Source organism: Cricetulus griseus, chromosome 2, assembly GCF_003668045.3.
Source record: "Cricetulus griseus strain 17A/GY chromosome 2, alternate assembly CriGri-PICRH-1.0, whole genome shotgun sequence".
Classification (NCBI taxonomy): Eukaryota; Metazoa; Chordata; class Mammalia; order Rodentia; family Cricetidae; genus Cricetulus; species Cricetulus griseus.
The window spans coordinates 37,846,309-37,990,487 of record NC_048595.1 but is presented as its reverse complement, the minus strand read 5'-3'; the positions used below and the strand labels follow the sequence as shown (position 1 = coordinate 37,990,487).

Here is a 144,179-nt window from a genome sequence, read left to right as displayed (position 1 = left end):
CAGGACTTTATCATAAAGGGATGTTTCATTTTGTTCAAGGACTTTTCTGCATCTAATGAGAGGATTATTGGGTTTCTATCCATTAGTCTGTTTACATGTTGGGTTACTTTTCTTGATTTTGAAATATAAAATTTTCCATGAATTTCTGTAATAAAGCAGACATGTTCAAGGTGGATTGTCTTTTTATGTGTTCTTGACTTCAGCTTACAGATATTTCATTATGAGTATTTTATAACTTTGTTCATGAGGGAGAATGACCTATAACTCTCCTTTTTGAATGGATATTTGTCTTGTTTAGGCACTAGAGTAACAATAGCTTCATATAAAGAATTTTGATATTCTCTTTCCTATTTTATACAATAATTTGAGGAGTATTGGTGTTAGTTCAATGACGGTTTGGTAGAATTTTGTGCTAAGTCCTTCAGGCCCTGGGTTGAATTTTAAGTTGTGGGATCTTTAATTGCTGCTTCTATCTTGCTGGTGGTTATAAATCGGTTTAAATTATTTACTTCCTTTTTATTTAACATTGGTAGGTCACATATAGCTAGAAATTAGGCAATTTCTTTTCTGATTTACCAGGTGAGAGACTTTAATTAGTGCTTCTATCCCATAGTTTTTATGAATCTGTTTAAATTATTTGCAACATCTCTATTCATCTTTAGTAGATTATTTCATTTGGAAATTCATAAATTTCTTTTTATATTTTTTTATTGGGATAAGTATTCATGAATCTCTCAACACTTATCAGAAAAGATTATTTTTGCAATTGATGATTACTACAGAGACCTGAAAGCATGCAATGTAAAGAAAATGAGAGATGATGGAGTGCTCAGATCTAGATGGGATATTTATACCACTCTTTCTTTGCCCAGTACTCAGTGATCAAGATGAAAGAGAAGACAAAAAAGAGGATAAGAGTCAAATGGAGTGGATCATTAAAGTAAAACACTATATACATATAGAGCATCTCACACACAAACTCACACCATCTGGGACTGTATACCCAAGACTATACAAGGTCAAGCCTGCCAAAATTCCAGCATGGATGGCTTTGGGACTCCTGAAGTCCAACCTTTAATTGAATAGCTATTGACAAATAATATCTGTGTGTGGGGTGACTGAGGAGAGACAGTTTCATTATTAATATGGCCCCAAAGAGGAATTCCATGCTTCAGTAGAAAATCCCACACTTCTATACATGCAATCACCACTAAATGGACTCTGTTGTTATGAGAGAGAGAGAGAGAGAGAGAGAGAGAGAGAGAGAGAGAGAGAGAATGAAAGATTATGTGAAGTTGGGAGGAAATTAATTATAGTGGATAATCTGTGTAATGTGTTCTTGAATTCAGTTTGCAAGTATAAATTTTGCCTCTCTGTTCATTAATAATATTGGTTTATAATATTTTATTCTTTGTGACTCTTCTTAGTTTGGTTACCACAACAATACTGGCTTCAAAATTGCAATTTTGAAAGTGTTTCTTCTTTTCCCAGTTTGTAAAACAGTTTTAGAGATAGTCATAAATATATTAGCTCTTCCTTAGAGGCCTGATGGGATTCTGTGCTGACTCTGTCTGGGCCTGGGATTTCATTTTGGGGGGAGGGATTTCTTTTTTAAATGGGAAATTTTTTAAATTACTGTTTCTATAGTTGTAGTTGTATTGAGGTATTTATTCTATCTTGGTGTGTGTGTGTGTGTGAGAGAGAGAGAGAGAGAGAGAGAGAGAGAGAGAGAGAGAGGGAGAGAGAGAGAGAGAGAGAGAGAGAGAGAGAGAGAGAGAGCATTTATTTTAGATTTTTCCAGTTTGGTAAATTCCCATACATGATACCATGTATGGCTAGGTAGGCCATATTCCCTATATGATAACCTACTGCTCTTATCCTGATAAATGCCACAGTGCTAAACTAACTCTTAATGACCTATATCTAAACCACAAATCGATGCTCATCTGCTTATCTTAACCCTCAAGAGAGAAGCTTCTATTTGCAGTAGACTGTGATTAACACATAGACCCTCAACTGGCCAAGGTGCAAAGAATGAGAGACTGAGGAATGCTCAGCCTAAATGATACATCCATATCACTCCGCTTCCTCTCAAAGCTTAAGGATCATTGTTGAAGAAATGGAGGAGTACATGTGCCAGAGATGTTAGATTAACAAAATGAAATAGTGTCTTCTGGACACAGTAGGATAGTTGCAAGTATGAATTCACAGTGATCACAAAAGCATGTGACCAAATCCCAGCATGGAAAAAGATGTTTGGTATGAGAATGCACACCCCCCCGCCCCGCCCCATAGTCATTGACAGCTGATAGCTGCTGGAAGAGGAAGAAGGAATCTTCTCTGAGAGTTTAGTCCCCGCTAAGCCAACTGTCCTCAGGTGAAAAATAGTACATCCAAAAACGCTGACTAGCACAAATTGGTCTTTACGGGTGTATTGATTAGTGACAAGAGCTTTTTGCTGGCCAGCCCTAATTCCCTCTCACGATTCAGCGAATAAGTAGCCAGCAAAAGGCTCAGGGTCTGAGGGCAGAATGAACTTTGATTCCGTGATTTTCCACATCAGTTTCTTTATTGTTCTGCCTGTTTCGCAAGGTTTCCAGTTTATATACACACACAATCAGAAATTCTCTGGTAATAACAAGATTACAAGGCCTGAATTTCTCAGGTTGTAAAACAAATAAGAGCTGCACAAAGTGAAACTGGCAGCTTTCTTTATGGCTCCAGATAGGCATTGATAGAGAAACACCTGGGCAGTGCTCAGAAGTAGAAAGTTGATTTACAGAGTTTTAAATTCTAAGAAGGCAAGAAAAGGGGAATTCCTGTGCTAGATTCCTAAGTGTGATTAATTAGACTAGATAAATGTAAAAGGGAGGGACGCACTCTCTCTGCAGGCCAGGGTTGTGGCACCTGGAAACAGGACTTTGGGTAGCCGTGGCGACAGACGTAAACTGTGGAAGAAGATAGAGCCTGACATTTTCCAGCCACCTATGCCAAATGGTGGTGTTTGTTCCCATGTTGTCCCTGTGAGAAGGATTACCTTTCTCTGGAGCTGGTTAAATGGTCAATTGCTTCTTCCTGCTGTCTCTCAGGGTTATGACACAGAATAAAATCCTGTGTCAATGAACCAGGGTGAGCATAGGTGCAGGGGATCATTAAAGCAGGGGTACTTTCCCAAATCAGCTGCAGGCGAATTCAAGACACCCAGTCTCCTTATCAGGAAGAACTATGAATCAACAAGCCCCGATGTGCCACACTCCTGTCTTTCAATGTCTCTAATGTGATCTATTTGGGAAACTCCTCTCCTAGCCAAATGTCCTGCCTATAGATAAAAGTTGCAGGGAGCTGGCTTCTGTTTTTCTCGGGAAATGGAGCAGAGATCTGACTGTGAGAAAAAGGGGCTTTTGATTGTATGACTAGCTTTCTCACTGGGATTCCACAGTATGGGGAGAAGTTACCCAATATACTAGTACATGGAAAAAAATTATGCTCAATAATTAGATGGACTGCTGAATCTTTTGCGATGAGTCGCACTAGAGAAGGAGAGTGTTGTGGCTTCTTAAGGTATTTACTCCAAGAACTGCCATTATTCAAAAGGCATTGTTCCCAGCATCTTGTGTTTGGGCCTGCTTCAATCAGAATGCATTATTCTGGTGTGTAGGGGGCCGTTTCCTGCATTCTCCATTACAATAATGGTGCCTAAAGACACCAAGATGTAAATTATTTCACAGGCGCTGGGTAATCTCCATTCCTTTGATCTCTGCCTATCCCATGGCTCATTTGGCCTGAGGAGCTGAAGCCATTCATAGGGTAACACGTCCCAGGCGGCTGGCCAGCCTTTATTAGGGATGGGTTTTCTTGGTTCAGTGTCTCCGCTCTGGTAAGCTTATGCTCTCTCCAACTCTCAAGATGCATTAAAGCTTGTCTGCAGAAGGATCCGAGTGTCCTGCGTGTATTTCTTGCTGGCGAGAAAATACAGCGCGCGCGGGACATATGGTGCCGAAACCCGGGAACATGTGAACATCTCTGGCACCGCGGAGACCCCTCTAACGGGGCGGATTCAGAACTGCAGGAAAGGAGAGGTATGTTTTTTCTGGACTTTGGCTTGGGAATGTTGCTAGCTTCTATGCTTTTACTAGGAGCTATTTTGACTTTTCTCACTGTTATAGCAATCTTAAAGAAGTCCAGAATTACATATCAGAAACTGAATGTGATGAGAGATGGGGCGCACCTAACAATAAAATATAAGAAAAAAGGACCTCCCGGGGTGTCTAGTGACAAGGGAGTGAATAATTTGTTAAGAGAAACAACAACAAATAAGAAAAAAGGACCTCCTGGGATGTCTACTGACAAGGGAGTGAATAATTTGTTAGATGATTCTATAAATAAGTTTAAAGCTTTAAATCTTGATAGCTCTGATGACTCTGAAAGCTCAAGAGATAAAGTTTTAGAGAAAACAGCTCAGCTAGGTAAAAAAGAAACAAAAAAGGAGGGAGAGAAAATAGAAAATAACCGGTCACACCCCGGTAAATTTAAGAGAAATAAAGACTCAAAACCTAGCCTCTGCCCTACAACGAAACTAGAGGCCTTGGAGCTGAGCAGCTCAGACTCTGAGATTTTGGACTCTAGCAAGGAAGCAGAGCTAGAGGAGGAGGCAGCACGATACCACCCCGATAGATATCGACTGCCAAAAGTGAAAGCAAATATGAGGCCATCGCCTGTTAATCCAGCGGGTGTACTTCTATCAGCACCCCCACTATTTGGTATCGACTCCTTTTTACCATCAGAGGAGCGGAGGAAATTACAGATGGCTTTCCCAGTCTTTGATAGGGGAAAAGGCCGTGCCTGCTATTCAACACTTCTTAAAGGCCTGGAATGCCTGGGGCTTTAAAGCCTCATAAACATTGACGCTCGGGCCAAGCGTCTCACCTCAAAACCTAAAAGGCCAAAAGAAAATGGTAAAATGGAAAGATATCTTAACTGATCTTTGGATAGGCCCGGATCCTATTCTCATAAGATCCAGGGGGGCGATATGTGTTTTTCCACAGGATGAAGAAAATCCTCTATGGATCCCAGAAAGACTCACCCGAAGAGCCCCTTCGGACCTTCAAAAGTCAAAACTCCACCCTCTCCCCGGGAGTTGAGAGCCGCTATTGTTATCCAGATTAACTCCTGTCCTTGGCGGAGAGATTGTATCGCTAAAGGGGTGGGGGTGGGATTGTTTGATGCAGCCGTTTGCGGATTGGTGTTACTTTTGGCTGGTATGTAAGCTCTAGGCTCAAAACTAAAGAGAGATCGCCCAAGCGCTTATATTTTGGCTAACAATGCTTAAGCAATAGGCCGCCGGCCAGACAGCTCTTGCACACCCGGAGCCTAGGCTCATTGCACAGGGTAGAGTGTCTGGTTTGAGCAGCCCAATGAGGGTGCTGAGCAAAGGCATCACACAGAGTTGCCTAATATGTAGGCTTCTCTGAGAGGTACGTTGACCTACATAAGGGTTACCTGCCCGAGCCTCCCTTTCCCATCAAAACGGCAGAGGACAGGTCGAGAGTGCTTCGGGTCAAGCTAACAGCCTGATGGCGACTCTCGTACACAGTCTTAATGTTTGATTTTGGGAAGGTACAACCTCTGCCTCTATCCCTCAACATATGGGTGACCTATTTGCTTGTAAAAATATAAAGCCTTTTCATTAATTAATAAAAAAAGGGGGATATGTAGGGGGCCGTTTCCTGCATTCTCCATTACAATAATGGTGCCTAAAGACACCAAGATGTAAATTACTTCACAGGTGCTGGGTAATCTCCATTCCTTTGATCTCTGCCTATCCCATGGCTCATTTGGCCTGAGGAGCTGAAGCCATTCATAGGGTAACACGTCCCAGGCGGCTGGCCAGCCTTTATTAGGGATGGGTTTTCTTGGTTCAGTGTCTCCGCTCTGATAAGCTTATGCTCTCTCCAACTCTCAAGATGCATTAAAGCTTGTCTGCAGAAGGATCCGATTGTCCTGCGTGTATTTCTTGCTGGCGAGAAAATACAGCGCGCGGGCGCGGGACACTGGTGTGTTGACCTGATTTATCAGCTGAAATCTCCCTGCACAGTTCTGCAGACTGCAGCAGGTTAGATTTTGCAAACTTGACACAAACTAAGACTTACCAGGGAATAGGGAATCCTAACTGAGAAAGGTATGTTCATATGATTGGTCTGTAGGCAAGACTGTGTCTTGATTAATTATTGGTGCCAGAGAATTCAGAACACTCTGGGTGGTGACAGCCCTAGACATGCAGTAAGAAATCAGGCTAAACAATCCATAAAGACCAAGCCAGGTTTTCCCTCCAAGGCTTCTGCCTTACTTCCTGCCTCCAGATTCTTGCACTGAGTTTGTTCCTGGTTTTATTTCCATCGTTAATTGAGTGTGACCTGAACTGTAACCGAAACAACCTCCGCCCCATGTTGTTTTCCTTCGTGGTGTTTTATGACAGAAATAAGGATTTTTTTTTTAAATAAACAACACAAAGTTGATTGGGAAGGGAAGGGCAATGAATCTGAGAAGAATCTGGGGTGAATATCATAAAAAAAGTCTCAAAAAATTATTAGTAGCCTGAAAAACCAGCTTGTAAGGCTACTCCCAGAATTTTAAGAAAAGCTTCACAGTATAGAAAAACTGAACTTAATGTTTTATTATCTGAGGAGTACAGAATGAATTCACATATGTGCTGTTAGGGTTGTTTTCTTTAATTTTGTGTTCTCTATTTTTTTCTAAGTTCTAATTTTTTGTAGTTTTCCATTGTTTCAATTCTCTGTTCCAATTCTCTCTTACTTCTTTGTTCACCTACCTTAATTACATTTTTACTAGAGGCTTGAGGCAATAAGAAAAAAGTTGCAATTATTATATCTCATTGGTCATAGCACATTCTTAGGGTAAACTTTAAGGACAAAGATGTTACCATGGCAATGCAAGGTTTCAACTTTTCTGTTGTGAGATGGACCAGAGGCCAAGGGCACAGTGTCTGGTGAGACAAGCTTCTAGACATAGTCCTTTATCAGCTAGACATGGAAAGTGAAGAATTGGCATAATTTTTAGGTTGCTTTGTGCTAATAACTTTGGTTAGACATCTGTGACTCTGACCTTGTGCATAACTGTAAAGATTTTAACTTATGATCCATTTACAGAAACACTCAGTCTAGTTTGAACTTGCTCTGATGTGAAAATGAGCAAATTATGTGTAGCTTGTCTTGGGGGAAAAACTGATGTTTTCTTATGTTAGTTTGAGTAAAAGGAACAAAGCAGGCTTTTAAGTGTCTTACAGTCCACATGGGGCAAAAGGTGGAGTTATGAAGCATATCCTAGTATATTTTCTATTTATCAAAATTATGCAGCTAAATGACTTTATTTTCCTGATCATCCATGGATATATGTGCTCATATGTTTCATATGCAATCATAAAATTACATATAGCACAAATAATAAAAGCTGACAGATATTGGAGTTCAAGCTGAAGATCATAATTTTTGTTTTTATTTTGTCTCTTTAAAACTTGTCATAAGGTATAACTATTATCTCAAAAATTTTAAGATTAACATATATATACTTTTGTCATGCTATTAATGGTCATATAGAGTACTAAATAATTCTTAAAAAGGCTTCATCTATTTTCTTGTACACGAATTTGGTTCTCAATCAAACTAGGAATAAAGTTTTTGTACTCTGTATGTACTCCTTTAACCTTTTTGAGATATGCCAGCATATGACATGTAAAATATTTAAGTTTTCTGCAGTTAATCATGACCATGCCTAACAATGACCTTTGAAATCTCCAAAAGGAGAATGGGGCCTCATAATGATGATTCCACCTGGACTGTGATAGTGCCACAAATACTACAAACACCAAGAAAAGATTGGCTTTGGACTACAAACTTCTCAGAACAATTTCAACATAGCTGATACTGTCCAGCATCATAGATTACTCTAGCCAGGAGGACTTCAGTTGAGCTCTGCACTTTCCCATTACACAGAACCTGGACAACAATGATACACCTAGCTTTTCCAGGACTTGACAATTATCAGTTTTTTTCAGGGTCCTCTAATGATGCTGTTACCCCTAGACAACAGAAAGTAATTTAAGAATAGGACACCCACATTCCCAAGAGGTAGGATGGGTAGATATTGGTCATTCAATGGGTTGTGGATATTTATCAGCATTTGGGGGTTGGTTACAAGTTGCTATTGGTAATAGTCAAGAAAAAGCTGACCAAAGATTAGATACAGGAATCTCATTCTAAAAAGAAAAAGAGGGTATATAAATGGCAGGATAAAGGGTAAGTTACTGAGTATACATTTAAACCAAAAAAGCAATTATTAGTCATAAATACTTTACATTGGTAGTGATTTTTATATATTGATACAAACTTGAGTATATTTTGTTATGATAAATACCTATATGTGTGCGTGTTTCTACTCTTATGATATTTTTGTATATTGACAGAAATTTATTTTCGTTAGAACATGCTGTACCTACATTTCTACTCTTGTTTAAGGTATTGTACCTATTTAGCTTTTTCAAATGTAATCTAAATTTCTATACCTTGAAAGTTATTACAAACTATTTAGGACAATAAAGAAATGCAGATTAGTAGTTAATAACTTATTTTTTGGATTTTTGAGACAGGGCTTCTCTGTGTAGCTTTGGAGCCTATCCAGGCACTCACTCTGGAGATCAGGCTGGTCTCGAACTCACAGAGATCTGCCTGCATCTGTCTCCCAAGTGCTGGGATTAAAAGCATGTGTCACCAACGCCCGGCTTAGTTAATAACTTATTATAATTAAACTTGTAGTCATGTTAGGTATGTTTTCAAAGTCAAAAAGAGATATGTTTTAGGTATACAGGTGTTCTTCAAACACTTCAGAGATCTACAGAATATGGTATTTAAGATGGTTTAATAACAAAAGATTTTGATGACAATGAGACATGTCTGCTCCTGGCAGCACCAATCTACTTCAGAGAAGATGATGGACATTGAAGAAAGTCCATATGGAACACATATATGTTACTTTATTTGTGGTGAAAGTTAGCCACTGAGGAAAAAAAACTGCCTTTGTCTAGATTTCTGACAGTATAATATCCAATTTGTCAAATGCATATGGACTGGACATTATTAATGTAATTCTTATTTGTATATATTTGAAAACATGTGGTGATATCTTGCTTTTACAAATAAAGCCTATCTGATGGTCAGAGAATGGACCTTGCCACTATCTAACCATAGAGATCTGGAGGTGTATACAGACAGACAGGAAGTGAGGTAACTTCGTAGAAACAGAGTATAAGCATGGAGAAACAGAAACTGGCTCTCTTGTCTACTGAGATGCTCAGGAGGTACGGTGGGACTGTGGCTTGCTCATTCTATCTGATTTCTCAGCATTTTCCTCTATATCTGACTCTGGGTTTTTATTACTTACACCAATTAAGAGCTCCATTTACAGAAATAGTTATTTTATTTATTGCATATAGTTTTACTGTGTTGGTTAAAATCTTCCTTTCTTTTTAGAAAAAAGGGGAAATGTATGATATTAATTGTGTTCTGACAAATAAAACTTGCTTGGGCAGAGCTATCTATTAGCTGACCAAAATTAACCACAGAGGTTTTGGAGGACTCTAGACAGATAGGACAGGAAGTAGCAATGCAGGGAAGAGAGGGCTCTTGGCCTTTTTGGAGGAAAAAACAGATCAGGTAGAAGAGGAGTTGTAGCTTCTCTACTTCTCTAATCGATAAGGTTCTTACCCTAATATCCGACTCCTGAATTTTTATTGATAAAGAATATTTAGGTTAATGCATCAAAATAAAAATTTACTTTTCATTACAGCTGAATAATATTATTATCCTTTTGTTAGTTGATGGATACCTCCTAATATATATATTATTATATTAGGCGATCGTAGATAGAACAGCAATGAACATTCATGAGCTAGTATCTATTTAGTGGGATATCAACTCCTTTGGGTGTATGACTAAAAGTTCTACAGCTGGAACTTCCGGCAAATGAATTTCTAGCTTCTTGAGTAACTACACTGTGTCAATTTGTGCTCCCACTAGCAGTGAATAATAGTTTCCCTTTCACCACATCCACACTAATGTTATATTACCATTTGTTTTGTAGATCTTAGTCATTGATTGCCTGTAGAAATTAATGTAACATGAGCACCTATAAAATTTTCCATATCCTCATTGCCATGTTATGTCAGTCTTATATAGGCAGTCATTTTGTTATTTTATGGATGCAGCTTTCCAGTCATGTATAAAAAACTCTCTCTCACAGTAGCTATCCTGATTCTTTTATTCTTACTATATTCATTAATTATCATAGTCAATTATTAAGTTTTCTATGACTTCTCCTTTTACAATTTTTGTACTTTTTTCTCCTTTTTTATCTTACTATTATAACTAACACTTCAGGTTCTGTGTTGAACAGGATTTATGGGAGTAGACATCCTTTTCTTCTTTCTGGTTTTAGGTGAAATGTATCAACCTTTTCTCTTTTAGTGTGATATTGGCTGTGGGCTTGTTATATATTGTCTTTATTATGTCATTCTGTGTTCCTGTACTCTTGGTTCCCTGGGCCTTTTATCATGATGGGATGTTTCAAGGCCTTTTCTGCATCTAATGAGATGACCATTTGGTTTCTATCCATTTAGTCTATTAATATGTTGGGTTACATCTATTGATTTACACATGTTGAAGCTTCCTGCATTTCTGAAATAAATCAGACATGTTCATGATGGATTGTCTTTTTATGTGTTCTTGATTATAGATTGTATATATTTCACCTAGAATTTTTCACCTATTTTCATGAAGGAGATTGACCTACAATTCTTTTTGGGTTGGATTTTTTTTGTCTTGTTTGGGCATTAAGGTAATACTAGCTTCATATAAAGAATTTTGATTTTCTTTTTTCCTGTTTTACATAATAATTGGAGAAGTATTGGTGTTAGTTCAGTGAAGGTCTAGTAGAATTCTGTGCTAAGTCCTTCTGGCCCTAGGTTGTATAATTTTTTTAATTGGGACATCTTTGATTACTGTTTCTATCTTGGTGGTGGTATAAATCAGTTTAAACTGTTTACTTCCCTTTTATTTAACATTGATAGATTCCATATATCTAAAACTAATTCATTTCTTTAATGTTTTTCAAGGTGAAAGATTTTAAGTCAATGCTTCTATCTCATGGGTTTTATGCATCTGCTTAAATTATTTACATCCTCTCTATTCATCTTTGGTAGATTATTTCATTTAGAAATTGATCCATCTGTCTTATAATTGTTATCTTAGTGGAATAAAATTGTGTGCATGTCTCAATGCTTATCAAAGAAGCTTCTTTTTTCAATTGATGATGATTAATACAGTTACCCAAAATAAGGCAATGTGAAGAAAATAACAGATCAGAAATTGCCCAGATATAAATGGGACATTTATTTTGTTTGTTTGTTTGTTTGTTTGTTTTTTCAAGACAGGGTTTCTCTGTGTAGCTTTGGAGCCTGTCCTGGCAGGGGCATTTATTTTTTATCTTATTTTGCAATAGAATTTTATTTAAAAGGGTTAAGGTTCATACAATCAAAGAAGGTATTGACTAAATTAAACTGTTTTTATATAAATTTTTATTTAAATTAAAACAACCTCCCTTTACATACCAATCCCAGTTCCCTCTACCTCGCCTGCTTCCCACCAGCTCCACATTCCACCCCCATCCACTCCCCAGGTAGGGTAAGGCCTCCCATGGGGGGTTATCAAAGTCTGACACATCATTTGGTGCAGGACCTAGGCCCTCCCTCATGTATCTAGGCTGAGAGAGTATCCCTCCATAGGGAATGGGCTCCCAAAGTCCATTCGTGCACTAGGGATAAATACTTATATCACATTTCCTCTCCCAACTGCTCACTCAATGATCAAGACTCAAAAAGAGGCAAAAAGACTATGAGAATCAGAGAGATTAGATTATTAAAGAAAATTACCACTTTGCATGAATACAGCCCACTGCACACATAAGTTCACACCATCTGGGTCTGAATACACAAGACTTACAAGAGCAAGTAAACCAATATTTCATCATGGATATGTTTAATTAAATAGCTATTGGCAACTGATGGCCACTGTGTGTGGAGTAGATGGTGAGAACCAGTTTCTTTTTTGTTTGTTTGTTTGTTTGTTTTCTGGGGTTTTTGTTTGCTTTTTTATTAGAAAGAAAATTATTTTACATGGAATCCCATGTCCCTCTCCCTCCCCTCCTACCCTGTCCACCCAATTAATTCCCTACCCATCCTATACCCTTTCTGCTCCAAAGGAAGGGTGAGGCTTTCCATAGGGGGTCTTCAAAGTCTGTCATATTCTTTGGGATAGGGCCTAGGCCAACCCCTTGTGTCTAGGCTCAGGGAGTATCCCTCCATGTGGGATGGGTTGCAAAAGTCCATTCCTGTGGTAGCAATAAGTACTGATCCACTACAAGAGGACCCATAGATTTCCAAGGTCTCCTCACTGACAACCACATTTAGGGGATCTATATCAGTCCCATGCTGGTTTCCCAGCTATCAGTCTGAGAACCAAGTTTTTCCTTGTTCAGGTCAACTGTTTCTGTGGACCACTTTGCTCATCTGTCCTCCTCTGCAACTTGATTTCATTTCAATTCAAGGTTTAGCTATCGGTGTCTGCTTCTAATTCCACCAGCTGCTGGGTGAAGGATATATGATGTCATATGAATTAGTCATCAATCTCATTATCAGGAGAGGACATTTAAGGTAGCCTCTCCTATGTTGCTTAGATTGTTAGTTGGGGTCATCTTTGTAGCTCTCCAGACATTTCCCTAGTGCCTGATTTCTCTTTAAACTTACAATGTCTCCCTCTATTATATTATCTCTTATCTTTCTCTCTTCTGTTCGTCCCCCAACTCAACCTCCTAGTCCCATCATGTCTTACTCACCCCTCCTCTTCTCCCCTTCTCATTCTCCTAGTTGCCTCCTCCATACCTCCATGCTCCCAATTTGCTCAGGAGATCTTGTCCCTTTCCCCTTCTCCAGGGGACCACATATGTCTCTCTTAGAGTCCTCATTGTTTACCAGCCTCTCCAGCAGCCTGATCTACAGGCTGTCAATCCTGTACTCTATGTTTAAAATCCACATATGAGCGAGTACATACAATGCCTGTCTTTTTGTGACTAGGTTACCTCGCTCAGAATGGTTTCTTCTAGTTTCATCCATTTGCCTGCTAATTTCAAGATTCCATTGCCTTTTTTTCCCGCCGAGTAGTACTCCATTGTGTAAATGTACCACATTTTTTCTGTCCATTCTTCAGTTGAGGGGCATCTAAGTTGTTTCCAGGTTCTCGCTATTACAAATAATGCTGTTATGAACATAGTTGAGCAGATGTCCTTGTTGTATGAATGTGCATCTTTTGGGTATATGCCTAAGTGTGGAATTGCTGGATCTTGTGGTAGACTGATTCCCATTTTCCTGAGGAATCGCTATACAGATTTCCAAAGTGACTGTATGAGTTGGCACTCCCACCAGCAGTGGAGGAGTGTTCCCCTTTCTCCACATCCTCTCCAGCATTGGTCATTGGTGTTTTTGATTTTAGCCATTCTGACAGGAGTAAGATGGTATCTCAGAGTTGTTTTGATTTGCATTTCCCTGATGAGCAAGGAAGTTGAACACTTTCTTATGTGTCTTTCAGCCATTTTAGATTCCTCTATTGAAAATTGTCTATTTAGTTCTGTACCCCACTTTTTAATTAGATTATTTGGTGTTTTAGAGACTAGCTGCTTGAGTTCTTTGTAAATTTTGGAGATCAGCCCTCTGTCGGTTGTGGGGTTGGTGAATATCTTTTCCCAATCCGTGGGCCGTCATTTTGTCTTGATGACTGTGTCCATTGCCTTACAGAAGCTTCTCAGTTTCAGGAGGTTCCATTTATTAATTATGGATCTCAGTGTATGTGCTACTGGTATTATGTTCACGAAGCAGTCTCCTGTACCAATTCGTTCAAGGTTATTTCCTCCTTTCTCTTCTAATAATTTCAGTGTGGCTGGGTTTATGTTGAGGTCTTTGATCCATTTGGACTTAAGTTTTGTGCATGGCAATAGACATAGATCTATCTGCAGTCTTATACATGCCAGCATCTAGTTCTTCCAGCACCATTTGTTGAAGATGCTTTTTTTATTCCATTGTTTAGCTTTGGCTTCTTTGTCAAAAATCAGCTGTTCATAGTTGTGTGGGTTACTATCAGGGTTTTCAATTCAATTCCATTGGTCTACCTGTCTATTTTTGTGTCAATACCAAGATATTTTCAGGACTATAGCTCTATAATAGAGCTTGAAATCAGGGATGGTGATGCCTCCGGAAGTTCTTTTATTATACAGGGTTGATTTGGCTATCCTGGGTCTTCTGTTTTTCCATATAAAGTTGAGAATTGTTTTTCAAGTTCTGTGGATAATTGTACTGGGATTTAATTGGGGATTGTATTGAATCTGTAGATTGATTTTGGCAAGATTGCCATTTTTACTATGTTGATCCTACCTATCCAAGAACATGTAAGAGCCTTCCATTTTCTGATATCTTCTTTAATTTCTTTCTTTATAGACTCAAAATTCTTATGGTATAGGTCTTTCACTTTTTTGGTTAGTGTTACACCAGGTATTTTATGTTGTTGATGGCTATTGTAGAGGGTGATGTTTCTCTGATTTCTTTCTCAGCACATTTATCACTCATATACAGTAGTGCTACTGAATTTTTTAAATCAATCTTGTATCCTGCCACTTTGCTGAAGGTGTTTATCAACTCTAGGAGTTCCCTGTTAGAGTTTTTTGGCTCACTTATGTAGACTATCATATCATCTGTAAATAGTGAAAGCTTGACTTCTTCCTTTCCAATTTGTACCCCCTTGATCTCCTTTTGTTGTCTTATTGCTCTAGCTAGAACTTCAAGGACAATATTGAAGAGATATGGAGAGAGTGGACAGCCTTGTCTTGTTCCTGATTTTAGAGGAATAGCTTTGAGTTTCTCTCCATTTAGTTTGATGTTAGCTGTTGGCTTACTGTATATTGTTTTTATTATGTTCAGGTATGTTCCTGTTATTCCTGATCTCTCCAGGAATATCATGAAGAGATGTTGGATTTTGTCAAAGGCTTTTTCAGCATCTATTGAGATGATCATGTGGTGTTTCTTTTGCAGTTTGTTTATATGGTGGGTTACATTGACAGATTTTCGAATATTGAACCAGCCCTGCATCGCAGGGATGATGCCTACTTGATCATGGTGGATGATTTTTCTGATATGTTCTTGGATTAGGTTTGCCAGTATTTTATTGAGTATTCTTACATCTATGTTCATGAGGTATATTGATCTGGTAGTTCTCTTTCTTAGTTATGTCTTTGTGTGGCTTGGGTACCAAGGTAATTGTAGCCTCGTAAAAAAAGTTTGGCAATGAACCTTCTGCTTCTATTGTGTGGAACAATTTGAGGAGTATTGGTATTAGCTCTTCTTTGAGTATCTGGTAGAATTCTGCACTGAAGCCATGGGCTTCTTTTGGTTGGGAGACTTCTGTTAACTGTTTCTATTCCTTAGAGGTTATAGGTCTGTTTAAGCAGCTTATCTGTTTTTGATTCAATTTTGGTAAGTGATATCTGTCCAGAAAATTGTCCATTTCCTTTAAATTTTCCAATTTTGTGGAGTCTGTGTTTTCAAAGTATGACCTGAAGATTCTCTGGATTTCCTCAGTGTCCATTGTTATGTCCCCCTTTTCATTTCTGATTTTGTTAATTTGCATGTTCTCTCTCTCTGCTTTTCGGTTAGTTTGGATAAAGGTTTGTCTATCTTATTGATTTTCTCAAAGAATCAACTCTTTGTTACATTGATCCTTTGAGTTGTTTTCTTTGTTTAGACTTTATTGATTTCTGCCCTCAGTTTGATTATTTCCTGGCATCTACTCCTCTGGGGTGAATTTGCTTGCATTTGTTCTAGAGCTTTCAGCTGTGATGTCAACTCTCTGGTGTGAGTATTCTGTAGTTTCTTCATGTGAGCACTTAGAGCTATGGACTTTCCTTTTAGCACTGCTTTCACAGTGTCCCATAAGTTTGGGTATGTTGTGTCTTCATTTTCATTGAATACTAGGAAGTCTTTAATTTCTTTCTTTATTTCTTCCTTGACCTAGGAATGGTGCAATTATGTGTTGTTCCGTTTCCAAAAGTTAGGTTTTCTGCAATTTGTGTTGTTTTTGAATTCTAACTTTAAAGCAATGTGGTCTGATAAGACACAGGGGATTATTGCAATTTTTGTACCTATTGAGGTTTGCTATTTTGCCAAGCATGTGGTCGATTTTTGAGAAGTTTCCATGTGATGCTGAAAAGAAGGTATATTCTTTTGTGTTTGGATGGAAAGTTCTATAGATGTCTGTTAATCCCAATTGGGTCATAACTTCTGTTAGTTACTTTGTCTCTCTGTTAAGTTTCTGTCTGGTGGTCCTGTCCAGTGGTGAGAGTGGACTGTTGAAGTCTCCCACTATAACTGTGTGAGGCCTTATTTGTGATTTGAGTTTTAATAGTGTTTCTTTTACGAATGTTGGAGCCTTTGTATTTGGGGCATAGATGTTTAAAATTGAGACTTCTTCCTGATGGATTCTTCCTGTGATGAATATGAAATAACTTTCTTCATCTCTTTTGATTGATTTTAGTTTGAAGTCTAAATTGTTAGATACTAGGATAGCTACCCCAGCTCGTTTCTTGGGTCCATTTGATTGGAATATCTTATCCCAACCCTTTACTCTGAGGTAATGTCTGTCTTTGAATTTGAGGTGTGTTTCTTATATGCAGCAGAAGGATGGATTCTGTCTTTGTATCCAATCTGTTAGCCTGTGTCTTTTTATAGGCGAGTTAAGACCATTAATTTTGAGGGAAATTAAGGTCCATTGAGTGTTTATTCTTGTTTGTTTTTGATTTGTTGGTGGTGGTGGTATTGTATCTGTTTTTACCCTTCTTTTTCTTTTGGGTTTTCGTAAAGTGGGATTATCTATTGCCTATGTTTTTGTGAGTGTAGTTAATTTCCTTAGGTTTGGAGTTTTCCTTCCAGTACTTTCTGTAGAGCTGGATTAGTGGTTACATATTATTTAAACCTGGTTTTGTCTTGGAATATCTTGTTTTCTCCATTTATAGTGATTGAAAGCTTTGCTGGGTATGGTAGTCTGGGCTGGCATCCATGTTCTTTCAGAGTTGGTAGAATATCTATCCAGGTCCTTCTGGTTTTCATAGTTTCCATGGAGAAGTCCAGTGTAATTCTGATAGGTTTGCCTTTATATGTTCCTTGCCTTTTTCCTTTGCTGCTCTTAATATTCTTTCTTTATTCTGTACATTTAATGTTTTAATTATTATGTAATGAGGGGACTTTCTTTTGTAGTCCACTCTATTTACCATTCTGTAGGCTTCTTATACTTTCATTGACATGTCTTTTTTTAGGTTGGGAAAGTTTTATTCTATGATTTTGTTGAACATGTTTTCTGCACCTTTGAGTTTGGTTTCTTCACCTTCTTCTATACCTATTATCCTTAGGTTTGGTCTTTTCATGGTGTTCATTATTTCCTGGATATTTTGTGTTAAGGATTTGTTGGACTTAAGATTTTCTTTGCTTGATGAATTTATTTCCTCTAGTTTATTGTCTGAGATTCTGTCTTCCATCTCTTGTGTTCTGTTGGCTATGCTTGCATCTGTGGTTCCTAATTGTTTACTCAGCCTTTCCACTTCCAGAATTCCCTCAGTTTGTGTTTTCTTTATTGTCTCTATTTCAGTTTTCAGGTCCTGGACTGTTTCCTTCAGCTGTGTTTTTTTTTATTTTATTAGTTCAATTTAGGAACAAGCTTGCTTCACATGTCAATCCCTTCTCCCTCTCCCTCCCCTCCCCCCAAGTCCCCACTTAGCCCCTCCCCCTCCCCCCTCTGCTCCCCATGGAGGGTAGGGCCCTCCAAGGGAGCTCCCCAAATTCCACATCATCATCCTGGGCCATGCTTAGGCCCATGTGTCCTTCAGCTGTTTAATTGTATTTTCTTGGCTTTCCTTGATTTCTTGCTTCTTTTGGTTCATCTTTTATTTCTGTTTCTCTGAAGGATTTTCTGATTTCCTCTCTTAGGGTCTCTATCATCTGCATGAAGTTGTTTTTAAGGTTGCTCTCTTCTGCTTCATCTGTGTTGGGATGTTCCTGTCTTGCTGGTGTATAGTCCCTAGACTCTGATGGTGTCATATTGGTTTTCCTGTTGTTGGATGTGTTCTTATATTGTTGCCTTCCCATATCTTCTTCCAGTGGGTGCAGGTGGTGTCACTTCCTTTCCTGGTGTGTATGGGTCTGGGGCTCTCTTCAGGTGGGTGCAATTGGCTCCAATACCCTGATGGGTGTCTAGGTGGGTGCAGGCAGGTCTGAGGCACTCGCTCTCCAGGTGGGTGAGAGCAGGACTGGTGCAGAGATGTCAGCAGGCTCTGGGTTGCTTGGTCCTCAGGGGTCGAGTTCACCTGCCTGCAGACCCCTGGGCAGGAGTTCCCAGAGTGTGCAGTGTGCAGGCAGAAGTTGGGCCCAAGTCAGGAGCCATAGCAGCTCACGTCTACACTCTCTGCACTCTGCACTGCCTGGGAGCAGAGTAGCCCAGTGATCTCATCAGAGTCAGGGTCCCTGAGTCCTCAGGGACCTATTCAGTTTGCCTGCAGACCCTGGGGCAGGATTTCCCAGAGTGGTCAAGCAGAAGTTGGGCCCAAGGCAGGGGCCGAAGCAGCTCACCTCTGCACTCTGTGGGGGCCAGAATAGCCCAGCAATCTCCCAGTTTCTTTATTAATGTGGCCCCAAAGAAGCATTCAATGCTTCAGAGACAATCCGATACCCCTATGTATACAGTCATCACTAAATAGACTCAGTGAGAATGAAAGAAACAGGAGATAGAATATGTGAAATTGGAAGGAAATTATTATAAGGTATTCAATTGTGGTGGTAATTTGTGCAATATGTTCTTGAATTCAGCTTACAAGTATTTCAATTTTGCTCCTATGTTCATCAAAAATATTAACTTAAAATATTTTCTTTTTATAATTTAACTTAGAAACAATCTTATTTTGCACATCAACCCCAGTTCCCTCTCCCTTCCATCCTTTGTTTTGTTGTATCTGTGTCTGGTATGGTTAACACTGTAACACAGTTTTCAAAAAGGAAATTTGAAAATGTTTCTTCCTTTCCTAGTTTCTAAAACAGCTTGAGAGATAGTCATAAATATATTAGTTCTTTTTTGGAAGCCTGATGAGATTCTAGATGAATTTGTCTGGGCCTGAGATTTCTATTTTAACTGGGAGATTTTAATTACTGCTTCTATCTTATTGGGTGTTTATAGGTGTATTGGGAGTATTTATTCTATCTTGTTATAACTCATTTTGGATGTGGTGTGTGTGTGTGTGTGTGTGTGTGTGTGTGTGTGTGTGTGTGTGTGTGTGTGTGTGTACTTTAGGCTACATAGTCCACATTTCCTAGAAGAAAACTTACTGTCATTATTCTGATAATGCCACAATACTAAACTAACTCTTGATGAACTATATCTATAATCATAAATTATGCTTATCTCAAGCCTCAGGAAAGAAGCCTATATTTGCAATAGATGATGATTAACATATAGACCCTCAAGTGGTCACAGTGTAGAAAATAAGAGACTGAGGAATGTTCAGTCTTAAATGAGAAGTCCAAACTATTCCCCTCCTCCCAAAGATTAGGAATCTTTGTGGAAGAAATGGATGAGCACACATGCCAGAGATGTTATAAGGAAACACTGTCTTCTAGACGCAGAAGGACAGTCATATATGTAAACTCTCACTGGTCACAACAGCATGTGCAAAACCTATTCAGGTTCAATCCAAACCAAATCCCAGCATGGAGAAAGCTGTTTGGTATGAAATTGCTTCCCATAGTTGAGGAATCATTAACAAATGATAGCTTCTGTAAGAAGGAGAGAGGAGTCTTCTATAATAGTGTAGTCCATGCTATGCCAACTGTACTAGGGTGGAAGAACTTGCATCCAAAAATATTAAATAGCCCAAATTTGTCTTAATTTGGTGTATTGGTTAGAAATTACAAACTTAATACAAACCAAGACATATCATGGAAGCAAAAAACATAACTGAAAAAATGTGTTCATAAGATTGGTCTGTAGACAAGACCGTGTGGTACTGTCATGGTTAGTTATTTATGTGATAGAACATTCTGCGTTGTTACAACCCTGGGTATGTGGTAAGAAATCTAGCTGAACATGCCATTAGGAGAAATTCAGGAAGCAGTTTTCCCTCCAATGTGTCTGCTTTAGTTCCTGCCTCCAGGTTTTTGGACTGAGTGAGTTCCTGTTTTTTTTTTTTTTTTTTTTTTTTTTTTTTATCACTGATGGAGTGTGACCTGAATTGTAACTGAAATAAACTATTCCTCCCATGTTGATTTTGGTCATGGTGTTTTATCACAGGAATAAAAACATTGTTTTCTTTTTAGATAAAGGACATAAAGTTGATTGGGTGAGGAAGGGCAATGGATCTGGGAAGAACTGGGGGTGAATATGATCAAACTACTTTTTACAAAAAAATCTCAAAGAACTAACAAAATATATTCAAATAATTTATATGTTTGCATTTATAATCACTTACACATGCATGATAAATTTACCAAGAGTTATATGATTATTTGTTGGAAACATACTTACATATTTGGTGAAATTTACTTTTATACGTATGTTCACATACACATAGAAATATCTACAATATTTTTAAGTATGTGCACATAAGTTTCTATGTACATTTACATATATAGCTTGTCTACACTTATTTGTGGTATGTATGTTAAATGTTAATACATACATGTATTTATTAAAAGATGACTGCACATATATAAACACACACTTAAGTATAAGTCATACATGATTCCTAAATTTTCATAACTTCCCTTATTTCTTTCTGAAGCTCACAATCCTTTCTCCCAGTAGCTATTGCAAATTGCATGAGTATTTTGAATTGACTGCTCCCATGTCTTTGAGATAGAGTTACTCTGTCAGCCTGGAAAATTACTGTCCTCTCTTGTTTAACTGGACTAACTGGTTGTTTTGCTTCAAGGTTATTATCATTTATCACTAAGTGAATGGTGTTTCATGGAATGTTTCCTCTGAACTTAAAGACAGTTATTTGTGATTCTACAATTCCCTCTCCTTTCTATGTATACATCCAGCATTCAAAGTTCATTCATCATAGCTTTCCATTTGGCACTCAGTAAACTACAGGTACGGATCAGGTTTTTTTTTTTTTTTTTTTAGCTTCTTCCCTAGTCTTGCTAGTGTTTGAGTAATACCAGATGCAGTCACTGAGCTAAACAAAGATTTCATTCGTGGGTTGGTATACCAGACCTATAGGTACTTCCCTGGGAAAGAGACCTAAGTATCAGTCTTGCAGAATCTTGGTGCCAGACTTTCAGATTAGGCAAGGGAGCATTGGTAGTTATTTTTACCTTATCTCCATCTAACTCTGGCATGCTTGGTGGCTTCAGTAAAACTACTAGAGCATTATCAGGAACTCAGATGACTCAACTTATGCTTTCATAGGGACAACAGAACTGACTTGTGATCTTCGGACTTGGGTATGTAGGGGGATTTGTAAGTTTTTATGCTATGGTTTTATCTTTACAGTTAATTTCTCTACTTTTTCTTCTTCCTTGTGCCTGCTGAGAGGAATGCTGTCCTCCTAGAAACAAGTGACAAACACTTACACAGAAGTATATTTAAGGATTGGTATCTTGGAGTTCAGAAAGATGGAAAGTTAGTGCCTTCTGGGGGAACAAAACTACCAAGTTTTCTTAATGGATCAGTTGAAAATGACTCTTTAATATTGAATCATGGTGGATAGTGAGATCAAGTTATAGAGTGTGGTTTGATTAGGGCTAAAGAAAATATATTCCCATGTCTATTATTTCTCGGCCTCATGAAATGAGACTTGTGCCCATCCCATGTTCTTCTCAACAAGAATAACTTCTCTATTGTATCTATTTATAATACACAAAGTCATAAAGGGACATAACATGAAATATATTCCTGTTGAGTTTTTACAATGTGTCTTTTAAAATCAATTTCTAAAATGGGCTAGCATAAAAAGATAAATACTTCATCTTCTTAGTCATACATTGAAATTAATGTTTATTTCCTAGGAATAGTTTCATAAACAATACTGTAAAATGGAATTTAATGGACATGTTAGCAGAAAAGGGGAAACTTTCTAAGAGTTTCATGCCTAGTAAAGGAAATACAGAAAACTAATGACTCTTGGGAGAAGAAGAATCAGGTTCTGCCCCAGGAATGAGCAACATTATTGGTTGTCCAATGCAGTGGTCAGTCTTGAAACCATATACACACAAACCAGAAAAAATGACACAGTATGCTATGTTTATATATATTTATATATACATATATGTGTGTATACACAAATACATTGTCTTTATTAATTTTTTATAAGTTGTTATTGTATATCGCAATGTAATAACATTGATATATACATATATACATTTGTGTAAATATGTATATTCATATGTACATGTGTGTGTTTATGTGTGTGTAACAATAATAAAAAAATAAAGACTATGGCTTGAGAGTGGTGATGTGATAGAAGCTGTATAGAGTGAGGGGAGAGGGAAAATAATATAATTCTATTTCACATACAATATAACTTTTAAAAGTTGATGCCATAGTAGAGAGCAGAATCACTGCCATTAAAATCTGGAAGGGCCTCATTATCCCTGGGGAGGAGTTGGGGGGGTTGGTGGGAAACATGGGAGGATGGGAGAGCGAGGGAATAGGAGGGATCGATATGTAAATATGAGTAGTACTTAAAGAATTTTTTAAAAATCTGGAAAGGGAAGGAGATGAAAAAGTGAGAGATATGTGATCTTTTAAAAATGTATGAAAAGCTAGGCGTTGGTGCTGCACGCCTTTAATCCCAGCACTTCGGAGGCAGAGGCAGGCGGATCTCTGAGTTCGAGGCCAGCCTGGTCTCCAGAGCGAGCGCCAGGATAGGCTCCAAAGCTACACAGAGAAACCCTGTCTCGAAAAACCAAAAAAAAAAAAGTATGAAAATACAATTATCTAGGAGAAATATTTCTAGTGGGACAACTATGATTACCTGCATAAGACCTGCACAGGATTAGTGCTGCTGTTTGCCATTGTGGAAACAGGAGTAACTAAAAAATACCTCATCTGACTCTGAGGTTTTATAGGAAGCTGATAATTGCTGAGGAGGTAAAGATTCACTTTTTCAGTGGTGTGACCACTGGTGAGCCATGTCCCTGTAAACAAACCTTTGCCACTGTCCTATAAAATATCCTAATTAAACTCAAAGGATTATCATAACAATTAAAAAAATATAATATTATAAAGGAAAGTTGTTGGAAAGAGGAAGGTTAGTAGGACTGGAAGTGCACAAGAGAGGACAATTATAGTGAATACAAATGTCCTAATATATAGAATATAGAAATGTCCTAATGACATCCATTATACATAGTTAATATAGAAAGACATAGGGAGAGATGGATCAGTAACTAAGAGTACATTTTTGCTCTTGCTAAGGACCCAACTTTAGTTCTGGCATCCATATGGTGGTCACAAACATGTTTAACTACAGTTCCAGGAGATCAAACAATCTCTGCTGACCTCTGTGGGCACCAAGAATGCAAGTACATACATATATGCAGGTAAAACACACAAACACACAAATGAAATAATTTTAGAAAAAGATTGTGAAACATGGTATATGCTTTGTTCATTCAAAATTCAACAAGTATATATCATAAATATTTTGATTTTTCTTAAAATAAATTACTTAGTATTTTGGCCTTTGATCCAGGAGTCAAATGTGGTAGTTTTTATATCTGTCATACACACACATAAGGTAAAATATTAGGGTTATAGAAATATTAGAAATTGAATGGAAAGCTAAAAATAAATCTAATCCAAACTTTCATTAATATGTTTCATCACAGGTATAATGCGAGCTAGAGGGGTACTTGTCACACACTGTGTTATCTTGTACCTCCTTCAGATGGTGGCACTGAGTTCAGGTATGACTCTCTCACTTGCCCTTAAGAGCCTTAGCAATGTCAAACATGCCAGAAAAATCAAGGTATGTTACAAAGAACAGGATATTTATATCATTGTCCCTAAAGTTTGAATGTAGCAGTGAAGACAGTTATAAGAGTATTCAGATTAGAGGAACAATTAACTATGTCTAATCAGCAAATATGCTTTAGTTCAGTTTGTTTCAGTTTCCAGGAAGAAAGTACAATGATAGAGATTGAATACTTTCCTCGAGGACTCAATATTCCTATTTAATGCACAGGACTTACATATTACTTTTACATTGAGGAATTGGCACAGGCTGCAGATACATATTAAAATTCATCCGAGTTATCACAGTAGGGAGGAAAGATGAGGGAAGATGAAACAGACTTGGAAAATGAGAACTTGACTTTGTAGGAACATCTGTGCAAAGCACAAACAAATACAAATTACTTGAAGACATTTAAAAGAAAAGACTTAGACAATGAATGATATAAAAGATGTAGAATATTCTAGCAAAAGCTGATTTTCCAATGATAAATCTCACTCATTCACATTTACTTGTTATCCACACTGATTAGACTCATTCTGCATAGTGGAGGCTTCATTTGGTGAAAGATATTCATTTGTGACTTTGTCTCCCTTTCATTTGGATCGCCTTCATATATGTATAAAGCAACTTTAGTTGCTGTACTGGGTTTCCATATGGCCCCAGAAATGGGCCTCAGTTTTGTCTGTCCCTCCTTGTATTCCCTCCCCTTTCCTTCCTCTTCCTGTCCTGTATTGATCCTTCCATTACATCCCTGTAATCCATAGCAACATATTTTACTTTCCCTTCTTAGGGAAGTCCATCTCTCTCCACTAACCCCTTAATTTGTATCTAACCTCTGTGGTTATGTGGATTGTAGCTTTCTTATTGAAGACTTAAAGCTAACATCCATATGTAAGTCAATACATACTATATCTGTCTTTCTTGGTCTGGATTACCTCACTCAGAAATTTTTTTTCCTAGCTCCATCCATTTACCTGTGAACTTCATTTCATATTTTTAAATGGATGAATAATAATACTCCACGCTGTAGATCTACAACATTTTACTTATCCATTCATCCATTGAAAAACATCTAGGCTGCTTTTAAGTTTTGAATATTATGAATAGAGGTACAATTAATATGATTGGTCGGGTGTCTCCATATTAGGATAAAGCATCCTTTGAGTATATTCTCAAGAGTAAAATAGCTAGATCTTTGGGTAGACCTAGTCTCAGCTTCCCAAGAAAGGCCAGACTGATTTCTTTCATGACTGTACAATTTTGAACTCCCACTAGCAATGGATATTTGTGACTCTTACTTCACAACACCATCAGCACGATCTGTCATTCATTTGTTTTATTGGTAAGTGTAACTAAAGGATGTACAATGAAATCTCAAAGTATGTTTTCATTTGCATTTCCCTGGTGGCTAAAAGTGGTGAACAATTCTTTAAGTGTTTCACAGTCATTTGGGTGTTCTCTCTGGGAATTCTCTGTTGATATCTTTATACCATTTTTTAGTTGGGTTATTTGGTTTTTTGATGTCTAGATTTTTTAATTCTTCACATATTTTAGAGGATAGCCCTCTATCAAATGTGTAGTAGGTAAAAATCTTTGTCTGAGTGATACTGCATTTTTCTGTGCATAGTCTTTCAGTTTCATGAAGTTCCATTTCTTATTTGTTGTTCTCAGTCTCCGTGCTCATGATATTCTGTTCAGAAATACATTTCCTGTGCTAATGAATTTAAAACTATTCTTCACTTTCTCTTCTATAAGACTCAATGTTACTGGACTTATATTAAGATCCTTGATACATTCAGAGTTAAGTTTTGTGCTGAATGATAATTATGGATCTATTTTCATTTTTTTACAAGCATCCATCCAATTTGACCAGGACCATGATGTCTTTTATTTTTATGGCTTCTTTTTCATAAGAAGGTGTTCATAGGTGTGTGAACTACTTATGTCTGTATCTTCAATTTGATTTCAAAGATAAAGTGTCTGGTTTTGCTTCAGTATGCTGCTGCTTTTGCTACTATATCTTTGTAGTACAATTTCAGGTAGAAAGTGGTATTGCCTCTAACAGTTTTGTTGTTATTCAACAGTGTTTTAGCTATCCTGGGATTTGTATTTCCATATACCTGAAAATTATCCTTCAAGTTCTGTGCTGAGTGATTTGGAATTCCATTGGATATTTCATTGCATCTATAGGTTGCTTTTGGTAGGATGACCAATTTAAGTGCATTTCCTACCAATCCATGTATTTGGATTTTTCATCTTCTGATACTGTTTTTGGTATCTTTCTTCAATGCCTTAACATTTTTGAGATTTAACTATTTTTCGTTTTCTTAGTTAGAGCTACCACAAGATATTTTATATAATTTGAGGCTACCATGAAAGGTGTTTCCATAATTTCTTTCTCAGTCCATTTGTTATTTGTATGTAGGAGGCCTGCAAATTTTTGTGAGTTAAGTTTGTATCCAGCTACTTTACTAAAAGTGTTTATCAACTCTAGGGGTTTCCTGGTTGTATTTTTAAGTTTACTTATCTGTACCATCATATTATCCCAAAAAAACCATTTTAACTTCAACCCTTCATATTTGTATATGTAACTATATAATTTATGCTGGTAGTAGTAGTAGTAGTAGTAGTAGTAGTAGTAGTAGTAGTGGTAGTAGTATCCAGTCTACTGTGGGTTCTGTATGCCTTTGTAGCTTGATAGACATCTATTTCTTTAGGTTAAGGAAATTTTCTATGCCTTTGACATAGGTTTCTTTTCCTTCTTTTGCTATTATTCTTAGATTTGATTATTTTCCATAATGTCACAAAATCTCATGGATCCTTTGTGCCTAAATTTTATTAGATTCAACATTTTATTTGATCTAGGTATCCATTTCTTCTATCTTGTCTTCAATGACTAAGATTCTCTCTTTTATCTCTTGTGTTCTGTTGGTGAGTTTTGCCTCTGAGGTTATTGCTCAAGTGCCTAAATTTTTCACTTCCAGCTTTCCCTTAGTTTAGGTGTATATTTATTCTATTTTCACTTTAGTGTCTTGAAATGTTTTCTTCATTTCATTGCACTGTGTGTGTTTTCATAGATTTCTTTAATAGATTTCTTCATTTTCCCCCTTTGAAGAGTTTGAACATATTCATAATACCTGTTTGGACAGACTTGTGCTTCAGCTATACTACATTTCTCAGGACCTATCTATGTAGAAGAGTCTCTGGGATCTACTGGAGACAGATTGTATTGGCTGTTATTTGTGTGTGTGTGTGTGTGTGTGTGTGTGTGTGTGTGTGTGTGTGCTGGCGTCTAGACATCTGTGTTTGGGATGATTGTAATTCTACATGCTGAGATCTCTTTTTTGTCTTTATTGGGTGGATTTCTATCCCTTGGATTCTATTGTCCTCTCTGGCTCTTAGGAGAGAGCAGTGGCTGTGAGTTGGGTATTCAGAATTCTTCTGAAATCCTCCCAGGTGTGGTCAATAGGGGTCCTTGGTAGAAAGTGTTTCTAGGTACTAGGAGCTGCCACTGAGGAATGGAAATGGATTAGAAGGAGAGGCTGACAAGATCCAGTGGTGGAGAAAAGTTGCAAGTGTTATCTGGATTTGCATAGATTCCCCACTTCTGTAACAGGTGGTCTGCTACAGAGCTGTGCCTCTGCCTTCTAGAATGTTACATATCATATAAGGTATGTCCATTTTAAACTGATTTTTTCACTTAAAAATATTGAGCTTCATCCATGCAACTCATTCCTGTTTAAAAATTATTTCTTGAAAACAAAATTGAATACAATCTGCTTTGGTCATATTTGCTTCTCACTCAGTTCCTCCCAGATCTTCTTCACCCACTCAACATTATAATCTCTCTGTGTCTTTCTGTCTCTCTCTCTCTTTTACTCTCACTCTTGCTTTTTTCTTTTTATATCTTTCTGTCCCTCCCACTCTCAATATTTTGCTCTCTATTTAGTAAGAACAAAAATGTAAGCTACAAAGCCAAAACAAAAAAGAAATACAAAACAAAAAATCAAAACAAATAAGCAAAAGACACATAAGGCAAAAAGAAAAAATGCAATAACAAAGGAAAACAAAACAAAAAGTCCTCCAAAATTCTGTCGAGTCAGTTTAGACTTGGCCAACTACTCCTAGGATTGGGGCCTGCCCTGGAGTTTGGTTAATATACCCAGCAAGATTGCATTAAAGAAAATTGAGTTTTCCTTTGCCAGTTGGTATCAATTGCAGATAGCTCTTGTTAGGGGTGGGACATCATTTCTACTTCCCCCTCTCTCTGCTTGGACTCTGTCATCCCTAGAACTGTGGAGGTTTTGTGTGTGCTTCTATTGTTTGTGAATTCCTATGTGAATCAGTCCTGCTATGTTTGAAAGACAATTGTTTCCTTGTGTTCATCCATCACTTCTTGCTCTTTTCTGACTCCTCTTCTGCATAGATCCCCTAACCTTAAGGGACAGGAGTTTGAAGAAGACATCTCATTTAGCATTGAGTACACCAAATCTTCTAACTCTGCACATTATCCAGTTGTAGGTCTTTACATTATTTCCCATCTACTGTAAGAAGAAACTTCTCTGATAAGGTTTGGAGCTAGGCACTGATCTCTGGGTATAGAAGTATGTTATTAGGAGTCATTTTATTACTACATTCCTTTCACAGAACAGTAGTATTAGGTGTTACCCTAAGGGACATGACTTTCTGATCTCAGGTTCTTGTCCACTTTAGGCATGTCAGGTATGGTTTCTGTATCATGGAGTTGGCCTTAAACCCCATCAAAATTGATTAAATACTACCTTAGTATTTGTGTCACTATTGAAACAGTTCTTCTACTAATTCATAATATTTCATTTTATGAATGTACCAGAGTTGGTGTCTTCATTCTCCTATTGAAGGGCATTTTGATTGTTTCCACTTTTTAGCAACTGGAAATAAAAAAGATACTAACAATTGTGTATAAATTTCAGTATATGTACTTTACAACTCATTTGAACTACATGTAGAATCATGACTAATGGAAAGAAAGTATAGTAAGTCCAAATATAGCAGTTAGAAAATGTCAAACTATCTTCAATAGTGTCTGAATCATTCTACATTGCTACCAACAACAACAACAACAAAAACTAATAGCCATGTTGTCTTCATCTTTTGCCATTATTTGTCTTGTCAATGGTTTAGATTTCAGCTATTCTAATAGTTGGTTGAAAGCTTACTGGTTTTTGATTCATAATATTCACCTAATTTTCATCTTTATTAACTATAGAGTTCAGGAAATGCTCTGCTCTACATGATGTGGAACAGTAATTTTCAAGCTGATGACTGAGATGAGTGACTCAATTTTACAGTGCAGCAGTTTGTTACATCTTGAGTTCACTTGATGAGTCAGAATAACTGTATACATTTGTTCAAGTTAACTATCATTACCAACCCAGTATGAATCACAATAAATAAAATCACAAATAGCTTAATCATACAAATAAAGAAAACAATACCTATTAAGTTATCAGCATGGATAAGGAACACCTGGGCAAATGGAAATATCAAGACTATATCATAAAATCCAAGATCATTAATGAACACATCAGTCCAATGGCTGTGGCAGCTCCCTCATCTGTATCACAATTATTTAACACAAAAGGACAGCAGTGCCTGCCACATTCTCATCTACAAACCTTGTGCATGTATGATAAGACACATAGGCTGAGGATTACCTAATGTCCCTGGAGCCCTAGTTCAGCTAAATTTCCACTACATGACAAGGCCTACTCGTGTAGCAATTTTCCCTGACTGAGTCTTCCACACTGCCTTGATTTGTCTTGAATCCAGCCTGTCTTGAAGTGGCTCAACACTTCCAACAGTTCCTTAAAATCTTCTCTAAATATTTGTAGTAACACTTTCTGCTTTAGTATCAATTAAGTAATTAGTAATTAAAATGCCTTGAGGATAAACAAAGTGACATTCCCTGAAGTATATGTGGATGCTTGAGAGAGTGGGGGAGAAGACAGAAGAGGGATTAGCAGAGAGAATGATTTCAACAAAAGGTGTGAACACAGTTACTAATTCACACCCTTGTCTTTTGGTTATTCTCCTTCACAGAAGAATTCACAGTGGCTGGCTTGACTAGGCCAGTCTTGGCTCCACTGGGTGGAAACCTTGAACTCAGTTGTCAGGTGTTCCCACCACAAAATGCTCAGCACATGGAGATTCGGTGGTTCAGGAACCGATATACACAACCTGTGCACCTGTACAGGAATGGTAAAGACCTGCATGGAGAAACTATCTCCAAGTATGTGGAGCGGACTGAACTCCTGAAAGATGACATTGGGAAAGGAAAAGTGACCCTCAGGATCTTTAATGTGACTGCTGATGATGATGGGCCATACCACTGTGTCTTCAAAGATGGCAAATTCTATGAAGAACACATTGCAGAGGTCAAGGTTACAGGTAGGAATGGATTCCTTTGAGACTGCTGTGAACCCATGATTCAAAGCCTATCTAGGGTTGAGTGGTTGGAATATTATCAGTGTTTGACTCTTATTGCGTGATTTGATTAGCAAGATGAATTCTATACAATTAGACTTTGAATTGGATATCAGGGAAGATCAAAAATGAAAATTACTACAGTTCAGAAAGTGGTTCTACCAGTAAATATTTTCGTATTATGCCTACATACATTGTTAGGTTGTTTTATTATACTTTCAAATATCTCTAACAACTCTTTAGTAATTTTCCAAATGAACTGAATTTTTAAAATATGCTTTTTACCATAAAGTTGGGTGGGTATGCAGGTGGGGATGATATAGGAATATAGGGGAAAACATGATCAAAAATATTGTAGAGAAATTTTAATTAAAGAAAGAAAAATATTCTTTTTGCGAATAATACTTATATCCATTTCTCTCCAAATTAATTCACTGAATATTTTGTACACAATTAATTTTCCTTATTTTTTTTTTTTTTGGTTTTCCGAGACAGGGTTTCTCTGTGTAGCTTTGGAGCCTATCCTGGCACTCGCTCTGGAGACCAGGCTGGCCTTGAACGCAGAGATCTGCCTGCCTCTGCCTCCTTAGTACTGGGATTAAAGGCGTGCGCCACCAACACCCAGCCTAATTTTCCTAAATCTTTTAAAAAAAGATTTTAACTACAATCATCACTATCCTCAGATATAATACTGTATATAAAAGTATAGGCAACTTTGCAGCATTTATTCTACTTTCCTTACTCTGAATTATTCTGGATGAAAAATAAAAGGAAGGAAGGTTAAGAGCTTAAAATTTAAAAAAAAAAAAAACTGAGAAAATCCATTAATGTGTGCACATACATGTAGGGCTCTAAACCCAGATGGTTAATCTTCATTGGATATAATCAACACTCATCTCTGTAGTCTAAAGCAGAATTACACAATGTAGCTCATTGTCATGCTTAATGGTCAAATGAGACAAAAAGCTAACTATTTCTGTTTTTAGTAGTCTTATGGGTTAAACCTCAACACACACAACTACTTGTGTGTGTGTGTGTGTGTGTGTGTGTGTGTGTGTATAATATTTGTGTTATTCCTAGGACATATTTCTAGACACTGTAGCTTTGGTACAGTGCTTTAAATCATCATTTATTCTCTTTTGGCCTATGAATTAGGCAGTTTTTTGTATCAAAAAATATGCTGAAATTTTTCAGGCATGTTTATTTTCTTTAAATTAGTATGTACTTTTCATATTATTAATGTATTGCCTGTTTTATATTAACACACTGTAATATAATTTTATTGATTCTTTAATAATTTTATACCATCCACCCCAATCTCACTCACTTGTCAGTCCCTCTGTATCAGTCCTTCACCCCTGTATCATCCCCTGACACCCACACAAAAGAAAAATAGAAAAACAAAAAAATTAAGAATAAAGATTAATTTTAAAAAACAAAAATAACAAGAAAAGCCAAAAGAAACAAATGCTTTGCTCCTATATCTTTGCCACTTCTCCATTACCTCTTCATTTTTTAGTGGCAATAGCAGCTACACAGAGTATATCCTTTTCTCCAAATATCTTTACTTGCTAATGTTCACAAATTATAAAATTACCTACTACAGAAGTACACAAAGATTCAAGAAGAGTCTCACAATTGTGCTTCTAATGAAATTCATTTTCATGATCTATTTACAGTGGCTCAAATTTAGCTAGTGACTATGACAAAAGAAAAAATTATAAATTATATAATGGTTAAAATCTTGGTTTCTGTTCATCATAATTCAAAAGATGTAGGTTAATTACTCACTCTTAGTAAACAACTTAAAGTATGTTTTAAATAAATGAATAAACAATGAAACAACCCTTTGCTGGGCTGAACTAGTCTGTACAGGTTGCCTACTGTTATTATAGCCTTTCCATGCAGCTCCTGCCATTTTCATGAGATTCTTATGGCAACCTGTAGAAATCCTGTAGATTTTTTTATTACTATTGTATCTTTTGAAACTGGTATTAAACTGGAAAAAAAAGCTTTTATTTTTCTCTTCTTTCCTCTTCCATTTAAACCTAACAATATTGTTTTCCTCTTTTGTTGTCAACCAGTCACAAGCTCAGACATACAGATTTTTATGCATCCCCCTAATAGCAAAGGTGTGATGTTGGAGTGTCATTCAGCAGGCTGGTTCCCACTGCCTCATATGGAATGGAGAGACAGCAAAGGAGAGGTCATTCCAGAAATATCAAAATCCCACTCACAGGATATAAACAAATTGTTCAACATGACAATGGTCCTTCTTATTAAAGCCAGCTCCCACCGAAATGTCACTTGCTGCCTTCGAAACCTTCTAACTCACCAAGAAGAAAGCATCAGTATTATCCTTTCAGGTAAAATATGTCTTTGTTCTTCAGTAACAGCCATTATTTCACACACTTATTATTAATTTTTCCTTAGGCCTTTCATTCTCTGGGGCTTACTTTCAATCTAGTTTGTTGTCACTCTTACTCTCTTTGATGTATTTATTTTCTGAATCTATATGTTTGACTATTGTAGTTTGCTTTTCTGTCACTGTGATAAAGTATCATGATCATAAACAAGTTGGGGCAGGGAAAGTGTCTATTTGGATTACACACCTACATCTTAGTGCTTCATCAAGCAAAGCCAGAGCAGGAGCTCAAAGTAGGAAGTTGGAGGCAGGAACTGAAGTAGAGATCACAGAGAAACACTTCACTGGCTTGTTCTCCATGGCTTCATTTGTTTGCTTTCTTAATGCAATTCAGGAACACCTGACCAAGGATGGCAACATCCACCCCCAGGGGTCTGGTCCCTACCAAATCGAAAATGCCACCCACACATGGTCTAAGTCCAATCAGATCAACGTAATTTGTCAATTGGGGTTTCTCCTTTGCAGATGACTCTGGTTTGTGGCAAGTCAACAAAACTAACTGGCATATTGACATTAAAGGTTCCAAGGCATAGCTTTTGAGGCCTTGCTCTCTTCATACTTCCTTTTATCTCATGGCTTTAAGCACCACTGGAACTCTTACTCTTCCTTAAGATATGTCTCCTCTATCCTTCTGTTCTAATCTGAAAACTCGTAAGTCAACCCAAATGTTTAATAAATATCATAAAGGGAGCACAATAAGAACTAAAGTCATTGTTACTCCCGAACTTGCTTAATTTAGTGCTTTGGAGTATCAGTTCATATTTTCAGTTCTCAGAACCAAGTCATTAAAATCACCCATTACTTAAATTTTCTATCACATTCACACATACAGAGAAATAATTCTAGGTCTACCATTAAAATATACCAGATTTCATTGTTACTGGAGACTCAAGACAGATGTCTGACTTAGGGTACCAGACTGTGGTGGTTCCAATGATCCAGATTAAGTCCAATGATCCCGATCCATATATCATAAAAAGAAAAATGGGTGTAAAACCTGAAAACAAAAGAAGACAATTTAATTTCACTCTGGCCACATTGATAGTAAAAACCTAAAGGTGACCCAACTGTGACAATATAGGCCTTGAAATTATACAGACATGAATGAACAAAAGCTAGAGTTGAGAGGTTTTGAACAGCCCAGTGAATAATTCCACCAAAAGGTTCCTATATATAAGGAGTTGGGGATAGTGACACTCCATTTGGTGTAGACCAGGAATCATGGGATATAAGATGAAATTAGAGATCCAGTAAGTCAGAAAAGAATGAATACTATAGAAAAAGTAGTCAAGTCAATAATTGAATTCACATTTTTAAAAAATATATAAATATCAACATATTTATATTCCATAATATAACATATATTATGTATATTTTATCAGTAGATATTATATACTAGTATGACATATTAATATTTATATATAATAAATATGAAAATTGTAAATATTCATTACTGTTGATGTTTTTCTCACAATGACATGAGATTTTTTTAAGGCTGAATTAATTTATGCTGAAGCTAACATTTTTTATTTTGGTTATTCTAATTTGTAATTAACTTGAAAACATTGATATTTCAAATATTTGAGTATAGGATTATTTAGTTAATCCAGAAAATTCTAATTGGGGGTAAGAGTTAGAAATCTCAAAAAAGATGAGGAAATGGAAGAACATATACAAAACTACATAAGCTGTGGATTCCTATCAAATTACTGTGTGAAAGATCAGAATGGAATGTGCTAGAAATAACAAACCCAGTATGTTTGTTATAGTGTTAATGTAATGAGCAGAAATATCTCTTTGTTCATGTTAGGTATAATTTGCTTGGGGGGAGAAGCAAATTTCATGCTTAAGAGATTAAAATTTGTTACAATTAAGAATATTTTAGTAATTCAAGGAATTACTTGTACCTATTTTTTCTTTTTTTTTAACTTTTTTATTTGAATTAGAAACAGGATTGATTTACATGACAATTCCAGTTCCCTTCTCCCCTACCACCACCACCCCAACTAAAACCTTATCTATCACATATCCTTTCTGTCCCCCTGGATGGTGAGGCCTTCCATAGGGTGTCATCAGAGTCTATCATATCCTTTGGGATAGAACCTAGGCCTACCCCCATGTGTCTTGGCTCAGGGAGTATTCCTCTATATGGAATGGGCTCCCAAAGTCCACACCTATATGCTAGGGATAAGTACTGACCTTCTACAGGAGGTCCCATAGATTTCCGAGGTTTCCTCACAGAAACCCATGTTCCTGGGGTCTGGATCAGTCCCATGCTGGTATTCCAGCTATCAGTCTGGGGAGCAAGAGTTCCCCAATGTTCAGGTCAGCTGTTTCTGTGGGTTTCACCAGCCTGGTCTGGACCCCTGTGCTAGTCACTAGTCCTTCTCTGAATCTGGGTTCCAGTTCAGTTCAGTGATTAGTTGTGGGTGTCTGCTTCTACTTCCACCAGCTGCCAGATGAAGGCTATAGGATGGCATATAAATTAGTCATCAATCTCATTATTAGGGGAGGGTATTTAAGATAGCCTCTCCTCTGTTGCTTAGATTGTTAGCTGGTGTCATCTTTGTAGATCTCCAGACATTTCCCTAGTGCCTGATTTCTCTGTAAACCAAAATGTCTCCCTCTATTATGGCATCTCCTTTCTTGTTATCATCTATTCTTCCCCTGACTCAACCTTTCTGCTCCCTCATGTCCTCTGAATCCCTCCTCTTCTTTCTTCATCACTTATCACCACCTTATCACAGCCATCTAATCCTGAATTATTGATTATGATTTAGAAATAGCACCCTAAAACATTCCCTGTTTCTTACCTAGTTCATGGTGGTATATCCTGAGCATAGGGATAGAATAAATTACATAAAATACCATCTGTGTTAATTTTCCCGAAATTGGTTCCTTTTTGGTTATAGTTAAACAACCCCCAATTTTTTCAGTTATTTTTGCTGCTGTTACTTTCATTGATTCACCTCGTCATGTGATCCTTCTCCACCTTACCTATTCACACATCCGTGTAGATGAGCTCTGTCCTCAGATTTTTCCTCTACTTATCTCTTCTTCCAACACAATGTAAATTCAACTAACTTTCCATATCTCCTTCAATTCCATATTCAAATCTCACTTCCTCATAAGTATTACCTTGATGACCAACCTGAAACATGTAACTTGCTTCTACACACCTGAAGGTCCCTGTTTCCTTAATAGTTTAACTTTGCTTCCTTTATTATTAGTGCTATTTTTAGCTATTATGCAACTCTTTTATTATGATATTTCTCTATATCTGTATCCTTTCCAAAAAAAAAACAAATCTTTGGTGATTTTATATACTGACCCTCTTAACTGCTTCAAATATTGGATGCCACATTATAATTAAACAAATAAAACATGTTACATTACAGGAACTAAATAAAATCAAAAGAATGTATTATAACTATGCACTAGTATTGGTATATATCCATGAAATTAGACAGATACTTTCTAGAAGATACTTTTAAAAGGATGAAAGGCACTGATTTGGTAGATATATATACATATGCATATATGTGTATATAAATAAAAGTAAAATTGAAATATTTGTTAACTTATTGCAACTTCATTGAGTAACAAAATGTATACTTTATGATCTAATATTTTCATTAAGTATTTATGAACTCTAAGCCATGTGTTTTAAAATAATTACAATAAACACAAACTTTGGACACTGTTGTACTTTTAGGAAATGGAAAATATTTAACCATATGTTCCATCTATGGAACATAAAAAAAAATCAAGTATGATGACAAAGAAAGGATCATGATCAAACTTAATCATGCAGGAATTTGTTGCTGAATGACTAGCAAGCTAGCAAGGTTCCAATTGGAGATCACTGGATTACAAGGCATGAGAGTTTATCTGGGGTAGAGACTATACTGGGTAATTACATGCATGAAAGTAACAGCTCAATACAGGTTTATTCCACAACAAACAAACATTCAAGTGATATAAGAGAATTCTTGGTGGGCTCTAAATTGCCTCATGCTAGACACAATGACATGTTTTAAATGGTGTAGAATTTTTACCTGGGAAGAAAGATTGGCCAGTAGTCAGGCAGGTAGCATAGGTGGGGCTACGAGACAAGGTTAAGACTGGGGAAAGGAAGGCAGAAAGAAGTGGTGAAGAGATGCCATGCTGCTGAAGGCGTAACATGCTGGATTATGAAAATACATAGATTAATATAAATAGGTTAATAATTAAGACAGAGCTAACCAATAAGAAACCTGAGCCATCCGGTAAACATATTATATTTAATATAAATTTTTGTGTGTTTATTTGGGGCAAAGAAGCTGTGGAACCAGGCAGGAGAAACCCCCTTAAGAGAAAAGGAAATTTTATGCAAAGTTAATTCCCTAGATATATTCAGGAACAGTAGTCCCAGAACCAATGGGTGCACTGAATAGAGCAGGGCACATGTCATGGAACTTCAGATATGAATACTGCAGCACTGCTTTGGACTGGCTTTATGATTCTTATTGGCAGCCTACAATTGAACATTGGGGAAGATTTTGCTCTGTCTCTTCCTTTTCGCCCAGGAAGCATATGAGGCAGGATTAATAAGAAGAAATGAGAGAGGTGGCCTCCACATACCTTTTTATCTACCTCACTCTAAAACATATCTGGCTTATTTGACTCTGGAAACAGTCTGTTCCTTACCCAGCCCATCATAACTACCTCTCCACACTTGCCTAGGTCTAATATTCCAAGGTGGTAGACTTAAATTGTATCACGCTTCAGATGAATCACTATTCTTAATGATGTGTGTACAAGCAAGTTTTCTCAGTGAAAAGATTTGTGCCTCACATTTCAGATGAACTGTTTTCATGGAGAAGAGTTTGGATATATATTCTGAGTATGATAGAATTTGTGCTGATAGCCTTCCTCTTGACTTCCTGTGCTCAGCAACATTCCATATTTGGTAAGTAGGTTTGAGTGGTGTGGAACTAAAGTAAAATAATGGGAAGTACCTAAAGCTATTCAATCACTGCTTCCCACATCATTCTGCCCAGGAAGTCCTTAACTCTGGGGTCTTATGCTACATAGGATCTTACCTATGAGTTTTAATAGGTCTTAATAATAAAAGCCAAGAGTCAGGTATATGTTTAATGTTCAGAGATACAAAGGTTCAAACCACATCCCACCTAAACTCTTTAACTTCCCAAATAAAAAAGAGGGAGCTCTCGTCTCCTCCCACCTTACATTCCACTCTCTGCCCAGTCATATCACTTCCTGTCTGTCTGTACCAACCTCCAGACCACTGTGGTTAGCTAGTAGCTAGCTCCAAACCTCTGATTTTCAGGCAAGCTTTATTTTATTTGTTAGAGCACAAAAAATATATCACCACTTTTCCACATTTTGTCTAAAATGAAAAAGATTATAACTACTATAAGATAAAATATACAATAAGTACAATAATTATATACAACATATGCAGGCAATGAACACATCAACAATGTCTAATCCATTAGCAATTGACAAATACAGAGAAAATACTCTGTATTTATCCTGTCTGGGTGAGGCTAAAAGGTTGTACCTAATTCACTTTCTATCCTAACATACATTATCTACACAAAAATTGTGTTTTTATGTTTCTCGACCTTATATATTTTTCACCTCTTTGGTGAATGTCTTTAATGAAGCTAGTAACCAGGAAAACTATAACTATAAATTTGTCAACTCCACAGAGACTCAAGAAGGAAATAATATTACTTGAGTAAGCAAGAAGTGCAAGAAAGTGGCTGTGAGAAATGACAGAAACTGTTGGCTTCCTAGACAGTCACCTAAGGTTCCTCTTCAATGTTGGGGCATTCATCTTCAGCCTATGGTGCTAGGAAATCTCACAAATATTTCTGTGAAGCAAGATATTCTAAACAGATGTCCTACCTTGTATTGTCAAGGTTTGGTAGTCATTTCTTTTGTGTCCTGCTTGTCCAATTTGGACAGCATACTGTCAACAGTCAAAGCTAAAGTAATCTCTTGCACAGTGGCTTATTTTTGCCACAAAGAAAGTAAACTCTACATAGAGTCTCAATGTCCATCATCTTGTTTGAAGTAAATTGGTGCTGCCAGAAGAAGACATGTCTCATTGTCATATAAACATCTTAAAAGCCATATTCTGCAGCCGTTATTCCTTTCTCATTAGCATTAAGAAAATTAAAAATTCATAAAGCATTATGCAATCTATATCTAGGGGTCATTATTATCCCTGTCAGTTAATTTAGCATATCCTTTAGAGTTCAATTTGATCTTTCTGAAATTGCTTACCCTGTAGGATTATGTAGTATACCTGTAATTTGCTTTATATTGTAATGAGCAAAAAAAAAAAAAAAAACTGTTTCATTTTAATAGGGTTATACGTTGGAGCAATGGCTGTCTATCCCAGAGAAGTTGGGGAAGAATGGTTGCCTAGATTGTAAAATGGTCAATTTGAGGCTTATCATTATGAGGGCAAGGCATGTTATTTGGGATATCAATATCAATATCTTTTGCCATATGATATGAGATGATTAACTTCTTTTCTGTAGTGACACACACTCAAAGTGACCATCATAAATCTCACAACCAGTGCTGAGGTATATGATAGTAAGACATCCTTTGGGAAGCATATTCTTAGTGTGGGCATTTTCTGTTACATGCATCAGATGGAATGCTTCATTGATGAATGGGGTCTGCTTCATGTGAGTATGCAGACTCACCCCAAATGCCTGGTGGACCAGATATTGCAATCCCTGAAAGGAAGTCCTACTACTTTCATAAGAAAGTTCTGTCAGCAGTCTCATGCCTTTGTCGTGGATGATAGTACATGAAACTGAGGCTCATCTCTCTGTCCAGGAAGAATTTTCTTACATGAATAAATGATGAGTATATTACAAGACATGAGGATGTTGCTATTCTCCACACTAGTCACAGATATGACAGGGAAACAGAAACAAAGGGAGGATGAGAAGATGTCAATATGCAATGCCAATGTTAAAGGAGGAAGGAGGGAACATGTTAAATAGGATAAAAGGGTAGGTTAATGAATCTACTTTAAAAAGCAACTATTTGTTTTATATATTGTACATTGATATGGATCTTGGTATATTGATACTAATTTGAGATTAATTTTGTTAGAAGATATTGTCCATACATTTGTACTCTAGCTCACGATATTGTCCCTATCATGAGTCCCAACTCATTTAACAATATAATACAAATTTCTAGACTTTGAAAGTTTTTATTACCAACTAAGTAGGATATAAAGAAATGGCAAGTTACTAGTCACCTATTACAATTAAACTTGTAGTCATGTTGCTTATATTTTCAAGGCCAAACACATATATATTTTAGATAGATAAGTTGTCTTCAAACACTTCATAGATCTACAGAATATGGCATTTAAGAGGTTTTAATAACATAGATCCTTTTATGACAATGAAACATGTCTGCTTTTGGCAACACCAATTTACTTCATAGAAGAGAATGGGCATTGAAGAAACTCCACATGGAGTTTACTTTCTTTGTGGCAAAAAATAAGACACTGTGCAAGGGATTGTTCTTGCCTGGACTGCTGACAGTATGCATCCAAATTGGACAGGCAGGATACAAAAGAAAGTGAATGCTGAACTTTGCCACAAGGTAGTACAGCCCTTCAGAATATCTAGCTTACTCAATAGTCTGTCAGCTATGCTAGGCCTGTAGGTTGGGAATGGATGCCCCAATGTTGCATAGGAAACTTGGGTGACTGTCCAGGCAGCCAGCTATTTCTTTCATTTCTCACATTTTTTGGAAGTCGCTTGCTTGCACTTCCTAGGTAATATTATATTACCCAGGTAACATTATATCCTTTGTGGGTCTCTGATAGACTTGAAAACGTTATAGTTACAGTTTTCCTTGTTACCATATTCAGAAAATAAATTCACTAAAATAATTAAAAGTGTATAAGGTTGAGAGATATAAAAAGATAGTTTTGGTAATACAAGTCAGAATAGAAAGTGAATTAGGTATAACCTTAGGAATCACTGAAATAAGATAGATAATGGAGTATTTTCTCTGAATTTGTCAAATGCAAGTATACTAGTCATGGTTGATGTATTTATTGCCTGTATATATTGTCTGTAGCTATTGTACTTATTGTATATAATTTTTCTTATATTAGTTATAACCTTTTTATTTTAGACAAAAAAAAATGAGAAATGTGAAGATACTTTGTTTGTGCTCTAACAAATAAAGCTTCCTGAAGATCAAAGAGCAGAGCTAGTCACTAGTTAACCATAGAGGCCAGGCAGTGGTAGCACACACTAATTCCAGCATTTAGGAAGAGGAAATAGGAAATGATATGGCTGGGCAGAGAGAGGAATTGATAAAGCAGGACAGAGACAGGAGCTCATCTCTCTTTTTTGGTCTGAGGATTTCCTAGAGGCCAAATCTTTAGTGGCTCGCTGCTCTGCTTCTCTGATCTTTGAGCTTTCACCCTGTAATATCTGACCCTGGGTTTTTATTATTAAGACCAATTTAAATTCATGCTACAATCAACATTGCTTTTTATAATGAAATAATTGATACAATGATGGAATCTTTTCATGTAGTATTCATACTGGCTCTCTTTTCTCTATTAGTGTTCATTTAGTTCTCTGGAATCAAGTGATTCTTGCTTAGAGTAGGCAGTAATCAGTCTTTAAAGACCTTGTCTATGCTCTGTTAAAGAGATTTCATTGTGTAAGGCTAACTCATAAATGTCTTATAGTTTTAGAAAAGCATGTTTTGAAAGCTCCCATGTGTAAGTAAAAACCAACAAAAAAGACACTGCTAGGAGCCAAAAGGATGTTAGATGAAATAAATTCTCATTGTCATATGAGAATTAACTCTTTAGAAATCCTCTGAGGCCAATGAAGTCATATGTCCTCACAAACTGCAAAGGCTATTTCTACTGCTGTTGGTTATGATAAAAGCTGGTGATAGTACCTGTTGTTAAAGATACTGTGCCCTTTGGCTACATAATATAAAAATCAGGATAGGACAGAGCTGGAAGCTTCCTCTCTGACTGCTGGCTTTTACAGCACCAGACAATGGCATGGAGATGACTGTTGTTTTGATAAACAGTTGTAGAGTGCCCACAAAATTACATCCTAAACCTGAGTGTTTCTACCCATAAAGCACTTCTGTTACTAGAATGTAAAGAGAACTTTCTCTTTTGTAGTCTCTGTGGAGACTTGCAACTGGTCAAGATCCTGAGAATCAGTGAGTTTTGTTATAACATACTGACTCATACTCAGTCATAATGAAAAATAATTGACATTTGCACAACTCTCTCAAAATTTCAGAAAAAAAAATTGTGTGACTATGAACAGAGGACTAGGTAAAAATATATGAGAATGAGGTATGCATTCAGGGTGGAATACTATTCAGCTATAAATAATAGCATTGTTATTGGTAGGAAACTGGTATTTTAACTGATATAATTCAGAAATACATTTATCACAATTTTCCTCATTTGTGAATTTTAGGATTTACATAGATACAAAGAAACATTTTAAATATGTGTGAGGTGAACATAAAAGAAAGATTGTCTTGGGGAGGGATCCTAAATTGACAGGGAAAGAAAAGATTTGTTGGGGGGAATATGGCCAATGGTTAAGATATATCTGAAAGAAACTATCTTAAAGAAATACATCATTAAATGTGATGAACATATGCCAATAAAATTAAAATTCTCAAACTTGTGTATATTTTTTGCCACAGTGCTATCTCGAAGCAGCACATCCAGGCCCGCAAGATCTCCTCCAAATAATGCAGTATGTCCATCACCTAATGGTTTTGGTATGGATGTTTCTGAATTTCTCTGAAGTATCTGTCTTTCATTTTACATTTCTATTTGCCCTTCTGAACATTGTCACCTGACAGAAAAAGTTGTCTTTTTCCTACCTCTCTTTTGTGATGTCTAGGAAGAGACCACTTATCAGAAATCCATGAATTCACAACTCTCTTTATGCTAGATAATAATCTGTAGAGATCAATTTTCTCTTCTTATTGACATTATCCAAGATTTTTACATCTTTATTTGCAAATAAGAGAGAGGGAGAAAGAGTGTTGAATAGAGGAAATCTTTTAAAATCCCATCCCCCAGAGACACAACTTCTCCACCAAAACTACACCTCTTAGTCCTTCCTGAAAATTCCAACAACTGAGGACCAATGCATATGAGAATATGGTGACCATTCTCATTCAAACCTCCACAGCCATTGTACCTCTCCAGCAGAACAATAGAAACTACTTATGGTAATAAGTTCTCACATTATGGAAATCTTAGGTAGTTAAGATATCTTCAAACCTATCCTTCTTTCAGCCTCTTTCAAACTCAGAAAAAATGATAATATGTAATACATTAATAATGCCTACTCATGGAGATCCTGATGGAACAAAGACTAGCTACTTTCCTCAGGGCCTGCTTGGTCTCAATCCCAAATCTCCCCCCCCCCGCCCCCCGTAAAAGCAGCTATCCATTTTACTCCTGTCCTCTTATATTCTAATCTTAAATCTTCACCCCTTCTATGAATAAAGGAGGAAGCATTAAAAAATAGCCTTTACACTTGTACCTTGGCATTCCCCTCTCTAGTGATTTCCAAAATACACTGGAAATAATCCCTCTAGAAAGGAAAGGGGGAAATGTTTTAATCATATTATAATATAAAAATTTTAAAGTACAACTTTAAATAACACACAGAGAATAGCTGTTGCATTCTTGATGTATTTTTTCAATGTAACATGCCTCCATTTAAATGTCAAGTGATAATAACATTTTTTTTCTTCAGGGAGGTGTCCTTGGAAAAAGAGTATAACGCTATTTGGGATTTCAATGATTGCAATTGTTGGAATCAATCTCATTTTGCATCTAAGGCAAAGAGGTATGTGAAAGCAAGAGGTGGATGCCACCTTCCCAACTACCCATTAAGATATTTAGCAAAAGAAAAGTGATCATTACCTGAACTATAATACAGGGTCAATAAGCCATGAGAACACATGCCACAATGTCAAGATTACAGAACTCTGAATTTTATAGGCCTAATAGTAGATGCAGCTGATTATTTTGTTGTAGAGAAATAATTTCTTTCAAATTCATAGTGGTTTTAACTTTTTGTTTGTTTGTTTTTGTTTGTTTGTTTTTGTTAGTTCAAATTGGGAACAAGCTTGTTTCACATATCAATTCCTTCTACCTGCCCTCACTCCCACTCCTCCTCCCCCACCCCCAACCCATCCAGCCTCCACTCCCCAGGCAGGGGAGGGCCCTCAACGGGGGCTCCCCAAAGTCCACCACATCATCCTGGGCCGGGCCTAGGGCCTTGCCCATGTGTCCAGGCCAAGAGTGCATCCTTTCACATGGGATGGACTGTCAAAATCCCTTCTTACACCAGGGAAAAATACTAATCCACTACCAGGGGTCCCCTAGAGTGCAGAGGCCTCCTCATTGATATCCATGTTTAGCGGTCTGGATCAGTCCTGTACTGGCCTCCCAGACAGCATCTGGGGTCAATGTGTCCCCCTTGTTCAGGCCAACTGTTTCTGTGGGTTTCACCAGCCTGGTACCCACCCCTTCGATCTTCATTCCTCCCTCTCTGCAACTAAGTTCCAGAGTTCAGTTCAGTGTATGTCTGTGGATGTCTGCCTCTGCTTCCATCAGCCACTGGATGAGGGTTCTAAGATGGCATAAAAAGTAGTCATCAATCTCATTTTAGGGGAAGGGCTTTTAGGTTATCCTCTCCACCATTGCCTGAATTGTCAGTTCGTGTCATCCTTTTAAGTCTCTGGAAATCTCCCTAGTGCCAGATCTCTCCTAGGACCTATAATGGCTCCCTCTAATATGGTATCTCTCATCCTGCTCTCCTCTATTCCTCCCCCAACTCAATATTTCTGCTCCTCTATTTCCTCCTCTCCTTTCCTCTTCTCCTCTCATTCTGGCAGCTCCCTCTCCCCTACCCTCATGCTCCAAATTAGCTCAGGAGTTCCTGCCCCTTCCTATTCCTGGGGTCCATGCATTTTCCCTTAGAGTCCTTCATGTTTCCTAGTTTCTTTGGTGAAGAGTATTGTAGGCTGGTAATCCTTTGCTCTGTGTCTAAAATTCATATATGAGTGAGTACATCATCATTACCTAATAAATACTGTTCTTACTGCATTATGCTTTTAGCATAAAGAAGAAAATAATTCAATATCTTAATCGTCTTTTCTTTTTAAAATGCACTTGTGTTTTGAGTACTTCAACTTCATGCCTAGTGTCTGTGCAAGCCAGAAGATAGTCCTAATTCACCAAATGGCTAGTAGCCACCATGTACATGCTGGAAATTGAATCCAGGTCCTCTGAAGGAGCAGTTAGTGCTCTTAACTGCTGAGCTATTTCACTAGCTCTAGTGTCAAAAACGTTTTGAGTCAAGTTCAAAAGTGTTAAAAGTCCAGCATTGAAGTATCAGGAGTTTCTGGGGCTCCAACTCTAACTGAGGAGCTATTACCAGTTAATGGATGCTGAGAGAGAAAGTGTCAGCTTCCTTCAGAAGAGTGGCCATTGGTAGGTTGCCTGTGCCTCAGTATATGATCACATCCCTTGCATTTATGCAGTACAGCATCACCCATTAAACTCATTGGTTTGGCAGAAAATAAAAAGAGGACATGAACTTGGGAGGGTGAAATGTTAGAAAGCTCAGAGTGGATATGTTGGAGTGAAGGGGAGTGGATGGCATCACAATGCATCCAATATGAACCTTCCTAAAGCCAGAGAGTAAAAGAAGGCATAGAGTCGGTGGATGTGGACAAAAGGAGCAGCTGAGAATAGTTTGGGGAGGGAAACCATAATCAGGATTTACTATAAGAAAAAAAAAGTTTGTTCTCACTTTAAAAATTAACTTCTCAAAGGATAAATTCCAAATAAATTAAATATATTCACAAAAGCAAAATTAATTCAAATAATAATTGTCAAAGTGAAATGCTTCTTTGAGCAATGTTTTAGATAATGAATTTAAAACTGCATGTGCATTGTGAAAAGATACTTTTAAATTCAAATATTATTTTTAGAAATGGATACAAAGTAAAAGACACCCCCATGAAAAGTTAACTACTTTTCTAACAAATTTTTTTATTGATTTTATATTATTCATTGATGTATTAGTTAGGGTTTTATTGCTGTGAAGAGATACCATGACAATGACAACCCTTTTTTTAATTTTATTTATTTTTATTCCATGTGCATTGGTATTTCTGCCTGCATGTGTGTCTGTTTATATGAGGTTGTTGGATGCCCTAGAACTGGAGTTGCAGACAGTTGTAAGTTGTCATGTGGGTGCTGGGGATTGAACCTAAGTCCTCTGGAACAACAGCCAGTGCTCTTAACCACTAAGCTATCTCCCCATCCCCACCCCCATGACAACTCTTATAAAGTAAAACATTTATTTAGGGTGGCTCACCTGCAATTCAGAGGTTCAGTCCATTATCATCATGGTGGAACATGGCAGCATGCAGGCAGACATGGTGCTGGAGAGGTAGACCAGTGGCCTACATCTTTGCTTGCAGGCAACAGGAAGTGGTTTCTTTCACTGGGCATGTCTTGAAAATGTATGATCGCTCAAGGCCCACCTACACAGTGACATACTTCACACCTACTCCATCAAGGTCATAACTCCTAGTAGTGTCATTGCAATTGGGGGCCATTTTTCTTTCAAACCACCACAATAAACAACTGGAGTCATTCTTTCTTTTCATCATTGAGGGTAAAATTAAAATGGAAATTTAAAAGATAAGGGGAACATATTTGAAATGTGTTGTCTCCCTTTTGCCCTTAATGTCCTTATGGAAATTTAGTACAAAACACACATGACATGAGGTAAAGTGATTCCTTGAACTGCAGTGGTTCTCAACCATCAGAAAACACATATTTTCAATGGTCTTAGGAACTGAGACATGGCTCATTGGCAAAACTATAGTTATGAAGCAGCAACAAATATAAATTTATGGTTGGTGATTCATAAGACCACTGAAAATATGTGTTTTCCAATGGTTAAAACCCATAGATTGATAACTCCTGCAGTATAGTGAACCAGAGCTATGATGCAGAATAACAATGCTGGATTGAACTCTTTAGAAGAATTTTTCGTTCATTTTCTCCTGTGAAATGAACAAAACAGTAGCCTTAAAGTAAAGGAGAGTAAATTGCAAATTGGACAATATGGTATCTGCATAAATGAGTATTAGAGCCTTATACTCATTAAAATAATCCAGTTATAAAAAGACACTGTGTGATTCCACTATTATGAAGCCATTAAAGTAGTCCAGACATTGCAAAAAGAAAGTAGAGTGGAGGTTTGTAAGAGCTAGAGGTAGGAAGAGGGAGATGGATTATTGTTTGATGGATACAAAACCTCAATTTCAATTTTAATAAAAATAATTTACAGAGATGAATGCTTATGAAAGTTGCACAATATAGATATATTCAATTTTTACAAAAATATAAAGAAGAAAATGGCTAATATGATAAATTTAATATCCTATACCTTTGCCAAAATAAAAATATCTTTCTATTTTACTAAAGAACCTGTTATAATACTGAAAATTCAAGTCATAGACTTTATAAACAAATTCACAAACAAACCAAATCTAGAATATTTTATTTCTTCTTTCACAAGGCAGCTGGGACAAAGCTTCATTTCCTTTTCATGCTATTTTACTTCTGTTTGTGGAATTGTTAACCCTGATGGTTTAGATAAGGCTTAGAGAGTAAAAGTGTTGTTTGTGCATCTGTTCATAATTGACCATAATTCTTCTGTAAATACAGGCATACAGATACCTCTTCTAGGGCTTGTTTTCCATTCTTCTAGGCATATGTCCAAAAATGGAATTTCTGGACCTTGTGTTAATTCTGTTTTTTCTTGAGAAGATAACATACCATGCCCTCACAATTTGACATTCCCACCAACAGTGCACAAGAATGCTCATTTACTCACATACTGCTAATACTTAATTATTTTATTGTCTTTTATCCTACCCCACCAAACTGTAAACTTTGTAGGGATCTTTACTCCAGAGGATTCCATCTCTAAGGCTTACTAGTGGTTCCAGTGCTGACTAAGCCAGTAGCTGATGCCCAGGGGATATTGTTGAGATTCTGCACAAGATAACACAAAATATGGCACCTCAACACATTGTACATTTATACTGAAAAATATTCCAAATGGAATTAGTGGGAATTCTTTCTACCTTCACTCTGCCCTCCTTATGCTTCTCCCATTTCTTTCCAAGGCAGCCCCAAAACTAGAATTCCTCTTTTAGAAATTGGATGTGGAACCTTGTTACTTTCTTCCCAAATCTGGAAACCCTGCTCTAACTTCCCCACTTTGTCTTTTTTAAGAGTTGGCCAGGCAGGGATGCTCTTGCATGAATTTGGCAGTAGGCAATAAGAACTTCATCTAAGAAAATATTTATATTCTATGTTGGGGAGGAAAAATAGAAGTCCTAAACAGCCCAAACTGCCATGCCCTGTTGGGTCAGTCCTTCTGTCCAATCATGTTTATTCAGATCTGCCCAAGCTTCACCAAACAGAATTATGAATAGATATTCATCCTGAGTCAGGGGTCTTCATTCTGAAGGATGCTCAATCATATAGACTGTTGATGAAATATATCTTTGATTCTCTCTTTTTTCATCATTTTTAAATTTTATTTTGTATATCAACCACAGTTTCCCCCTCCTTCCTCTCCTCCCATTCTGTCCCCCCCCTCCTCTATTTTACCACGTCTCCCCAGCCATTCAGATGGGGTAAGGCCTCCCATGGGAATCAACAAAGTATGGCATATTAATTTTAGGCAAGACAAAGCTCCTCCCCCCTGCATCAAGGCTAAACAAAGTATCCCACCATAGGGCATAGGTTTCAAAGAGCCAACTCATTCATCATGGAGAGGACCTGGTCCTACTGCTAGGGCCCCCCAAAAGACCAAACTACACAACTGTCACCCAGATGCAGAGAGCCTAGATTGGTCCCATGGCAGCTCCCTAGCTGTCTGTCCAGAGTCCATGAGCTCCCACAAGCTCAGGCCAGCTGTCTGAGTTTCCCATCAAGATCTTGTTGCCCCTGGCTCATATAATCCCTCCACCCTCTCTTCAACTGAACTCCCAGAGCTCAGTCCAGTGCTTAGCTGTGGATCTCTTCATCTACTTCCATTAGATACTAGACATAGGCTCCCTAATGACAACTAGGGTTGTCATTATAATCTGATTACAGGGGAAGGCCAGTTCAGGCACCCTCTCCACTACTGATAGGAGTCTTAGCTGGGGTTATCCTTTTGGATTCCTGAGAGTTTCCCTGGTACCATGTTTCTCACTCATTACCCCATAATGGTTCCCTATATCCAAAATCATGTAGACCAACTTTCTTCTGCATTATTCTTGCACATGTAGGAGGCATAGAGCAACAGGAACTTGAAAAGCAAAGCTACCTTTCATGTGCAATCAATCCATCTTCTTGGCTGCAAATGTCCTGATTCTTTCTTCTTTTCCCAGTCCCAGTTTCAGATCCACATTTTGAACTGGATACTTTGTGGTTAGAAGATATTAGTGTGGTCCTGTGTGTGCTGATAGTGTTCATCATCAAGCTTGTTTCATTTATTTACTTCAGATTGAAAGGTAACTATAAAAGTAATGCTGGCAACTCACAAGATCTTGTTCATGTTATTCTTGCTCAGATGTCTAGAAGGTGACCACTTCAGTCCTTTGTCTTAGTAGCTGTAAGAAAATCAAAATGAAAAACTGTGTATTGTATGAAGACTTCTAGATTATATCCTCCTTCTTAGGACTACTGGGTCTTTCACAAGGGAGTGTTGTATAGACCCAGTATGAGTGTTGGTGCCTCACATACCAGTATCTGTCCCAGCTCTTACTGGACAATTGCAAAAACCCTTCCAGGTACTGTTGGGAAGGTGGTTATTTTATTTACACATCCAGGAAAGCTCTATTTTCTGAGCTCTTTGTAAGAGCTGTATGAATTTTTAAAAATGTATCTCTGACATTTTGGACTGAAATTTGGTGGGGGTCTTTTTATATTAGAAACAATTTTATTTTATATATCAATCCCAGTTTCCTCTCCCTCCCATCCTCTCATGCTCCCCACTGACCCCCTCCCATCCCATCCCCTTTCTGCTACCCAAGGAGGGTAAGGCATTTAATGTGGGATCATCAAAGTCTGTCACATCTTTTGGGGCTTGGATTGAAATTTTAAGGGCACATTTTAATAGTTTTCTTTGAAATTCATGTAAAAGCCACTAAGGACCAGACTATCAACATTATGAACTGTGATCATGAAGGCTACATCTTTGAATTATCCCCTAACTCATGTGTAAAGCTAAAAGCCATCTTTGTTGTGCAAATACATTTTATATAAGCACATGGATGAGAGCATAAAACTGATAATCCAAGAAGAAAAATTTCCGTAATAGATTCTTGTAATTTATTGATAACATACAATCCTAACATGCTCCATTAGGACTAGCAATATGATTTAACAGTAAGAGCACTTGCTGCTCTTTCCTAATTATTTGTTTTGAGAATTCCATATATAAGTACTATATTTATGTCAATTCCTGTAGGAGAAATGTAGGTATTTGTCCTCAGAGATAAACACTAGGAAAACCAGAAATTTTAAATACACTAGGTTATCTCTTTGAAGGGAGATCTGTATTATCTGTTTTCCACTCTGAAGGCCGAGAGAGCAGACTGGAAATCTCTGTGCTATCTGTATGGCCAGGTCACACCAGCTCCCCTAGACTCTTATCTTGAGGTTGTTTATCTCAGTAAATCTATATCTCTGTCCTCCCCCAGACCATTACCATGAACTTTATTTACATTTAACCTATTTCCTTAGTTGATGTATAGAACCTAACTTTATGAATGTTGTCACTTGTAGTTCATCACAGTTTTGATGTAATTATGCCTTAAGCTTTGTTGTACACTTTGGATTGATGTAATTATCACTGTCAAATCTTTTTTTCCAAATTATGCTGTCCTTACACGTGCCTAAAATAAACTACCTAGTGTCTGACTCTCTAAGTCTGAATCAACACTGACTATTAAGTGCCTTCTTATCTCACACAGATCTCTCTGTTGCCAGTAGTAGTAGTAGAAAACCCCCCAAAAGACACAAAAAGTGAGAAATTTGATGCTTTGTAAAATTCAATCCTTGGTTTCCTAAACAAGGAACTATAGATCTTGTTAATTTGAAGCACACAAGAGTTAATGTGGAGATCTCATGAAAGGTGAGATAAATTTTTATCAATTATTTTATTATTTTGTAACTGGATTACAGTAATTTTTGCTGGGACCCTCTCAGGAAGATCATTTTGAGAGAGAGAGAGACAGAGAGAGAGAGAGAGAGAGAGAGAGAGAGAGAGAGAGAGAGAGAGAGAGAGAGAGAGAGAGAATTCCCTGCACGATGTATCTTAACAAGTCTTGGCAGGGTGGCATTTTCCACTGCTGAGTTCCAGCCAGATCAGCATCCATTACAACACCTGAGTACCAAGAAGTGACAGGTGGGGCTCCATAACCTCCACTTGAATTCTAGGGCTCAGCTGTCTCAGTGCTTAGCATATTTTCCTTCACAGCAGAAATGACACAGTATAGATGGATCAAAGGTCCCTTGATAGAGAAAAATTCAAGCTATCCCAAAGTCTAGGTCAGGAACAATTACAAATAGGACATATAGAACCTTCAGTCAGTCCTTGAAATTCCCCTATTTTGTAATGCATAAAAACATAAAAAATAAATTTTGATTGTTACATGATCTCAGGGACATAAATACTACTATGAAAACAATGGGGACAGTCCAGTCAGGCTCCCTGCCCCTACTATGATTCCTCAAGAACATTACATTATTATACTTAACTTAAAAGACTATTTTTCTCTATTTTTACATTCTGATGATAAGGAAGATTTTGCACTCTCTTTTCCTACTTTAAGCAATCATTGGTCAATGACTTGATATCAGTGGAAAGTTTTATGACAGAGGAAGGAAATAGTCCCACTATATGTCAATATTACATACATAAAGCACTTATGCCAGTACTGATTAAATTTCCTGAGGTATTTGTCATTCCTTATATGGATGACATTCTCTTCTCCTGATCATCTAATCATTACTTGAATGATTGCTTAACTTTTATAGTAAATAAAATACAAAAGCAATCATCCTTTAATTATTTAGGTTATATTATTACTCAACAACTAATTCTCCACCATCCTCTCAACTTAAAAACAATGTACTGTCAATTATTTTTTAAAAAAAGTCATTTCAGTGGGATACACGCTTATGTACCTATCATTACTGATGATTTGGCTACATGCTTTAAGTTTCTTTCTAGAAACTCTCAGTTAAACTTCACCCAAACAACACTAAAATCAGAGCAAGTTATTATATTAGATAATGCTACTGCTAAAATGATAGCTCATAGAAGTAATCACTTACTTTCTTATTAATTACTCATTCCCCCTTCCTCCTCCTCATTATGTATCAACAAGGAAATGGTATTAGAAGTTTTATGGTATAGGGTGGTGGTGGTACTGGGCTTTAATCCCAGCACTTGGGAGGCAGGGGCAGGCAAATCTCTATGAGAGTTCAAGACCAACTTGGTCTACAGAGCAAGTTCCAGGCCAGACAGAGCTACACAGAAAATGCCTGTCTTCACCCTAAGATGCCAAAATTTCCACAACAATCTGTTACTCCTTATTACAAGAAATTATAGGCTTGATAATGTCTGGAAGGGCACATCTTAAGCAACTTACTGGTACAGAGCCTACAGAAATCATTGTGCCACTAAATAAAATCCAGGTTGATAACTTGTTCCACACTTGTAAAAATTGACAGGTAGCATTAGCATGTTACTCAGCATCTATATATAGTCATTACTCAAAAGATGACCCTTTAAGATTTTTTATAAGATACCCCATGGGTGCTGTCTAAGATTATATCTAAAAACCCTATAGAGATCTTTAATACTTTTATAGATGGTTCTTCAAACGGACAAGGACTATAGTTTTATATGCAAATTCCACATGTGCTCCACAAAACAAGATTGTACCCACCCCTGGTTGTACAGCTCAACACTCCAAACTCACTGTAATCAATCTGCTTTTATTTGATGCTTCTCAGCCATTGAATATTAAAACTGACTTCCTTATGAGTCAGTACATAAAAGATAGAAATGCACTGAGAATGAAAACTGGTCTATCTTGAGAGATAAACTATGTTGAAAATAGGTTGAGTGTAGAAAGGATGTAATGGAAGGATAGAAACATTTGGAACAAGGTCCTCGAGGATGGAGTCTAGTAAAAGAGAAGTGGAAATGATTGGGACATGAAGTGTGCTTGTTCAGCTGAGTTTCTTTGCCTTGAAAATAAAAGGTAAATAAAAAATAAAATCCAACCTATTGAAACATGACAGTAATACTGAACTCAGGCACCTCTTCTCTAGAGAACAAAGCAGTGAAAACCTGTGTAGGTGGAAAACCAGGAGCAGCTGTGCCTATTGCTGGAAGGAAGCTACTACAAGGTTTGGTTGAGGAGTTTTCTGTTACTGAGACTGTAGGAGATGCTTTCTCTGCTATTGCCTGGTCAAATTATGCATCCATTCAATGGTGAAATCATACCATTAACAAAACAAGGAATTTTATCTTGTGGTTCCTTTGCATTTATAATCAATACAAATACATTTTTTAATTTGCATTTTTGCACAACCAAAAAATGGAAACTAACAAGGTAAACAGTTTTGGAAAGATTTAAAAAGAAAAATAGGGTAAAACAGCATTAAAAAAGGGTTTTTTCCTTTTTAAAAATATTTCTTCTGGATAATGCAATGGCCAAGGAATGCAAACATAATTACTTGTTTCTCAAGTTCCCTCAGAGGCTGAAAGTGGTTAAACAAAAATTACAATAAATAAGAATTTGATTATTTTGAGTTTTCACCTAAAATTACTTTTGAAACAGCCTGAGAATCTGTTACAGGAGACTGTCTATGAAATGTGATACAAACTAAGCCTCCCAGCAAGTTCTTCATCCATGGAACCTTAATGTTTTGATTCTGTTCATGTTTTTTTTTGTTTCATTTATAGCAGTGATTCTCAACTTGTGGGTCATTACCCATTTGGTGGTCAAACAAGCCTTTTGTAGGGGTCACCTGAAACCATTGGAAATATCTACATTATGTTTCCACATATCTACATTATGTTTCAAAACAGTGGCCAAATTACAGTTATGTAGTAACAATGAAAGTAACTTGATGACTAGGGTCACCACAACATGAAGAATTAAAGGGTATCAGTACTGGGAAGATTGAGAACAGTATCATCTGGATATCAGCATGTTTCTCTTTCATGATTTCTGTGATTATTTCTCAGGCACTTCTGAAATATCCTGTTTTCTCATAGGAGGGTCCTATTGAGCTCAAAATTAAAATTTCCCTAAATTTAAAAAATCCTAAATATCATTTAAAAGCTTTAGACTCAAATCTTTATAAATTAATGATCATTGTTAATTAAGTTTTGTTTGGTTTTTTTTAGTTTTGTGCTTTCCCTTGGTCTGACAAGGATGATCAGACTCTGGGAATGGAGGAAGTTAAGGGAAGCCTATCCTGTAATCAAGGATTTTAGCATACTGGCTTTGCACAATATTCCATAATTAGTGTACTGTAACTGAGGCTGTCTATGTCTGGGAACTTCTCTATTGTCAGAAATCCATGCTTGAAATGCATTACAGGCATGCAAGGTAACAATTTCTAACCAGTTCGCTGTAAAATGCTGCCACAGACATGACATGGGGCTCTGGGGGCTCCAGAAAAATACCATTGTATCACATGGAAAACTTTTTGTCAAATAGCTCCTTAGACATTTCTAGGACTCCCATTACAACTAAATATTGATAATGCTCCTGCTTATACTAACAAATGCTTTTAAACACTTTAATCACGTTACTGAAACACCTTACAATCTACATGATCAAGCTATTGTGGAATGATACTATCAACTATTTAAACAATAGATTTTAAAAATAAAAGGGGGTATATAACCTGCCTAAATACCTACATACTATGCTACATGTGGCCATGACAGAGGAGCAGCAGGTGGCAATTGACATAGGGGATTGGTCTACCAGGAAACAAAACCCTGATGGGTGAATCTCAGAAAGGCAAGGCCTTGAGGGACTTGGCCCCAGAATGTTTTTTCCTACTGTTATGTCTCTGTGTGTTTGCCACCACAATTTTTCTCTGGTATCTAGCATGATGTGAATTGATGTGGCCAGATCCCCATTGTCATTAATGCAATCTGACCATCACTTGCAAATATCCCATTCTACTGGAAATTTTTACCTGTGGATTATTATGAAGATGATTTCCTCCTAAGCTGTTCTATTTAACTGAAGCAACGATTTTATACAAAAACAGTGTTTTCTTTAATAGGATTTTGATGATTGAAGGTTTTTAATAAATATAGTAAGGGATTATGATAAAGATTAGTTTAGTAGAAAAATTAATATGGGTAAAGGTAGATAAAATGTTGCCCCTGACTCGGATAAAGCAGATGCTATAGAGGAAAAAAATAAAATGAGGAAATGTCACATTGCTGGAATGCATGTGTTTCTATTGAAGAGTTGTATAGACGAAGGCTTAGGTTAAAGATTAAGAAAAACAATTGAGTCCAATAGCCCAGCTAGCTTAAATTATCTTAATCTTAATGTTGGAGACGTTGAAAGTTCATCATAGCTCAAACAAAGCTTTGAAAACAACAAGGTTAGACTAGGATGTTTTGTTAAATAACTTTAAGGTGAAAAACTCAAGAAGACAATTATTAGCTGATGTGCCTTTTTTGCTAGGATGGAATGATGGTTAATTTCTGGTGCCCATTTCTGCTCTTAGCTTCCTCATATTAAAAAAAAAAAACTGTTGATGAGTGGGTAAGCACCCTGGAGATTTGAAATAGAGCTAACTGATACTTTTTTCATATATGAACATTTAAACTTGTGATTTGTCTAAGATTCCTTAGAAGATTGACTTCCAAGATAATTAATAAAGTGATTTATTCTTTCATTGTATCCACAAAATGCGACCTGCCAGTAAAAGAACTGGCTGAAATCAACACCCTGTTTCTTAAACTCTGTTCATCTACAACAAGTTGCTTGAACAAGAATGTATGTGGGTTCTTGTGACAACTTGTTTTTTATCTATAGTCATAAAATGTTTAATCAGGTAAGAGATATGGAAAACATACTGGTTTTTACTTGCATTTGTTGTAATCATTCATTTGAAAAATAGAATGTAACCACATTGCAATTTTTATATTGCTTGAAAGATTTTGCTGGGGTATATAATTTATAAGGAAAAATAATGTTAATTAGAAGAAAAACATCAAGTGAAATGAGAGAAGGAAAACACTAGAAAAAATGTAGAGGAAAAATAATAATAAAAATAAACAGAAAGTCAGAAGGAAACTATCAAGAGAGTGTATGTGCCTTTTCCCTTAATCCCTCAGATAAAAAAATCTTAGTTCATCCACTCCATGGATCTCGATCAAGCCCTGCACTTCTGGAGGCTGGTCCTCATGGCAGCAGTACAAAAGCATTTTGATTTAAAGGAGATACAACCTAAAGTATACATTAAGAAATTATCTAAAAACTAATCAAAGGAAAAGTCCTGATGTCCTTGTAACATCAGGGTGAGATTATGCTTGTGTCTTTCCAGAAAATGAATGAAGTTCCAAATGTCTCCTGCTTCAATGCATCCAACCAGAACAGCGTACCAAATACCACCAGGCAAACGAAACACCAGACAAAACTCATTTGGTGGAAATGTTTCAAAATGAAGAGGAAGTCAATAACTTTGGGAGACATAAAAACTTTAATGCTTCGAACTGAAACCTTGAAGAAACAATGAGGACCACTCATATGGCTTTCCCTTTTCATTGGCCTTCTGTTTATTATTATTATTATTATTATTATTATTATTATTATTATTATTATTATCATCATCATCATCATCATCATCATCATCATCATCATTATCATTAGTTCAAATTAGGAACAAGCTTGCTTCACATGTCAATCCTGTCTCCCTCTCCCTCCTCTCCCCTCTCCCCAACCCTTTCTCCCAGCCCTCCACCTGCCCCCCACCCCATCCACCCTCCACTCCCCAGGCAGGGTAGGGCCCTCAAGGGGGGCTCCCCAAAGTCCACCACATCGTCCTGGGCCAGGCCTAGGCCCTCCCCCATGTGTCCAGGCCAAGAGTGCATCCCTACACATGGGATGAGCTCTCAAAGTCCCTTCTTACACCAGGGAAAAATACTAATCCACCACCATAGGGTGAAGAGGGTCAATGGCAGTGCTAATGGAATGAAGTGTTTGGACTAAGCTGAAGGCTCCATTATGTTTTTTACTGTAAATATGGAGGAATTCTAGAGTGAAGAAGTGGGCCATAGAAACCACTGTCTCTAGTTTCTTGTATGTCTCTAGCTATTAGCTTTGCCAGATCAAAACCAGAGTACTATCCTCAATTTTTTTCCAACCATAGCTCTAACTATCCTTGGGAATTATTCATTAGGGATAGTCTCTATTTGTGTTCTTCCATAAAATAAGCTGACATTCCATTTATTTTATTTTTGTTTGATTCATGTTGGGATTGGGAATATTCCCTGAGTTTCATTAAATTTACTTAAATTTACTCCTATGTGCCTACTTCTCAATTGTGATGCTGTCTCAATCATGTTGGTTGTATGCTTTGATGGCTTTAACACTCTAAACACAGTTTTGTTGTTGATGTTGATTTACTTTAAGAAGAATTCTTACTTTATTTTCATATAACAGTAACTCTTCACTTGGTTACTGAAGTAATAATGCCACTTCTTTCTGCCACTATAGCGATAGTTGTCCCATAAATTAAAACTCTTCCAGTCAGTTCTGCCTCTTTGGCAGAGGAAACTTCTCCCATTTCCACAGATGCATAACAATGAACATTTTTTAAAGTTTCTCAACCTGTCTCTAATCATTTTTATGGATTCCCAGTGTGATTCATGATAAAATTTTTGCAAGAGACTGTAAGCTTTCTATGTGTCTGTATATTCTAGGGATTTATTCACTATGATAACCCACATTTGGTTTATCGAGATGAATGAGGCTAGAGAGAAGGGTCAGAAGTTAAGAGCACTGACTGACCTTTTAGAGGACCTGGGTTCTATTCCCAGCACCCACATCTAATTCACAACCATCTGTAATTCCAGTCCCATGGGATTCAGCATTCTATCCCAGCATCTGAGTGCACTGTGAACATGTAGTGCATAGATGTGTATGCAGGCAAACACCCATATATAAAAGAAAATATTTTTTTAATTTTAGCTGAAGTCTTCATACATGTTTGTACAGTGATTCTTATTCTTCAAATGCTCTGCCCCAAGACACCATGATTTTATCTCAACTATTTGGAACATTCAAGATTTTTCCTTAAAAGTTGCAAGAGTCAACTTGTTGAATAATCAGCTTTTGTTTGTTCTTAATTTTGAGTGGTACCTCAGACTTTCTGAAAAATCGGTAATCTTTAAATTTGTTGGAATATTGGTAGATATTTAGGTTTGGATAAGATTTCTGTCTTTTTAAAATCAATTAGGATTATTCTCATGTGATCTACAGACTTTCTAAAGTCATATGATCATCCATACTTTAATTAGAGTAGGGTTTTTTATTTAAATTAGAAACAATCTTATTTTACATGTCAATCCCAGTTCCCTCTCCCTCCCATCTTCCCCTGCCCCCCCCCCCAACCAACGCTCTATCCCATCCCCTTTTCTGCTCCCCAGGGAGGCTGAGGCCTTCCATGGGGTATCTTCAAAGTCTATCATATCATATCATTTGGAGCAGGGCCTAGGCCCTCCCCTTTGTGTCTAGGCTGAGAGAGTATCCCTCTATGTGGAATGGGCTCCCAAAGTCCATTCTTGTGCTAGGGATAAATACTGATCCACTACCAGAGACCCCATAGATTGCCCAGACCTCCAAACTTATCGCTGAGTTTAATTAGAGTCTGACTGATTATCAGAGCAGTGAGAAACCCAGTGAAAGTATTCTCATTAACATATTCAATAGGTACAGATAACAAGACATGAATCTACTTCTTGTTTGCAACATTAGGCAAGTTTTTCACCAAACAGAAAACTCACATACATAAATATAGAACAAGAAAAATCATGTGATATTTGATCTATCTGCTTTAGAATTTATTCCTAGCATTAGAATTAGTAAATCTATTATTATTATGCATTCTTACTAAAAATTCTCAAAAAGTTTCAAGGCAAGTAAATGTACATTATCTATAGATGGATCATTTTCTGCCTAAGTTGCACAATACAATGCCCCAGGGCCATTTAAAAAATAAGGTTGGCACACCCTATGCCACTGTAGTTCTCAAGTTCCCCAGAAGAGTTTTAAAAGAGGAGGGCCACTGATGAAGTCAGATATACGGCCATGCCAAAAGAACAAGATTAGCTGGTAAGGTTAGGAAAGAAATATGAGGCACACATATTTCATAATAAAAGCAATCTTAATCATTTAAAACAAGTTTTGTTGTTTTCTTAGAGACAAAGTCTCCTGTCAGAACCCAGTGGTAACTCTAAAGCCCCCACCTAAAATGGCAGTGCTGGTGATATTGTCCTAAATAGAAGGATTTCTGAGGGGTAAACAGAAGGATTTATCAGGTAAAGAAGCCTAAATGGTTTTTGATACTAAACTAGCAGATCTCATAAAGAAGGTTCCTTTCTGCCAGAAACAAGCCTTAATCATCCAGAAACCCATGAGTTTATTTCTTTAGAGGGCTGCCACCCAGCTCCCAAATAAATACACAGAGACTACTTATTCTTACTTATGAATGCCCAGCCTTATCTTGGCTTGTTTCTAGTTAGCTTTTCTCACTTAAATTATTCCATTTCTCTTTAAGTAGATTTTTCCTATGGACTTTTCACCTTTTCTTATTCTGTATCTTTCTTTACTTCTTACTCCGTGACCAGCTGGCTGGCTGGCTATGTGGCTAGCCCCTAGCATCCTCTGATTCGTCTCCTTTTCTCACTCTTCTCTCTCCCCTAGATTTCTCTTCCTATTTATTCTCTTTGCCTGACAGCTCCATCCATTTCTCTTCCCTGCCTAGTTATTGGCTGTTCAGCTCTTCATTGGGTCAATCAGGTAGTTTAGGCAGGCAAAGTAACACAGCTTTATAGAGTTAAACAAATGCATGATAAAACAATGCAGCACATCTTTGCATAAATGAACAAATATTCAGCACATCTTAAACTAATATTCCACAAAATTATCCTCCCTTAACCTATCCACAAAGGTTAATTACCTTGGTCAAGGGTGCTTAATTCTTGGTCAATCCCAACAACCTGTATCATCTCAGATACTCATCTGGCTAACTATTGTTAGGTTTAAGTCTCTTTATTCAAGAAGACACCAAGGCAAAACACAGGCCAGAGCTAGGTTATAGAACCCAGCAAGCGTGGCCAGAGCAAAAGGGGCCCGGGTCCCCACATGCAGCCCCTTAAGAAGCTCCCTTACGTCACCCCGGCTTTCCTTCACCACGCCCTTATGGGGGAGTCGAGGGGCCACCTGGTACCTGTCCCAGGACTATTGGGTGGGGCTAGGGTGTCTCCCTACAGACTATCATATAAAATCTGCTTCCTTCTGGGGCTGGAGAGATGGCTCAGAGTTTAAATGCATTGGCAGCTCTTCCAGAGGTCCTGAGTTCAGTTCCCATCAAACACATAATGGCTCACAGCTTCTATAATGGGATCTGGTGCCTTCTTCTGGCATGTAGGTGAACCTGCAGATAGAGAACCATATACAAAAAATAAACATTTTAGAACTTATTTAATTTTTTTACATCTGCTTGCTTTTCCATCATTTTGCTCTTCTCTCTGTCCCCTACAACTTACCCAGGATGGTTTTGGCAATTTTTATTTCTAATAAATCTTTCTTTCTATTCATGAAGTAGTCTTGTTTGGTAGCTTCTCTGTGCCATTGCTTATACTCAGGTTGGCCTCTAATTTGCCATTTTCCTGCCTCCAACTCAAGAATACTGGGATTACAGAGCTATACCACTACACCTAGAAAATCTTTTTAATCAGGATTAACAACACCTTAAGAATTATTCCAGTTTAACATCTCTTGAAGAATGGAAAAATTTTCAGTTTCTGTCTCAAGAAATTTCTTGGTAAATACTTTTTGTAACTAAAAATGGAACAAACTGATGGCTGTGCTGCATAGTCTTTCCAGATATCTTTGGTTCTTTGTCTGAGGCCTTGGGTGTATCAGGTAACAATTATTGTTCAGATGTCAACCCACCAGGGGAATGATTCTCTGATGGAGGAGAATCCCATCAGGCAAGGCTAATCAGTTTCCACTGATTCTGGAAACTGTTGCTCCTGTCTGTAATTTCACATGTGCAAAAAAAGCTATGGTGTCTCCCCAATACCTGCACTGCAGTGTGTAATCTCAAAGGGTGTGCAAATGTAATCTCATGATAGCTTCTCAATTTTATGGGCATGTATGTCTGTGGATGATGAGGAAGATTACTTATCATTAACTGTATAATTTTTATATTTAGAAAATAAACTAGGATATTCTTTTTAACTAGATCTCTGGTCCCACCCGGAATGTAGGACACTTAAAAGCCTGTTTTGTTCCTTTAACTCATACTAACATAGAAAATAACAATTTCTCCCCAGTCTAAGACATGCTACAAATAATTAGCTCATTTTTACCACAGAGCAAGCCCAAAGTAGACTAAATGTTTCTGTAATGGATCATCAGTTAAAAACTTTACAGATATGCACAAAGACATAGTTGCAGATGTCTAACCAAGGTTATTAATACAAAGCAACCTAAGAGACTATGGGAATTCTTCACTTGCTAAATTCTGGCAAATAAAGACTTGATACTCTGTGTAGATCTCTCTGTAGTTAGTCTCACTGGGCACTGTGCCCCTAGCCTCTGGTCACACCAGAAACCTTGAGTTGCCACAGTAAATGGCTCTGCACCTTATGTTTACTCAAAGAATGTGCTATGATCTTCAGAGGTAGCTTTGTGACTGTTTTATTATTGCAAAAAGTATCCTGTAAATATACATATAGCTATGTAGAACAGAGGAAAAGAAGAGAGAATCAGAAGTTAGAAACTACTGGGAATTATAACTTAGGTAGAATTGAAGCTGTAGAGGTAGAATTAGAGGTATAACAGAAGATTAGGAAGAATAATAAAAAAAAGCATGACTTGGACAGCACATTTGTGAATTTATTCCATACCCTCAGATAGAAAAACTTTCACTATGCTATGGACATTTTCCTTGAACCCTGGGTGTAGCCCTAAGAGCTGGTCTACAATAATACTATTTTATGCACCCATCCTGTCTGACTGCATAGTTTGGGAAACAGTTTTAAGACATTTCAGACTACTGGGTCAAAAGAAATTTACTAGAAGTCCCTTCAATGAAGAGTATGACTCTGGCTTCAGGACTAAAAAACACTATCAGATTTAGCTATTTTGGTTCCATTTGGGAAGCAACTTGTCATAGTATGTACAGGGTCATAAAGCAGAGAGATGAGATGCAAACTGATGATCCATGTACTTTCTCTTTTATATTCAACCCTTGAACATTCTGGGTAAGTCTCTTTATTTAGTTATGCTTTTTTTTTTTTTTAAGAAATACCTCAAAGAAAAACCCAGAGTTTTGTCTCCTATTCTAAATTCTGTAAAGTTGATTGGGGGATTGCAAAGCCACAACTGACCTGATAGATGGCCTAGTCCAATAGTAAAAGCATGCGCAGTATATATTTCCTCATGGCTAGCCTGGGTCCACCAGAGGGCCTTGACAACAGTGGCTGAGTCTGACAAGACTCGGACCTGTGGACAGCAACCATATCACCTCAGCAGATGCCAGCTCAGTGTATCTATACCCTGGGGCAGGGTGGGATGTATATAAGGCTTACCCCTTTCTGAAATAAAGTGAGCTTGTTTCAACTTGTTCCTGGTACCTGCATCATTGGTTCTGAATCTACTTTCTCCCACCCCTAAGGGACATCTACCAGGCCCCTGCAACATGTTGTGCTCTGCAACATGGGGCTCATCATAGGTAGCGAGCCTGCCTGGATTGCTGTTATTGTTGTTGTTCTAATTTAAGAAAAGCAGCATGAGAGAGAAAGATGCCATGAGACCGGGTTCAAGCAGAAGGGTTTTTTCTCTTTTTTTTTCTTTGAATTAGAAACAAGATTGTTTTACATGTCAATCCCAGTTCCCTCTCTCTCACCTTCTCCCCTACCACCCTCCCAACTAAAACCCTACCTATCACATATCCTTTCTACTACCCAGAGAGGGTGAGGCCTTCCATGGAGGGGGGTCATCAGAGTCTATCATATCCTTTGGGATAGGGCCTAGGCCCACCCCTGTATGTCTTGGCTCAGGGAGTATCCCTCTATGTGGAATGGGCTCCCAAAGTCCACACCTATGCTAGGGATAAGTACTGAACTACTACAGGAGGCCCTGTATATTTCAGAGGTCTCCTCTCTGAAACCCAGGTTCCTGGGATCTGGATCAGTCCCATGCTGTACCTCAGCTATCAGTGTGGGGACCAAGAGCTCCCTGTTGTTCAGGTCAGCTGTTTCTGTGATGATGAGCAAAGGGGTCCAGACTAGGCTGATGAAAACCACAAAACAGTTTTTATTAGGGAAAGGGATCATAAAAAGAGGAAAGGGGGGATACCAGCCTTTAGAGACAGGAGTGAAAGGAGAGAGGGAAGAGGGGAAGAGAGGGAGGCAGAAGAAAAATGGAGCAGAGAGAGGGAGAGGAAGGAGGAGAGAGGGGGAAAGGATGGGAGGTGGGCAGGACCCTTTTAAAGGGGAACATAGTGAATGTGCACAGATGGTGCCCTTAGTGGCTTCAGCTGAGGGTGTATCCTGTCAGAACCCCAAAGGACAGGCCAGTACAGACTCCTGAATATTAACAGTTGTCATTGCCTCAGTAATTTTGGGGGGCCACCATTTTTGCCCTTTTCTGTCGCTGCTGATTTTGGCAAAAGTGACCCAATCTTGCATTCATTTTTGATAGCACAGCCTGACAGATCCATTATCCTTGTTGGTGGTTCTCAATAGCACCCCCTGATCAGTGTTTTTCAATGAGTAGGACCCTCTGTATTGAGTGTTCCTTGGGTCCTGCTGTGAGACCCCCCTCTCTTCTTTTCAGTGTTGGTCTTTGTCTCATGAAAGTGATATGGAGGCACATATCATTTGTCCAAATTTGCCTGGCATTTCCACCTAAGAACTGACCCCTCAAAAAACAGAACCAAGATCGAACTCCCAACACTAAGTGCAAGAAATTTGGGTCTGACACACACTTTCACTTTCCTTTTGTTGTTTGTCACACTTTGTTGCTATAGGAAATCTCCCTTCTCATTGTAAGGAGGCTCCTATCAGGGCCCTCAAGTCCCTTTTAACCACCCAATGACTTTGGGCCAGAACTGTGGACCTAGAAAAATTTTGGATAGAGGCTGAGGATTTAGCACCTTGATTATCCCCAGAGATTATGTGGGACTGTGATCTGATCTCTGGATGTGGGTTTTGTCTGACTAAAAAGAGAGAGGTAGCCCTGGGAGTGGCGCCTCAGCTATCTTTTATCCCTATTTTGTTGGTGATAATTACTAGTTTAAGATCCTCCTTGGGGGCTGGAGATGACTAGTTGGTTAAGAACATTGGCAGCTCTTCCAGAGGTTCTGAGTTCTATTCCCAACAACCACATGGTGTCTCACAAACATCTATAATGAGATCTGATGTTCTCCTCTTCTGGTGTGTAGGCTCTATGTGTAGATAGAGCACCATATGCACATATAAATAAATAAATCTTTTAAAAAAAGGATCCTCCTCAGTGGAGGAGTTGAATAGGCCCACAATGAACACTGTCAGGAACTATACAATGTCAATATATCTATCACCTCCATTCCACCAATTTCTGACATCCCCTCTAACTCTGGTAATGAGGAAGAGGGTGCAGGGAAAGAGAAGGTGAAAGAAAAGGAAAAGGAAAATTAAGGAGACTGATGGAAGAAAAGATAGAGAAAAGGATAAAACAACATCCCCCAGGTCCATGTCCATTTCTCCCTTCTTCCTTCTGTGCTGCGGGTGGCTATACGTCCCCCGGCAGTGTGGGGTACCTACCACACTGTTTGCCCATCGCAGTAAACACTTTACCAATCTCTTAACCTATCTCAACTGCAAGGCCACAGGGCTTAAACATTGCCTTTCTGGTGAATGTAGGCCTTGATGCAGCAGTTCAACCATGAATACCCACTCCTTTGTCTGATCTCTCCCTCACTCACAAGGTAGTCAGTGAGTCTGGTCCCAATTCACCATATTTCAAGCAGATTTTTACAGCAATGGGGCATGCATTTACAAACCTATTATAATTGTTACCATGTAATGAAGGCTGTCTTTGAGGCTGCGGTCTTTCTTAACTGGCACTCTGCTATGATGGCCAGGCCAAATTTCAGGCCTATATTAATATACAATATAACCTTCTTACCAGAAGGTCTTACTCATGACATGCTCACCATCCATGGGCAATATATCAACCCCATTACTCGGGGCCAAATTGGCCAGCAAGCTTACTTTCAGTAGATCTCTGACCTGGCCTTTGAAGTCCTAAAGACTAGCACCCACCGGGAACTATGCATATTTTTGTAACCTTATCCAACTGCCAGGGGAGCTGTTTACTGACTTCTTACCTAGATTAATGAAGCAGTGGAGCACAGAATGGACCCAGACCCCAAGAGGGAAATGCTAATTAAACAGTTAACATGGGAGGTTCTTAATACCTCTACCAGTAATGCAGTGGTTACTGTTCACACTGAAGATACACATAAATAGGTAACAGCAACCACAGACCTTGATCCCAGCCATGGCCTGATAACTGCTCTTATAGCTTCCCTTAATGCCCTTCTTGCTGGCAGACAACAAAGGGAGATTGTTTCAGCAATGCCAGCTGACAAGACATGCTCAGGCTGTGACAGGCCAGACACTTAAGAAATTGCCCATGGGCCAAACTAAAAGCTAGGTGCACAAGCTACAATAAGGGTTTTCACTGGGCCAAGGACTGCCTTTCCCAGCCTGAGGAGACTGAGGCTCCTTTAAAATCTGGATGGGATGCTCCTCCTCATCCCAGCAATGAAGAGGAAGCCTCACAAACCCAAAGATATTTTTGGACGCTGCCCATCTTCCTTCACTTTCCTATGATGACCATCGTCCTGGATGGGCTGTCTGCCAAGGGATTGGTAACACGGGTACAGATGTCACTATATTAACTGAGACTGAGGTGCTCCCCTCCCACACTGAAGTTTAAACTTGGATGCCCAATTAGTGGAGTAGGGGGCCAACAGGACTCTAAGATAACCACTCACACAGTTCATTGGAAGGACCTCAGTGGAAATCAGGGAGCCATCCACCCTATCATCTCTACTGTGGCTAGAAATCCGTTGGGTAAAGACATTCTGGAAGATGGGGGAATTGCCCTAATGATAGATGACAGAGCCTTTTTTGATGATCTTGTAGTGTATGACAATATGGGCCTTTGAGGCCTGGATCCTGAACAAGCTCCACACCCCCAATTCTAAGGGCCACTGTCCCCCCCACCCACGAGTCTGAGACCATCAAGCAGCCTGACCCCATTCAAATTCATTGGCTAACAGAAAGATGTATGGGTGGAACAGTAGCCTATAATTGAACCCAAACTGTCTTTTCTGAGACAGCTGGTGGGAAACAACTGCACCTGGGACACATAGAGCCATCCACCAGCAGATATAGTACCCCTATATTCACTATCCCCCCAAAAATATTCTGGAAAATGCTGTTTACTTCAAGACCTTAGTGGGGTTAATGATCAGATGGAAAAAATTGGGCTTGGCACAACCAGGCTTTCCTCATCCTGACGTTATTCCTCCTCTCCACTACACAACAATATTAGACATTAAAGACTGCTTCTTTTAAATTCCCTTGGCACCCCAATATCAGGGCTGCTTTGCCTTCACTGTCTGGGAGCCCAATATGCACAAGCCAGTGAAAAGATACCAATGGGTTGTCCTCCCCAGGGAATGAAAAATAGTTCTTGTATATGCCAATTATATGTGGCACAAGCTCTGGTCAATATTCCACAGGATGTTGTCCTGGTAAATTATATGGATGACTTGTTGATGGCCCATCCTGATTCATTTTACCTACAAAGGACTGTTAATGGAGACTGACACTCAGAGACCTGGCTGTGTAGAAGCTATTAATGGCCCCAGACAAAACTCAAACAGTGCCCTCATTTGCATTTCTAGTGTTTGTCATTTCTAAGGATAATGGGCCTCAGTCCTTCAAGTTATATAAAATAGAAAAATTGAGTACTCCCTTTCAGAGCTACAACAGTTATGTGGAATAGTCAACTGGCTTAAACCTTTTTTATCCATTCCAGAACAGGAGATGAGAGAGCTATTCTCATTCCTAGAGGGCCCAGTGTGCCTCTTTGAAAGGATTAAACTCACTACTGCAGCTAGAGATGTGTTACAAAAGGCTCTTACTATCCTATCAACTACCAGTTTACAGGGCCATAATCCAGAACTGCCTTTACTGGCTATAATCCTCTGGACATCCAGAGGATTCCTAGGAGCACTCTGGCAAGGTGATCCTCTAATGTGGCTACATCAAGCCCATTCAGATTTACAAAAGGTCACATCCAAATTTGACCAGTTATTTCAGTTGGGATTGAAGGCACATTATGTTAGCCAGAAGGATCTATGGAAGTGAGCCTAATAAGCTAATATTCCCATTTTCTCTAAAAATTACACAAGCTCTCTGGGCAGATTCCATCTCTTTTCAAGAGATTGTTACGGGGTTCACTGGAAGCATTGACAATCATTTACCCAAAAATAAGAGTCTATCAGAGCTCCCAACACTCCCAATAGAGATACCAAATAATTCAATACCCTCATCTAGGTCCATACCCTATGAAACCATAGCTTCTCAGATGCTAATAAGACAAAATATGGAGTATAATTCAAAGAAAGAGAGAGATGGACAAAATGTATGTTACTCTAAACCCTGACTCTATATAACTAGAGGAATTATTAGTACTCTTTAAAATCCTGGTAGAATGTCAAAATGAACCTGTCAACACCTTTTCTGGTAGTTACTATGCTGTATAGGCCACAAGAATGTTGGCATTGTCAAGGGTTAAGGACTCCCTAAGCCCAAAAGCCAATACCATTCTCTTAATGCAAGATATCTTAGATCAAAGAACCGAATCCTAGTATTTGTCTCATATTCAGTCACATTCCAAGTTACAAGGAGACTTGGCAAAGGGGAATGAAATAACTGATGCCATTATAATGACAGCTATATAAATTTGCTAGAACAAGCTAGAAAGTTACATCAGCAATTTTGCCTATCATCACAGAGCTTACATTAGTGGCTCCCCGAGTTGCCAGTTTCACAGTGTAAACATCTATCCAAGTCCTGTGTACTTGTACACTGCTTGCCCATTTGGAACCCCTTCATAGGGCAGGGGTGAACCCCTGAGGCCAAATACCCAATGCTACCCAGCAAATGGATGTTACATAACATACATCCTCTGGCAGCTTAAGATATGTGCATGTTATAGTGGATACCTATGCTGGCTTTGTGTATGCATTGGCATTGCCTGGAGGGAAGGCCTCTAATGTTGTTAAGTTACTCATTTTTGGCAATGCTAGTCATGCGGGTATCCAGGGCCATAAAAAATGGCCTACTTATATGTCACAACAGTTTAATGATTTTGTGTGTTCCTGGAAGGTTTCCCATACAATAGGAATCCCCTGCAATCCTCAAGGACAGGCCACTGTGGTGATTATTTATTCAGTAGGAGGCATTCATTCTCCAGCCATGCTGTGAGGAGAGGCAGCAGGATCAGTTCATTCAGCCTGAGGTAGAGGTAAGAGCTAGCAGCCCACTGCTTTGTTTTTCTGTTCTTCACCTTGAAGTTTGAACCCCAATATCAATCTCTGAATCTTTTATTTTTTGTGTTACAGACCATCATGTAAAGAATTAATCAGACCCTTAAAGAGATCTTGGCCTGAATAATATCACCAGAAGCAAAGAGAAATTCTAATCTTGGTCTTGTGAAGCCTTTTCCACATTAAATTCCTAAGATTTGATGATAAGGGATTAAGGCTAGACTACAAATACTGTGCTTGCCTGCCACAAGGTACTCCCTGTAACTGGTAAGATGGAGGGATCTTATATTCATCCAATGGCAACCCCACCCCCCATTAACCCAAGGGCAAGAGTATGCTTGCATCTTTCCACAGAGTGCCACCACCACTCCAATAATGGATACCCTCCAGAGATATTAATCCCGCTGTGGACCAAGAAACCTTGCCCAAAGAGAAGCTACAGATGGGTGACATATATTTCCATGGCTCTTTATGCTGTTGTTTGCTCTCCATATACAGAGGATTTGTGGGACCTTGTCCCACTACCCCCAATTCTTTTGCCCATGGAAGATGGTTCCCCTGTGTACCCAGTTTTGTTTACTTCTAATGCAAATCTGGGGTTGCCTTTCATAAACACAGTAACTACACATAGGAAACTGGAAGGCATATAGTCCATGGAAGAAATACTCTGCTTCACTATAAATGTATCCTCACTTAGTCCTGTGTAAAATTATATAGCATGACCGCAATAGACTTTCATTGCAACCTTCCTGAGGGAAGCATGTTGGGCTTGGAGCTTCTTGCCCCACTCACTAACTACAAACACTCATTAGTTCCTCCAACTATATTCCAGCCACCTTTGCCTCAGTTTTCAGTGGTGTCTGGATGATCCACTTCTGTAGGGCTCCCCATCCCTTGGAAACATTGCCAGCCTGTTTTCTCCTCTAGATTTACAGGAGACTATCCAGTACAGCCTGATAATCTACAACTTGGTAGGTGGAGGCTCACTGCACTTGATGTCTCCAACCTTACTCCCCATATCCTCCCTCAGAGATCCCATACATTTTCCATCTTACACAATCGTGGGCAATTGAGACTTAAGTGGCCCCTCTAATTGTCTTGATTTGTGATCTTTAATACTCCTAAAGGGTGGTCGTCTTTTTTAACTGGACCTACTTCCATAAAAAATATAATGGTCAATGGACAGGAAGGAATGTTGTAAATGTAACACAAAATATTCCAAATTAACTTGGAAGCAAGTTAAATTAGAAAGCAAGCCTGCTGCACATGTCAATCCTAGCTTCCTCTCCCTCCCCTCCTCTCCCAAACCCCCACCAACTCCCCACCCATCCACCCTCCACTACCCAGGGAGGGTTAGGCCCTCCATGGGGGATCAAGAAAGTCTGTCTTATCAGCCCCGGCAGGGCCTAGGCCCTCCCCCATGGATCCAGGCTGGGAGAATATCCCTCCAAGTAGACTGGGCTCCCAAAGTCCATTGATACATCAGGAGTAACTACTAGTCCACTACCAGAGGTCCCATAGATTGCAGAGTTCTCCTCACTGACACACACATTCAGGGAGGTCAGGATCAGTCCCATGCTGGCCTCCCATCTATCAGTCTGGGGTCCATGAGTTCCCCCTTGTTCATGTCAGCTGTTTCTGTGGGTTTCAGCAGCCTGGTCTGGACCCCTTTGCTCTTCACTCCTGCCTCTCTGCAACTGGATTCCAGGACTTCAGTTCAGTGTTTAGCTGTGGGTGTCTGCCTCTGCTTTCATCAGCCACTGGGTGAAGGCACTAGGGTAGCATATAAGGTAGTCATTAATCTCATTATCAGGGAAGGGCATTTAAGGGAACCTCTTCACTATTGCTTACATTGCCAGTTGGTGTCATCCTTGTTAGATCTCTGGAATTCTCCCTAGTGTCAGATCTTTCCTCAAATCTATAATGGCTCCATCTATTATGGTATCTCTCATCCTGCTCTCCTCTATTCTTCCCAAAACTCAAACTTTCTGTTTCCCCATTTCCTCCTCCCCCTCCTCTTCTCCCCTTCTCTGTTTCTGATCTCCCTTTCCCCTTCCCCCATGTTCCCAATCATCTCAGGAGATCCTATCCCCTTCCTCTGTTCTAGAGTACCATGCTTGTCTCTCTTAGGGTACTCCCTGTTTCCCAGCCTATCTGGAGGTGTGGATTGTAGGCTGGCAATCCCATGATCCATATCTAAAATCCATATATTAGTTAGTACATACCATGTTTGTCTTTTTGTGACTGGGTTACCTCACTCATGATGGTTTCTTCTAGTTCCATCCATTTGCCTGTGAATTTCAAGATTCCATTGCTTTTTCTTCTGAGTAGTACTCCATTGTGTAAATGTACCGCATTTTCTCTATCCATTCTTCAGTTGAAGGGCATCTAGGTTGCTTCCAGGTACTAGCTATTACAAATAATGCTGACATGAACATAGTTGAACAGATGTTCTTGTTGTGTAAATGTGCACCCTTTTTAGTATATACCAAAAAATGGACTTGCAGACTGATTCCCATTTTCCTGAGGAACTGCCATACTGATTTCCAAAGTGGCTGTATGAGCTGGCACTCTCACCAGCAGTGGAGGAGTGTTCCCCTCTCTCCACATCCTCTCCAGCATAAACTGTCATTGGTGTTTTTTATTTTAGCACTTCTGACAGGAGAAAGATGGTATCTCAGAGATGTTTTGATTTGCATTTCCCTGATGGCTAAGGATGTTGAACACTTTCTTATGTGTCTTTCAGCCATTTTATATTCCTCTATTGAGAATTGTCTGTTTAGTTCTTTACCCCACTTTTTAATTGGGTTGTTTGGTGTTTCGGAGACTAGTTTCTTGAATTCTTTATAAATTTTGGAGATCAGCCGTTTGTCAGATGTGGGGTTGGTGAATATATTTTTCCAGTCTGTGGGCTGCCGTTTTGTCTTGTTAAATATGTCCTTTGACTTACAGAAGCTTCTCGGTATCGGAAGTTTCCATTTATTAATTGTTGATCTCAGTGTCTGTGCTACTGGTGTTATGTTCAGGAAGCAGTCTCCTGTACCAATTTTTTCAAGGGTATTTCCCACTTTCTCTTATAAGAGGTTCAGTGTGGCTGGAATTATGTTGAGGTCATTGATCCATTTGGACTTAAGTTTTGTGCATGGTGATAGATGTGGATCTATCTGCAGTCTTCTACATGCCAGCATCCAGCTATGCCAGCACCATTTTTTAAAGATGCTTTCTTCTTTCTATTGTATAGTTTTAGCTTCTTCTTTTTTTAAATCAGCTGTTCATAGGTGTGTGGGTTTTCAATTTGATTCCATTGGTCGACCTGTCTACTTTTGTGCAAATACCAAGCTGTTTTCAGGACTATAGCTCTATAATAGAGCTTGAAGTCAGGGATGGTGATGCCTCTGAAGGTTCCTTTATTGTACAGGGTTGTTTTGTCTATCTTGGGTCTTTTGTTTCTCCATAGAAAGTTGAGTATTGTTCTTCCAAGGTCTGTGAAGAATTGTGTTGGGGTTTTGATGGGGATTGAATCTGTAGATTGATTTTGGCAAGATTGCCATTTTTACTATGTTGATCCTACCTATCCAAGAGCATGGGAGATCTTTCCATTTTCTGGTATCTTATTTAATTTCTTTCTTTCAAGTCAAAGTTCTTGCTATACAGGTCTTTTTCTTGTTTGGTTAGTGTTACCCCAAGATATTTTATTTTGTTTTTGGCTATTGAGAAGGGTGATGTTTCTCTGATATCTTTCTCATTGCATTTATCATCTGTATATAGTAGGGCTACTGATTTTTTTTTAGTTAATTTTGTATCCTGCTACTTTGCTGAAGGTGTTTATCAACTATAGGAGTTCCCTGGTAGAGTTGTTTTGGGTCACTTATCATGTGCAAATAGTGAAAGTTTGACTTCTTCCTTTCCAATTTGTATCCCCTTGATCTCCTTTTGTTGTCTTGCTGTTCTAGCTAGAACTTCAAGTACAATATTGAAGAGATGGAGAAAGTGGACAGCCTTGTCTTGTTCCTGATTTTAGAAGAATTGCATTGAGTTTCTCTCCATTTTAGTTTGATGCTGGCTGTAGTTTACTATATATTCCTTTTATTATGTTCAAGTATGTTCCTGTTATCCCAGGTCTCTCCAGAACCTTTAGCATGAAAGGGTGTTGGATATTGTCAAAGGCTTTTCAGCATCTAATGTGATGATCATGTGGTTTTTCTTTTGCAGTTTGTTTATATGGTGGATTACATTGATGGATTTTCATATGTTGAACCATCCCTGAATCTTTGGGATGAAGCCTGCTTGGTCACGGTGGATGATTTATCTGATGTGTTCTTGGATTTCATTTGCCAGTAATTTATTGATTATTTTTGCATCAATGTACATGAGGGATATTGGTCTGTACTTCTCTTTCTTAGTTGTGTCTTTGTGTGGCATGTGTACCAAGGTAATTGTAACCTTGTAAAAAGAGTTTGGCAATGACCCTTCTGCTTCTATTGCATGGAACAGTGTGACGAGTACTAGCATTAGCTATTCTTTGAATTTCTGAAAGAATTCTGCACTGAAACCATCTGCCCCTGGGCTTTTTTTTTTTTTTTGGTTGGGAGACTTTTAATGACTGCTTCTATTTCTATTATTAGGGATTATAAGTCTATTTAAATTATTTATCTGTTCTTGGTTTAATTTTGGTAAGTGATATCTATTCAGGAATGGTCCATTTCCTTTAAATATTCCAATTTTGTGGAGCACAGGTTTTCAAAGTATGACTTGAGGGTTCTCTGAATTTCCTCAGTGTCTGTTGATATGTTCCCCTTTTAATTTCTGATTTTGTTAATCAGCATGCTCTCTCTCTCTCTCTCTCTCTCTCTCTCTCTCTCTCTCTCTCTCTCTCTCTCTCTGCCTTTTTGTTAGTTTGGATAAAAGTTTGTCTATCTTATTGATTTTCTCAAATAACCAACTCTTGGTTTCATTGATTCGTTGTATTGTTTTCTTTGTTTCAACTTTATTGATTTCTGTCCCCAATTTGATTATTTCCTGAAGTCTACTACTCCGGGGTCAGTTTGTTTCTTTTTGTTATAGAGTTTTCAGTTGTGCTGTTAATTCTCTAGTGTGACTATTCTCCAGTTTCTTCATGTGGGCATTTAGTGCTATGAACTTTCCTCTTGGCACTACTTTCAAAGTGTCCCATAAGTTTGGGTATGTTGTGTCTTCATTCTCATTGAATTCTAGAAAGTCTTTAATTTCCTTTTTATTTCTTCCTTGACCCAGGAATGATGCTATTGTGCATTGTTCAATTTTCCTGAGTTTGTAGGGTTTCTGAAATTTGTGTTGTTGAATTCTAACATTAAACCATGGTGATCTGATAGGATACAGGGGATTATTCCAATGTTTTTGTATCTGTTGAGATTTGCTATGTTGCTGAGTATGTTATCGATTTTTGAGAATGTTCCATGTCGTGATGAGAAGAAGGTATATTCTTTTGTATTTGGATGGAATGTTCTTTAGATGTCTGTTAATCCCACTTGGGTCATAATGTCTGTTAGTTCCTTTATTTCTATGTTTAGTTTCTATCTGGTGGTCCTGTCTAGCGGTGAGAGTGGGATGTTGAAGTCTCCCAATATAAGTGTGTGGTGTTTAATGTATGATTTGAGTTTTGTAATATTTCCTTTACAAGTGTGGGTGCCTGTGTATTTTGTACATAGATGTTCAGAATTGAGACTTCATCTTGATATATATTTTCCTGTGATGAATATGAAATGGCCTTCTTCATCTCTTTTGATTGATTTTAGTTTGAAGTCTAATTATTCATATATTAGGTTAGCTATACCAGCTTGCTTCTTAGGGCCATTTGATTGGAAAAAATCTTCTCCCAACCCTTGACTCTGAGGTAGTGCCTGTCTTTGAAGGTGAGGTATGTTTCTTGTATGCAGCAGAAGAATGGATCCTGCTTTTTAATCCATTCTGTTAGTCTGTGTCTTTTTATAGGTGAGTTAAGACCATTGATATTAAGGGATATTAATGACCATTGATTATTATTTCTTGTTTGTTTTTTATTTGGTTTTGGTGGTGGTATTGTCTGTGAGTTTTTCCTCTATTTCTGGCTTTTGGTAAAATGAGATTATTGATTGACTATGTGTTACGATAAATCTTTCCACCAAAAGCCACCGAGCTCCACCACCACGTGTACGCTTTATGCAAGCTGCCCGCCCGAGTTAGGCCCAAATGAATACACAGAAACTTGTATTAGGTTCAAAGCTGTTTGGCCAATGACTAGGATTCCTCATCTGTTAGTTCGGTCTTAATTATCATACATCTATATATGTTATAAGACTTATCTTATCAGACGCCTTGTTGGCATCCCTCCTGGTCGGTGGATCACATCGTGCTGCTGGAGCAGGAGCAGAGGGGAAAAGAAGGCCCCTCCTGTTTCTCCTTCACTTAAATATGAGTCTCCTTGCTATGTCACTTCCTGCCTGCATCAGCACTTCTCTACCACATTTCCCAGAATCCTCTTTGACTCGTAGTCCCGTTTACTTGTTGTCTCATTGGCCAAACAGTATTTTATTTAACAATCAATAAGATAAACATACACAGTACATTTCCCCATCACCTATGTTTTCTGAGTGTAGTTGACTTCCTTGGTTTGGAGTTTTCCTTCCACAACTTTCTGTAGGGCTGGATTTGTGGATATGTATTGTATAAATCTGGTTTTGTCCTGGAATATATTATATTCTCCATCTATTGTGATTGAGAGTTTTGCTGGGTCTAGTAGTCTGGGCAGGCATCTGTGGTCTCTTACTGTTTGTAGAGCATCTATTCAGGACCTCCTGGCTTTCAGGGTTTCTATGGAGAAGTCCAGGTGTAATTCTAATAGGTCTGCCTTTATATGTTACTTGGCCTTTTTCCTTAGCTGATCTTAATGTTTATTTTTTTATTCTGTATGTTTGGTGTTTTGATTATTATGTGGCGTGGGGACTTTTTTGTTCCAGTCTATTTGGTGTTCAGTAAGCTTCTTGCACTTTTATAGGCATGTCCTTCTTCAGGTTAATAAAGTTTTCTTCTATGATTTTGTTTAATATGTTTTCTGCATTTTTGATCTGGATTTCCTCATCTTCTTCTATACCTATTATTCTTAGGTTTGGTCTTTTCACAGTGTCCCACATTTCCTGGATATTTGGTGTTAAGGATTTGTTGGGTTTATTTCCTCTAGTTTATCTTCAGTGCCTGAGATTCTGTCTTCCATCTCTTGTATTCTGTTGGTTATGCTTGCATCTGTAGTTCTTGATCATTTACACAGCTTTTCTATTTCCAGCATTCCCACAGTTTGTGTTTTCTTTATTGTCTCTATTTCAGTTTTCAGGTCTTGAATTGTTTCCTTCATCTGTTTGATTGTTTTTTTCTTGGCTTTCCTTGCTTTCTTTAAAAGATTTGTTGATTTCTTAAATTTTTTGGTTTGTTTTTTCTTTCATTTCTTTAAAGGATTTTCTCATATCCTATTTGAGGACTTCTATCATTTTCATGAAGCTGTTTTTAAGGTCATTCTCTTCTGTTTCATCTGCATTAGGATGTTCAGGTCTTGCTGGTGCAGAGTCTCTATACTAAGGTGGTGTCATATAAGTCTTTCTGTTATTGGATGTGTTCTTATACTGTTATCTTCCCATCTCTTCTTCCAGTGGGTGTAGGTGGGTCGCTCCCTCTTCTGATGGATATGGGTTCACTCTACCAGCTCACTCTACCAGAGGGTGGAGGGGGAAGGCAGTGGTGGCAGCTGATACTGGCTGCTTTGGACTGCCTCCAGGTCCCTCTGCAGGATTCTGTGGTAGGAAGTATCCAGCGACCTCCACAGGTCAGGGAACTCAAGGAGTGAGAGATTGGGTGGAGGAGCCCCAGGCACTCACCACTCTACTGGAGGTTGAAGAGAGAGACAGTGATGGCAGCTGATTCTGGCTACTTTGCACTGCCTCCAGGTCCCTTGCTTACTCTACCAGAGGGTAGAGGGGGAAGGCCCCCTCTTGTTCTTTCTAATAACCAATGCTTCCAGTGTCAGAGATACCCTTACTGGCTCCCTCTAGACATGCTCCCTGGCATCCTGTTGGCTGGGATACTACAAACAGCCATTCTAATGAGAGAACCAGAAGTCATCTGGGTACCTGTTGTCAATGCTACTCACTTCCATGTCATTACCATTATAGCTCAAACCGAATTAGAGGATGTGAGTAGGACAAAAAGACTTGGGAATCACAGCTCCTGTTATTGTGGTCATTGTGCTTCGAACGGGAAGGGGGTGGCTGGAACAGTATCACTAACACAAAGGGCCACCATGGTAGAAACCTTAAATCAAGTAATCACTAAGTCTGCTGAGGTTCTATATGCTCAAGAGATAATTAATCAACATCTTAATCAGGCTATACATATATTAAAACAACAAATTGACCTTTGGGCTGAGGAATTGACTCTGCTAAAGGATATGTCATTGTTAATGTTCGAACCCCAATACCAGGCAATTTGTCTCACCCCCTACAAAGTTTTCAATACTTCCTCAGAAAGATTCCAAGTGACATAATACATGAAAGGGACTTGGTCAGACAAGTTCCTCAATTACTTCATATTGCTTTTGGAACAAGTTCATTGATTAAACAAGACTAGGGTACCACCCATGTCCTTGGAGACCAATGTTTTGATGAGTGTGTGAAGCAATTTAAAAAAACATTATGATCCCTCCTTGATCCTTATGTATGTTTTGCTGGGCGTGGTAGTACTGCTTATTCTTCTCTTATTTAAATGTCTCAAGCAGCATATTCATCAACAAAAGATTTCCCATCAAGGTGATCCTCCAAGTACAAATGGCTCTCTGACAGTCAGGACAAAGCCCTCCTAGAAAGGTAATGCATGTATGGCTTACTGAGATACTAAAGGCTATTGCCTGACCCATCACCCTACTCACCAGGATTGATGCTTTTCTAGAGCTGGTAGTCAAGAATGGGTAAGAATCTGTTTGGCAGGCTGACCTGAAACAGGCACTTTCCATTATTCTGAGCCCTCCTGAGGTAGGAACAACAAGGCCAGGGCAAAGCACCCTAGCTCCCACTGAGTGTGTCGTGTAAAAATAATAATAAAAAGGATGGAAATGTGGGATAACTAACCCTCAGTGGGCCTGATAGATGACCTAAACCAATAGTAAGAGCATGCACAGTAGGTATTTCCTGACAGACCACCTGGATCTTCCAGAGGGCATTGACAACAATAACTGAGTCTAATGAGAGAGGGCATGGACCCTAAGGACAACAACCACATCACCTCAGCAGATGCCAGCTTAGTGTATCTACCCACTGGGTCAGGATGGGAGGTATAAAAGGCTTACCCCTTTCTGAAATAAAGTGAGCTTGTTGTTTTGACATGTTCCTGGTACCTGTCTCATTGGTTCCATATCTGCTTTCCCCAATGCCTGGGGGACACCCTCTGGGACCCTGAAACAACTGATAACCAAGATTAACTATCTTATGTCGATTTGACACCCCCAAACTTTACTTTTAAGTCATAAATTTCCTTCCTGTTCCTCAAAGGCTCATGGCAATCTCATAATGAAAAATGCATTTAATGTAGGAGTCTCTCAGATACTAATAATTCTACCACTGTTCAAATCCCTAAAATCCAAAGACTCATCAGAGACCCAAAGCAAACTTTTGACTGTGAGATTCTGTAAAGTCAAGTATATTACATACTTTAAATACAAAGTGGCACAAAGCGAATATTCTCATTTAAAATGTGAAAAATTGAACAATAATAAGGAAAGACTTGCCAAAGCAAGAGTGGAGCCCAGCACAGGAAACACTAAATCCTGTATCTATGTGTCAGCATCTATACTTCAAGATAGAATCATTGTTCCACTAGCCTTGGAAGCCTTTCCCTGCCAATGTTTTCACATGAGCCTCTCCCCTGGACTGATGCCTTTCCATATGTACAGCTTTTCTGGGTGGATATTTCATAATCCTGGCATTTCCAGCATCCAAAGATCTCCTTTGCATCCTGTGCTTCACATTCACAGCCTCATAAAATGGCTTTGTATTGTTTCCTTGTAGAAATTCTAACACTGATATACCTTGCCCAACCTCAGAAGCTATCTGGGTCCTTGGTACCATCCTTCAGGCTCCATATTCCTTGTATGCTACAGGCTTCTACCAATCCACTGCATGGAGTGGATGACATTGCCAAATTATACTTTCAGCTCCAGATTTAATGGCCTTTTAGAATAGTTGCAGTTGCCTCTATGACCTCTGGTGTCAAAAACCTATGAAAACATTCCACGAGTGATTATTTCAGAATACAGCACCCGTTATAAGCATTATCAGTTGAGTCTGTTTCCTTTAAAATTAATTTGCTTTTCCCAAACTGTGGTTTTAATGAATGGTGTCTTATTCTCAAGGCACCTTTCCTGTACTGTGGTTCTCCCTAATTCTTAGAGGTAATTTCTTTAACAATTATGGCATAATTCATAAATTCATAAACACTACTCAATAAAACTCACAATATTAATTGTCTCAATGTCTCAAATAAAAAGGCACAGAGTAAAAGATTGATTGGAAAACAGGATTTATCATTTTGATACTTCTAAGGGACATACCTCACCATCAAGGAAAACTATCACCTCAGGGTAAAAGAATGAAAAAAGGCAAACAAAGCAAAAGGGACAAAGAAAACAATTAGGCATAGCTATTCTAATATCTGACAAATTAAAATTGAAATGAAAAATAGTTCAAAGATAGGAAAGGACACTATATACTCATTAAATTGAAAACCCACCAAGAGTATATTTCAATTCTAAACATTTATGCACCAAACATGGGGTCATCCAATTTCATAAAAGATATACTAGTATATTTAAATTGCTTATTGACCACGACACAGTAATTGTGAATGACTTCAATGCCTCATTCATATGACTAGACAGATCATACAAACAAAACTGAATATAGAAATCCTGGAGGTAAATTATATCATAAATCAAATGGCTTGGACAGATACCTACTGAACATTCTACCCAAACACTAAAGAACATACTTTCTTCTCCATAGTTCATAAAATTTCCCCACAAATTAGTACACAAACAAGTCTCAATAATTGTATGAAAATTGAAATAACACCCTTAATTCTATTTGATCACTGAAGAATAAACCTGGATATCAGCAACAGTAGAAATAGAAATGGCAGACAATACACAAACCCATGAAAGCTAAACAACACAACTACTGAATGAAAACTGAGTAAAGACAGAAATGAAGAAGGAAAAATCTTTCTAGAACTAAATGAAAATAAAAACACAAACATTTATCCTCCAGGAGCATGACTTGTACCTTCTAGCACTATGAACACTAGTCAGTAAGGGTAAAGCATCTGTTTGAGTGCAACCTTGATGTCACCAAGTTCAATTAAATAAGTAAATAGAGTCTTCTGCAACAGAGACTTACCATCATGTTGTGGAGGGCAACCAAATAGCCTTTGTCAGTCAACACAAACTGGACTCTGTTTTTGCTTTTCTTTTCCCTTTTTGAACAAAAGATCATGAAGCATGTTTGAAGGGTGGAGAGACATAAGGATATCTGGGAGGAGCTGAGGCAGATGAATGAATATGATCAAAATGTAATGTATGCAGTTATCAAAGACTAAATAAAAACATTATTTTTAAAATATTTTAAAATATTAAAAAGAAGAAAACAAACTGAGTACCATCATTCATTGAACTTTGTTTGATTACTTTGACCACAACATGACCAGCAGTATGCCTCCATACCATGATGGAACTGTAAGCCAAAATAAATCAGTCCTTCAAGTTGTTTTTTGTCAGGTATTTAGTCACATCCACCAAAATATTAACTAATACATGCATATTATGTAAAGAAACTATACTGTTATACAAAAAGTACATACATATGCATGTATCATTAGCACACATATTAAGTTTATATTTATAATTATAAACATATGTATATAATCACACATTCATTTTCTTATACTTTTATCTATGTGGATATCCATGCATAAATGTGGGTGATTTTTATAAACATATTCAAATATGTACATAATTTTTAAAGTTCAGTTATAACATTACAGGCAATAAATCCTCACTCTCTTAAGTTTCCTCCTAACAGATATTTAGACAGAGCAATGAAAACAATAACTAATATAGCATGTTTATCCTTTTACTTTCAGTAGTTCATCTACTCCACCCATCTTAAACTATCTGGTGTGTTCTGAAGTCTTCACATTTTGTTATGTTTTCAAGGTCAGATTGTTCTATTACCCTGGGGGAAATGATGGGCTGCTTTGCTTCATGGAAGAGCTGGTTATGAGTCTTTTGCTTGTACTTTCATAAATTGACTCTTCTGCCATGCCAAATAAATTAATCATATCTTTTATGGGCAGACTCAGTGCATGACAGGTATGAGTCAGAATCTGTTTTGATACTTCCATGGGTGACGGAAGCCTTGTTAGTACTTAAGCAATAAGAGTTACAAGTTGAACAAAGGTTTCAGTTGTCTGTTGATGCAATTAGCCCACTGGGAATTTCTCTGCAAAAAAAAGCAACAAATTGCCAAGTGGGTAGAATCATACAGCCAGAATTTGAGAATAGAAGAGGCTTGATGATCAGATTTACCTGGTTCCTGTCCGACTCTGAATCATCTTTCCCTGGATACAGAAAAACGCCTGACCTTTATCAGAAATCTGGGTGAGCCAACTAGGGTGGTCTATCAGAACAGTGAAGAGCTGATTTGCAACCATCAAGCTCAGGTAAGTATCAGAGTTTAGTAAGATTATGTACCTAGTAGTCAATTCATGAAAGTTCTCTTCTTTCATTTTCTATTGCTTATGCCTCTGGGAAAATTCTTGTCTTTGCATTTCTGGGGAGGTTGCAGACCTTTACATGGAGGCTACTGAAATGTGGACGTTCAGAAGGATGAGGTCTGAGTAACCTCTGAGAAATTTTTTCTTCTGTTTTCATTATACATTTCTTCTGTTTTCATTATACAATCTGAGCTAATGCATGCTCACATTGCATTAGCATTTCACACTAATGCAATGTGAGCATTGCACATTAGTGTGCTGCATAGAGACTTGGCAAATGTTGCCTCAGTTTCTGGAATGTAAGATTAAATAGCAAGAAAATATATATTTATTCTTCTGCTAGTTCCATAATCACACAGTCATTAAGATGGGTTTCATCCCCATAATTTTCTTTGCAACTAGCATATACTTTTAATGTAGACAGTTGTGACTAAGAGAAGCAAAGAGTGAAAGAGAAGTGCATTGTTGTGAGATGTTTGTAATTTAAAGGTGTGTGTGTGTGTGTGTGTGTGTGTGTGTGTGTGTGTGTGTGTGTGATTGAATTTCTTCTTTCCTAAGTAGGTCAGCAAAGAAAGAAAAGCTCTAAATATTATTACTTGTCTATGAAAGTTTTAAAGTTTATTTTATAGGAGAAAGTAGAATAGTTGTTGCTAAAAACTTAAAAGAGAAAGTGGCATGAGAAGTCAGAGGGAAGCTTAATTATAGGTATCAAAAATAATTATTTAGTAACAATAAACTCTATTTGTGTGAGCACCCTTTACAATAATTTATTATGCTTGACAAATAACTGAATGAGCAAAGTTTGAAGGTATCCATCAATGTTTAAGGAAATGTAACTGCTACTACCTGATTTGAGCATTGCACATTAAATAGCCATGCTGGGGAGATGGCTCAACAGTTAAGAGTGCTTGCTGATATTACATAGGAGAGAAACTTGCTTCCCCACACCCATCTGATTGTTCACAGCCCCTTGTAACTCTAGTATCTGGGGCTATGACACTTTTCCAGCCTCCACAGAAACACGCATGCACATATGCATATAACACATGGACACACACATAAAACATAAAAATAAATATTACTCAAACAAGATAAAATATATCCCTGGAAGCCACAAAATGTTTATTGTATTTATTTTTTGCTAAATAAATTTTGAAATGTTAAAACAGAAAACATTATAAAATTTACAGAGAATAAAAAGTAATACAAAACATATATGAGACCTCAAGCCTGCCTCCACAGTGATGCACTTCCTCCAACAAGGCCACACTTACTCCAACAAAGCCACACTTCCTAATAATACCATTGTAGAGAGTTTCTTTCTAGCCAGGTCCTGCAGCTCTTTAGTCCCAAAAAACACACAGAAGCTTATATTAATTATAAACTGTTTGGCTGATGGCTCATGATTCTTACTGGATAGATCTCTCTTAATTATTAAACCACTTCTATTAACCTAAGTATTTCCACGTGGTCTTGCCTTACTGGAGAATGCTGGAATCCTATCTTCTAGGTAGCTACATGCCATCTACCTCCAGGCTCCTCTCTGCCTTCCTCTTCCCCAAATTCTCCTAGTCTGTTAACCCAGACTATACTTCCTGCCTAGCTCGTGGATAATCAGTGTTTTAATTCATAAACCAATAAGAGAAACATATACAGGAGGACATCCCCCATCATGCCATTCCCTATGTGTTCATGGGGGCAAACTGCATTCAAACTACCACACTCAGCCAATGCAACTAACCCAAATTTCTTCACTTTAGCCACAGGCAGACCTTTTGGACAAGGGCAAAAGCCACATTCTTTGTCAAAATATCACAAAAACAGTCTCTATGCCACATACTAAAATTCTCCTCTGAAACCTCTTGACCCTGGCAGCCCCCACACTTCAAATCACCCTCAGAACCACTGTTTTCTGTGTTCCTGCCAGTATAATTCACTAAGCCTCATTTAAAGTGTTCAACTGCTTTCTAATACAATCTTCCAAACAGCACATTCCTCCAAAGCAAACCATGGTTATGCCTTCAGAGCAATAACTCTGATACCAACTTCTGTGTTAGCTGTTCTGTGAATTTCTGTTAGAATTCTGCACTGAAGCCATCTGGTCCTCAAAGAAGCCTGGGTTTTTGTTGTTGTTGTTGTTTTGTTTGTTTGTTTTGTTTTTTGTTTGTTTTTTTTTGGTTGGGAGACTTTTGATGAGTGCTTCTATTTCATTAGGGGTTATACGTCTATTTAAATTGCTTATCTGCTCTTGATTTAATTTTGGTAAGTGAAATCTGTCCAGAAAATTGTCCGTTTCCTTTAGATTTTTGAACTTTGAGGAATACAGGTTTTCGAAGTATGACCTGATGATTCTCTGGATTTCCTCTGTGTCTGTTGTTATGTCCCCCTTTTCATTCCTGATTTTATTAATTTGCATGTTCACTCTTTGCCATTTGGTAAGTTTTGATAAATGTTTGTTTATCTTGTTGATCTTCTCAAAGAACCAACTCTTTGTTTCATTGATTCTTTGTATTGTTCTCCTACTTTCCACTTTATTGATTTTAGCCCTCAATTTGATTATTTCCTGAAGTCTACTCCTCCAGGGTGTATTGGCTTCTTTGTGTTCTAGAGCTTTCAACTGTGCTGTTAATTTTCTAGTGTGATTATTCTCCTGTTTCTTCATGTGGGCACTTAGCGCTATGAACTTTCCTCTTAGCACTGCTTTCAAAGTGTCCCATAAGTTTGGGTATGTTGTGTTCGCATTCTCATTGAATTCTAGGAAATTTTTAATTTTTTTTATTTCTTCCTCGATCCAGGAATTGTGCAATTGGGTGTTACTTAATTCCATGAGTTTGTAAGTTTTCTGCAATTTGTGTTGTTGTTGAATTCTAACTTTATAGCATGGTGGTCTGATAAGATACAGGGGGCTATTTTAATTTTTTTTACCTGTTGAGATTTTCTATGTTGCCAGTATGTGGTCAATTTTAGAGAGGGTTCCATGTGGCGCTGAGAAGAAGGTATATTGTTTTTATTAGGATAGAATGTTCTATAGATGTCTGTTAAGCCCAATTGTGCCATAACTTCTATTAGTTCCTTTGTTTCTTTGTTAAGTTTCTATCTGGTGTTCCTGTCCAGTGGTGAGTGTGGGGTGTTGAAGTCTCCCACTATAAGTGTGTGCGGTTTTATGTGTGATTTGAATTTTAGTAATGTTTCTTTAACAAACATCGATGCCTTTGTATTTGGGGCATAAATGTTCAGAATTGAGACTCATCCTAATGGATTTCTCCTGTGATGAATAGGAAGTGACCTCCTTCATCTCTTTTGATTGATGTCCAATTTGTTGGATATTAGGATTGCTACCCTGCTTGTTTCTTGGGTCCATTTGATTGGAAAATCTTTTCCCAACCTTTAATTCTTAGGTAACGTCTGTCTTTGAAGTTGAGGTGAGTTTCTTGTATGCAGCAGAAGGATGGATTCTGTCTTCTTATCCATTCTGCTAACCTGTGTCTTTTTATGGGAGAGTTAAGGCCATTGATATTGAGGGATACTAATGACCATTGATTGTTCATTCTTGTTTATTTTGGTGGTGGTGGTGAAATTATGTGTGGGTTTCCATCCCTTTTTTCTTTTGGCTGTTAGTAAAGTGGGATTATCTATTGCCTAAATTTTTCTGGTTGTAGTTAACTTCCTTGGGTTGCAGTTTTCCTTCCAGAACTCTCTGTAGGGCTGGATTGGTGGATAAGTATTGTTTGAATCTAGTTTTGTCATGGAATATCTTGTTTACTCCATCTATATTTATTGAAATCTTTGCTGGCATCCGTGGTCTCTTAATGTAGGTAGAATATCTATCCAGGACCTTCTGGCTTTCAGAGTTTCCATGGAAAAGTCAGGTGTAATTCTGATTGGTTTGCCTTTATATGTTACTTGACCTTTTTCCTTTGCCTCTCTTAATATTTTCTCTTTATTCTGTATGTTTGTTGTTTTGACTGTTATGTGGCAAGGAGACCCTTTTTTGGTCCAGTCTATTTGGTGTTCTGTAGGCTTCTTGTGCTTTCATTCGCATGTCTTTCTTTAGGTTGGCAAAGTTTTATTCTATGATTTTGTTGAATATGCTTTCTACATTTTTGACCTGGACTTCCTCATCTTCTTCTATACCTATTATTCTTAGGTTTGTTTTTTCACGATACCCCACATTTTCTGGATATTTTGTGTTAGGTATTTGTTGGACTTAAGATTTTCTTTGGTTGATGAATCTATTTCTCCTAGTGTATCTTCAACTCATGAGATTCTCTCTTCCATCTCTTGTATTCTGTTGCTTATGCTTGCATCTGTAGTTCCTGATCGTTTATCCAGCTTTCCTATTTCCAGCATTCCTTCAGATTGTGCTTTCTTTACTGTCTCTATTTCGGTTTTTGGTGAAGTGTTTCCTTGAAAGATTTGTTGATATCTTGTAATTTTTGTTTTTTTTTTCCTTCCATTTCTTTAAAGGTTTTTCTGATATCTTCTTTGAGGTCCTCTATCATTTTCATGAAGATGTTTTTAAGGTCATTCTCTTCTGCTTCATCTGCATTGTGATGTTCTGGTCTTGCTGGTGTATGGTCCCTAGTCTCAGGTGGTATCATATTGGTTTTTCTGTTTTGGAATGTGCTTTTATATTGTCTTCTTCCCATCCTTTCTTCTGGTTGGTGTAGCAGGAGTCTCTTCCTCTCCTGGTAGGTATGGGACCAAGGTTCCCTTCTGGTAGATGCAAACAGTTCCAATACTCTGATATCTGTCCTCTATTCCTGGGCCGGTGGATGGAGGCAGGACTGTTACCAGGGGCCTTTGCAGTCTGGGTGTGCTGGAGCCCATTGGCTGAGTTCAGATCCCGTGAGCAGACCTCTGGAGTCGGGTGTCCCCGATTCCTAATTAAATATCTTACTTTATAAAAGTTTCTGTGGCCGTGGTGTCTCTTCACAGCAATAGAAACCTTAACTAAGACAATGTCTCAATCAATAGAAAATTCAGTGGAGTTCTTAAAATATCATAGAAAAAAGTTATTTCCTCTTCATAAAATGGTTATTTAGTTTCTACCATACCATGAAGATAAATCTGTCTTTAATTTTTTCTCTGTGTATCTATTAATAAATATATCAAATAATTTCATTAATGGAGGCTTTGGAATTCTGGAACTATTCTGTATTTCCATCAACTCTGGAGAAGAAAGCAGTCTGATTTAATTCACATAAAACAGAATGATATCAAATAAAGCCTTGGAGAAGACACTCCTGTAAAAATAAATAAATTTCTGCAAAGATATAGTCAAAGATCATTCTTAGCATAAAATTCAGATTTGCTAATAAAATTTCAGAATGCTAAATAACACAAAGTAACTGCTTCCTCTCAAATGCATTTGCTGTTTGCCTGGGATTAAAAGATGATGGCAACTGCAACTGGAAGACAGCTGCTTTAGACAAATGTGGACTTTCCTGATTTCTGCAACTTCTTACTCACATTTTAACTGATTATGAATATGATTTCTTTTTGCAGGTGTGATGAGTGATGAAAAACTACTTGGTTTACAGATTCAGTGTTGTTGTCATGTATGTCCTTCATATAGAAACACTGAGGGCAGGTATGAATCTCTTACTTCCTTTCATGAACCTTACCAATATTGAGTTTGTAAAGAAAGAAAATGTTACAGTCTCTGTTGCCAATTTGATGATATCCAGAATTACCTGGGAGACAAGTCTCTGCAAACACACATAAGAGGGTATTATAGTAAGTAGGTGAAGTGAGGTGGGAAGATGGTTTTACTGTGAGTGGATTAATTCCCCAGCATGGGAGCTTGGACTGTACAAAAAGGAGAAAGTGAGCTGAGCACAAACACTCACTCCTCTCTGCTTCATGGCTGTGGATACAATGCAAAATCCAGCATGTGGATCAACACAATAGAATATAGAGATAAATTCTCACAACTAAAGACAAGTAACTTTTTACAAAGTTGGAAAAAACAGCTTTTTAAGTGAATGTTGCTGAGAAAAACAATATACACATGTAGAATGCTAAAACTATAGCCCATCTCTGATTGTGTATAAAACAAGTTCCAAATATGGAAAATATTTTGATTTAAGATCTAAAGCTCTGAAAGGGGGAAAAATATGAGAAAACACTTTGAAATACAAACATAGGCAAGAACTTTCTGAATAGAGCTCCACTCCAAACATTGAGAAAATAATGCCAAAAAAAACAGACAAATGGGATTGCATGAAATTAACTCTCTCTGTACAGGAAATAAAACAGTTAATTGAATGAATGTCCTACAGTATAAGAGAAAAATATTTGTTAACTCTACATCTGACAAAGGATTAATATATAGAATATCTAAAGACCTCACAAAAGTAAATACCAAGAAACCCAACAATCCAATCACTAAACAGTCTAATTAGAGACTTCTTAAAATGAAGTAAAAATAACCAATAAACATATGAAAAAGTTCAACATGATTATCAGAGAAAAGAAAATTACATCACATTATAATTTTATCTACCATGGTTAGAATGCCAATTGTTAAGAAAACAAATGAATGCTGGCAAAAACATTGAAAGGGTTGTGTTATACAGTACCGGTCACATTCTAAATTAGTTTAGACACTACTGATATCAATATGTAGGATCCAAATTGGGAAACCAAAACAACAAAAAAAATAAAGTTCATCAACCATATTATGCAGCCATACCACCCTTGGATATTTACTTGAGAAATTCTAAGCCAATATACCACACAGTTCTTTGTACATCCATATTTATTGCACCACAATCCACAGTAGCTATAGAGTTAACCTTTGTGTCCATCAACAGAGAAATACGTGACAATAATATTCAACCATGTAGTAGAACAAAATTTCATTTGAAAGAAAATAGATTCAATACATTAATGCAGATTAATGCATTTTAAGCAAGTTAATTCAGACAAAGAAAGACAAACATTGCATGTCATGAAGAAAAACAAAAGGAGGAGAAGAGAAAGAAAAGTATTAATGGCTTATGGGGGCATGGGAATTAGTGAAAGTACATTATGCACTTGTAGAAAAATGACCATAAGATACAACCACCTACATACAATAGATATATACCAATAAAAAATACAAAAATGAAGCTATAACAGTGATTTTTAAACTGAACTGCTGATGCCCTTTTGCAAGTCTATGGCCCTGACACTCCCTAATTGCTATGGAGTGGTTCCACTTACATATATAAGAGTGGCTGCCAATCTTGGGGGTTCCTTGTCCATCATTCTGTTCTGGTTGATGGTCTTCTGTGCCTCTGCACAGTCTTCCTATGTGGCTTCCTACTCTGCAATCCTGAAACGGTTGCTCAAATAGACAGCTGTTGTGTGCTACTGCCACCTGGTGGTTTTAGCTTGTTCCAGCTATCGGACCCTGAAATTCTTAAACTCAGATTCTCATGGATCCACCTGATGTCATATGGAATTTTACCACTCTTGAAATGTCATATGATCCACCTACTCCTTAGTTTCTCTCCTCTTAAGAACCCCATAAACCATCATTCATACACTACACCTTTGCTTTATCTAGAAGGCCATACACTAGAAACCATACAAGCTTTACTAATAGACAATATTCTACCAATATTCCATTGTATAAACATAGGACATTTAGCTTATTCAGTCACCTGTTGAAGAAAATTTAGTTGCATCCAATTGTGAATAATTATGAGTAGTGATGCTATAAACATTTGGGTGCAGGCTTTTGCATGGACCTATTTTTCAAGTCTTTTCTGTTGTATCTAAGCATATGAAGTATGAAGGCTCAATACTATGGTGAGACTGTGGTTAATTTGGTGAGAGAGAGGGGAGAGAGAGAGAGAGAGAGAGACAGAGACAGAGACAGAGACAGAGACAGAGACAGAGACAGAGAGAGAAAGTTTCTAGGCCATGACTGAGTACTAGTGGGCTAGTTGCCAAGTCAGTCATAATAATAACCAATAGCTAGGCAGGAGAGGATAGGCAGGACTTCCAGGCAGAGATGGGAACTCTGGGGGAAAATCTGAGATGCAAGAAATTCTTCAGCCAGACATGGAGGAAGTTGGACATTCAGTACTAAGGAGAGGTAAACACCATGTGGCAGAATGTAGATTAAAATGAACAGGTTAATTTAAGTTTAAAGACCTAGTTGGGAACAAACCTAAGCGAAGGCCAAGATTTCATAATAAATAAAAAAAGTCTCCATGTCATTATTCAAGAGTTAGTGCTATAAAGAAAGACCTATACACAGGTGTCTGAACATTCATTAGAGCATTGGTAGCTGTAAATGGAAGTTTCTGTCCCACCCAGCCCTGCATCTATTTAGTTCCAAATAAACACACAGAGGCTTATAATAATTATCAACTGTTTGGCCAATGGCTCGAGCTTCTAACTGGCTAGCTCTCTCTTAATTATTAACCCATTTCCATTAATCTGTGTATCTCCATGTGGTCTTGACTTACCAGTGATACCGTGCCTCCTGCTTCCTCAGCAGCTACATTGTGTCTCACTCACAGCTCACCCTGTGTTCCTCTTCCAATGTTCTCCTACTCTGGTAGCCCTTTCTATACTTCTTGCCTGGCTACATCCTGCCTGTCCATTGGCAAAAACAGCTTTATTCATCAACCAATAAGAGAAACATATATTCCCAGCATACAGAATGACATCCCCCATCTGTCATTTGTTGGAGGAGCTGTTTCCATGAAGAAAATTTACTCTCCCTCCTGCAATTCACCAGCCATCAGATGCCAATAGCTTCTCAGCTAGGGGTGGGACTTTATGAGCCCCTCCCCCATTCATCCTTGGATTTGGGTGAATTTAAGCTTATGCATGTAGTTACAGCTGCTGTGAGTTTACATGTGTGAAATTTTAAGCCATACAGAATTGTCTTTTCTCCACACACTCCAGAAGACATCATTGTCACAAGCCAAATTTCTCTGTGTATTTGTGTTTCTAACCTGTCCTATTGAGAACTCTTCTTAGGGAATAATTTGAGATTATATGAACATTCACTGAATATATCCAATAAATTTTAAGATCTTGTAGAGAAATTTTAAACTTAGCTGAGTTGTTAAAGTAGAAATTTCTCCAAGAAGTTCACAGATATGCTGTGTGTGTGTGTGTCTGTGTGTGTGTGTCTGTGTGTCTGTGTGTGTGTCTGTGTGTCTGTGTGTGTGTGTCTGTGTGTGTGTGTGTCTGTGTGTGTGTCTGTGTGTGTGTCTGTGTGTGTGTCTGTCTGTGTGTCTGTCTGTGTGTGTGTCTGTGTGTGTGTATGTGTCTGTGTGTATGTGTCTGTGTGTGTGTGTCTGTGTTTGTGTGTGTGTCTGGGTGTGTGTCTCTGTGTGTGTCTCTGTGTGTGTCTGTGTGTGTGTGTGTCTGTGTGTGTGTCTGTGTGTGTCTGTGTGTGTGTGTCTGTGTGTGTGTCTCTGTGTGTGTGTGTCTGTGTGTGTGTGTCTGTGTGTGTGTTTGTGTGTGTGTCTGTGTGTGTGTGTCTGTGTGTGTGTGTGTCTGTGTGTCTGTGTGTGTGACACAGACACACACACACACAGACACACAGACACACACACACACAGACACAGACACACAGACACACACAGAGACACACACACAGACACACACACACACACACACAGACACACACAGAGACACACACACACAGAGACACACACACAGACACACACAGACACACACACACACACACACACACACACACACACACACACACACACACCCTACTGATTCCATTTAGTGTTGCTCATATGTATGGGTATTTAGAACTGACTACTTAGGAATGAATAACCTATGAGGGGGCTGATTCATGGAGAAGACTTATTCTTCACTTTCTCTGCCACCATTAATTGCTTGTAGCTCTTCATCTAAGGGTGAATGAAATCTAGTAAGATTTGGTTAGCATGTCAACCAATGATACCATTACGCAGGTCCTGTTTAAGTGACCAATTGTTGAGGGTTCATGTGTACATCTACCCTCTCATATGGAAAACATCATCTCACAACTGAAATCCTGGTCCTATAGTTCCTGAAGTCATACCACCCAAATTCTGTGATGTTCCTTAAGCCGTGGGTGTAGGTATTATTTTGTAGATGTATTAATTGTGACTGTGCACCCCACAGTTAGTAGTTCTCTGCATTTTGACAAACTGAGAACTTCTTTAGTAGTTTCCAAATGCTTCAAAAGGAAGTTTTTATTTTTTTCCTGCAATATATTTGATCATACTATTTCTCCTCCCCAACTCTCCCAAATACTCATACATACTTTACCTACCTACATTGTTCTCTTGTTTCTCTTTCTCGTTCTCATTCTCTCTCTCTCTCTCTCTCTCTCTCTCTCTCTATATATATATATATATATATATATATATATATATTTCTCCCTCAAAAAAGTGAAACAGAGATGATTCAAACTCAATCAGTAAAGTACTTGCCACAAAAAGAAGTTTAATAATAGGAGAGAGCTATATTTATATGTAGATGTGAGGCTATGTCTTAGAATGCAGTTAGAATTTATACTAGTTTACGAAAATGGCAGTAGTAGGTTCTTAAAAACAAATTTAAACATGCAATGGATAAGAATTTTTCAAAATCAAGGAAAGTTAATATCTGTGAAGCTTAAGCATGAAAACAGACATATGTTAACCCTCATTACAATTACAGAATAATAAATCTTAGAATCACTCAGAAAAAGAAGGAAATAGAATAAAAGAAGCGTCAACTACTGAGCTGATAGCAATTATTTTAGGAAGTCATTTGGCAGCAATGGAAATTATACACATTTCAGAAGAGGAATAGTTTGATGAGCCACCACTGATGATGTGAAAAACTTAAGATACTTTTTTCAGGTATGCTGGGGAAGGGTAGCTCATAACAAAAATGTGTTTGTGTGTTTTGAGGAAGGGGTGACTTAGAAGACTTCCTTGAATAAATCACATTTTGGCTTCTTGTTTCTCTTCCCAGAACGATTCACAGTGACTGGATTAGAGGGGCCAGTCTTGGCTCCATTTGGTACAGTACTTGAGCTCAGTTGCCAGTTGTCTCCACCACAAAATGCTCAGCACATGGAGATCCGCTGGTTCAGGACCCACTATACACAGCCTATTTACCTATACAATGATGGCAAAGACCTGTTCGGAGAAATTATTCCCAAATATGTGGAAAGAACAGAGCTCCTGAAAGATGCCATTAAAGAAGGAAATGTGACCCTCAGGATCTTTGATGTTAACCCTGATGATGATGGGCAGTACCATTGCATCTTCAAAGATGGAAAATTCTATGAAGAGCACATCACGAAAGTCAAGGTCATAGGTAAGCATGGATTCCTCTGAAACTAATTTTTAACTTAATTCAGTGGTTTACATGTAAGAAAAATGTCCACTTATAAGTCTTAGCGCAGTTGTTTTGATTCATTAAATAGAAAATATTTTACTGAAAGAAAAAAACAAATTAAACAAGGAGGCCCTTCATCACCAAATTTATTTAAAACAATAAGTCTGCTTATTAGAACAATAATTGATAATTGAGTATTATGTCCTCTCCATAATTGATAATTTTATTGATTTATTATGTCAATTAGAGCCCTGTAGAGTTTTGACTATCCTTATATCTACAGACACTGTAGTTAACATGGAGAAGAAATGGTTTTCTTTTAGTGTTCTTTTTCTCTTTCTGATCACTATACACTACTGATTCCCCTTTGTTTATAACCAGCTGGGAGCTCCCGTGTTCAGATTCTTGTTCATCCTCCTACTACCCAAGGTGTGATAGTGGAGTGTCACTCCAAAGGTTGGTTCCCACGGCCTCACTTGGAATGGAGAGATAGCAGAGGAGAGGTCATTCCAGCTGCATCAAAATCCTATTCACAGGATGCAGACAAATTGTTTGATATGAAGATGACACTTCTCCTTAGAGACAGCTCTCTCAGGAACATCACTTGCTGCCTTTGGAATCCTTTAACAAGCCAAGAGGAAAGCACAGTCATTGTTCTACCAGGTAAAATTAGTGTATTCACTCTTGAAATAAGTTTTAAATAATTTAGGCTTGAAACAAAACTTGTGATTTTTCATTTGGTTTCAGGTCAATACTTTCCCTTCATTTTATTTATTATCTTATCTGTTGTCTGATTGATTCCCTTCGCTAGATTCATTTCTTAAGCCATTTTTCTAATACTGGAGATTTTAGTACATGAGAGCCTGTTTTCTCCTAGTGTAAAATGTTGTCTGATATTCTTGATGTTTGGCTAACTTGTTACTCATTTCTTAAAATGTTTAAATAACATTATTCATTATAAAGAATATAAATGGCTGAGAGCACTTAAAATGTTCAACAGCCTTAGCTATTAGGTAAACGTAAATTAAAACTTCTTTGAGATCTCATCCCTGTCAGAATGGCTAAAGTTAAAAAAAAGGGAGAACGACAAAGGCTAGCATTGATATGGGGGAAGGGGATGCTTAATTACTGGTGGTAGTAGTGCAACTGGCAAATCTACTATGGAAATAAGTGTAGAGATTCCTCAGAAAGCTAAAACTATATCTACCTTATAATCCACTCATGTGCATATACCCTAAAGACTCTACATCTTACTAAAGAGATATTTTCTTACCATATTCATTGCTGTTTTATCCATAATAACTAGGAAAAGGAAATAATCTGTATTTCTATCAAGTAATTAGTGGATATTGAAAATGGAATGTATTTACTCAATGGAATATTATTCAACTATTAATAAAAATTAAACAAAGCTGCTTTGTCACTAAGATTCTATAGTATACTTTGAGGTCAGATATTGTAAATACACCTAGCATATACAACCAACCAAAAATTCTAATGTGAAGAAAAAAGCATACTTAACAGTGTCGGTGAAATGTAAACTGCTTCAGCCACTATGGAAATAGTGGTTGAGGTTTAAAAAGATTCTAATTAAGTGCCTTGAGAGATGGATCAGTTCTACATATACAACAAAGAACTCTAGAAGTATTTACACATTTGTTTATTTCATCATTTATCATAAGAGCCAAATTTCAGACACATAAATCAGTAAGCAAATGTGGTATATAATTTTATTCAGCCATAAAAATGAATAAAATTGCATCATTTGCTGAAAACCGTGGGCAACTAGGAACTACATAAAGTGAAACAAGGCAGATTCAGTAGGACAAATATTACACGTTTGCTGTTATTTGTGGATATACACACACACAAATAAAAGCAGAAGGGAGAATGGAGGAAGGACTAAGACTGTTGAAAGGAATGGTGAGAAAAGAGGAATGCATGTGATTATGAAATTGTCAAATTATGAAATCTTGATCTAAATGCCATGAATATATGCCCATTTAAAAAATTAACCACAATATATGGTGCACATACATCTATAATAGTCATATCTCTTCATATACTATCCGATTTATCAATATGTAATATGATATATCTAATATAAGATGTTCTTTTTTCTTTTGCCATTTTTTATTTTTTAATTTCATTTTACATTCCAACCACAGTTCTCCCTCTCATCCCTCCTCCTGCCTTCTTCAGCTCCTCACAGCCCCCACTCCTCTCCCTTCAACATACCCCCAGTCCACTCCTCCTCATGGGCAAGGGCTCCCATGAGGAGTTAACATAGTCTGGTAAAATAGATTGGGGCAGGACCAGGCCCCCCTCCCATGCATTAAGGCTAAGCATGGCATTCCACCATTGGGTGTGGGCTCCAACAAGCTAGCTCATGTACCAAGTTTGTATCATGGTACTACTGCCAGGGACACCTCTGATAGTCCAAGCTTCACAACTGTCTCCCACATATGGCAGGCCTAGTTCAGTCCCCTGGAGTCTCCACAGTTGTAGGTCTAGAGTTCATGAGTTTTCACAAACTTAGTTCAGCCCTCTCTGTAGATTTCTCCATCATGAGTTCATCATTTTTTTGTAGCTGAGTAGTAGTCAATTGTGTGACTGTACCATACATTAAAGCTAAGCATGGCATCCCACCATTGGGAGTGGGCTCCAACAAACTAGCTCATGTACCATATTTTCCTTATCCATTCTTTTGTTGAGGAGCATCTAGGTTGTTTTCAGATTCTGGCTATTACAAATAAAGCTGCCATGAACATTGTTGAACAGATGTCCTTGAGATATGATTGATCATCACTTCATTACATGCCTAAGAGTGGTATCCCTGGGCCTTGAGGTAAATTAATTTCCAGTTTTCTTAGAAACTGCCATACTGATTTCCAAAATGGCTGTACAAGTTCACACTCCCACCAGCAGTGAAGGGGTGTTCCCCTGACTCCATATCCTCTCCAACGTAAGCTGTCCTCAGTATTTTTTATGTAAGCCAGTCTGACAGGTGTAAGATGGTATCTGAGAGTCATTTTGATTTGTATTTCCATGATGATTAAGGATGTTGGCTAATTGTGATTCTTCTGTTGAGAATTCTTTTTATCTCTGTACTCCATTTTCAAATGGATTAATTAATCTTTTGTTGTCTAGTTTCTTGAGTTCTTTATATATTTTGGATATTAGTCCTCTGTCAGAGTGGGGTTGGTGAGGATATTTTCCCATTCTGTAGGCTGAAAGGGTTTTTTGTAATTCTTTTTATTAGTTCAAATTAGGAACAATTTGAACAATTGTTTCACATGGCAATTCCTTCTCCCTCTGCCTCCCCTCCCCCCACTCCTATCCCCTACTCCCAACCCCATCCACTGGGGGCTCCCCAAAGTCCACCACATCATCCTGGTCCAGGCCTAGGCCCTCCCCCATGTGTCCAGGCTGAGAGTGCATCCCTTCATGTGGGATGGGCTCTCAAAGTCCCTTCTTACACCAGGGAAAAATACTAATCCACTACCAGGGGCCCCCTAGAGTGCAGAGGCCTCCTCATTGGCATCCATGTTCAGGGGTCTGGATCAGTCCTGTACTGGCCTCCCAGATAGCCGTCTGGGGTTCATGTGCTCTCTCTTGTACAGGCCAGCTGTTTCTGTGGGTTTCACCAGCCTGGTACCAACCCCTTAGATTTTCATTCCTCCCTTTCTGCAACTAAGTTCCAGAGTTCAGTTCAGTGTATATCTGTGGGTGTCTGCCTCTGCTTCCATCAGCCACTGGATGAGGGCTCTAGGATGGCATAAAAAGTAGTCACCAATCTCATTATAGGGGAAGGACATTTATCTTCTCCACCATCACCTAGATTGTCAGATCCTGTCATCCTTGTAGGTCTTCCTTTCTCCACCCAACCATATCACTCCTATCTCCACCTCCATAGAGCTGGAATTAGGAGCATATTATCCTAAGTGCTGAGATCACCTTTGTGTGAGCTGTTTCTCTAGAACAGCTTTATTTTCTTGGCTTTCTTTAATGGTTTTATTGACTTCTTCGTGTTTGTTTTTTCTTGGTTTTCTTGGCTTTCTTTAGGGGATTTATTGATTTCTTCCAATTTTTTATTATTCTTTTTCTCCATTTCTTTAAGTGAATTCTTCATTTCGTGTCACTCAGTGTGGCCTAGAACTAATAGAGATCCATCTCCCTCTGGCTCCTAGTTCTGTTATTAAAGGTAATGACCACCACCACATAGCTTCTTTAGCTAACTAGTATGGCTACTAGGATTAAGTGTTTATCACCACTGCCTGAACTCTAAGGTTGTGGCTGGTTTGCATCCTGAACACTCAGGCAAGATTTATTAAATCCTAAATAATATATCGTCACAAAGACTAGCTGCCCAGATTTGGTACTTCCTACCAATGGGAGGAGTCTTCCCACATCAATCATTTCCTCTCTATTGCATCCGTAATTAATCAAGAAAATGTCCAAGAGATAGGTCCATGGGTCAATATGATGAAGGCAATTCCTCAAGCTATGTGTTCCCTCCAAGATCCCTATAGTTTGTGTCAAGTTGACAAAAGAACTAACCAGCACATTTGCTCTGGGCCCATAGTTGTACAATCATTCAGTGAGAACATGGGCATTGCATGTGTCCTAAGAGTTTAGACAGAACTGAAACACTGATTTGGAACTGACTTTATATATTCCCTGGAAACCTGTGTCTGAGCCTTGACAGGGGAGAGGAAAATTTGTTTTTCCTCATCTCTTACAGTCAGGGAGTTTATGAGGCAGAAATTTACACCTATGCTACTTTTCACACACTTAGTATCTGCCTCTCCAAACTGGCCTAAAGTTTCCATTCCAAGGTGACAGAATTGGAGAAGAATTGGAGGTACTAATTCTAATTGGGTTAGTTCAAACACTCTCAATTTCCTGCATAGTAAATTTTGTGGCTTTCTATTTCAGATGAAATGTTTTCTTGGAATTTTATTTGGAAGACTACTGTGGGTGTACTTCTGGCTATGATGACACTCTTCATCATATTTCGAAGTATTAAACTACATATCCTAGAAGGTAAGTAGTTTTTCAGGATGGGGTAACCAAAGTGGGATAGGAAAAGATAATTAACACTGAATTATACTTCATTCAGAATCCTGCCTGCAAGGGTATTATCATGGGTCATACATTATACATATATCTTATCCTTAAAAGACTTTCTTTTTTACCTCCTACTGCCTTTCAAATGAATATCTCCTTTTACATATATAACATATATATATATATATACATATATATATATATACAGTTTGCTGAGTCCATTTAATATTGCTCATATATTACATTTTTCATGCTTTAAAGAAAACTGAAAACATGAAATTTAAAAGTAAATGGATAGAACTAAAAAATATTATACTAAGTGAAATAACTCATGCCCAGAAAGACAAAATCCACAAGATCCTCCTCATTTGTGTCCTTACCTCCGAATCTTCAGATATGAGTATTCACCCTGGAGTAAATGCAGACACCAGGAAAGTGTCTATTAATAGAATCACTCTGGCTTCCTGTCCATCAACGTTAGACAGCATAGCCTCTTCCCATTCTGCTACCTCTTAAAAGACTTTCTCTTGTTGATGTAGCTGCTGACATTTTCGTTTGTGAAAGTCTAGCTTCATCTGCATTTCTCAAAATGAAACTTTCTTTTCCTGTGGTGACAGATATGAAAAAATGAAACCTACGTAACATCCAACATTTGTGCATCCTTCTCTCTTGACTTGTTCAAGGTTCTAGTGGACTCATTTAGGGCAGAAAGTGATGTTCTAAACTGCACATTGCAGAAATGGCTACATAGTTTTCATTCAGTGGAACACCAGGAAAACTGAACCTATTGGGAGATGTTGAAGTATCAGGTGGTTTATCTTCCAAGGAGAAAAAAAATGCATTCTTTTCTAACAGTGCTATACTTGTAGAAAGTGAACTTGGAGGGTCACAAGAAAAATTAAAACACATATGTACAGTTTTCAGGTTTTAAAGGTGTGCTAGTTTTAATAACCTTGAACTGACAGATTGGTGTGTAGCTCTATCTTTTCAGTACATATTTAAGACCTTTGAAAATTTTCCCATGTACAGCTTAGTTGTTAGGTAGGGATTTGGGTGTCAGCACTTCTGGTTACTCTCCTATTTCTTGACTTCCTCACTCATTACCAGTTGATCTCCTTCCCTGAGTTCTACTACCTGAATTAAAACAGCTTTCATTCTCCAAAATTGCATCTAGCCTACACAGCACAAAGCCACAGAGTCGCTACATTTATTCCTGTTTATTGCAAGATAAAATCTAGGTTTTTTGTTGTTGTTTCTCTTTATGACTGCATCCTTGAACACATGCATTTCCTTCTTCAGATTCTCAAATCCCTCTTGAGAGACTTGTAGTTATAGACTTTTCTAAATAGACCTTTCCATCTGAATGCCCTCCCATTATTAAGTCTTCATCTCTGGTGCACCTTGAGCTGGCAACATTTTATTCATCTTGTCTTGGCTTCTACATGGCTCTAAAGCAGCAGAGCTAATCATATGATAGGAACTATCATGTCATAAGATGAAAGCAATTACTGAGGCTTTGCTACTGGCAAACCTTATTTGAAAATGCTTATAAGTACTAAGTTTCATAACCTGTGTTGTATATACTTAATTATTTAGTAATTATTTAAATATTTAGAAATATTATTACTAAAGAATTACCTATTCAAATGTCCTGAAAAGCAATTCCCAACACTAGGAAAGCTACCCAGTGTTTGAGAAGATTCCAATTCAATTTCAGCTTGCTTACTCTGTGTCTTGGAATGAAAACATGTGGCATCTTCACACTTATTCCTGATGAAGATCCAAGAGCAATGGCTATAATATGTATAATTTTGAGGGACTTTGGGGCCTCCCCAACCAGCAACATATAGGAAGATATCCCATATGGGCTCAAGGATTTTAATTTAATAACCTATGGACTACAGTAGCAGCATTATCATTGATGCAGAATACCTGCATTCAAACTATTTTTTAAATTATATATAGGTTTATCAAGACATAGTTTCTCCGTGTAGCTTTGACTGTCCTAGAACTCACTATGTAGAGTAGAATGGCCTCAAACTCACAGAGATCCACCTGCCTCTGCCTCCCCGGGTGCTGGGATTAAAGACATGCACTACCCCCACCAGGCTAAATTATATTTTTATTTTTCTTACAAAATATGTTCCCATATGTCTTTAATAGACATCATTACTGTTGATTATCCCACACTCTTGACCCCTTTGCTCATCACTCCTTCCTCTCTGCAACTAGATTCCGGAGTTCAGCTCAGTGTTTAGCTGTGAGTGTCTGCTCATGCTTCCATCAGCTCCTGGATAAAGGTTCTAGGATGGCATATAAGGTAGTCATCAATCTCATTATCAGAGAAGGGCATTTAAGATAGCCTCTCAATTATTGCTTAGATTGTTGGTTGGAGTCAACCTTGTAGATCTCTGAACATCTCCCTAGTGCCAGATTTCTCTTTAAACCCAAAATATCTCCCTCTCTTGTGGTATCTCTTTTCTTGCTCATCTTTATTCTTCCTCTGACTCGATCTTCCTGCTCTCTCATGTCCTCCTCTCCCTTCTTTTCCCCTTCTCTTTCTCATAACTCCCTCTCCCCTCCTGTCATGCTCCCAATTAGCTCAGGAGATCTTGTCCCTTTCCGCTTCTCCAGGGGACCATGTATATCTCTCTTAGGGTCCACCTTGTTTACTAGCTTCTCTGTTGGTGTGGATTGTAGGCTGGTAATCCTTTGCACTATGTCTAAAAAACATATATGAGGGAGTACATACCATGTTTGTCTTTTTGTCATTTCTCTTCTTAATGATAAGTATTCTTATTTAGGTAAGATGGGACCTCATTGTTATTTTAACTATTTAATTATTTAGAGAAATCAATCATCCCTGCATCTCTGGAGTGAAGGCAATTTGACCATGGTGATCTTTTTGGTATTTTATTAAATTCAGTTTCCAAGATATTATTGAGAATTTTGGCATCTGTACTCATCAAGGAAATGCTGTAATATTCCCTTAGCGGCTAAGAGTGTTTATCACTTTAAAAATATTTAACAGCCGTTTATATACTTCTTTTGATAACTGCCTATTCAATCCCATAATCTATTTTTTAAATTTTTTAGATATTTTATTTATATTATGTACATGACTGCTTTGCCTGTATTTATGTGAGTACACCATATAAATGCCTAGTGGTCACGGAGGTTAGAGAGGATATCAAATCCACTTAGAACTAGAGTGACACACAGTGTGTGAACAGTGTGTATTTATGTGTGTGAACATGTAGGTGCTAGGAACCAACCCTGGGTCCTCTGCAGGAGTAACAAACATCCTTAACAACTGAGTCATCTCTCCATAACCCATTTTTATTAGATTGTTAGTTTTTTTGGTGTTTGGGTTTTTCATTATTTATATATTCCAAATATTAATCTTCTGTCAGGTTAGTAGCTGGTGATTTTCTCCCATTCTCCAGGCTGCCTCTTCATTTGGTTAAATGTTTCCTTTGCCTTTTGATTTCCTAGGCCCATTTGTTGATTGATTGTATACTGAGTGTACAATGCACTGACGAGACAAAGTTAAAATATGCTGGAGACCATGGAAAACAATCTTACCTTTGAAGAACATGAGGCACAGGGACCATGCAAACCATGCCATGCTGTGTTTTTAGGAGAAGAAAGAGTAAACAAAAATTATAAAGACAGAGAGCTTAAAGGGAGGAAGAAATATATACATACATACATACATACATACATACATATATATATATATATATATATATATATATATATATATATATTCGCAGAGCAGAACAGGGCTGAGATGTCCTGCTCAAGGGACCTGGTGTATTAGGCAAAACCAAATGGGAATTAAAAAGTGACTGACCTGATGCTGGCTTTCATCCGGTCTTGTTCCTGTTCTTTCCCCACTACTGGGAATTCCTCTATTAGGTGTAGTCCTATTCTCATTGATGAGTCTTTCTTTGGTTAATTTGATTGCTGATTATTTCCTAGGACTATGTTCAGTGCTTCAGAGAAGAAATTTCAGATCTGGTCACACCTGTATAAATTCATTCTGATTTCAATTGTGAACATTAGCCTCATCTTTTGTGCAGCTCCTGCCAATGTCCTGAATATTGCTTGGAATCTGTTTAAAGATTCATCTCTCTAGGTTTTCAGGTGAATGAAGACTATTCAGGCTATTCAGTGGTTTCTTTTTTATAACCTCATAGTGTTCTTTTTATAGGTTTCAGTGTATAGTTCTATATCACTTAACCTGGTTCACTTAGGATCTTGAGCTACTGAATCACCATGATAAGCAAAAGACTTTTTTTGGAAATGGCTTCCTACTTCTGCTTTATTGTCAGTGTCAAGCATCCTGTGCCAAGTGGAGAATGGTTTTTCACTTCTCTATTACTGTTGTCTCCCTGTTGCCTTATTGTCCACCGATATCCAGCCCCTTTCAGATTACAGTTTTTTCTGTTTTTCCAATATTAATTCCTGGAGAGCCAGGCTGACTATGTCTGAATGACATCAGCCATCTTAAGTCCTCCCAGTGAAATTCTTATATCCAGAGCATAGAGTTTCAGGCAGTTAAGAGGTCTTTAGAGTTATCCTACTCCCAGAATCTTTCAGGCTCACGTAAAATGACAATGACAACCATGAACATTATATCCTATTCTCTAATTGCCCCACTGATGAATGGATGAGAGAAAGACAACCATGATCTGTCTTTTCTAAATATGTTTGTCCTCAACACAAGACCATCTCCACCCTAAAATCAACTATGATTTTTGCTCCTGTGACCAACAGTTCTCTAATCCTTCACATCTTGGCCTTAGCACTGTTTGAAATGCAAAAAGATGGCTTTAAAATGTAGACATTTCCTTTGTTTCTTTTTTAAGTTTATTTTTTAATTACTACTCATATTTACATATCCACTCCCCCATTCCATTTCCTTCCCATCCTCCCATGTTCCCCACTAACCCTCCCAACCCACCCCCCAAATCCTCCCCAGGGATAGTGAGGCCCTCCACGGGGGACCTTCAAAGTCTGTCATATCATTTGGGGGAGGGCATAGGCCCTCCTTGATGTATCTGGGCTGCAATACTATCCCTCCACAGGGAATGGGCTCCCAAAGTCCATTTGTGCTCTAGGGATAAAGACTGGCTCCACTGTTAGAGGTCCCATAGACTGTCTTGGCCTCCTAGCTGGCACCCACATTCAGGGGGCTTGATTTGGTCCAATTCTGTTTCCCCAGCTTTATGACTAGGGTCTCCATGCTCTCAGTAGGTCAGGTCCACTGTTTCTGTGGGTTTCTCCAGCCCAGTCTTGGCCCCTTTGCTCATCCCTCCTCCCTCTCCACAACTGGATTCTAGTAGTATGGTTCAGTGCTTAGCTGTAGAAACAGGCACCCACAGCTTTCCCTTGTTTCTTAATTCGAACTTTCTACCAACCAATAATCAGTGATTTTAACATTTGTTTCTTTAGGTTGCTCCGGCACATGCTGCCTCCATTGGTCCATGGCCATGCTGATACCCATTTTTTCTATTGTTATACTCTTATCACTCATCTCCGGTTTGTATAGAAAAACTAGAGGTATGTGATATAAAGAAAATGATATCTTTCTATAAATCTCTCTGTTTCCAAATGCTTAGTCATAGTTTAGCCAATGGAGAGTGATATCAGTTTGAATTTCATGAACAATGGGCCCTGGAACATCATGATGTTTGGATTACAACCTCTGCAGTTTTATTGAGTTTAAAGATACAAAGCAGCGGTGCATCTGCTCCTAAATAGTTTTCTTCAGTTTGATAATGTTATCTTTGAGATCATCACTTTACTTAATAAGGTAATTTGATCAACCCTTATCTTTAGGTTAGAGGAGATAATAATCTAATAGACCTTAACTGTCTTAGGTGACAGATTTCTTCTTACAATTGATGTCCAAAAGATGGACTGCTTCTCAAAATTATCCACACCTTCATGGAACTTTTTTCTGAGTTTCATGGTGGACATAAACACTCATAATAGATTCTTCTTCTCTTTGGTTCTCTCTGAGAAGGAAATTGAAATGGTAATTGTGAAAATTTTGGGATAGCTAAATGTAACATATTTAAATTGTGTCTTCTACTTTACCTTTAATCAGCAAGATAAAGTGATAAATTAAGTACAACTGTGCATTAAAAGCCCAAATGCAGAATTCTCAAATTAGAGGACATTTTTTATATTGATTAGATGGATTGAAGACACAAAGGGCCTTAAATAATAAAATTAAGTTGAGAGGGAGAATTTTAAAATTATCTTACACTGTGGTCTACTATGTTCACACATAGGCAAACATTTAAGACATCATGATAAACTAGTTAGTCACAAAAAGACAAATATTCTACCATTCCCTTTATATCAGTTACTTCCAGTAGTCTGCACCATGCAGACATAAAATAGAGTTGTGGAGTTGCAAGTAGGGGAAATTGTTTAATGGAATAAAGTTTCAGCTTATAAGATTAAAAAAAATTCTGGAAATAGATGGTACTAGCGGTTACACAAAAATATAGACACGGTCACTATTCAAATAAGAAGTTAAAATGGCTGGCATAGTCAAATTTATGTATGTCCAGTTAACCATAATAACAAATAAATTTAGTGTTGACAGCATTTAAAAATTAAAAGAAATTACTGACTTCTAGAAAAAAATTTAGAAAAAAAAGTTAACAAATAATGTGAATGTGAAGTGTTCTTTCATTTTTCACAAGAAAGGTAAGATGAAGCATCTGTTATCTTTTCTACTATTTTATAAAAGCGTTTAATATTTCTATTAATGAAACACAGCCCTGAGGGGCGGAAGTGTGTGTTGCACACTAACATTATGCATAATGCTGCTCTGAACATGAGAATACAAGTATTTCCTCTAGACCCTGACTTTAATTCCTCGAAGGTGTACACTAAGAAGAGGAACAATGATGCCTCTTTTTACATATGATTAATGAATTGTTATTCCATTTTCCACAGTGTTCATTTTGCATTCCCACTATACAATAGTGTATAAGGGTTCCAGACTGCTATGCCCCTTCCAACACTTGTTATTAAACTTTTTATATATCAGACATCCAAATGGGCAGTAGCCCATTACAATATTTTTCCTAGTGATGTTGAGCATATTTATGTGCATATTCTCCATTCACATATCTTTTTTGAAGAAATGTTTATTCAAGTCATTTGCACATATTTACATGGTATTGTTTGGTTTGATTGTTGAGTTTCAGAAATCCTATGCTTTATCATTAGCTATTAATCCTTGTTACCCATTCCATAGGTTGTCTTTTTATTTTCTCAATTATGCTTTTAGATGCACAATTTAAAGAGTGAAGTCCATTTTTTCTCCTATTTCTTTTGTTGTCTGTACCTTTGATGTTACATCCAATAAATAAATACCAAAATAAATGCAAAATTTGAAAAAAATGTTTGTAAAATATATGTTGACAAATGATTTGATTCTGCCCTATAAATATCAAGGATGTCTGTTCGAACCTCTGTGATAAGAAGTGATCAGAACAAACAATCTTGATATTTATAGGGCAGAATCAAATCATTTGTCAACATATATTTTACAAACAACATTGTTTCCACTCTATGGAAGCTGTTGAATTTTCATGACAATGAGTCATGAAGAGAAAAAACTATTTTATTAAAATTAAAGATACATAACATAAAATTTACAATCTTAATAATTTTAGCCTGATCTTTCCATGACATTTAGTATATTTTCATTTCTGTGTAAAAATCTTTGCCATCTATTTTCAACAAACTTTTGTCTTCCTAAAACTTTAGTGAGTCCCTGACAATGACTATACCTACCTCCAGCCCCTGGAAACTACCATCCTATTTTCTGCCTGTATACTCTTAATTAGACTAAGTGCTTTATATAGGTGGTCGCTTTAATATTTGTTTGGGGAAATTGGTTTACTTAATTCAGTATAATAGTTTCAAAGTTTATTCATAATATAACATATTGCAGAATTTCTTTCCTTCATAAGTTTTTTTAAAAACTGTGTTAATAATAGACATTTTGCTTATCCATTCATCCACTGATGGGCACTTGTGATACCTACATGTTCTAGGTGCTATAAATAATGCTACTATGAACATAGACATACAAATATCTCTTCTAAGTCAACTTTGAACTCTTCAGTGAATATAGCAAAAATGTAAATTTTGGATCTTCTAGCATATATTTTTTTTTATTTTCTGAGTAACTATCATGTCATTAGATGGTTTATTAACTACAGTTAAATTAGGAAGGCAGTTTTTTTTTGTTTTTTGTGGTTTTTTTTTTTTTTTTTTTTTGGTTTTCTCCACCTGCCTCTGCCTCCTGAGTGCTGGGATTAAAGGTGTGTGCCACCTGGCTCAGGAAGGCAGTTTCTAATCAGCATAATTATGTAGCATTGAAATGAGTACCCCAATTGTTAACAATGGTATTAAAATTACAGAGAATAATAATCAATTTCGAGATCTGATAATGTTTTCTACTTTACCTAGAAAACATACTTTTAATGGCTGTTTATGTTATACATTAGCATACTATTTTTGAAACATGTACGATATCATCAATTTCAAAAAGTTTATTCATCCTAAGAGCACTCTATTTGACCACACCCTTTAGAAGACCCTGAATCTTATGGAATCTCATCACTTCATAAAGGAGATAGAGGTGTAATACAAATACATGAGTTGGGCAGACTCTGGCCAGTCAGATGGCGTGTCATGATCCTTTGAACAGGACAATGTACATCTGATTTCTCACAGCTTACTTCAGGCTTAACCCAAACACATTCATTTTAGATTCATCCCTATGACCCCGACTACTTCTCCAATCTCATATATCCAGAAATTTGGATCAATGAGAACCAGAAATGTGAATCTATCAGAAATCTGTGATGCAGCATTCCTTTCTGTGCTTTGAACTTCCTAATTCTTGCATCTCTACCCAGTCTTTGTTTCAGATGCACAATTCGAATTGGATAGTATGTGGTTGGATGACATGACTGTGATCCTGAGCATGCTGATGGTGTTTGTCATCATGCTCATTTCCTTTATTTACTTCATACTGAGAGGTAAATGGTGTGGGGAAGCTGGGGAACTCAAATGAGGGATGTACAGACATCCAGAAAGTTGACTTTCGGTTCTTTGTTTTGATAGCTGGGTTAAGAAAGAAAATAAGAGTTATCTAAAGACTTCTATCATGCAGCCTTCTTGGGATTCCTGGAGCCTCTATTAGCACCATTAGCACCAGTGTTTATACTTTCAATGACAATGACAATCTCAGCTCTGATTTCGCAGTGTGACAACTGTCTCTGGTAAACATGGAAAGCCCACTATGTTTCATCTAGACATTTTCTAGTGCATCTGAATACTGGCTTTTTTGCCTTATTTGCATAATTTCTTCACATTTGATTTCAAAGTTTGAACTACTCTATGAAAAACTTATTCATATTCACAGGAGTTAGAGTAGAAATATTTCTGAATCTTTATGCAATGGAAGTATACATTGTTAAAGCATCTGCTAACACGTGCCCAAGTTTAAAAGTTCTTGTTTTGTTGTGCAAATGTAAATTCCATGTGAAAAAAAATTAAAGCATTATAGAGTAGTAACCCAGGAAGAAAAATTTAAGGTTTGATTACTGTACTGTATCAATATCATACAATCTGACAAACCTTAAATCTATCTGAAACTGTGGTATGATTAACCTAATATATACCTTTTATTAGCAGTATATTGCTCACTAACATGCAAATCCCTGGTGAGTTAATTTGGAAAATAAATCTATTGTATTTTACTTTATGTGTATAGGTGCTTTGCATACATGGATATCTATGCATCATGTGTATATAGTGCTCACAGGGGCTAGAAGTGGGTACTATATCCTATAGGACTGCATTTACAGGTGGCTGTGAGCTGTCATGCAGGTGCTGGGAATCAAACTCGGGTCCTCTAGAAAAGCAAACAGTACTCCTAAACATTGAGCAATCTCTCTAGCCTGGTGATTAAGAAAAATAGTATATAACCTAGACTCAGAAAACAACATTGTACATTGCTTTCATCATTTACTTTCTCTTGGCTTTCCCTAGATCTTCTATTGAAAATGCCAAGTATCGAGTCATTCTATAAGACAAACCCATATGTGAGCACCTATCAAGCTTTTATTCATTTATTGCAGTAGTTAACAAGAGGCACAAGGAAAAGTGTGTCTAGCTACACACTGTTCCAATTTCATTATGGAACAATACTTGAGAAAACATCAGATGAAACATGGCTCAAGTTGGGGAAATCATCTCATCACCAAAGGGTGTGTCAGTTTATGAAGTAAAGAAGAAAGAGGTCACAGGGAAGGCTTAGGATTCGAAATGTACTGAGTCAGCTTGTAGAAGAACATTATATTTGGAGGCTCCCCAACTCCAACTATAAAAAATATATACAACTATAAAAATACAGAAGTAATTGGAAAGAGTCTTAGTTGAGGCACTAAAGAAAGAGGTCCCAAGAGTAGGCTCCTGAACTTTATATGCAAAGGAGCATGTCTACCTAAGGATCTGAATATTTTGACTCCAGGTACATTAAGGCACTGCCTGGGCATCAAGATTGGCATGGGAGGATAGCTTTCTCCCATATGGGCAAAGCCTTTGGAATTTCCTGGTGTGGCATAAACGATCACACCTAGAATACTGGTCAGGAGCCAGACTTCTCTCATCTCAGGGTTTACGTCTTGCTTGATATTTGTGTTACCTATGCTTGGTTTCTGCCACCAAGAGAAGTAACCTAGCCATTTTTTACAGTCACAAGGATGGGTTCATAATAGATAAAAGTAGTACAGAGCCTGTAGCAAACATTTTTAGTTCAAGTGTCATTTACCTCTTAACCTGGTGGTATTAACAACAGGGTTGAAGGCAGGAAGCATTACTGTTCCTTAATGAAGCAAATGTGAGCCCTCTTTCCAGTTACATGGAACTGCTTATTGCTACTGCTCCTCTGTGTCCCATGAAGAAAAAACACAGAGCTGATTCAGCTATTTAAATATTTTATTAATTTACATTTTCAGTTTTCCCAAAACTCTGTGAAAATAATATAATAATTAATTTGACCAACAGATTACACAATGTAACAAAGAAAAAACCATTCTATTTATCACCAAATGTGCTCTATTATGTCTCATATTGTGAATTTTATCCCATGCCTAGTTTGTCTTCTATAGTTCACTCAATGGCCTACTTTATCCCCCATGAGTTCATTCTTATTTTTAATGACCAGATTTTGAAATTGTTCATTTAACATTTCAACCATTTTTTACATTTCAAATACCTCTGTCCATTTTGATTTTATGATTATTCAATTGACACTGAAATGTTGACTTTCTTTTTCCTGTTACTTTGCTGTGACTTGTGGATCTATTGTTCAGTTCTTGCCATTCACTTCAAGTTTTTCTCACTGGAGGCTTCTCTTGAAGGCTCAGTCCCTAGTATCACTTAGTGGGGGAGAAAATAGATCATGTAGCAACAATGACCAAACTGAAATAAATAAAGAAATACAATGTTAAATATGTTTAAATATGTTAAAGTCACCAGTGACCATAGAAAATAAAACACAAAGACACATAGAGGAAGCAATAACCTCTGTCTTGAGATGCTGCCTGTCTGTAACTCTCCAAGACATGGAGAAAAATAAAATGGATTTCTTCTCCAATTCTAAAGTGACACACAGATTCACTGTCAAATTAAATGCCCCCACTGGATTTAAGACATAAGAAAGGTTGGCTTAGTTTGTGAGTTTGATTGGCAGTTTCTATTCACCAGGAATATATGACTAACCCATGGGTGTGGCTTTGACTTCTACTACTGTTAAAGACTTGAGTCTAGAGATTTGGACTATTGCTGTTTTCCTCCTTTTTTCTGGATGCCCTTTTGTGTCTCTGTGCTTTTCCTCTGTCTGACCTATTCTTTAATTATTTCTCCTGTTTTTCCTTCAGAGTAACTTATAAGTTATCTTATTAGTTATAACTTATAGTCCAACATTTTCTCAAGATGTCAAAAAATATCTTTTATTACAATTAAAATCCATATTTCAGTTATAAAGATGCTCTGTGCAGAATAATTTAGCCTATCTTCTGAAGAGACTTATTCCTTGCAAAATTCCTCCCATCAGACACTTTTCTCTCATTATTTTAAACTGGAGAATTCAAGTTAACCAATTTGTAAAGTAATGTTTTCTTCTTAATGCTTTTATAAATATCACAGCATCTCAAAGGAAATTAATATATTCTCAGTAGTGTTCCCATCTCAACTATCGCTTTGAATAAGAGATGAATTCACAATAACCAGTAAATTCTATTTCTTTAACAGACCATCAAACAAGAACACAGGATTAAACACAAGAGATCCCAAAGACAGAGCACCATGGATAGAGAATCTACAGTACAACTATGTGCTATTTTATCACAGAACAAAATAACTATGATCACAGAATTTTGAATATGACCAAGTATTTGACATTGTGAGTGTGAAAATATATCTGGCTATTCAAGTTTGCATATTTGTGGCTCCTGTGAACAGTGACCTAACCTACCTACTAAAAGGTGGAAATAAAATCAGAACAGTGGGTAGAGTGATAACAAGGATAAAAATCAATAATCCAAAATATGGAAATGGAAGTAATTTTCAGAAAATAAAAAGAATTTTATTAACACTTGTGTTTAATTACTTGTGTTTAATTACTCTTAGTAATCATAAATATTTGTAGGGATTAAGTGTCTTAGTTAATTGATCATAATTTTTAAGCTGACAAAAAGATACATACTATACATTCTCACTTATTTCTGAAAATTCACTACCAATCTGATAGAAGAAGAGAATTAATTAATAGTAGACACTGGGAAATTCCCATGAGGGGCTTTATGTACAAAAAGTGCAATGGAGTGTCTCAAGATATGAAGTAAAATTATTTCTGGTTCATCTCTAAAGCATAGTAGAATGGCTACATTTAAAAAGTATAATAGCTCAAAAATGACTAGATAAAATTCAAATATCCCAGCACATCACAATGATGAAAGGTGGAAGATGTAGATGCCTATTACCTGAGTCAATTATTAGACTTTGAATTATATATCAAGTAGTTTGATATATAATATCTCCTAAAAGCTCCTGCAGTAAAGCATTGTTCCTTGCCTTGTGGTTTTAGAGTGTGGAGACATATATCAGGCTGTGGAGCCTAGATGAAATAGATCACTGGAGGCATATTCGCATGTGCTATGAATTTATGCCTGACCCCTACATCATCCTTCTCCTCCTCTTTTCCTCTTCCTTCTTTGTCTTCCACCTTTTCCTCGTCTTCTACTGAATCTTCCTCCTCTCCTCCTCCTTCTTGCTCTCTATTCCACCCTCCTCTCTCTTTCTCCCTAGACAAAAGATGAAAACCCTCACCTTACCAAAACAATGCATCCAGATGACCATGATATAAACTCTCTAAAATCATTCACTGTCAAGGAAACCAGCCCTCAGGCCAGGTACTGAAGAGGAAGCATGGAGTCAATAAAATATTGGACAGATGAACATGGACACTTTATCTGAAGAGCAAAGCTTAAATCTTCATTTTATTTTTCTCTTTCTGCTGCTCCTACTGTTCATTCTACTATTCTGTTCTGTTCTGTTCCCTTCTGTTGGGAGCCATGCAGCCTAGTCACAGATCAGCATATGTCCAATGGGTTTCCTCAGAGCAATGCACCTGTGAAAATGGACTCTCCCTTGACAAGGACCAGTCGTCCACAAAGCAGTGTAGGAATTTGAAAAATGCATGCAGCTTGCTGGCTCTTTTCTCTCTCATACTGGTGATTCTTTGGGCAGTTTTTTTTTTTTAAGTTTTACTTTGTCGGTCACACATGCAGCAGCTATAATTTTTCCCTACAAATTCTGTTCCTTTCAAATATTTTGCCCTAAGATTCAACAAGGGGCTAATGTTTCTCAAATCTCTTACCTGGAATTACTCTACAACTGTTAATCCTAGGAGTTTTGTGACTCAATAGAGATAGTTAGGTATATATCCGAAAACAGCACTTGGAACATTAACCATATCACTCAGTTCAGGAAAGGAGAATAGCAAATGCACACAGAAGAGGGGGGAGAGCCTCAGGAATACACATACTGTCAACTGATGAGAGTAAGTCCCATGGCAGCAATTATATAGATTCAATAATAAGATGTAGTATATACTAGTGGGAAAAATACAAAGTAAAATATGAGATGGACAGATCCATCTTTACCATGCTTATATTGGTGGAAAAACTATGGTATAGTGAGATGGGAAAAGAATGCTTTGTCGAGAACTACAGACCAATTTCCCTCATGAACATTAATGCAAAAATACTCAAGAAAATACTGGCAAATCTAATCCAAGAACATATCAGAAAAATCATCCAACATGATCAAGTAGGCTTCATCCACGGGATGCAGGGTGGTTCAACATATGAAAATCTATCAATGTAATCCACCATATAAACAAACTGGAAAACAAACACCACATGATCATCTCGCTAGATACTGAAAAAGCCTTTGACAAAATCCAACACCCTTTCATGATAAAGGTCCTGGAGAGATCAGGGATAACAAGAACATACCTGAACATAATAAAAACAATATACAGTAAACCAACAGCCAACATCAAACTAAATGGAGAAAAACTAAATGTGATTCCTCTAAAATCAGGAACAAGTCAAGCTTGTCCACTCTCTCCATATCTCTTCAATGTTGTACTTGAAGTTCTAGCTAGAGAAGTAAGACAACAAAAGGAGATCAAGGGGATACAAATTGGAAAGGAAGTAGTCAAACTTCTGTTGGCAGATGATAGTTTACATAAGTGACCTGAAAAACTACCAGGGAGCTCCTACAGTTGATAAACACCTTCAGCAAAGTGGCAGGATACAAGATGACCTCAAATAAATCATTAGCCCTACTATATACAGACAATAAATGGGATGAGAAAGAAATCGAGAAACATCACCCTTTACAGTAGTCACAAACAACATAAAATATCTTGGGGTAACACTAACCAACAAGTGAAAGACATGTATAGCAAGAACTTTGAGTCTTTAGAAAAAAATTAAAGAAGATACCAGAAAATGGAAAGATCTCCCATGCTCTTGGATAGGTATAATCAACATAGTAAAAATGGCAATCTTGGCAAAAGCAGTATACAGATTCAGTGTATTCCCCATCAAAATACTGGCACGATTTTTCACAGACCTTGAAAGAACAATACTCAACTTTATATGGAGAAACAAAAGACCCAGGATAGCCAAAACAACCCTGCATAATAAAGGAACTTCCAGAGGCATTACCATCCCTGACTTCAAGCTCTATTATAGAGCTATAGTCCTGAAAACAGCTTGGTATTGGCACAATACCAATGGAATAGACCAATGGAAGATAGACCAATGGAATAGAATTGAAACCCCTGATATTAATCCACATACCCACGAACACCTGATTTTTGACAAAGAAGATAAAGTTATACAATGGAATAAAGAATGCATCTTCAACAAATAGTGCTGGTATAACTGGATTCTGGCATGTAGAATATTACAGATAGATCCATGTCTATCTCCATGAACAAAATTTGAGTCCAAATGGATCAAAGACCTCAACATAAATCTAGCCACACTGAACCTCTTACAAGAGAAAGTGGGAAATAGCCTTGAAGGAATTGGTACAGGAGACCATTTCCTGAACATAACACCAGTAGCACAGACACTGAAATCAACAATTAATAAATGTGAACTCCTGAAACTGAGAAGCTTCTGTAAGGCAAAGGACACAGTCAGCAAGACAAAACAGCAGCCCACAGAATGGGAAAAGATATTCACCATCCCTACATCCAACAGAGGGCTGATCTCCAAAATTTACAAAGAACTCAAGAAGCTAGTTTCCAAAACACCAAATAATCCAATTAAAAAGTGGGGTAGAGAACTAAATAGAGAATTCTTAATAGAGGAATATAAAATGGCTGAAATACACATAAGAAAGTGTTCAACTTCCTTGTTCATCAGGGAAATGCAAATGAAAATAACGCTGAGATACCATTTTACTCCTGTCAGTATGGCTAAAATAAAAAACACCAATGACAGTTTATGCTGAAGAGGATGTGGAGAAAGGGGAACACTCCTCAACTGTTGATGGATGCCAACTTATACAGCCACTTTGAAAATTAGTATGGTAAGTCCTCAGGAAAATGGGAATCAGTCTTAGACAAGATCCAGCAGTTCTGCTCCTAGGCATATGCCCAAAAGATGCACATTCATATGACAAGGATATCTGTTCAACCATGTTCATAGCAGCATTATTTGTAATAGCCAGAACCTGGAAGCAGCCTAGATGCCCCTCAACTGAAGAATAGATACAGAAAATGTGGTACATTTACACAATGGAGTACTAATCGGCATTAAAAAGAAAAACCAATGGAATCTTGAAATTCATAGGCAAATGGATGGAACTGGAAGAAACCATTCTGAGTAAGGTAACCCAGTCACAAAAAGACAAACATGGTATGTACTAACTTATATATGGATTTAGACATAGTGCAAAGAATTACCAGCCTACGATCCACACTGCCAGAGAAGCTAGTAAACAAGGTCCCTAAGAGAGACATACTTTCCCCTGGAGAAGGGGAAAGGGACAAGATCTCCTGAGCAAATTGGGAGCATGGGGGGATGGGAGAGGGAACTAGGAGAATGAGAAGGGGAGAAGAGGAGGAGTGAGGAGGACATGAGGGAGCAGGAAGGTTGAGTTGGGGAAGAATAGAGGAGAGCAAGATAAGCGATACCATAATAGAGGGAGCCATTATAGGTTTAAAGAGAAATCAGGCACTAGGGAAATGATCTACAGAGATCTACAAGGATGACATCAACTAACAATTGAAGCAACAGAGGAGAGGCTGTCTTAAATGTCCCTGCCTGATAATGAGATTGATGATTACCTTATATGCTATCCTAGAGCCTTCGTGGAGTAGCTGATGGAAGTAGAAGCATACACCCACAGCTAAACACTAAGCTGAATTCTGGAATCCAGTTTGCAGAGAGGGAGGGGTGATGATCAAAGGGGTCAAGACCAGGCTGGTGAAACCCACAGAAACAGCTGACCTGATAGTTGGGAAACCAGCACGGGATTGATCCAGACCCCATGAACGCGGGCGTCAGTGAGGAGGCCTTGGAAACCTATGGGGCCTCTTGTAGTAGATCAGTACTTATCCCTAGCATAGGAATGGACTTTGGGAGACCATTCCAAATAGAGGGATACTCCCTCAGCCTAGACACATGGGGGAGGGCCTAGGCCCTATCCCAAAGGATATGACAGACTCTGAAAACCCCTCCCTGGGGACCAGAAAGGGTATGGTGTAGGTAATGTGTTAGTGGGAGGCAGGGGAGGAGGGGAGGAAGAGGGAACTGGGATTGACATGTAAAACCATCTTTTCTAATTTAAAAACATAGAAAAAATAGTGCTTTGTGAAAATTTATTTTTCACAAAAGATTGATACTTAGAACCCTCTTGTAGAAAAGGTAACTGTTTACAATATATTTTGCAGATGTAAAAGAATTGTCTGGGTTTGAAAATTGTTGTCCTTAAAGCTTCACACCCATGTTTATTACTTTAATTTTGTAACCATGATTATCTGCCTGCTGACATAAGTGCTGTGAGAGCAGAATGTGTCTGGCTCAATATTAAGTTAAGTCTGTAAAAATACTGGACTCTGTGTCTAGAATAAGGTTATGTAGGAGGTGGGAAGGTACATTGGGAAGCATAAAGGGGAATAATAGGAGTTTTCATTATGATCACAATGTATTCCTTATATTGTGATGTGTTTCTTAAAGTCAAAATTAGAAGCCTATAATAAAACTGTTCATGTAACGCTGCTAAGAAAACACAAACCTTTTTAAGTATAAATAAAGATGGCCTGAGCTTTTCCAGGCCACTTGAGTGCAACTACTTGGTGGTCAGAAGTTTTCCTTGTACCAACACCCCTTCCCTGCCTCAGGACCTAAGCCAGAACCAATTTATTTCTAATTTAAATCCTCAGAGTGCACAACCATTTATTTATTTATTTATTTATTTATTTATTTATTTATTTATTTATTTAAATGAGAAACAAGCTTGTTTTACATGTCAATCCCAGTTCTCCTCCTCCTCCCTGCCCCCCCCCACCAAACCCCTATCCCATCTCCTTTCTGCTCCCCAGGGAGGGTGAGGCCTTCCATGGGGATCTTCAAAGTCTGTCATATCATTTGGAGCAACCATTTTTATAAACAATTTTTTATTAAATCATACCAGGAAGCCATGTATAAAATGGATACAAAAAATTAATCATTACCTTTGATCACCAACTCTTCTTTAGCGAGAAAGACACTTCAGCTACTAATAACCAGGCTGCCTTTGTTCTTGTTCCTTGACATCAATGAGTCCCTCACTCAACTATTAAAAGTGTGCCTTTCTAAGCTTTAAGTTGTTCCCTAAGATTTTCTACAACAAGCCATTAACAAAAACATCTTAACCTAACTTTACTAACAATCTACATCTCTAAATTCTTTCTAAGGGTGGTAGTTGAACCATTAATCTGCTCCAGCAGCCGTGCTTGGAAAATGTTAATCACTATTATTGTTTAAGGACCAGTGGCATGGCCTAGTGAAGGGCTAGAAACCCCCTGAGAGTTTTCATACAACCCATAGATTATGAGGAATGTGGTGACCATAAGGGTAATAAGCAGAACTACGCTCAACAAAGCATGCCATCCTCAGGAAACTAGTCCTCCATGTTTTACCTCTCCAAGGCTCACCCAGCATGGTTACACTAACCACTGGGCTATTGTCCATGAGTTCCAAAGCTGCTTGATGCTCCTCTTGCATAGCCCCCACAACCTATTAAAAGTATTTCTCCTTTAAATAGATTAACTTGGTTATTTCTTACAATAATGAAAATCGTACTAACAGAACATTTAAACAGAAACAAAAGATAATTGCTGTGTCACCAATTTCTATGAGTAGTGTGTCATGCTTTGGAACTGGTTTGTGAGCGTTTCTAGGGAGATTCAGGTAGGATATTGTAAAAAGAACAGATTCTAATAGCAATGTGGGTAATAAAGACTAAGCTCATGAGTTCTCAGGGGGGAGCAAGAACTTTTTTTGACAAATGGACCAGAGAGAATTCATGTTACATTCTGACAAAGAATTTGTTGACATTTTTTCAAGTCACTACTGGTGAACTAATTATTTTTTCAGAGGAACTGTCACCCCAGCATTTAGCTGTAGTATGGATTGGTATCTTCTTTTTTTATTACAAGTAGAACTGTGAACAAAAAGGAGAGCAGTTGCAGTTTGTCCAAAAAGGAAAAGAAACTGTAAAGTTTTGGCCAAGGAAACCATGGTCCTGAAGATATTGGGACCATTAGAAAATGGGGAATTGCCTTGAATGCATCTCAGTTATTGGCTAGATCCCACACATCACAAGCTGAGGGCATTCACTTTTGGAATTTTTTTTTAGAAGAAGCCTTCAGGGTAACTTGTGAGCACAGGGTCACAAAAGAAATACCCTTACATTCTTTAGTCTAGGCACACAGACAGCACTGCCACCATGGTCCAAGAGAATGTACTTATCATTTGAGCTGGCAACATTCTCTGGTGTCCTACATGTGATGCTGTTTGGAGCACTGTTACATTAAGTATAATTAAGGAGAAATTAACATCTATTCACTCTATACTGAGGACCAGGGACAGGTCAAATAAAACTTCCACCAAAGTCCAACTTGGTGAGCCACTGAAATTATTGGGATTACTTGAGGAACATGAGTGGTGAGCCATTCACAGAAGCATGAGTGGTCCTAAACAGCTTCATCATGGCAAAATCTTCCCATTGTTAATGCCAACCTCATTAAGCAGCCCCTGTTCAGGTAACCTCCCCTTCTTTATATATTCTGTAATCTCCCAAGATTATTTGTAGCAAGGATGTGGTGGGAAGGAGGGATCCATGGCTACAACCTCAGATGATAAGCCTCGGACCCTCCCCTTCTCACTTCTCCTGCTGAATGTCAACCTCATTACCATTACCACAGACTTTGCTACGTGTATTGTTCTGATGTGATCTCTCATTTTTCTGACCCAGCAACCTACTGTCATACCTCTCTCTGTAGCCATCGGGGACTCCACCCCTCCCTGAAACCATAATCAAAGATAAGCTTTCTTTGATAAGTCACTTTAGGTTCTGGCATTTTATCACAGCATCCAAAAGTGACTAATAGAGCTATTGATTACCAAAGAGTGGGATGTTGCTGTGAGGAATCCTACTTGCTGATTTTTGAAGAAATGTGGAAGACTTTGGAATTTTTGACTAGCAAAAGCAGTTGAACACTATGCACAGAACTTAGCAGGCTATTCTACTGTGAACCTGGAAGATAGTGCTGAGGATAGTGTGGACTAAGCAACTCAAGAACTTCCAAGGGAAATAAGGTCTCTGTAAACAACTGGGCATAAAGCCATTCACTGGATACTTTGACAAAAATATCTGGCTACCTTCTGTCCACATCCTGCTAATTTGCACATGGCTGAACATAAAAATAATAGACTCATTTCTTTGGCCTAAGAAATTTCAAGAGTGCTCAATTTTAGAAAACGGTTTCTCTCTCTCGCCCAGAAGCTAACAATTGCCAATAACTCTAAAACTAGGGATGAAATTTCATGTCCACTTCCCATTACTTGCTGGGATAGGTCCTTTGTGTGCTGTTACAGTTATTGTGAGTTAATGCATGTAGCTGTCTTATAGTATCAGAATATATGTTTTCTTGTAGTTACTACTTCTGGCTCACACATGCTTCTTTAATGATCCCTGAGCCCTCAGAAGGGGTTCTAGTATACATGACCCCTTTAGGGCTGAGCATCCTGTAGTTGTTTATTGCATGTACATTGACCAGTTGTGAGTCTCTGTGTTACTCATTGTCTGCTGCAAATGTAAGCTTCTCAGGTGAGCTTTCAGCGATGCAGTGGTCTATGAGTGTAATAGCAAGTCGTTAGGAATCGGTTTAATGCTATGTCCATTTATCAGTATTATAGGTAGTAGGTCCCCCAGACCTCTCACCCTGCAGCCTATGTCCTGTTTAGCCAGATATGGGATTCATCTTGTGGATTGGAACTTAAATCCAATGAAAAGTGGTTGGTTAATCTTTTGATGTCTGTGCTGATATTAGAACGGCAGGCTTTCGGGGTTCAAAGCTGGGTTTAATTAATGTTTACTTTTATCTGCTGGCATCATACATAGTACCTTCCAGAACTATGAAAACTAGGTAATATGGATAGAGCTTTCGGATCTGAGCTGGAAAGATGGCTCAGTCATTAAAGAATACAGCTCACATTTAGTGATTTCTTTTACTACTTCTTTACATTGAAACTGTTTTTTTTATCATTGTTTAAGCATATATTCTTGAAAAACATCCAAACACCTATTTCATTTCATTTAGTTTCAGCATCATCTTGAAAACCAGAGGTTTGGGTCCATGATATTTCTGATTGGTGTATTTTAAGGGCTTTTTTCACTTTCATTTTGTGTATGTTTGTCTGTGTCTGTGTGTGGATATGCGCATGTGAGTGCATATTCAAAAAGAACCTGGGAAAAGGTTTTGGGTTCTCTGAAATTGGATTGGCATGTGGTTATGAGCCATCTAACATGGGTACTGGGAGCCAAACTCTGGTCCTCTAGAAGAGTAGCAAATGCTACTCAGTGATGAATCACTGAGCCATCTCTCTAGTCCTTCTCACTGATATATTTTAATTCCCTCAGGAGCTATTCAGACTCTGTGATTCAGTTTATGTTTACTAATAACCTTCCTATAAATGTAGATATTTTCATACATCATAGTTATAATTTATGGTACTATTATATTTGCTTTCATTCTATTTTATGAAAATTTGTCAAAAAAGTCATTTTTAACAAATTCAAATTGATTCAATACTTACTGAGTTTAAGATGTGGAGGAGAGTATGCATCACAGGCCACACGGACACTTATTGTCATCTATATGGTGACAATGCTCAAAATCTATGTTTTTGCCCTGAAATTATATATATATATATATATATATATATATATATATATATATATATATATATATACAGTCCGTGTACACATGTATATTTGGGTTTGGGTTTAACAATAATAATCAAAGAAAAGGAGACTATTAATTTGAGGGGATGGCAAGGGAAGGGTTGGAAGGAGCTAGGGAAGAAAGAGAAAGGGGGAAGCAATTTAATTCTAATTTCATTTAAATATATATATTTAAAATCTACACTTTTTAGACAGAACAAAAGAACCCCTCAATTGATCAAAGAACCGCTAATTGTGTGTTTTATGGATATAAATTCTATAGTTCAAATCAGTATCCTTTTCTGTCTTTGTTTACTGCCTCAAGTTTCCCGGTTGAGATTGCAATCCAGTCTTAAAGGCTGAAGAGCATTGAAGATAGCCTCTTCACAATCTTCTTGGTGCTGACCGAAGTTATCCTCCTCATAATTTCCTTGGAGCTGCATGGTTTCCTCTCTGTAACGTCCTAGGACCTGAGCAGATAAATAGATATTTTACTCTGAGAGGGATCTAAGAAACTCCGTATTCATGGAAGGTTGTGGGGTCATCTGGTGGTATTATTTGACACATCAACACACACACACACACACACACACACACACACACACACACACACACACACTACATCATATAGCAACTTCTTATTCACAATCTTCATATTACTGTTAAAAACGAGCCCCATAAGATAGTCAAGAACCACAGTGTTAGGAAATCAATAGACTTAAGGCAGAATCTGTAAATCTTGGTAGATGAGGATATTTTGTCTCAGTTGTTTGGTGTATATACACAGAACTCTATTTTAATAAAGGCATGGGATTCCCTTGTGCTGTTGTGAAAATATAGGGGGCTGTCAGCTCTCTTAAGATGGCTGGTTTCAACATCTTAAATTTTGACTTTAGGAATGAGATCTCTGGAAGTGCTATCTTTTTTTTTTTTTTTGATTTTTCAAAACAGGGTTTCTCTGTGTAGCTTTGTAGACCAGGCTGGCCTTGAACTCACAGAGATCCACCTGACTCTGTAATCTGCCTCTGAAGTGCTATAATTAAAGGTGTGTGCCACCACTGCCCAGCTTGGAAGTCTTATCTTTATAGATTATTTAAAGCAAAGGTGACTAGAACAGCTCATTTTTAGAAAAATAATGAAGTGTGAAGTACCTATTATTTATTCTTCTCTCATACAGTACATCCTGACTAGTTTCCCCTCCTTCAACTCCTCCTAGTTCCCTTCACTACCTCCCCTCTCTCCCTGATCCAGTCCTCTGTTTCAGAAAAGAGCAGGCCTCCCAAGGATACCAACTAAATGTGGTACAAGATGAAATAAGACTAGGCACATAGCCTTACATCAAGGCTGAACAAGGCAATCTAGTAAGAAGGAAAGCATACAATGAGCAGGTGAAAAAGTCAGAAACATCCCCTCTCCCACTGTAAGGAGTCCCACAAAAATACCAAGTTAACAACCATAACATTTTCAGAGGACATAACACAGGCCTGTGCAGGCTCTGGGCTTACCACTTCTGTCTCTGTAAGCCCCTATGAGCCCTACTTAGTTGATTCTGTGGGCCATGTTTTTGTGTTGTCCTTGAACCCTCTGGTTCCTACAATTCTCTACCACCCTCACTTTCTGTGGGATTCCCCTAGCTCCAAAATGGAGGGACCTGATGAAGACCACCTAATTTGGGCTTTCCCTCCACCTAACATTTGGCTGTGGGTCGATGTATCTGCTCCCATCAGCTGTTAGAAGATGCCTCTCTGATGACAACTGGGCTAGGCACTTATCTATGAGTATAACAGAGGATCATTAGGAATCATTTCAATGATTCTTTTTCTATCCTGGGTCTCTATGCTATCCAGTCTCCAGTTCCTGGTCCTCCAGACAGTGTCAGGCATGAGCTCCCTCTCCTGACATGGTCCTCAAGATAGAACAGTCATTGATTGGCCACTCCCACAAGTTCTGCACCTCCATTGCCCCAGCACATCTCATAGGCAGAATACTTTGTAGGTCAAAAGTTTTGTGGCTGGCTTGGTCCAATCTCACCACTGGAAGCCTTTCCTGGTTACAGGAGATGGCTGGTTTGTGATCTGTATCCTCTGGTACTAGGACTCCTTGACAGGGTCACCCTCATAGAATTCTGGAAGTTTCTACTGAACTAGGTTTCCATATCTCCCCTCAAAACACTAATCCCATTCTTCTCTCCCAGTGCTCTGCCCCTCCATTCGTCCCCCAAAGTGACCCTTCCTGTTCCCATTCCCACTTGACCCAAGAACACTCATAAAAATCTATTCAATTTCCCCTTCCTAGAGAGATACATGTGTCTTCCTTAGAGCTCTCCTTATTACTTAGCCTTTCTGGATCTAAGGATTGTAGCATGATATTAATTTACATAATAGCTCATGTCCATTTATAAATGAATACATACCATGTTTGTCTTTCTGGGTCTGTGTTACCTCACTCAGGATGATTTTTTCTATATCCATCCATTTGGCTGTAAATTTCATGATGTAATTTTTTAACATCTGAGTAATACATCCTTGTATAAATGTACCACATTTCTTTAACCATTCTTTCAATGAGGGGCATTTAGGTTGTTTCTAGTTTCAAGCTATTATGAATAAAATCACTACAGAGATAGTTGAGCAAGTATCTTTGTGGTAGGATGGAGTATTCATTGGGTATATGCACTCCCCCCAGCAATGGACGAGGGTTCCCCTTGCTCCACATTCTCACCCACATGAGCTGCTACTTGTGTTATTGACATACTGAAAGGTACAAGATGGAATTTCAAGGTAGTTTTGATTTATATTTCCTGATGGCTAAGGATGTTGAACATTTCTTTGTTTCTCAGAAATTTAAGATTTATCTATTGAGAATTCTGTTTAGATCTTATACAATTTTTATTGGATTATTTGGTTTGTTGGTGTCCAATTTCTCTAATTCTTTATATATTTTGGATATTAGACCTTTGTCAGAGGTGTAGTTGGTGAAAATCTTTTCTTGTTTTATAGGCTTCTGTTTTGTCCTATTGATGGTGTCCTTTGCCTTACAGAAACTTTTCAGTTTCATGAGGTCCCATTTATCAATTGTTGATCTTAGTGCCTGTGCTATTAGTGATCTGTTCAGGAAGTTGTCTCCTGGACCAGCATGTTCAAGTCTATTATCCACTTTCCCTTCTATCAGATTCAATATATCTGATTTTATGTTGAGGTCTTTGACCCACTTGGATTTAAGTGGATTTGTGCAGGGTGATAAATACGTATCTATTTGCATTCTTCTATATGCAGATATCCAGTTATACCAGGACCATTTGTTGTACATGCTTTCTTTTTCCCATTGTATACTTTTGGCTTCTTTACCAAATATCAGATTCCTCTGGTGTGTGAATTTATATCCGGGTCTTAAATTAAACTCCATTCAACCTTTCTCTTTTTATGCTAATACCATGTGTTTTTTTTTCTCTTACTCCACAATACAACTTGATATCAGGGATGGCAACGCCTCCAGAGGTTCTTTTAGTGTTCAGAACTATTTTAGCTGTCTTGGGATGCTTGTTTGTTTGTTTTTTCAAATGCAGTTGAGTATTGTCTTTAAGGAATTGTGTTGTCATCTTGATGGTAATTACATTGAATCTATAGATTGCTTCTAGTATGATGGTCATTTTTACTATGGTAGTCCTACCAGTTCTTGAACATGGGAAATCCTTATATCTTCTGATATCCTCTTCAATTTCTTTTTCCAAAAACTTGATATTTTTCTCATACAAGTCTTTTACTTGCTTGGTTAGTTAGCCCAAGATATTTTATATTATTTTAGGCTCCTGTGAAGGGTGTTATTTTCCTGATTTCTTACTCAGTCCATTTGTTATTTGCGTATAAGAGAGCTACTGATTATTATTTATTTTAGAGTTAATCTTGTATCCAGCCTCTTTGCTGAAGGTATTAATCAGCTATAGACATTCCCTGGTAGAATTCAGTGGGCCATTTATGTATGCTATCATATTATCTGTGAATAATTGATACCTTGACATCTTCCTTCCAATTTCTGTTCCTTTGATCTCCTTCACTTATCTTATTGTTTTAGCTAGAACTTCAAGAACTATATTAAGTAGATATGGAAATAGTAGACACCCTTGCCTTATTCCTGATCTTAGAAGAATTTCTTTGACTTTCTCTATATTTAATTTGGTATTGGCTATAGGTTAGCTATAAATTGCTTTGTTATGTTGAGGTATGTTCCTTGTATTCCTGATCTCTCCCAAGAATTTATGTCTATGCCACAAATGCAAGAATACCCACTCTTGTAAAAGAAACATTACTAAAGATTAAATCACACAGTGACCCTCACACATTGATGCTAGGAGACTTTAGTTCCCCACCTTCACCAATAGACAAGTCATGCAGGCAAAACTCAACAGAGAAATACTGGAGCTAACTGATGTTATAAATCAAATGGATCTAACAGATATCTACTGAAAATTTTACCAAACACAAAAGAATATACCTACTTCTCAGAGCTTCACCAAACTTTCTCTAAAACTAACCATACACTCAGTCACCAAAACAAGTCTCAACATATACTAGAAAATGTGAAATCACACCCTGAATCTTATCAGACTCCCATGGATTAAGACTTTATTTCAACAACAGACACAACAGAAAGCATGCAATTTCATGGAAATTGAACAACTCTCTACAGAGTAAAAAATGGGTCAAGACAGAAATAAAGAAATCTAATACTTTCTAGAATTCAGTAAAAAAGAACACAAGCATACCCAACTTTATGGAACACAATGAAAGTAGTGCTCAGAGGAAAGTTTATAACACTAAATGCTTACATTAAAAAATTGGAGAGATACCATATTAATAACTTAACAGCACAACTGAAAGCTCTAGAACAAAAAGAAGCAGGCACACCTAAGAGGAATTTGTTAGGAAATAATCAAGCTGAGGACTGAAATCAATAATATATAAACAAAGAGGTCAATACAAAGAATCAATGAAACAAAGAGTTGACTCTTTGAGAAAAATCAACAAGATAGGAAAAACCCTTATCCAAACTAACTAAAAGACACAGAAAGAATATCTAAATTAACAAAATCAGAAACAAAAAAAGGGGTCATAACAACAAACACTGAGGAAATTCAAAGAATCTTTAGCTCATACTTTAAAAACTTACACTCTCTAAAATTGGAAAAACATAAAATAAATGGATAATATTCTTGATAGAACCCACTTACCAAAGTTAAATAAAGATTATATAAACACTTTAAATAGACCAATAACCCCTAAGGAAATAAAAGTAATCATTAAAAATGTCCCAACCAAAAAAAAAGTCCAGAACCAGACAGTTTCAGTGCAGAATTCTACCAGACTTTCAAAGAAGGTTTAATACCAATACTCCTCAAATGATTCCACAAAATAGATACAGAAGAAACTTTGTCCAACTCATTTTATGAGGCTATAGTCGTCCTGATACCCAACCCACAAAAGCATTCAACAAAGAAATAGAATTACAGAACAGTTTCCCTTATGAGCATAAATACAAAAATACACAATACTTGCAAACTGAATCCAAGAATATGTTAAAAGGATCATCCACCATGACCAAATAGGCTTCATCCTCAGTACTGCAGGGGCAGTTTAACCAAAAAAACAAACAAACAAACAACAATCAATGTAATCCACTATGTAAACAAATTGGATGGGGAAAAAAAAACATGCTCTATGTCCTTAGATGCTGAAAAAGCCTTTGACAAAATCCAACACCACTTCATGCTTTGTAGCCTCTTTATCACTGTTACTGATTTGCTAAGAGCCTCAGAATTTTATTGATTCTATTAGCCACATCCCTTATGAGTGACCCATTTCTTCGCTGTTTCTGTAAGATATGGGTTTCTGATCTGCCTTGTCCCGCATATAGGTTGTATTAATCCAACAGCACTTATAGTGAAATGTCTTTTTGCAGATGTGGCTCCTTCCTCAGCAATCAAATAATTCAAAAACAACACAATAACACACAGTATACAGACTCTCTGTGTATTTTCCATCTTTATGTGGCTTTTTAAACTCTATTTCTTTTATTTTATTTTATATTTCTCAGTTTTTTTAAGACAGGGTTTTTCTGTGTATCTTTGACTGTCCTTGAAATCTCTCTGTACACCAGGCTGGCCTTGAACTCACACCTGTAATGGTCAAAACTTATAGTCATGTTAGTTAGGTTTTCTAGATGTACAGAGATATATTTCAAATGGATAGGTATTCTTCAAAATCTTTCAAAGACCTACAGAATATGTCATTTAAAATTGTTTATTATAATTTTTCGTGATAATGAGACACAACTGCTTCTGGAACCCAACAGTTTACATCAGAGATGAAGATGGGCATCAAAGAAACTTGTTATAGAGTTGGCCTTGAATGTGGCAAAACTGGCCTATTGGGCAAAGAACTGACCTTGCCTCAACTACTGACAATAAGCATGCTGTCCAAACTGGACAAACAGGTTACAAAGGAAAGTGACTGATAAACTTGACAAGAGACAGAATGGTCCTTCGGGGTTCCTGCCATAAAAAAGAAATCAACTGATGAACTTTGCCAATACAAGACAGAACAGATCTTCAAATTTCCTACTTCATTAAAAAGTCTTCCATACATTATGGCTTATGGGATAAAGATGAATGCCCCAACTTTACAGAGAAACTTTGGGTGACTGTCCATGCAGTGAGATGTCTCTATCAATTCTAGAGATTATATATTATGCTTTTGAGGTCTTTGATGTAGTTGAAGACAGGTGGTTATGGTTACGGTTTTCTTAGTTATGATAAAAGGTAAGTTACATGTAAAACGTTAGACTCACAAAGATGATAGAATATTTTCTTTAAATTTTGGCAAATGTTAGTGGACTAAATATTGTAACTATAGTTTTTGCTTGATAACTGTTTTGTTATATATAATTTTACTATATTAAAGTTAAAACTGTCCTTTTTATTTAGACAGAAAAGAGGAGATGATGGGGGAATGTCCTCCTGTGAATATATGTTTCTCTTATTGGTTGATGAATAAAGCTGTTTCGGCCAATGAACAGGCAGGATGTAACCTGGAAGGAAAGATAGCAGGGCTCTCAGACCAGGAGAGGTCAGGGAAGAGAAAGGCAGTGAGATGCCATGTAGCTGCCTAGGAAGCAAAATGCCATCACCAGTAAGCCAAGACCATGTGGAGATATACAGATTAATAGAAATGTGTTAATAATTAAGAAAGGGCTAGCCAGTAAGAAGCCCAAACAATAGGCCAAACAGTTTACAATTAATATAAGCCTCTGTGTGTTTATTTTTGGACTAAACAACTACAGGACCAGGTGAGAGAGAGACTTTCATCTACAGATGCTCGATCATACCACAAGGTAACCCAGTCTCACAAAGGCAAACACAGTTTGTATTCACTCATAAGTAGATATTAGATATAAAGTAAAGGATAACCATACTAAACTCCAAAGCTCCAGAGAAGCTAGGTAACAAGGAGGATCCTAAGAGGGACTCATGGAATGCCCTGAGAAGGGGAATTAGATGAGATATGCCCAGTAAACTGGGGGGAGGGGGGAGGGACCATGAGGGAAAGTGATGGTCAAATTGGGAGAGGCACAGAGTGGAAGACGAATGAAAGAGGTATCTTGATAGAGAGAGCAATTATGGAGTTAGGGAGAAACCTGGTGCTATGGAAAATCCCAGGAATCCACAAGGATGACCCCAGCTAAGACTCCTAGCAATAGTGGAGTGTGTGCCTGGATGAACCGTGCCCTATAATCAGAATGGTGAATACCCTAATTGTAATCAAAGAGCCTTCATCTAGTAATTAATGGAACCAGATGCAGAGATCCACAACCAAGCACCAGGCTGAGTTCCAGGAATCGAGTTGAAGAGAGGGAGGTCAAAATCATGAAGGGGGAATCTACAGAGACAGCTGAACCAAACTCATGAGAACTCTAGACAGACAGCTGTGGAGCCTCCATGGGACTGAACTAGGCTCTCTGCATGTGGGAAACAATTGTGTATCTAGGTCTATCTGAGGGGATCCAGACTGAAGGACCAATATGTGCCCCTAGTGCATGAGTTAGCTCATTGGAGCCCAATGAGCTATGGTGGGATGCCATGGTCAGGCTTAATGCAGGGGGAGGGGCTTGGTCCTGCCTCAACTTAATGGACCAGGTTTCATAAACTCCCCATGGGAGCCCTTACCCTGCAGGAGAAGTGCATGGGAGTAGGCTGCAGGGGGCTTGGAATGCAAAATGAAATTTTAAAACAGAAATAGAGAAGAATTTTGGAGAGATCTCATACTAGTGACTTAACAGCACACCTGAAAGCTCCAAAACAAAAGGAAGCAGACACACCTAAGAGGAGTAGATGTCAAGAAATAATCAAACTGAGGGCTGGAATCGATAAAATAGAAACAAAGATAACAACATACAGAATCAATAAAACAGAGTTGTTCTTTGAGAAAATCAACAAAATATATAAACTAACTAAAGGCAGGGAGAGAACATCTGAATCAATATTCCAAACAAAAAAGTGAGAGACCTGTATGACAAGAACTTCAAGTCTTTGAAGAAAGAAATGAACAAAAATTGCAGAAGATAGAAAGAGCTTCCATGTTCATGGATTGGTAGAATTAACATAGTACAAGTGGCTATTTGACCAAAAGCAATTTACAGATTTAATGCAATCCCCACTAAAATTCTAATACAATTTTTACAGACCTTGAAGTAATAATACTCAACTTCATATGGAAAAATCAAAAAATCCAGGATAGCTAAAACAAGCCTGTACAATTGAAGAACTTCTGGATGTATCACCATCCCTGATTTCAATCTCTACTACAGAGATATAGTAATAAAAATTATATAGTATTGGCATAAAACAGACAGGTGGGTCAATGGAATTGAATTGAAGACCCAGGTGTAATCCTTCAACAAAGAAGCCAAAATTATACCATGGGAAAAAGAAAAAATTTTCAACAAATGGTGCTGTTCTAAGTGGATGTCAGCATGTAGAAGAATGTAATCAATCCACATCTATCACCCTGCACAGAACTCAAATCCAACTGCATCAAAGACCTCAATGGAAATTCAGATATGCTGAACTTGATAGAAGAGAAAGTGGGGAATAGACTTAAACACAGCAGACAACTTCCTTAACAGAACACCAATAGCACAGGCACTTAGATCAACAATTAAATAAATGGGACCTCATGAAACTGAAAATTTTCTGTAAGGCAAAAGACACTGTCAATAGGATAAGACGGCAGCCTAACCAATGGGACAAGATCTTCACAAATCTCACATCTGACAGAGGGCTGATTTCCAAAATACATAAAGAACTCAATATCAACAAGCCAAATAATCCAATTAAAAATGGGGACAGATCTAAACAGAAAATTTTAAACTGAAGAATCCCAAATGGCTGAGAAACACTTAAAGGGATGTTCAGCATCTTTAGCCACCAGGAAAATGCACATCAAAACAACTCTGATATTCCATTTACACCTGTCAAAATGACTAAGATTAAAACCACAAGTGACAGGTCATGCTGGAAAGGACGTGGAGCAAAGGGAACACTCCTCCGCTGCTGGCAGGAGTGCAAACTTGTACAGCCACTTTGGAAGTCAATGTGGTAGTTTCTCAGAAAACTAGAAATCAACCTACCACATGTCCCAGAAATATTGCTCTTTGGCACATACCCAAAGGATGCTCAATCATACCACAAGACACTTGCTCAAATATATTCATACCAGTTTCACTTGTAATAAACAGAACCTGAAAACAACCTAGATGTCCTTCAGCTGAAGAATGGATTAAGAAAATGTGCTACATTAACACAATGGAATATTACTCAACTGTTAAAAACAAAGACACCAGGAAATTTGAAGGCAAATATATAGAACTAGAAAAAAACATCCTGAGTGTGCTAACCCAGACCAAAAAAGACAAATATGGTATGTACTCATAAGTGGATATTAGCTGTAAAATAAAGAACTATGCTACAATCCACAGAACCGGAGAGACCTGGTAACAAGAAGGATTCAGGGGGGACACGCAAATCTCCCTGGGAAGGGGAAATAGAAGAAATTTCATGAGTGGACTGAGGATGGGTGGGGATGGGAATACGAATGATCACGTTATGGTGGGAGGGAGGAGAGTAATAAAAGTCTATTGGAAAGGGTGGTGCATTGGGTCAGGTAAAAACCAAGTGCAAGGGAATCTCCCAGGAATCTACAAGGATAGAAAAAGAAGAGGGAGGGGAAACTGTGGCAGAGACGTAAAATGAACTAATGAATATATATATTTCAAAAAATATAGTTACCAATTGTGCCCTTCGTTGTGTGGAGTCATGTGGAATATGGCGTAAGGGTCGGATTTCAATCTCCTGTGATTCCTGTTCTCTGGCTAATGGAAAGGAAACAGCAGAATGAATCGTGTTTGAGGATTGCATTTAGCCAAAAAGAAAGAATAGTCCTGAAAAAGAAATCCATAGAAATCAATAAATTAAAATGATCACAATTATACTTTGTCTCTTGTTAGAATTTGTGATGGAAGGAAGCCTTATTAAAATTTATGTACCTATTATAAAATGTTATGTTTACATACAATTTTTACCTTATGACTTCAATCAATATTGTTTTAAATAAAGAAAATGTACTTTTATTAAAAATCTTTTAGGTGTTTATATCGTTTTCTTCTTTCTTATTCTTTTTGATACTAGCCAAATGCCTAGCATGCTTTCCCACACACTGGGATTTCTCATTCACTCTGTAAAACAAGTCTTCCTTTATGGGTGTGAGTACTTTTCAGTCTTCTAAAGATATAACTGTCTCTCTTTCTCATCTCCAATGACAGCAGATGCCAAGGTTTACAGTTTGAGATGTTTTTTCCTCTTAAACTAATAAAATTGCACCACAGTTTCCCTTCATGTCAGTTTAAAATATTTATTAATGAAATTAAGAACCCAAAGAGGAAAAGTCACATTCTCTCTATTTAATAGGTTTAAATAGCTCTGGGGTCTATTTCCTCTCTGGGTGCCCCTGGCATCCTTTTCTAAGTCTGCTTTATTGAAGGATTCTACAATAATTCAAAAAGAGTTAGATACAATAGCTGGATAAATGAAAATCCGTGGAGTTTAACTTTGCCTAACTTAGTGTTGGTAAGTTATAGAAGATACTTCCTTAAAACAGCATTCAGAGAGAAGCCAGCATTAAAGATGGGAAATTAGACTGTCTCAGGGGACAAAGCTTAACATGGCAACATAGCACTGCAGAGGAGGAGGCTGATAGAGTTCCCCCATGGTTGAGGTTAGCATCACAGAAATCCTTAAAGGAGGAACAATGAATGTCATAAGAATGCTCCCCATCTCTACTACCTAATAGAGATAGTTCCCTATGGGCGAGCCTACATGCTAACCTAATGAACACTTAGTAAGGCCTATATGAATCCTAAAATGCCTGGCAATCTGCTTATGGAAGTAAAGAAAGATAGCAATAACCCAAGCCACTATTTTCCTCCAGCTTTACCAAGTGAAGATTAGATACATGGGGATTCAGGTAGAGAGACAGGATACTAATCCTTGGATTTCCCATTCCCACTTTTTCACTTACTGTTTAAGGTACAAAGTAGAAATAAAATGAGCACAGTGAAAAATGTCATCATTACAACCAAGATTATGCATACGTCCCATATCCAACTACTATACAATGGATATGCATCATCCAAAATAGAAGCTGGAAAAAAGAGAAAGAAATGTTAAGCACATTTTAAAACAAGTAAAATAGAGACAGGTATATATGCATAAATTAAGAAGCCCAAAAAGAACCCTAGTCAACAAGAAAGAGGAAAAGGAGGCTTTAAGTAACCTTCATTCCAGGGCGGGAGTAGGCCACCAATCAAGATTTTATGACAAAGCTTCACAGTTTGGGGGAGTCAAAGGGTTTGTGCAGTTGGTCTGAGCCATACATGTAAACTGTAAGATGTTCTTATTTTTACACAATTATCCACAAGAAGCTCACAGCATCCTCCTACTTATTTTTATTTTCTGATTTAGGAGTTACTAAAGCAAAATGTTGCAGGAAAAGCATAGAAGAAACACATAAGTCCAATGAGCAGTTGGATAAGACAACATTGTCTGTCATTGCAGCTAAGTAGAACAGCAGATTCTAATATGCAGCATACCAAGAATAGGATCATAACATTCAAAAGCTAAAAGTCAATCCATGTAAGTAACAAATGGGTAGGTGCATTGAAATGTGATATATGAAATTAAGAATGCAAAGTATGGGTTCAGCAATAGGTTATTATAATTTTAATTATTATGTTTGAATTTGAGTTGGAAATCATTTACACACAGAGGTGGAAAATATAGTAAGAAATAGAATCAAGTAGAAAGCTTGGATCCTTAGCCATCAAAAGACATAAAAGAAGAGCTAAACAAAGGAGAAAAGGAAGCATTTGATACAATGATAATAATCTTTTGGACATTAAAGAACATTCTAATAGAGGAAATTGTGGTGCCCAACAAATATTTATTTGAAAAATAAGAGTACTCTTACAGAGGGATGGATGGGTACATGTGATTGAGGGTGTACACACACACACACACCACACACACACACACACACACACACACACACACACACACACACACACACACACACACAAAGTACCATTTGCACTGCCTGTATAATTTTGGATGTGTGTCCTTCACCGGAGTGTGGTTAACTTACTAGAGTCCATAGCCTTAAAGAAAACTGACTCTCCTTATCCCAGGAGTTATCAACTGCCAATACCTCTATAGATAAGGGTATGACTTCATGCCCATATCTGGCCCAAGTCTGCACAGGTCTTGTGCATATCATCTCAGGTGCTGAGTTCATATGTGTAACTGCCCTGAGGCATACAGAAAAAAAAAACATGTTCTTTGTGGTCATCTACCACTACAGCTCTCACAACCTCTCCACCTTGTCTTCTGCAATGAACTATGAGCTTTTAGATGAAGGTGGGATATAAATATCCTGCTTAGGAATGACCATTCAGACATCTTCCATGTCCCACACCGTGATCTCCATGTTGACCATCATTTACTGGGAATAGGGGCTTCTCTGATGATGGCTACCTGATGCACAATCTGGGTCTATGCTCTATGTGGTGGCTATGTACACACTGCATCTTACCTAATATCTGAAGGCCACTTCTCTTTCATTATGTTTGCTGTCCGCTTTAATGTTTCCACTGAGTTATTTCTTTTAATTTCAGTTAGTATAAATTAATCTATAAAGATGTTCTACTTGGTCTTTTGAAACATTCTCATATTTTATAATAGTTTTTCATTGTCTATTCATATTTTGAGTGCATTCTTCCATTGTTAAATAAAAAGATACATTTCATGTGCTTAATATACATAAGTAGTCTACATTACACAATCATTGCTAATTTTGAAAATTCTAAGCCTCTTTGACAACTGCTCCTCAATATATAATGGGAGAGCTTAACAATTCTCTTTGTCTTCAAATTTTTCATAGAACTAGTGCAAGTTAATAGCTGCAATTCTATTCCTTTTGCAAAAGAATTACTTTTTATTTTATGCATATGAGTGTTAGAGGCCAGAAGAAGTCTTCAGAACCTCTAAAATTGTAATTATGGTGAGTTGTGGGCTGCCATACGGATGCTGGAGCAGAATCCAGATCCTCTTAAAGAACAAGTGCTTTTAATCAATTAGCCATCCCCTCAGCTACTAAATTCTATTGTTTGTAGTAGTCCATGGGATGTACTATTTTACTTGGTAAAATTTTTCACAAACTATTTCAGTGTTCACTACTTTGGTCTCCTTGGATGAATGTTGATATTTCTATGATACTCCTCCTTATGAGTGTTCTAAGAACTAGAATTAGTCCACTTAATCCTGATGTAGACTTTAAAACCAGGGTATCATGACATCAACAGAAACATAAAGATGGATGAAAGAGGGGTATAGGGAGAAAAGATTCATATATGTTTATATTTTCTATTCCTCAAAATATTTTTCTTGCTTTCTCAGTGCCCAAAATAACTTTAAAATTACATAGCTGTATAAGTGTTAGATGGATAGAAAAATGTATTGTAATCATAAAGACTGGCTTAAGACAGTATACTCTATAGTGCTAAAAGTTAATTATGTCTTCCATATATTTATAGAGTTTTGCTATTTTCCATTGACTCTTAGATAAAATTCCCTTTAGTTCATTTGTTTAGGATTTGAGACTTGTTTTTATGATTTGCAGTGTAATAGATTGAATGAGTTTCATTGAGAGCCATTCTGCAATATATGTTAAACCACAAGAGGGTATATCTTAATCTAACATATGAAACAATTTTGTATCATGGATGAGTGCAAATCACTTATAAATGATAATTAGATCTTTGGGCTTACTTTGCTGGTTATTTTTTTAAATAACTTCTAATATCCACATTAAATTGAAAGGAATTTCTAAATTTCCAGGTGCTACCCTATAAACATTCTGTTACAGTATGTAAATGAAATCAACAAGAAAAATGGTACTTGTTTTTTTTATTAATTATCAGAGGGGATCTCCAAACCAAAAGTATTTTTAATGTTTAGTAGTTGTTGGCTTAGTGTAAATGATAGGGGACACCAAAATATGTGCTTTGAAAAAGAATACCTGTACATGATGAAATGGAGGCCAGACCTGGAGAGATAAATCTTTTCATTGGCATGTGAGCAAATGTAACTGTGAATATGAACATGATAGAAGTCTAAAACTTTGGAAAATACATAGTTCCAAGGTTAGCAGTTGAAGCCACTGAGATGTCTCTGAAACCATGACTCCTAACTCTGCAACAGACTACCCAGCATTAAATAGTTCCTAGATGAGACGGCTCTGTGCTAAGGTGAGGTGAAATGACAGACCCCATTCTAGTTTCACTCACCTCTACTCCTGAACATCAAGTAGAGAGGGAGAAAGCCAATATACAAACCTAGCGGTAGACATTCACAGACAAACTCATAACAGAGTCTCATTCTCTTTGAATCTGAAAAGGAGTCAGTAAGAAGATTTAGGAATCTAAGACATTGGGAATACATTGGAAGATCAAGAGAAATGCTGAATATTGGCAGTGCTGTTTATTTAACTTATATCAAGATTAAAGCCTCATAAGCAAGACTTTTGGGGTTAGGAATTTTTAGTGATGATAGAACTTAGAATTGGGTGAAGCTAAGATTGTTGGCTATTTAGGATAAAGAAAGAGAGGCTTAAAAACAAAAACAAATAATAAATAACTTCTCTTTTTTCTCGTGACTGTGCAGCATGTAATCAGCCTGAAAGTATGACTTGGATGCTGTAGGACCCTGTTCATTACAGCTTAAGCGCCTAAAGGTTGTATAATCCACGGAGTTTCTGTGGAACTCGGAGCTAGCTAAGAAGGGAAGAAGCTGCCTTGGAAACCAAGATTTCAGCTTTTATAATGATTTTGTGCAGCCAGCAAGATTTCTATAGCATCCTTGCTGTTTAGCCATTCACTCATTATTCTCATAAGATTCTATGTATATTCTAGGAAGCTTACTACAGTGAGAAAGATTCCTCCAAGGCAGGATGTTGTTGTTTACCAAACCATGTCAATGCCAAACTGTTTACATTACTGTTTACATTACATTACTCTAGAATAGAGCTTGAAGTCAGGGTTGGTGATGCCTACAGAAGTTCCTTTATTGAACAGGATACTTTTGTTTTTCCATATGGAATTGAGCATTGTTCTTTTGAGGCCTGTGAAGAATTGTGTTGGGATTTATATGGGGATTGCATTGAATCTGTAGATTGCTTTTGGTGGGATTGCCATTTTTTACTATGTTCATCCTACCTATCCAAGACCATGGGAGGTCTTTCCATTTTCTGATATCTTCAATTTCTATCTTCAAAGACTTGAAGGTTTGTCATATAGGTCTTTCACTTGTTTGGTTAGAGTTACCCCAAAATATTTTATGTTATTTGTGGCTATTATAAAAGGTGATACTTCACCGGGCAGTGGTGGCTCCTTTAATCCCAGAACTCAGGAGGTAGAGGCAGGCGGATCTCTGTGAGTTCGAGGCCAGCCTGGTCTTCAAAGAGAGTTTTAGGACAGTCTCCAAACCTACAGAAAAACCCTGTCTCAAAAAAACAAGAAAAAGCAGGGAGGGAGTGATGATTCTCTGATTTCTTTCTTAGCCAGTTTAACATTTGTATTTAGGAGGACTACTGGTCTTTCTTTAGTTAATCTTGTATTGCACCACATTTTTGAAGGTGTTTATCAGCTGAAGGAGTTCCCAGATAGAATTTTTGGGGTCACTTACATATACTGTCATATCATCTGCAAATAGTTAAACTTTGACTTCTTCTTTTCCAATTTGTATCCCCTTGATCACCTTTTGCTGTCTTATTTCTCTAGTAGAACTTTGAATACTGTATTAAATAGATATGGAGAGAGTGGACAGCGTTGCCTTGTTCCTGATTTTAGTGGAATTGCTTTGAGTTTCTATCCATTTAGTTTGATGTTGGCTGCTGGCTTGCTGCATATTGCCTTTGTTATGTTTAGGTTTACCAAGTGGTGATTCGATTGAGAATTTTCTGTTTCCATGTAATTTATGTTGTAAATTTCTGTAATTTATGTTGTTTTTGAATTCTAATTTTAAGCCATGGTTATCCTGTAAGATACTGGGAGTTATTCCATTTTTTTGTATCTGTTGAAATTTGCTTTATGATTGAGTATGTGGTCAGTTTTAGAGAAGGTTCCACAAGTTGCTGAAAAGAAAATATATTCTTCTGTGTCTGGGTGAAATGTTTTATGGATGTCTGTTAAGTCCTTTTGGGCAATAACATCTGTTGGTTCCCTTATTTCTCTGTTAATTTTCTCTCTGGCAGACCTGCTCATTGGTTAGAATGGAGTGTTGAAGACTCCCACTATTAGTGCATGAGGTTTGATGTGTGATTTAAACTTTAGTAATGTTTCTTTTCCAAATGTATTTGGGGAATAAATATTCAGAACTGAGACTTTATCTTCATGAATTTCTCCTGTGATGAATTTGAAATGTCCTTTTCCATCTCTTTTGATTAATTTTAGTTTGAAGTCTATTTTGTTAGATATTAGGATAGCTACACCAGCTTGTTTCTTAGGTCCATTTGATTGGGAACTCTTTTTCCAATGATTTATTCTAAGGTAATATCTGTTTTTGAAGTTGAGGTTTGTTTCTTGTGTGCAGCCATAAGATGTATCCTGTTTTTGTACCCATTCAGTTAGCCCCTGTCTTTTTGTACATGAATTGAGTTCATTGATATTGGAAACTATTGATCGGCAAATCCTATTAATTTGGATTTTGGTGGTGGTAGTGTGTGTGTGTGTGTGTGTGTATGTGTGTGTGTGTGTGTGTGTGTGTGTGTGTGTGTGTGTGTGTGTATGTTTCCCTTCTTTGGGATTGGCTGTGTTTTTGTGGGTCCAGCTAACTTTCTTGAGTTGGAGTTTTCCTTCTAACACTTTCTTTAGGGCTGGATTTGTGGGTAGGTATTATTTAAATCTGATTTCATCCTGGAATATCTTTTTTCTGTATATAGTGATTGAAAGTTTTGCTGGGTATAGATGTCTGGGCTGGCATCCATGGTCTCTTACTGTCTGCAAAAATGTCTGTCCAGCACCTTCTGGCTTTGATAGTCTCCATTAAGAAGTCAGGTGTAATTCAGATAGGTCTGCCTTTATATGTTACTTGGTCTTTTTCCTTTGCTCTTAATATTCTTGCCTTATTCTGTGTGGTTAGTGTTTTGATTATGATGTGGCAAAGAGACCTATTTTTGGTCCAGTCTATTTGGTGTTCTGTAAGCTTCTTGTACCTCTATAGGCATGTCCTTCTTTAGGTTGGGAACATTTTCTTCTATACTTTTGTTGAATATATTTTCTGCGCCTTTAATTTGGAATTCTCCTTATTCTATCCTTATTACTCTTAGGTTTGATCTTCTCATGGTATCCCATATTTCCTGGATTTTTTTGTGTTAAGAATCTGTTGGATTTAACATTTTCTTTGACCAGTGAAACTATTTCCTCTATTGTCCCTGAGATTCTTCCATCTCTTGCATTCAGTTGATTATGGTTTCATCTGTAGTCCCTGTTCATTTAGCCAGACTTTCCATTTCATTGATCCCTCATTTATTGTGTTCTTTAGTACCTCTCTTACTTTTTAATAACAGCTGATGGTAGCATGCGTTATTATTATCATTATTGTTATCTCCTGTATATTTTTAATTTTTTACTTAAATTAAAAACAATCTCATTTTCAAGTCTTGAACTGTTTCCTTCACCTATTTGATTGTTTTTTCTTGACTTTCTTTAAGGGATTTATTGCTTTCTTCTATTTTTTCTTTCCTCCATTTCTTTAAGGGATTTTTTTATTTCCTCTTTAAAGGCCTCTATCATCTTCATAAAGTTATTTTTAATTTAAAAAATTCATTTTACATACCAACTTTAATTCTCCCTCCCTTTTTCTTCCCCCTACTTCCCCATTCTACCTCTATCCACTCCTTAGAGGTGGTAAGGCGTCTCAACAAATTCTGGCATACCAAGTTGAGACAGGAAGAAGCCCCCTGCTCTTGTTTCAAGGCTGAGAAAAGTATCCTACCACTGGGAATGGGCTCCAGAAAACCAGTTCATGCCTCTGAAATAAGTACTGCTCTTATTGCCAGCAAGCCCCCCGAGAAAACAGATCAAGCCACGTAACTGTCACCCACATTCAGAGGGCCTAGTTCAGTCCCATGCAGGTTCCCCAACACCAACGTAAAAGGACATCATTGATGATGCCTCTGAAGGAATTCTGAGACCTTGAGATGAATTGTGATGATAGCTGCATACTAACTCTTAAGAACTACACAAGGAAGAAGTGTGGCAGTTTAACCTGAGGATTTCTGAAGATCTTGAGACCTCCTTTGACAAAAAGTACTGGGATGAACTAAAGTTCAGGGTTACGTGATTCTGTGTGCATCACATCTGAGTATTGGGTTTCAAAAAAAAATGGTCAGAACTATTTACCTTGCATGGATCTACATTTTTTCCTTAAGAAATAACAAACAAGTATTCCTTTGAGAAAATGAAGAGCAAGTATAAAGCTCAAATATATTACAGGACATGTAGTTTTGTTGGATATCAATGACATATACTCTGGTTTGAACAGGACATCTGAAAGAGAACAGAAAGACCTAGTGTTAGGAGTTGGATATACATTTCTAACGTAAAGATTCACATTACTGAGAAGTGTTTGGATCATGAGGGCTCTGACTTTGTCAATGGATTAATCCATTCATGGATTCATAATTTGATGGGACTTTTGGAAAATGTCAAAAATGTTAGTCAGTGAGATTGAGTAGATAAAGTAGGTAATAAGTAGCATGCTTTTGAATGATATATCTTGCCCCCTGTCCCACCTCCAATTGCTCTTTCTTGGCCGTCTTGGGAGTTGGTTATTACTTGAAACTGAGATAATCTAGGTACCTGAAAAGAAGGAAGATTAAATACTCGAGGAGGCTAGGGACACTTGCTTCAGTGACTGAAAGGAAGATGGCCACTGAGGCAGCTGTGGAGAGGAGGAGGGTCAGATATTGAAACACTGAGAAGTGTAGGCAGAAGGAATTCTGACCGTGAGCATCATGATGGTGAGAGCCAAGAGTAGGACATGAGAATTGCAGTAGCATTGATTTCTCCACATCTGGACCTATCTTTCTGCCACATGTGCTTACTGATTCTAATCTTCCTTTTACCTCAGAAGTTATATGTGCTATTTTTTAGATGAGAAAAAACAGTAATTTTAAAGGAGAAATAATATTCCAGGGCCTAAGTCTAGAAGTAGAAATCTGTGGAAGTCATATAGCTTTTGAATCCTTAACATGCAACACAGAATGAGAGCTCATTGGCCAATTATTTTAATACCTTCTTTAAGATTTATTTTCTATGTATATGTGAGAATAAATGTCTGTGAGTGTGTAGGTGCACATGCCTGCAGGAACATATGGGGACAAGAAGAGGGCACTGGATCCCGTAGAGATGAAGTTACAGGTGGTTGTGACCCATTTAGTATGGGGTCTAGGAACAAATCAGGCCCTCAAAGAGAACAAACCGCTCTTAACCAGAGGCTTCATTCCAGCCCCAATACCTTTTCCTCAAAATACTCTCCATTGTACTTTGGGAACCCAATCCACATACAGGGATACTCCCTGAGCCAAGACACACAGGGGTGGGCCTAGGCCCTATCCCAAGGAAATGATAGACTCTGATGTTCCCCTATGGAAGGCCTCACTCTCCCCTGGGGAGCAGAAAGGATATGTGATAGGTAGGGTATTAGTTGGGGCAGTGGTAGGGGAGGAGGGGAGGGAGTGGGAACTGGGATTGATATGTAAAACAATCTTGTTTCTAATTCAAATTTAAAAAAATAAAGGAAAAAATATTCTCCATTGCACCCAGATTTTTCTGATTTCCAACAACTCAAATGGTGAAACTGTAAAGCAGTTCATACCTTGTAACACAACTTCACATTTATTATTTAATCCAATTCTCTCCTTAATTTGAGTACTTGATTAAAATACTTCATCTCTGATAGAATAAAGCCATAAGAACTTACCTGGGAGGACAATACTTTTCTTTTTCTCCTGATTAGTAGTTTCATTGTAAATGGAACATGTAACAGGACCATGTGTCCTGTTTTTGAGAAGAATTCTGCTCTTCAAGTACAATAATCCAGTACTATCCTGAGAATCAAATTTTGATGAGTGTGGAATTATATTCCCCTTGCTGTCTCTCCATGTCATCTCAGCAGGTGGAATCAAACTTCCTGAGGTACACTCCACCAGTATCCCTTCTGCATCTGGAACTCGAATGTTAATCTGTATATCCAAGCTCGTAGCTAGGAGGAGGAGAAAGATGGCATTATGAATGGCAGAGTGGATTCAAGTTGGTGGAGGTACTCATTCTCAATAAGATGCTACCTGTGTCCCACATGTGTAAACATAAGCTGAAAATACACACAAACACAATAAGAGAAACACTGATAAATCAGACTTTATGAAATTTAGTAATTCCTATGCATCAGAATATGTGCAAAAAGAGAGAGCCACAGACTAGAAGATATCGTTACCGTATATGAGAAAGGAACAGTGTTAAAAATAGATGACAAGAGTTATAAATAAAATGGAAAACAGCAGAGACATATTTCATTTAAAGAGATATCCTAGTGACCAATAAGTATACGCAAGAATGTTCAACGTCATCAGCTATCAGGGAAAATGCAAAGCAAATCCTCATTGATTCATACTTGATCCCCATTACAGTGTTGAAGAAGCAAGACAAGTACTAACATTGCCACAGATTGTAAAAGTGTCAGTACATACTAAAGTTATACATATACCTATGTTCACAACCCAGAAATTTTTAGTAGATGTTTAGATCAAGGGCTATTGAGGTCCAGCCTCGATGTCCTGTCAGGGTTCAGAAGGAAGGCTATAGCCAGCATAAGGCTCAAGATGTCTGAGGGTGAAAAATATCTCTCATTCCATGCTTCTTCTTACCAGTTTCTTTATTGTTCTGCCGTGTTGCAAAGTTTCCAGTTTATATATACACATAAACAAAGGCAATTCTCTGGAAATTGCAAAGTTACAGAGATAGAATTTCTCAGGGTCATAAAGCAAATAGGAGCGTCCCTAACTGTCAGCAACTTTATGGCCCTAGGGAGGTGTGTCTAGAAGGATGCCCAGGAAACATAGAGGCAGAAAGGCAGATTTAGGAGGCCTTAAATCCTAGGAAGGGAGAAAGGGAGTTTGTGCATTAATCTATATTCCTAGGGGTTTGTGATAGATAACTGTAAAAGAAAACCGAGTAAGGATGAAGTGGTTAACAATCTCTTCTTGCCTGCAGGGCCATGGCACCTACAATCAGCATTAGTGTTGGTATGGTGACCAGTGGACCGCAGAAGAAGACTGTGGAGACTGGTCTGCATTAGCATTTTCGCCAATTTAGCTAGCTAAAAAGGACTTCCTTAGATCTACACCTATCACCTAGGTGATTAGAACAAGGAAGACATATGGTTATAGTATAAAATCCTGGGCCTGACCAAATGTAGTTGCCCAAGCCAAAAGGTGGTACTTTTCTCCAATGCCACTCATGTGAAAGGTGAATTATCTTACTCGGATGCTGGCTAATCAAGTGTAGGCTTTTTCTGTTATCTCTCAGGTTTAGGACACAGGCAGTAAATCTCCTAGGGTAAAGCCTTATATCCAGGACTGCAGAGATGGCTCAGAGGTTAAGACCACTGGCTGCTCTTCCTGGAGCCCTAAATTCAATTCCCACCACCCACATGGCAATTTGCAACCATTTATAATGAGATTTGGTGGCCTCTTCTGACCTAAAGGCATATATGAAGACAGAGCAAGGTATATACAACAAATAAATAAGTAAATAAACAAACAAATCTTTTAAAAAAACCTTATATCCAATAAACTGAAGTGAGGGTAGGTGTAGGGAATTAATAACCTTTCTAGGGCTAGAATGAGGGTAAACTGGGGTTAGCACTTTCCCAAGTCAGCAGTGAGAGAATTTAGGACACCCAATCTCCTATCAGAAAAGACCAAGAATCAAACAAGCTTGGACTTACCACTCTAATCTTGAAGGTCCCAAATTCAATCTATTTGAAAGAATCCTCTCCTGAACAAATGTCCTACCAAGAGGAAAATAATTGCAGGTAGATGGCTCCTAATGTTTAGCTCAGAGAATGGAGCAGAGATTAGACTGGAACCAACGTTTTTTACTACATGACCAAATTATCTCACTGGAGGTCCCATGGAGTAGGGGGAAGTCATCCAATATACCAGTACATGGGGAAAAATTGTGCCCAGTAATATTTACTCCTCAATCTTTTGGGACAGGTTCCACACAAAGAGGAGGGAGTACTTATGACTTCACAAGATTTGCTGTAAGAGCAGCCATAATACAAAAGGGGATACGCCAATATCTTGCGACTGGGACTCCTCCATCAGAATGCATTAATTCTGGTGGGTTGGCCTTTTGGTTTATCATCTGAAATCTCACTGCATAATCTTAAAGACTGTAGCATGTTCACAGATTTTAAAAATAATGACAGCATTCAGCATAACATCCCAAAAACTCAAAGTAAGAAAAATAATGCAAACAAATCAAAATACTAATACTGAAAACAAATCCAAAAGAACAAATTCCTGTCATATCATAAATGAATAATGGTAAATAATTTTAGCTGTTACGGATATTGTTATGAATGGAATAATACAATAATGTGATCAATCTACAGCAATGGAAGTTAGAACAATGACAACTTTAGCAATGAGAGCATGGTATTGACTAGAGAAGGTTAAGACAACATTTTGGGATGCTAAAAATATTCAGTATCTAGAGCTGAGGAATTGATTCATGAATATACCTATAAGCAAAACTTCATTGAGTTGTACACTTAATGTACTTTTCTCTGTGTAACATATATCTCATAAAGAAAAACAATGAATCCAACACAAAACCAAATTCAAATAGCTATTCCTATCTCTTCACTAGCTATTTTTGCATTTATATCACCATATTTTGAACACAGACACTGAATCAAGTTCTTTAGAAAGTTAAACTAGTATGCAAATAGCAAATAAACATAAT

At 37.7% G+C, this 144,179-nt stretch overlaps 3 protein-coding genes across 3 annotated transcripts in view; 2 read left to right on the top strand and 1 right to left on the bottom strand.

The window, feature by feature from the left end:
• The first annotated feature begins 24,045 nt into the window (after positions 1-24,045).
• On the top strand, positions 24,046-76,971 carry LOC100756707 (selection and upkeep of intraepithelial T-cells protein 2-like). The gene is made up of 7 exons (XM_035438664.1): positions 24,046-24,118; positions 30,250-30,597; positions 32,718-32,999; positions 37,902-38,013; positions 43,886-43,974; positions 49,604-49,726; positions 76,778-76,971. Exons 1-7 carry the CDS (start codon positions 24,046-24,048, stop codon positions 76,969-76,971), a joined length of 1,221 nt encoding a protein of 406 aa, XP_035294555.1.
• A 9,581-nt stretch (positions 76,972-86,552) lies between these two features.
• LOC100756990 (putative selection and upkeep of intraepithelial T-cells protein 1 homolog) lies at positions 86,553-111,714 on the top strand (the record flags this gene model as incomplete). Its single annotated transcript, XM_035438663.1, has 7 exons — positions 86,553-86,604; positions 92,919-93,266; positions 93,669-93,950; positions 98,226-98,333; positions 107,318-107,440; positions 108,456-108,508; positions 111,556-111,714. Coding segments are annotated over 7 exons (1,125 nt in total), but the record flags the coding sequence as incomplete, so codon positions are not given.
• Positions 111,715-120,805: 9,091 nt separating this feature from the next.
• The window catches only part of LOC100757279 (selection and upkeep of intraepithelial T-cells protein 10-like), a 26,208-nt gene continuing 2,834 nt past the window's right edge, over positions 120,806-144,179 (bottom strand). The window contains exons 2-8 of the mRNA XM_035438662.1: positions 141,130-141,411; positions 139,563-139,694; positions 138,978-139,013; positions 135,435-135,536; positions 132,113-132,235; positions 130,825-130,907; positions 120,806-120,955 (exon numbers count right to left, since the gene is read on the bottom strand). Coding sequence (XP_035294553.1) covers positions 120,806-120,955; positions 130,825-130,907; positions 132,113-132,235; positions 135,435-135,536; positions 138,978-139,013; positions 139,563-139,694; positions 141,130-141,411 — 908 coding nt within the window. The remainder of the gene's footprint in view (positions 120,956-130,824; positions 130,908-132,112; positions 132,236-135,434; positions 135,537-138,977; positions 139,014-139,562; positions 139,695-141,129; positions 141,412-144,179) is intronic.

Excerpts from the sequence above, each read along its gene's own strand:
- LOC100756707 (XM_035438664.1), top strand. The coding sequence starts at position 24,046 with ATGCGAGCTAGAGGGGTACTTGTCACACACTGTGTTATCTTGTACCTC. Across the intron at positions 33,000-37,901 it reads CATCAGTATTATCCTTTCAG|ATGAACTGTTTTCATGGAGA; the intron begins GTAAAATATGTC and ends CTCACATTTCAG. Across the intron at positions 38,014-43,885 it reads CAACATTCCATATTTGGTAA|GTGTCCTTGGAAAAAGAGTA; the intron begins GTAGGTTTGAGT and ends TTCTTCAGGGAG.